The sequence below is a fragment of the Macrosteles quadrilineatus genome, unplaced genomic scaffold (genome assembly GCF_028750875.1).
Source record: "Macrosteles quadrilineatus isolate MER2022 unplaced genomic scaffold, UCM_ALF_1.0 Scaffold_6__1_contigs__length_79288215, whole genome shotgun sequence".
In the NCBI taxonomy this organism is placed as follows: Eukaryota; Metazoa; Arthropoda; class Insecta; order Hemiptera; family Cicadellidae; genus Macrosteles; species Macrosteles quadrilineatus.
The window spans coordinates 68,093,739-68,232,828 of NW_026542599.1; the positions used below are offsets into that span (position 1 = coordinate 68,093,739).

The window sequence follows — 139,090 nt, forward strand, 5'->3', positions numbered from 1 at the left end:
CCACTTGTGCTCTCATTGGGATTATAAGTAAATCTACGTTAAGTCTATTTCGGATAAGGAAAATGTACACTGTTACTACTGTTGGAATGTTCTTTGGAAAGCATAGATTTTCTGCAAGATGTGAAGTGTCAGTTTTCGTATAAATTAATTTTTCTGAAAACTATCTTATAAAAGTATGTATACACAAGCCATGGATATAATGCTTAGTGAAAATCCATTTATTTGATGTTAAAAAATACAAAAAGTTACGTCCACTCATAAATACGACTGCATCGTATGAAATGAACGTTAGGTACAATCGATAACAAATCAAAAGCTGATGCAAGATTGCACTTTGGCTGAAGTTATAAGAGTTTGAATGAAGTGCACAACTAATACATGCATGACATTGTATTCAGAAAGGTAAATAAGGTTATTAAACTAAAAACACAATTATCAATAAATATAACAAAGTTTTACTGATAACCATAACAGAAACTATCTGGAACTTACACAAATGTGCTGGCTTAGAATAATAAATATTTTATAAGTTAACGTTAAAACAGCAAAAAGCATCGTAAGAAACAAAAGATTTACATATGGATTTTTTATAAAATAAAATCGGATGTCAATAAGAATTGAAAAAAAAAACATTTGGTTAATTAGTTGTTCCTCACAGCAAATTGCTATTAAATATAAAGGTTCAGTCGTCATCATCTTCTAGTTCTTGAAATCTCTTCTGAGCTTTTTTCCACAATTCGGCCTTCTTCTTCGCCTTAGGGTCAGCTACTGGTAGATGTACCAAGTCAGATCCCAACCCAACCTTATCTGGCCTCTGTTCGACCAGAACCTGCAACATGCAATGAAACATATGTAGAGAAAACAAATTTGACTGATTCTGAATGACATTCGCACATGCAATGAAACATATGTAGAGAAAACAAATTTGACTGATTCTGGATGACATTCGCACATGCAATGAAACATATGTAGAGAAAACAAATTTGACTGATTCTGAATGACATTCGAACGTTTTTGTACGATTTCGCAGGCGTTGTTGAAGCAGGCGTTTACAAGGGTTTGTATATTGTACCGATATAATGTAAACTATTGAACTTATGGAAGGCAAGACTTAGAGGCAACTACCAGAGAAATGTGGATAGACATAGTTAGGAGTCCACGGGATAAGTCAAAGTTACCTCACTCAATTCTACACTCATCTTTCATACTCAAGTTCTGGTTAATATACACACCCTACAGTTTCCCTGTCTCAACATAATGTAATGATAATAGCAGCAAATAACATGTATAAACTCCCTTAAAATGTATTCTAAAATACACATACCATTGCACAGCCTAACGAGACAATAGAACAAATTCTGAACAATAATTGGAGGCTAGAACAACCAAAATTACTGAATACAAAAATAAAAACGCCTCCTCTTATGTCGCTCTACTAAACCTCGATGAAACGATTCCAACAAACAACCCTATCGAATCCGTGGATGTAAATATGTGCATCAACGATTGAATCCAAATTTGGATTCTATTCGGGCTAAGCTTCTAAACATAAGACACACACTTAATATAAACTTTTGTTTGATCTCAACCTTCGGCACCAAAGATATCCGCAGCCTCGGCATTTACACGACGTTCCACTCCGCATTCCGTCGCAGATTACATTTCTGTTACAAAGTTGAACCATAATGACGGGACCAAGCCCACTTATTTTCTTATCGGACTTTTTCTACACAATGTATCGAGTAAATTATACACCGTATCACACGGCCGAGTAGACACAAACAAAACGTCGGACAGGCAATTTAGTCAGGCGTTAATTTCACACAATCTTCTTTGCGAGGCGCGGCGGTGGACGATGTATTAATTTATTCGCCCACGACCATCACATGCATTTACATTGTTGCAAGACCGGTCGCCGATGTGATCACTTACTGACTTTATGACTGCAAACGGTCACACAACGCAGCCTAAATTAGTATTTGGTTGAGTAGGAGGGTGTCGTTGCGACGGCTTCTGATTGCGACTCGTAACTTTCAATGGATACAATCGTGTCAGACTGCTGAGTTTTGCTGAATCTTAACAGGTAAACCGCGAAGGCAGGTTGTCCTGTTGCCAGCAAACATATAGGAAAACTAAGTGTTGAAACTGCAAACACCTAAGTTTTGGTAGATTCACTGTTACAAATATCAAAAATTAGGACGCGCCCTTTTTCATCTCAGTTGAACCTTGAGTTTCCTTATCCAATCATTTAATTTTAAAAATTCTTAATTAATCACGCACAAATAAATGCCAAACTATGCACAACCTACATATCAACTAAAAAGGCCAATCTAGTGACCAATAAGAACATTTCAAATGTGATGGGATGTAAGGTTTTTTCCAACTTTGGGATAATTTTAATGGACGTTCACGTAGACTTAAATTCTCTTATCGGTTCTATCACATAAGAAAACAAACCTTTTTATGGTTCGACACTGGAACCAACTGTTCCTATTCTTTGGGCCTAATAAATAAGCAGTGCATCAATTCTACTAACGGATTTTTCCAAAATTTTAAAATATGCCGGATTACTTTGTGTTTAAAATGACATTATTTTGGTAAAGTTTAGCTTAACAGAATGATACAATAAGCACACCTCATAAATTAAGTTATACATTGATTGAATAAGATGCAACCAACCACTGGATATAAAAAGAATCAGATGTATAGAAAGTTTACCTTAGAAACTAACTGCTAAATCATGAATCAATCAATAGTTTTTCGCAAGGTTTCTCGCCAAGACGAAAATTTAAATATCACAAACCTATATTGTGGTTGGGGGGGGGGAGGGGGGTGACTTTAGTTTTACAAAAGTTAATGGGTACTTTTGGATTGATACAATTTATAAAGAAGACGGCTATGTTTAAATAAATAGCTTATTAGTCAGTAGGCTATCACCTAATCCAGTCCACATTCTTTCAGTAATATCTTTGTTAAAATACGCACCGTGTGTTTGCGGCGTGGAAATCCAATCTTATTCAGTATTTAAGTATCAAAGAATCCAGCTTTACATCAATTTAATCAGTAACTTACGGTGTTAAAAGTCCTTACTTTACTAAAATAAAAGGACCTTTCCCAGAAGCGTGCGCGTGCGACGGGACTTACCCTACTATCCATACTCACTCGGGACGTCGTCAATAATTATTCGAAACGCGTTAACAGCGACTACAGGAATGCAGCCGCTGGTGCAGTGCCTGTGACGTGGTGAGTGGGAGTGACGGGCAGGTGTCGGGCGCAGGCGCAGTTTCAAGGTCATTGCGCGGCCTTGACTACGCATGCGCAGACTGCAGTCTCCACCCCCTCCCCGCCCTTCCCCCGCGCACGCAATATAACTGTCATTTCCAATGCAAATTCACCGACTCGTTTGGTTTTCGGGTCACATGAGAGGTTTTTACGTCTCGTGATGGAAAGTGTCTGTGGACAAATTTTTGTTAGGTTTCCCGTTAGACATTACAGTAAAAAACCAAAAGGGTAAACTGATTTTCACGATTATGATCTGTTTAAATTAGAAAAACTAACTACAGCTGGTCGATGGAGATGCGATATTTACTCTAGTATCACAATTTAATGCTACAACTAATTACGACAAATTTTTTGGAAGATTCAAGTTTATAAATACCACAATAATGATAGATTGCTAATTTTGTAGGTGGAAAACAATCATGAAACCACCAGTACAAATCCCGCCAATCACCAATGGACTTTTATCAATGTGATAATACAGCAACCCTCTAGGACTAGCCTGATAGAATGTGTAAAACAGTTCCGGGCTAGAACTAACGTCTTAAAAAAAAAAACAAAAAAACCTACTACTTGGGCATACGACATGTCAATCATTATTGTTGCATACGTGTATAGTGTTTTAATGCAATTTTCACCGACTCATTTGAGTTTTCGGACCCAATTCTCGAGTCTTTACTAATTATAACGAAAAGTGTCAGGATGAACAGTTTTCGTTCTTTTTTCCGCCTGCTGACAAATAAAATAAAATAAACAGCTAAAAGGGGAAATCGAATTTTAAGGATGGTATCAGCGACTTTTAAATACTGAAGACAAATCATTTATTCGGATCAGGTGTAGCCATTTGTATTAAAATTATAAAATGTGCCACTCGAAGAGTGTGCTGCAGTTCAATTTGCTCTCTTGGTGCTTGTTACTAGCGGTTGATGTGACAAAAAATGAATAATTTACAGTAGGTTGAACTTAAAGTTTGGGTTGGTTAAAAAGTTTAGGTATCCGACAGAAATGAGTAATTTGCATCAGCTATTTTTTTCGGTGGCTAAATCCAATTAGGTTTAGGTTATACAACATACTTGGATTAGGGCTCATTTCATAGAGTACCATGTATTTTGTGTATGCACAGATTCTTCGATCATCACCAAGTCGTAGTCACCGTGCTAGTTTTCCAGTCAGGTATTGTAAAGTAGATTTCCTCATTGAGGCAGTGAGGCAGTCATTGTGGCAGTGGTCGAGGTCTCCGAGAAAGGGACATTTTCGTGTTGGCTCGAGTCTTGTACGCAAATGTATCCAAGTAATAAATCATACTTCTTTACGGAGCTCAAAACCTTTCCAGCTGACCTGAGTGGTAGATCAGGTGTCAAGAGAAATGTTGATTTAAGAAAGTATTATACAGGGTGTCCCGGAACTCTCTACCAATATTTTAGGGCATTGCTCCTGGGTAAGAAACATACCTAAATATCATATTTAAATTGTCCGGAAGTCCTTAGTTACTCACACAGCCGCCATTTTGTTTTTTTTTTCAGTTATTAATTTTTTCTAAAGAATGGTTAAACATACGAAATGGAAACTTTGCAGAATCCTTTATGACAACTAGACAAAGCTACCAACAAATTATGAAGATTTTTCAAACTCATAAAACAAAATGGCGGCCATTTAAAATTTTTATAAAATCAACGGTTTTTGAGTTATTTAAGAAACAAAATTTTAAATGGTCACCATTTTGTTTCATGAATTTGAAAAATCTTCATAATTTTTTTGTAGCTTTGTCTAGTAGTCATAAATGTTTGTGCAAAGTTTCCATTTCGTATGTTTAACCATTCTTTAGAAAAAAATTAATAACTAAAAAAGCAAAATGGCGGCTGTGTGAGTAACTAAGGACTTCCGGACAATTTAAATATGATATTTAGGTATGTTTCCTACCCAGGAGCAATGCCCTAAAATATTGGTAGAGAGTTCCGGGACACCCTGTATATGAATGTTTATGAATTTACGGGTACAGAAAACAATCTTGTAAAAAATGTTACGTGACCACCTATTTCTTTCATACAATTTGATTCGGTTGTCTTTTTCAACGTGGAGTCCCTGCCGTCTTGTTCGCAATAATTAATTTTATTGATATAAAACTATTAAAGAAAAATGTCTGTATTTACCTGACTCCCTTTGAAACATAACAACAATCCGTACACAAAGATTTAGTCAAAATGTGTCTTGAAATAATCAATGTGACAAAATGTTTTAAATCGTAAACTTTCAATTCTCTTAAAATGAGCTGAAGTACTACAGTTGTGGTGTTTTAATTCTGAGCAAAGCGATTAGATTGTATAACTATAAGTTTAATCTCTGATCACTCCCCCAGTGCCCATTATTAAACTGAAGAAATCCACGATGACTCTTACCTCTAATAGAGTGACATTTCCATTTTCAACGAAAAAAATAACAGTTTTATTTACGTTTTGCAAAATTTGTATTCAGATAATTTGGATCGGAAACGTTTACAATTGGAATGAATTTAAGACACTTTTGAAAATTTCGTATTTACGAACGTCATTTGATTTTTTCAATCGCATTCAACTAACCTTTGTACATACACTACTCTCCCTTGCTACCTGTGCGGTCAGTCATTTGTCAGAACAGGCCTGTTTTTTAGGTGTTTAAATGTTTTTCATCTTTGTAATTCTTTCGTATTATGTTCATCCCTTACGAGGTTAACAAATTTTAATCAAGTACCTAAAGCTGACGATGGTGTTTTACCACCGAAACATGTACTAATTTGACAAAATGTGTTGAGCTGTGACGGAATAAGCAATTCTTACATTATAAACTTAATATTTTACAATAACGTAAATATCTTTTCGAACACATATTCGATTGATTTTTATCTCTAGGACCAAGTGACACAAGTGGGAAAATCACAAATGAATATTTTACAATTACCTCAGTACAGATTGTTTTATTTTCTCCAGCATGCCTACATGCGGCCTACGACAGTATAGCACAGTCGAGAGCTGTGAGCCAATAAAACTGACTGACATAGAGTTTTGTACCGTCAATTACGTTTACGGTTGCGTCTAGACTAGTTGATCGATCCGTGCACTTTGCACTACCAGTGATGTCAGATGTACTACATTTAACTGTGGAAATCGTTTGACAATTTACCCAACCCACGTGAAATTGGGCTAAAAGAAGTAATTTTGTATGATAGATGGTGTTCGTTAATTTAAATTTCAATAATTTTTCGGTAGTGTTAATTTTTGAAGAGTAGATTGATCGCGAAAAAATCGGTGAGACCAATAACGTGAAATGAGCTTTTCAAACAGACATGGTATTTAGTACGACTTTTAATGTGGATACATTTTAACTCCTAGTTTACAAATTCTTTAATATCGTGCTTTGTGTATTTATTACTGTTATAGGTATATCTGTGGTTTTGTTACTCACGCCGACAACACTGAACACCTACGAGTTTAGCTCCCACCTGGCTCAATGAAGCACCTACATGTTACACGGGTTACATACTATCCTTGCCTCTGCTTGTTGAACATATTCTGTGTTGTGATATTGATGGTTTCTTTTGGGAATTTGTAAAAATACTAAAATCGGTACCTGCGAGACTATTTGAATACATGTAATTTTGACATCAGAAAATAATGTATTACGGAGATTGCTATTTACGTATCCATTGCGCACCAGAGAGACAGAAAACTATGAGTGTAAACCCTAAAAGGAAGGCGAGAAAAATAAATTTCGAAATGCAATTGAAAATCCCATAGAATCTGAAATTCTCACAAATTGTAGATTTTGTTCCGAGCTCTTAATGCTATCATACTATTATTAGGACTATAAGTGAGAAAGTTTGGATGTTTGTGACAAGTAAACGCGAATACTAAACCGGCAGGGTTGAAATTTGGTATGATAATAGCGCACATTCCCGATTAACACTTAGACATATTCTTATCTCAAAAATCGTTTCGGGCTCCACCCCAGTGGCTCGAGAGTTTCCCATATTAACCTTATTAGTATTCATATTTAAAAAGAATTCTGGTATCCTCACTTTAATAACTTTTATAGGTACGTAATAAGCTGGTCTACCGACTGGAGTTCTTGAGACTTGGGTTCAATTTTGTCAGGTCTTGATTTTAATCTGTTTACTAATGTTTGTAGTACCGACCCATTAATAGGAAGACATGAGAAAACCCCATATCGAATATCCCACCACACAAAAAAAAAACTATAAATAACAAAATAAACAACCCTATTACAGTACAAACTACTATTTTTAAAACGCATGAAATCCGTCGGCTTCTCGGCTGACAGTGAAAGTGCAATAAATCAGAAAGTGCGAAATGGAAAGTATATAGTGCGTGCGTGGAGGGTGCTTTTGGCGGGGGTTGGGCGGGGAGTGTAAACAGCTGGTCGGATCAATGGGGCGGTCTAGACGTTCCACAGACGTTCAAAATCAAGGTCAAGTTCAACCCAGCCTCTACTCATTTGCATTTTGATTCTCTACTCCCCGGGAGCGACGTCATATTCGCCAGACAAAGAACAGTGCCAAATCATATGTTTCTGAATGTTTGTTTTACACCTCTGTGATAAGTTGAAACAATAAATTTTATTACTGTATTAATGTTACTAAAAATTAAATGTATATTTATTAGCTAGAGGCGGAAAATAAGTTCGTGCAATACTGCCAACATAATTCCAAACCACAGGGGGTGTCTCTGTAATATCCCTTTTCCACCCTACATTGTGACAGATTTTTACGATTGAAGTGTCATTTGCTCATCTAGCGCACCTGCGAATGGTATCCTTAGTGCTTTGCGACCATAGCCTTTGACTTCTTTCTAGAGGGTGCTTTCAAAGACCAATTTCTGCTGATTTGAAAATCAAAAGGGTATTGTATTATTCGTTTGGCCCCAGAAACCAGTTTTGAGACAAATATCAAAATGCGCACGGCCCCCACGTTTATTTATAATCTATGTTATTGTTACATCATTTCATTGTACTCTTGTAGTCAACTTTGTTGTGTACGTTACATATAAACATGCTATCTACTTACTTATAGTTTATACATCTTTACATGTCATTATTGTGTTTATTTTTGTCTTTCTTGCAAAAGACAACCTTACAAATAAAAGGAATCACAGTTATTTACCATTTTTTGATTTTATCATTCAGATTGTGAATCTTCTAATAATTTCAAACCAAATCTTGCTCTTTATTTGATGTTAAATTTAAACTTTTCCGCCTCGTTGCCAACAGGAAAGAACAAATTAGGTTATATCTCAAATCTTGTTTGTAGCATTTTTCACTACATTAAAACACCCATAACGTCCAGAAGAATTTCAACACTTGGTTAAAACTTGAAACTTCGAGTAAGCGATAAGCAGATGGCTTCGTGTGCGGAGGTAAATTTTGGGGTTCACAATATTTTAGAAACTCGAAAATAGTTTTCAAATCAATACGTTATCAAAAGAGCATAGCTTGAATACGCCAGACAGAATGTATTATTGTTTAATTTTGATGTTCGAGTTTCGGGATTCGACTTTTGGGACCAACTGTTAGTTATTTTACAAACACACATCCCAATAAACTAAGTAGTAAACAAACTTAGTAACCCATTTGATTGGGTGAAAATCTTTTAAAGGATTTATTATACAACCGTGGAAAACAATTGTATCTCGAAGAAAATATTCTTACTAATATTTATATTTGACCAGGGGGTAAAATCCCGGGGGTAAAAATCCGGGCCGTACATTTTGAGCTGACCTCATGAAGGGGGTAAAAGTCCGGAGGTAAAATTCCGGCCCGTAGACTCTTTTCTAGGTTATATAATATTATGTGTTCTGATTAAATTCACAACCGTGAAAATATACGTTTTATTCCACCTTTAATTTGTTGAACTGATGTGCAGCTCAAAAGTTCGCAGCCCGGAATTTAACCCCCTGGTTAGTGACGTCAGTTTTGCTCAGGGGGTAAAATTCCGCTACCCCGGAAAAGTTGGTAAAACTATAAATTATCGAACGCTCACATTTACCATACATAAACGTCAAAACTTTAGCGAATCCATAATACAGATCGACCAATAGCGTGCATACCCACTAATAACCATCAAATAATACACACGTTTACTTATAAACTAACAACACTGAAACCATCAGAGCTTTACATTTACGCAAACCCCAACAATCCATCAGTTTAATATTCTATTACCAAGTAAATAGGGTTTCGCCCGACTGGAATAACGCTTACGATGGAGTTGTCACTTCAACACGTGCACAAGTTAAAACAGATTGGACAGTGATTAAAATTGAGTCTGTAAATGTACATTGTACAAGTCCGCAATGTACATTACCAGCCCGTGCATTCACGGGTTTTACATAATGGATTGTAAGCGACAGAATGCAACCCAACGCGACCATCAGCTTTGGAAATTAGAAAATTATTTTCGTGGGGTAATGCAAATTGTGGCGGGCTTTGACAGCATATTCGCTATCTGATAAAAATATAGACTGCACTATGTGTTTTAGAGGATTAGTTTACATATGTCCCAGAGTAAAAACTGGTTTAACATATTCTGATTTACCTGAGTGGTGAAAAAAGTTTACGGTGATCATTTGAAAAAAGTTAATAAAAAACCGTTGGCAATTTTCAAGATTTGAACCCGCGCCCTAACCTCTACAACAGCCGCGACTAGCCAGTATGCCATGCAACTTCATTTTCAATCGATCAAGTTCTACAGAATAATATTCAGCACAGAATTAGTCGTAAATACGAGAAAATCTATTGTACTAATTCGACATAATTAAATGTCAATTTATGTCATTTCAAATCTCACTGATGATACAACTTCGAAATAAACTCTCTTGCAATGGAAACTATTTTTGTGTAAGTTTGTCATCGTTAGTTCGATAATTAATATAAAAATCGAACTAACGATAACAAACTTACACAAAAATAGTTAAGGGAAAACATTTGATACCTATATCGTTTAAAGTACCTGCAAACTTCAATTTTAAAATTGCTGTAAAAAGCGATCGCAAATGAAAAACTTTTGACAAGAATTCCTCGAGATGACGATGAAAAACGAGATATTAAAGTCGGGACATTAGCAAGGTTGGGGCAGATGGTCGGGACAATTAATATCCAAGTTTGAGTCTAGAATAGTCTAGACTAGACGGGGGCAATACTCTAGCTCTAGTTGTACTCTTACAAAGTAACAGTTCCACAACTTACACTGCTGTCTGGTATAAATCTACGTCATGATTTTGTCATGAATCAAAACGATTATGATTCTGTTATTGATTTAAACACATATATTGATTGTAGGGTAAATAAACACCGATTATGATTGTAGAATAAATCAACTCAAGATTATGATTATGATTATGACAAAAACTAAACACACGATTCTAGCATAAATTAAGCACTGTCACAAATCGAACACATCATATTATGACTCTACACAGATTATGATTCTAGCCAAATCAAGATTTTTTAAATACATTACATTAATTTCTAGCCACTAGTTAATCATCATCCTGCTTTGTAAAATATTTCGTGTCCTAATTTCAAATTAAATCAATTCCATATTATATTTTTCCAGCAACTCGGCTGAAAAGCTACAAATAATACCAATTTGTTTACACGTTCCTATACAAGCAAAAGAAATTTACTTCCAAAAATATATTAATTTCATGGTTTTTATAACATGTCGATGGTAAAATCTGCAAATCAAATTCCGTAATTTATTTTACTACAATATAACTTTAAACCAACAAAACTTTACATACATAACTTTACTTTTAACCCGGGAACCGTTCATCATCCCAATACCCTCCACAATAAAATTGCTTACTTTTTAACCTTAACGAATATATCGACCAGCGTAATAGAAAAGTTGCATAGATTGCATGAATATAACCAACAAATCTAGTTCTGATATAAATTCAATTTTTATCGTGAAAGCAGAATCAGCGTCATTTTGCTGCTCATTTTGCTTTTGTCAATAAATGCATTTTATTCTTCGCTAACGAGTCTGATAACTGGATTTTTAAACTGTTTTAGCGAATTTCCCTATAGGGAAGTAGCTATTACCGTAGGTGGCACGGTAAGACCTAGACCCGGGACCGATTTACTTTTTCATTTTGATGTCCCCAGAGGCCAAAAACACTATTCGTTCAAATTTTTATATATGTATATATATATATATAGACTTATATATATATATATATATATATATATATATATACGTCCGTGAACGCGATAACTTGAGTAATTTTTGTCCGATTTTGATGAAATTTGGTTTAAAGGTGTAAAGCGGGATAAACTTGAATGAGTTCGCGAACCAGCACGATCGGACCATGGGAACGGGGCTTTATGGGGGGTTTTATGGGGTAAAAATAGGTTTTTCTCACTTTTGACCCTCAAAACACAAAATTTCCCGATTTCTCTTTAGACCTTTTTAAAGAGCTTAAAATAACAAATAATTTAGTATGTAAAAGTATTTTTGTTTGATTATTAGTAACGGAGAAAATAAAAAAAATTGTAAATTTAAAATTCCCATGTTAATCTTATGGAGAATATTGTCAACTGTTGTAGTTTGCTTGTTTATGGATATATTTTGATCAAACTTGGCAAATTTATTTATTTTGTACTAAGCTATCAATATTTTACTCAAAAACACACTTTATTAGTTTCCTTGTAGCAGCAAACCTAGGTACTCGTTAAACCTAATGTTATTAAAATATATTTAACTGAAAATCTATTCAGACAAATGGAAATTCGCTTGGTCGGCAGGTTTGCTGCGGCGGGGGTATTATTTTCTTGCATCGATTACAGTCACATTGTAATGTTAAAATATATAAATACTAGCTGACCCGGCGAACTTCGTATCGCCTAAGTTATAGGTTTCCCCTAAGACAGACCGATGGAAAGAAAGTACCGTTACGTTTAATTTTCAAGATGATCTCGTTCGCATCGCTCAATCACGTCCTTGTTGAAGTTCGTTCGCTACGCTCACTCACCTTTGGGTTGGAGCTCGTTCGCTGCGCTCACTTGCCTTTAGGTTGGAGCTCGTTCGCTGCGCTCACTTGCCTTTAGGTTGGAGCTCGTTCGTACGCTAACTCGCCTCCAGGTTAGCTCGTTCGCTACGCTCACTCGCCTCCAGGTTGAAGTTTGTTCGCTACGCTCACTCACCTTTTGGTTGCAAATTAGCTGTTGTCGTAAATGTAAAAGAAATAATAGTGCTGCACCCTGTTGGGGGTAATCCTTGTAACTTTAATGCTATTGAACATCATAGAACAGAACCAACTTGTTTAATTGAAACAGCTGTTAAGATTCATTAATTCCATTTCTCATAAGGTTAACATGGGAAACTCCAGAGCCACTGGGGCGGAGCCCTTTTAAGAATTTCGAAACGGGAAATAGTTTACGTCCGATTTGCATACCTACAGAATTTACACACCAAATTTCATTACGATCGGTGAAGTCGTTCCGGAGGAGTTTGCAGACAAACACTGTGACACGAGAATTGTATATATTAGAAGAGATATATAGTAGCCTGTTCTAGGTGTCGTTTTACAATTCAACGCATATTCTTACAGGGATAGCAATACATTAGTTGAAATTTCAAAATCACGTTTCTTCTTATCTCACATTTACGAGATTAGAAACTTTTAGAAGTAAATGTATTATCCGCGCTTCCAAACAAATTGAGGACATACAAGTTATATACCGTAAAAACATTATCTTTTGTTATAAAAAGAGAAAAAGAAACGAGTAAAAATCGTGTAAATAATATAGGTCCTACATTAAAAACTGTGAATCATTAAGTCTTACACAGTACAATGTTCTCTTTAGATTATGAAATCAACTGCGTGGAAATTATATTTTTTGGTCGTGAAATGTAATATATTTAAATGTAAATACGAATTGTAGTTTTTAGCCTAAGACCGATCCAAGTTTTTACAAAAAAAAACAGAAAAAAAAAACGCTCCACTAGACTTAAGTGTATGTATATAGAAAAACATTGAAAAGTGTGTATATCAAGATTAAGTATCACCTTATGTTACGTAAGGTCGTCCTATCACAATAAAGGAGTCTGATAGGTTCTTATATGATTATAAGCATGATCGCCACTTCCCCTCCAGTGCGACTCACCTCACGGTTCTCATAATCATGTCAATTGACGTTGATTGTTCAATCTTTGAGCAAACAAAAAATTATAAGTTGGGTTAGTGTCAACAAATAGGTAGCCTACATTCAGAACTCTCAAAGATCGTGGTGCAAAAAGAACTAGTTGGTTCGCTTCCACGTGTAACAAACGGATACTATACAGTTTGTTGCCAATTTGATAGACAAACAGTTATATCCGTCTATGTAGACGTATGTACGAGTGTATCTTATGTTGGCACGGCAAGCTCCTACCCCTCAGTGCTCTGTCGGCCGACTACGCGCCACACGCATTTCACGCACATCGGGACAGCTGTTTGGGAAGGTGCGTGCGCACGTCACATCCCTTACACTTTATCCTATCCTTCAAGTCACACTTTCACTGGAATACAAGCGCGTTGTCACGGTGGATATCACAAATGTGTTAATTATCCAGGAAAAATATACGAATTGATTTGGTGATGGCTAAAGTGCGTGTGTCTTCTTTTAACAACGATAATTCGAGAATTGGATGAAGTAGTTTTGAAATAATTTTTTTTAATGGTGTTGATAGAGACTTTTATAAAAAAACTAGCTGACCCGGCGAACTTCGTATCGCCTAAGTTATAGGTTTCCCCTAAGACTTTTCAAGATGATCTCGTTCGCATCGCTCAATCACGTCCTGGTTGAAGTTCGTTCGCTACGCTCACTCACCTTTGGGTTGGAGCTCGTTCGCTACGCTCACTCACCTTTGGGTTGGAGCTCGTTCGCTGCGCTCACTTGCCTTCAGGTTAGCTCGTTCGCTACGCTCACTCGCCTCCAGGTTGAAGTTCGTTCGCTACGCTCACTCACCTTTTGGTTGCAAATTAGCTGTTGTCATAAATGTAAAAGAAATAATAGTGCTGCACCCTGTTGGTAATCCTTGTAACTTTAATGCTATTGAACATCATAGAACAGAACCAACTTGTTTAATTGAAACAGCTGTTAAGATTCATTAATTCCATTTCTCATAAGGTTAATATGGGAAACTCCAGAGCCACTGGGGCGGAGCCCTTTTAAGAATTTCGAAACGGGAAATAGTTTACGTCCGATTCGCATACCTACAGAATTTACACACCAAATTTCATAGCGATCGGTGAAGTCGTTCCGGAGGAGTTTGCAGACAAACACTGTGACACGAGAATTTTATATATTAGAATGAAAAATATTATTCCATAAAATCAACGAAACTTTAACAAATCGACCTTTTTCGTTATAATAAACAAACGAAATTAAATTTCGAAGAAAATCATAATAGACCAAATTAAGTTCACAGCAATTGTAAACCCAACAGCTTCAGAAAAATAACCAACCATTTACAACAAATTCCACCATTTACAAAACTACTCTAAATACAGTAACGACCTACAACAATACATTTCCATGCAGACACTTGTAAATTTAACAGCGTACCTTTGGCGAACAAAGAATACCATTTGTTATTCCCTTACGTTAGTTTAAATTAATTACAAGCAATTTACGGAGTAGGGACGTTAAAGTTAACGGTTAGTTTGAATCATGAGTCGCAGTCTGGCTATGAATAACGGGGGAAATCTGAATAATAGATGTTTGCAAGTCTGTGTTTTACTAGTCTAGTATTATTTGTCTGGGAACTGCAGCTCGCTGTGAGTCGTCATTAATTCTGCACAACTGCAGACTAGACTGACACTAGTCAAACATTGCTTTTAATTCCAGGTGAGTTGCTTTGTGTAGTTTTCTTTGGTACACGGTTTTGTTTGTACAAAACGTGTATTCTAAAAGTTTGTTACCGGTCTGAAAATGGATTAGGCTACGTTGAAATATTATTGAGTAATGGTATTTGAATTGAATGATTTGGACTGAAAAATGTATAATACAATATGCTTATTACAAGACAAACTGTAAGACATATTATTTACAGTTTTAAGAAAGTTCAATTTAATTTAAGATGAACAACTGTATTAAACTTGTTTATGTAGAAACAGGCAATTTTATTGAACAGCGACATTCAGAGTGATTTTTTTGTTATTTTACCTATTGGCGTTTTATTAATTCAATTTTAAATCAAACATCAAAAATTAGTTTTTTCTAAATTATTTTACTTTTTTATTATGATTGGAAGTCATCTTCTATTGGCTGTTGCCATAATATGATCAGAATGATAATTTCAATTCTAAAAAAAAAACAAAAAAAAACAGACACCTTAAAAAGTTTTAAATAGTAAAACATGTTTTAGATGATTTAATTTTTTTTTTTAAATTATAAGTAAATGTAGTTGATTTTATCAGTTACCAGATAGTTATACAGGGTGTTTCCAAATTGCCTTGACATATTTTGGGGACTTGTTCCTTGGGCTTTTTTTTAAGGGCTGGAATTGAAATCGAAATGTTCCTTGGGCTAAGACACACATAATACATAACATTCGGTAACACAATTTAATAGGATTTAACTTAAGAGGCTGATGCACAATAAGCTTCAGTTGACGTGCTTGGACCATGAGTCCAAGTCCATCCATTGAGCCATTGAGTCCACCCTCTTACAATCAACTTAAGAGCAGTATGGAGATTGTAGAAAACATTAAAAACTTAGTCATCCAATTTTAACAAACAAGAACTCATTTCATTTGGATTTAAACTCTCTACCATTTTGATCGTGTAACAAACTTTATAAATATTTATGGTTTTCATGAAATTTGAAATTACAGATTTTAAATGGCCGCCATATTAAATTGGCTTGAGATATTGCAACAAAATGTTTTAAGCCCTTTTTACCTTCAAAACTTTTAAATTTCTACGTCGAAAAATACCCAAGGTAATTAAATAAAAGAAATCACAAACAACCGACAGACATAAATCTAGGCATTTTAGACCCATACTTATATGGCATTTTAAGTTTGTCTTAGCCCAAGTAACAAGCCCACAACACATGTCCGGACAATTTGGAAACACATTTGTATAGGGGGTTTAAAGTGTAATATATTAGGTTGAAATATTTATATGCAAATTTTACATTTAAATGATTTTTAACCCCATAATGAAACACAATAATACGATATTAATTATCTTGATGCCACAGACCATTGAATTAGAAATGATTCAGGTTGTACATTCGAGTTCTACCCTTGAACCAAGATAATATACTCACACTCACTCATGTGATAAAATGATCGATTGGTTACAATTAATAATAAAAATAAACAAAGTGTTAATATATTTCTCTTTAATATTCTAAGCTACTAAAAAACGAGAAATAAAACTAGCTCTTGAGCTAGTCGGAGATGGAAACAAATAGAACTCTGACATTGATGTTTCCAAGCGGATAGAGCCTGACAAATTACGTATCTCAGATATAAACAAGAAACTGTAGCGGAACTAGTTGAACTGCAAGAATAAAACTAAAAGACAGCGACCTCGATTCCATACTATCGACTCCGTATTGTACTGCATTTACATTGTTTACGGTACGGCTTGGGTAGCTTGCATGCTGCACGGTTGCTCCTGTAAACAATAAATCATTACCTGCTACATCGCTAACGACAGTCTTGGTTTTGTTTTTTTTTTAGCTAGAGAAAAAACTCGGATAAGGTTGTAATTTTCCAGAAGAATAAATATTCCTAGGACTTGGGAATGTAAGATTTGAATCATTAGGTCACAAATCGCTTTGCTAAAGTTATGGTCAGTAGTCTTTTCAGTATTAATTTTTTTTTACTTTTAGAGAATTTTCCTACAGGGAAGTAGCTATAGCACTATTCGTTCAAAGACTGTCCCAAAAGTCCCGGATCGGTTTAATAACTCCTAAACGAAACTAGCTACAGTAATAATATTTCAGACATGACTCCTGGCTACAAAAAACTATTTTTTGATGTGTTAGTCACTATTTCCCCTGCCCCCAAAAACCAAATTTGGGGGGTTGCCCCAAATTTTGAAATGTAAACCCCTATCGAGTGACCCATAATTTTAAAGGTATCATTAAGCACAACACAACAGCGCACAACACACAACACACACAACAATTACACAACAGCGCAAATCCGAGGTCGATATTTTGCTCCTGTCCAAAAAGGCTCACCTTTTAGTGTTTTTTATGGAAACCGTCCCAAAAGTCCCGGACCGGTTTAATAACTCCTAAACGAAACTAGCTACAGTAATAATATTTCAGACATGATTCCTGGCTACAAAAAACTATTTTTGATGTTTTAGTCACTATTTCCCCTGTCCCCAAAAACCAAATTTTTTTGGGGGGGGGGGGTTGCCCCAAATTTTTAAATGTAATAATAATGTTATAATGTAATAATAAATATATCTTGTTTATGGGAATATTTACTTATAATTGTAAAAAATAAATACAATAAATTAAAACAACTGCAGGAAAAAATATTCCATTAAATCCTACTAATATTATAAATGAGAAAGTTTGGATGTATGGATGTATGGATGTATGTTTGTGACAAGTGAACGCGAAAAATACTGGTCGGATTGGGCTGAAATTTGGCATGATGATAGCTCACATTCCCGATTAACATATAGGCATATTCTTATTTCAAAAATCCTTTCGGGCTCCGCCCCAGTGGCTCTGGAGTTTCCCATGTTAACCTTATGAGAAATGGAATTATTGAATCTTAACAGCTGTTTCAACTAAACAAGTTGGTTCTGTTCTATGATGTTCAATAGCATTAAAGTTACAAGGATTACCAACAGGGTGCAGCACTATTATTTCTTTTACATTTATGACAACAGCTAATTTGCAACCAAAAGGTGAGTGAGCGTAGCGAACGAACTTCAACCTGGAGGCGAGTTAGCGTAGCGAACGAGCTAACCTGAAGGCAAGTGAGCGCAGCGAACGAGCTCCAACCTAAAGGTGAGTGAGCGTAGCGAACGAGCTCCAACCTAAAGGTGAGTGAGCGTAGCGAACGAGCTCCAACCTAAAGGTGAGTGAGCGTAGTGAAAAGGTGAGTGAGCGTAGCGAACGAGCTCCAACCTAAAGGTGAGTGAGCGTAGTGAACAAACTTCAACCAGGACGTGATTGAGCCATGCGAACGAGATAATCTTGAAAATTAAGAAGTTAAACGGGGCAAAGCCCGCGGGTTACAGCTAGTAACACAATATTCCAGTACTTACATAATACACAATGCACATATGACTGTGACAAGCATTTAGTCTACATGATGCTATACAAGTCTGTAAACGACAAGCACTGAATAGAGCCAAAGGAGAATTGAACTAGGTTACATAACATTGAAACATTTCCTGATTTGCAGTTTAGTGATATTGTACAGGTCTCATAACCGTTCATTAATCCATTATCGGGTAAAAATATTTTTTTTGTTAAAATTTGAATAATGATAAATGTTTTTTTATTGTGGTTTAAAATTTTAGGAAAATGAACGTTGAATAGTATAATTCTCAGATATTTTTTAGATAATTTTACAGAGCTAGGCTGCAATTAATTTATGTATTTTAATCAATGGTTGGTATTTAGTTGGAGAAAAAATGTATTCATACAAACTTTTGTTTGTCCTGAGGTAATAATAATTCAAATTTATCCACCAATATTTATTGTTTTAAAATTTCATCGGCCACCAAAGTTGGGATAGGTCAAAGTAATGTTTGGTCACAAAAGTTATGTGGTGCTATATACAACGAGACACTGGCTGGATAAATGCTGTACTCACTCAGGCCCATCTGCATAATACGTTATGTCTACCATACAATGTCTGCACTTGTGGCCATCCCTGCTAACTGTAGACACTAGGTCATAATGTATACGATCTGTCATGACTCTGAAAGGGTTGAGGATGAATGAAAGAGGAATATTATAAAGTTTTGTTCTAAAGTTTAGCACCACTTTGGTAAACATAGTTGCAAAATAGCCCTATAGAGACATTTTTAGATTTTAACAACAATTTTAAATTGCTTACACTTTTTTAGCTCTCTAAATCTCAAAGCTTCATACTTAAAGTAATACTGTTAGGGGTCGATTAGCTCTATAATTTACAACTCAGTCATTGTTGTCCCCGTTATTGTAAGCTGCGAGGAACCTTTAAAAATCCAAAAGTGTCTATTGTGTACATAATTTTTTACGCTCTGAGATTTATAGACTTTAAATTGTGTAATTAATTTAAAACCAAAGTAAATATTTTAAAAATGTCTATAGAGGCAAATTTTGCCACTATGTTTACCAAAGTGGTGTCAAACAAAATTTACAATCTCCTGTTTCAACTGATTCTCACCCTGTGATGATAGGTTGTATGGTTTTTCACTTATAGAGTTTCAAAAGCGTAACAATTATTTAGAATCACCCTGTATTTTAAAGTATTTACTTTACTCACTACAAATTGATGTTAACATATCAGTTTGGTTAGTAAAAGGTCTGTCTGTCTGTATAGAAGTGTCTTCAAAAATGTTTTAGATTTTGTGTTTAACCCTGTCATTGGTAATTTCATATTTTCTAAAGGAACAGTCCAAAACCTGCTCTTGTTCCTATCTAACTTCAGACATTTTGTTAGACAACTTCATTAAATGTTGTTCAAATGTTAACAACTTCATTAAATGTTGTTCAAATGTTAAAAACTTCATTAAATGATGTTCAAATGTTAACGACATCTGGGTCCAGAATCTCTCGCTTAAATCGAACCTGCGAACTTCAGATTTGAAGGTGAGCAATAATCATTCGGCTACCGAGACAATTATAGCTCAATGCACTACTTTGGTGCATGGAATAAAAACGTAATAGTATACAATTTTTCAAAGAAATTTTGAAGAGTCGTAAGTAAATTTTAGCAAACTGATTGCAAATACTTTTGTTTGAAACTTCGAAAAGAAACAGTCAAAACCAAACATATTACATGTATTGTGTGCATCTTGATCTTTGGGTATTTTTGGTGACATTAAGCTACTTATTAATTGTATTAGTTTCTTTGGTATTTGACATCTAGCCGTTTATCTCACTCTATTAAGTTTAGAGAACAAAAATTACAAAAATTAGTTTACTCATTCCACAATTGACTGAGAGTAGGAGTATGCAGATCTGCCGCGCCGGGGGACGGTCTATGACCTGAGAAGCATCTGCAGATAGTGGAATGATCCATCGTCTGCTCTTCCGACCTAATAGTCCCTTGTAATGACTGGCTCAGTTATTGATAGTGCAACTCGCCTCAACAATTAGTTGGCAACTAACTTTATCTATTAACATCTGTTTGCGACCGTTGATAGATACTACCTCGGCTGTCTGGGCTCTGGCAGCAAAACTAATCGTTTGATGTTGGTGTCTGAGTAGTTTTTGAATGTTGTATAATTTTGAAGAAGTAGACTTAAAGTTTAGATTTGGCTTTTATTTATATGTGAAAGTTCAAATCGGATTTTTTGTTACCTGTATAGTAAAGTACTTAAAATAATTAAAGTATGATAAAAAAACCCTTTTTTAATTAATGCATTTTGTACACAGGGTTAGGCTAATGAGTGGACACCCTTTTTTAACTTGAGTTACACAAGAAAAATCTGAATACAATACTTACGTAATTAATATATTGATTAGTGATGGTCAAAACCAGAAATTTCGAATCTCAAAACCGAAACCGAAACTTTAAAAATCGAATCACAAATCTCGAATCACAAAACCTAGGCGCGAAACTTTTTACTTAGCTGGTTACAAGGGTTAAGGTTACAAAAAATTACAGGTAATAATAAAATGTTAAATATGCAATCCAATTGAAAGAGGTCGACTTCTGACACTGACATAATTAATAACATAAATATGTGACAATGAAAAACCTAAAACAACATAATTGTTTATAACATTAAAATAAGTTAAGCTCCTGACACCAACATAAACATGAATATTAGATTAATTAGAACATTTAGTGGTCAATATTTATTTGTGTTTGTTAAATATTGAGTTGTATGTTGTTCCAGTTATAGTATTTAAGATGCCTTTTGAAGTTCAGTATCAGAATACAATTTACTGTTTTCATTACTGTTAATGGTGATCCGTTTTATCTATTGCTACCAGATTGTGTGGAAAGTGGAAACAGTGTTAGACACAATAATAATGACACCAAATATGTCAGTGGTTTCAATAACAAAAGTGCCAAAATCTTAAATTTTGAAACTTTTGAATCTCGAAATCGAAACTTTTCCAAAGTTTTGATGGTTTTGAGATTTGAGATTCGGTTTTGACACATCTCTAATATTGACGTTGTCACTCATTTTACCACTTTTACAAAGTTATTGAAAACATTCTTGCCACCAAGACTGATTGTACAAAAAATATTATAGAAAATATTGCCATGAGTTTGATTATTCATATATCAACACTTTCATTTGATCTACCAGAACTCTTTCTTACACAAGTTAACTGATATCCCTTTATTCTTCAAATCATAATCCTGAGCCAAGGGTGGATTTTCCACAAAACTGATAAATCTATCAACCAGACTTTTCTTGAGTACAACGGTTCACATTGGTTGCACTACTCTTGTCTATGTCTACTGAAATGAAAATAGCATCTTCCTATCTTAACTACACTTAGTGACCAGCTATAATTTAACTTTGATCTTAAGAGAGTTGCAACCTGTTCATTCGGCTTTAAACTTAACATTGGTGAATTCACTTTGTTATACCGAGTACCAAAGGGTCTTGCCAGTGCCTGTCTTGGAAAGTAGCTTTAAAACTTCACTTGAAGACCAGATCTTTTAGACTTGCAATAAGATTACCGGTTTGCATAATCTACAACAGTGTGCTCTTTTATTCAGACCTTGTTTCTTACAATAGTGCACCATTAACTGACTGAGAAACTGTATCAATTTGGAAGTTTGTTGCTCGAGATGTGAAATTTCATCTTATGCAGTGTTTGGTCTTGTCTCGTACATTATTTACCACTAGGGAACCTGTTAAAACTTGCTTTGAGGAAATTGCGTTGTGAAGGTTTTCATAAATTTCTGCTCTCAGTTTGTTTTATCTGATTACTTCTAATGAATGCTAAACACTCCCCTTCAATTTGAGTGAACATGTCTAAAATATGTCGCAACAAAGTTTTTCCAGCATGGCGAACTGAAGAAATTGTTGCCTCACTGATAATTTGTGTGAAGTAAATTCAAGTTGGGTAATTTTATTTCTTTGATTTGAGGCATCCCTCTAAACCAAATGATTTACTCCAAAGGGGAATCCTGAAAAGTAGGGTGATATCAACCATTTAATGTGTACCATTTTTGAAGTATACAACAAACTCTGGGTTATAGTACCAACTGGTAATAGCAGCAACACCTTTGGTAGTTGGTCAAATGTAACGTCTTTTAATGTGTTGTATATCAGGCAGAGTGTCCAGCATCAGCACATTATCACATTGTTCAGTAGAGTTTCTCTTAATACCTGTCCCAAAGTTTTGAAAGCTAAAAAGTATGGATTTATTTGTTGGAATAGGTTAGATAACTCTTGTATAAGATTTGAATCACAATTTTCATTTTGTCTTATTGAACAGTGAATATACCTCTTCTGGAATCAGAAAAATAAACTTGACCGTAGCAACTGTAATTCCGTCGGTGTTATTCCAATTCTATAATGAACTTGACAGTTGAATGCATACACATAAGTTGAAACTTTTTATTTTTGACTTGAAATGTCTTAAATGTCAATAAACTTTGTATACTGTAGACTGGGACGGGTGGCGTCGTCCTGTAATCCAGCTACTAGGAGGCCACGAATTGTGGATATTTATAGGCATGCTCTGTGGATGCGATACTCTCTGGTGTGGATTAACGTCCGCACAAGTGAATACTATGACTATCCGCAGTACTATCCTGATATTTAGACCAATTTTTATATACCAAGGCAAAATAGTGGTTCGGATTCCACTATAAACTGTAGATCCCTTAGTTGCCATTAGCTGTATGGGCTATTAATTAACAGCTGTGTCTAAGGAATATGTCGGCCTTAGTCACTAACAAGACTATAAGATCGCGCCACTCATCCTACACTCATCACCATTCATACTTGGCTTAAAATACCTACTTTGTATGGTCACCATTTCAACAAAAATTATTAAAAGTATAAGTTTGCTTATAAGTGGAACTGGCAATGTAACCTTGCCGTGGTGATAGCAAGAAGTAAAACAGTAATCCATTTGTGTTCTTTCTCAATTCAAGTAGAGCTAGTAACAAAAATGTTAACAATAAAAACATAAGGTCCACCAAGGTTTGGTTTAATCTTTCTTACCACTTGAGCTTATCATAGCCAGGGCATTATTATAGTTTCTACTAAAGGTTTTGAAATGTCTTGATCTGTCAGTGTTACCTGTAAATATTTCTTGCATGTATTCATTTGATGACATTAGGCAAGTTTACTTTACCACCATGACGACTTAATGTGTATATATTCTTCATGTATTTTTTCACTTACAAAATAAGTTGCATTGCAAAACTGGCAAATATTATTTATCTCACCAAGTGAGAGTGTATCTGGGTTCTTTACTGTTGGACCAGGCCTCTCTTATTCTACCCCCTCATACGCATACAATCTCTTATTAATTCTCTCCTCCTCCTGTTTTCAATATTTCTTCTTTAAACTCGAGGCATTTTCTGTTCTTCCAAAAAACTGATTAACATTGGTCTATAACTTCCTGAATATTACAAACATCAACATTCGCTCTCAAAAAAGCTACCGAGTTTCTTTTCATTGACAGCTGTTTTTTAAATGTAAACCAAAAACACAACACTTGCACCATCCAGGTAAGAATCAAGAACAAACGCAGCTCAAAGTGAGGGAATGAGATCGGTACAGTGTTGTGGTAAGTGGGACACTGGGGGCAGAGCAGGACACTTCTAATGTTATGATAAGTAGTAGAATACAAATACAGTAAAGATGTCTTAGTTCAATGGAAAGACCAGGGAGAATAATGGGTGCGGATAGGTTGAATCTTATGAATGTTTAAGTATGAAATCCAATTCTAACAAGCCCTTCTAGAATGTTAGGGAAGCTTAACATTACTAGCAGTTTCCCGTTGGCTTAACCCGACTTGCTCTTGGGTTGTTTTACTATGAACCCGCTGATGCTGTGATTTCCCATACTATGGATCCCCCCCCCCCCCTTAGCAAACAAATCTTTAAATATCGGGTAATAACAAGTAATGATGTTGCGCGTGGCCTACTAACACTCTTACCAGATAATTTCAAACTGCCATAAATTTCCAAATTCATGGATCATCCTTCATGGCGACTTAAGGGCGGTGCCACACCACTATCCCGTTTCGCCAGTCCGGTTAAACAATACCCGTTTGGCGGGATGATTCAAACGCATGGGTTTTAATGGGAGCGGTAACATTGTTGCGGTTGCGGTGAGTCAACGGGATGAAAGGCCGAACTCATGCAGTTAAATGAGAGCAGCCACACTATCCGGTTGTGCCCGCGTTTATCCCTACTGTTGTCCCTATCAACAGTGCTCAGCATGTAATGCTCGCGCTCTTCACTCGGTAGAACAGAAAGGTGTGGCAGGATAATGTTAATGCGGTAAAAACGCATCCCGCTCAACCGCATCCTGCTAAACGGGATAGTGTGGCGCCAGCCTAACAGTGATAGTAAAAATAATGGCTAAGCACTAGCACTTACCTACTAAACAAAAGTAAAGAATCTTGGCATAATACAGGGTGGCGCATAAAGAACGCATGGATTTGAGTTGAGTGGTGAGAGCAATAGGAGCGTGGTGGAGGGACTGGGCCTGGTTGTTTTGTAGGTTAAGGTGTCCAGTTTTAGTAGCAATGGTGCAGAGGTCCGTGGTACATCGGATTTTTGCGGTAGAACATTTATTCAAAAGTAATTAAATCTGTTAAAACTGTTCAAGGCTTTTCTGCACAAAGTTCAATGTTCCGTGAGTCCTGAAAAAAGTACGGTAAGGCCCAAAAATAACGAAAGTTACACCAAACGTTAAGTTTCAAATCGTGCAGTGGTTTTTGATGCAATTCTTTTGGGTCTTCTGCTGCCAAATAGTGCCAGTTTTGCTTATTGACATAACTATCCAAATGAAACTGCGCTCCATCATTAACATCACACACAAAACGCCATCAGTGGCAAGAACATCAACCATTCTCTCAAAACAGTTTCCATTTTCGTAATCACGTTCATAAATCTTCTGTTCGATCATAATTTTGTAAGGATGAAATTTTAACTCGTCTTTCAGGTTGCCCTGCAACGAGCGTCAAGACAAGCACACAGTTGGAGCGCATCGCCTAGTGTAACAGACGCCCTTACTCTGTCGACATTTTGTGGAGTTCGCGCCGTGCAAGGACAACCAAACCACTTCTGCTTCATAACTGATTCAATTGTGCGAAAAGGAGCTATCCAACAAAGTATTGTGTTGCGATCGGGTTTTGTTTTGAACCATTGAACTATGCACGGAGAAGCCATTGAACAGTTATATCAGATTCATTATTTTTTAATAAATGTTCTACAGCAAAAACGTGATGCGTCAGGTTGATTGCACCATTGCTACTAAAACTGGACGCCCTAACCTACAAAACAACCAGGCCCAGTCCCTCCACGGACGCTTTTATTGCTCTTACCACTCAACTCAAATCCATGCGTTCTTTATGCGCCACCCTGTATATCATTCAACTCTTCACTTACTTGGGATATTTTAGTTAGGAAGACAAGAAAACAAGTGTTTGCACATACTGTACATTCACTGATTACAGAATTTTTTGCCACAACAAACTAAACTAAATTTGATCAAATCACTTGTACTATCCCACTTCAATTACTGCAACTCATTGATCAATGACATGACTGTGACTCAGGCGGGTATGCTCCAGCGGTCACAGAATTACTGATTAAGATTTGTCTATTGTCTGCAACGTGAGGAGAGGAGCATATCACGCCATACTACTTCGAGGCACACATCTTGAAATTAAATTATCAAAGATCCATACAAATTTTGTCATTCGGTTTTTGAATTTTTAAAACAGGTTTCCTAAAATATTTTACACCTGATTTTAAATTTGTAAAATTTATTTAATTTGCCAATTTTGCCTTCTTTGATCAAATTGCAATTCCCTCATCATGTGACCACAGGTCTCCTGTTGTCACCACTTTTCGTCTGTGGAACCCCTTCACATTAAAACCATTGAAAAACGTTCCCAGTTTGTGGCGGCACAGAAAAATCTCTTAACAGATTAGGTTAGCGTGTTCTACGTTTGCGGCAAAGTCTAAACATCCCCGCTATATCGAATACATCACAATAGTCTCCCACGATCCCGACAAAATCCTGTACATCTCAGCGATTGGGAAGATATCATTTCGCAAAATCTTTCACAGACATCCAGCACATGATAATTGAGCAAAAGACTTGGCTTCCCTATGTCAAAACTTCATTTTGTCCAGGTCACAGAAGTAATGAGAAAATGTACATTGAAGCATATTGAAAGCGATTGTCTAGCGAGGTTATTTAAGTATAAGATCGCTGCAGCCACAATATACCTTCCTGCGTTCTTTTTACCTCCCTCTCCGCTGTCTTTGATATCTTTTCTTTCTAGCAATCTTACAGCGGTACGGCCTTTATGATACATGCTTCGAACTTTGAACTAAAACTGAAATTTGGTTAAACCCAAAATTCAATTGTGGAACTGTTTAACCACTTAACTTGAGGCAAATTTGTTGATGAAAATGTAAAAAAACTCACCGGCTCAGTAATCCCTTTGGCAGAATCTTTACCCAGCCCCTGGCCTTTACTCCAGCCCATCTTGGACAGCATCTTGAATCCTTTGTTGTTGCTCTGGATAGACCTGGGAAAATCATCTTGTTTCAAGACCATAAAAAACAACTCTGAGACCAAGGAATGGTATAGGATTCTTAGCTAATTAATTGTCTACACATTTCACAAAAAAAAACCAACTAAATATCATATAGGTGAAATGCCCCTGATGCAGCAAACCAGCAGACTAAGGGAATTTCAATTTGTCTGATTGGACTTTAATAAAATATTTTCATAAACAAGTCATATTTATTCCCCAAATTAAATAACATTACTTTACCAAGTACTTAGGTTTTCTGGTACAGGGAAGGTAAAAATTCTTTAAAATACCCCCGCCGCAGCAAACCTGCAGACTAAGCGAATTTCCATTTGACTGATTGGAATTACACTGAAATGTCTACTTAAAAATATAACATTTATTCCCGATTTAAATAGAATTAGTTTAACAAGTACTTAGGTTTGCTGCATCAGGGAGGGTAAAACTGTTTTTTTTTGTAAAATGTTAATAGTTAGTAAGAAATAAAAACATTTTCCAAATTTGATCAAAATATGTTCATAAACAAGCAAACTACAACAGTTTACTCATTCTCCATAAGAATAACATGGGAATTTTAAATTTACAATTTTTTGGAATTTTCTCCGTAACCATTAGGTGCATAATAACGCTTCAATATACTAAATTATTTGTTTTTTGAAGCTCTACAAAATGGTTTGGAAATCAATTGCTAAATTTTATGTTTTTTGGGTCAAAATTGGGAAAAACCTATTTTTGCCCCATAAAACCCCCCGTAAACACCCGTTCCCATGGTCCGATCATGCTGGATCGCGAACTCGTTCGAATAGACTTAGGTTTACACGTTTGTACCAAATTTCATCAAAATCGGATCATTTTTGCTCGAGTTATCGTGCTGACGGACACATATATATATATATACTAGCTGACCCGGCGAACTTCGTATCGCCTAAGTTATAGGTTTCCCCTAAGACAGACCGATGGAAAGAAAGTACCGTTACGTTTAATTTTCAAGATGATCTCGTTCGCATCGCTCAATCACGTCCTGGTTGAAGTTTGTTCGCTACGCTCACTCACCTTTGGGTTGGAGCTCGTTCGCTACGCTCACTCACCTTTAGGTTGGAGCTCGTTCGCTGCGCTCACTTGCCTTCAGGTTAGCTCGTTCGCTACGCTAACTCGCCTCCAGGTTGAAGTTCGTTCGCTACGCTCACTCACCTTTTGGTTGCAAATTAGCTGTTGTCATAAATGTAAAGGAAATAATAGTGCTGCACCCTGTTGGTAATCCTTGTAACTTTAATGCTATTGAACATCATAGAACAGAACCAACTTGTTTAATTGAAACAGCTGTTAAGATTCATTAATTCCATTTCTCATAAGGTTAACATGGGAAACTCCAGAGCCACTGGGGCGGAGCCCTTTTAAGAATTTCGAAACGGGAAATAGTTTACGTCCGATTCGCATACCTACAGAATTTACACACCAAATTTCATAACGATCGGTGAAGTCGTTCCGGAGGAGTTTGCAGACAAACACTGTGACACGAGAATTTTATATATTAGATATATATAAATATATATATATATGAATTTGAACGGATGGTGTTTTTGGCCTCTAGGGACCTCAAAACGAAAAAAAAAAAAATCGGTCCCGCGTCCAGGTCTTACCATGAGTACTACGGTAATAGCTTATTCCCTATATGGGAAATTCGCTAAAAATACCCTTTATCAGCCACTCAGACGTTTAAATAAAAAAAAACTGTGAATTTCTCATAGCTGATACAAACTAGATTGTGTAAGGTCAGGCGTTATGTATAACGCCAGTTCTTGAAAACTAAGTCTACAAAAAATATAGGACAAATTAACTTTGGTAAGTTAAGTCTTTGTTATGCGAATAGGCCATGTTAATAGGTTAACAAGTTTGAATGATGTTGAGTCGACAAAGCCTGTTGGACTTGTGTATGGTTGATTAAAGTCGCAATCCATTTTACATTTGGAACCTTGTCACGACTAGTCCATTACCATGGAACAGCTCACTAGAGATTTAATCCAAAAATGGTATGAGAAAATTCTGTTTAGAAATTAGATGTAAAATTGCTAAGTAAGGAGTATCATAGTTCTTACTTTTGACCTTTTAAAAGATTGAGATAAAGTGGAACCAATAAACCTTAATTCCAGAAGCTAAATAAGATAATTTGAAAGATGCTCAATATATTATAAATAAATCAGAAGGTACACACATTTCTTTCTATTTATTTTTCTATTTACTCAATCTATATCACGTAGTGATTCAGTGCTGATTCAGCCTCCAAACTTTCCTATTTACTGTAAACAGTAAAACTCATACTCACTGGTGTACTGAAGCAGCCTCTGTCTTGACATTGTGATCCAGTGATCCGATGGTCTTCCGCCTCTCTTCTGCCCTGTAAACCAAATTAGAAATGTAAAAGATAAAATAATCCATTTGTTTTATCAACACGTTCGTAGTGGCATGGGAGCAATTGCTCCCACACAGAACCCTAATGCCATCCTGGTGGGTGCGCTCGCTCTCAAGCTGCAATGCGCCACACTATGATTTAAGCCAGGATTAGAACTAGAAATCTGAAACTTCCCACAGCACTGCTCAATAGTATACTGTATTTTGTAACAATGTGGTTTTGCACTGGACAGTGCTGCTTAGATGGTAGTCGTGGTGCTTTCAGTAACTAAATCACTAGTCAGTGTCAAGGTCGAGCACTTTCGCAACTGTTTTGGTGTTAGTTTTTCTTCCAAAATGTCGGACCCAGATGATCTGGCCTTTGTATTTAGTGACGAGGAAGGTGATTGGACAAGTGATGATGAAACTGACGATAGTAGTGAGAATCTGAGTGATGATGAAGATGTGGTGATTCAGGATGGCTGTGAGGCACACGGAAACCACTGCTGCTATGAACATATTAAACTTTTATATCTCCTCTCTGGGCTTTTAAATTCATTGAAAGGTTTCTTATTCATCTTGGTTTACACTCTTGAAATCTTATGGTTTTACACGTCTACTCAGCTGATTAAATCAGATGAAATAAAATACAAGGGTTGACTGTAAGTTAAAGTCTCCTTCGAACTCCCATTGCAGCAAAGTGTGTATTCAAATCTGAGACCAACGTTGCCTTCTTTAGGTTCTTGTTTTCTTTACCTACTTCATCCCTACTATTGTAGCAAGTGTTGAACCCTGTTTAGCAATTAGTCTTGTCTCAGTAGCCCAAAGGATAAATAAAATAGGCTAGGGGAAAATCTATGCTTCTGCCAAGTAAGAATCGCGTTTAATGATTAGGTTTCTTTGAGAAAAGAGGATCAACCCTAATTGAAATCCTTTACTTGTTATTGGATGTGTATGCAGAAAAGAGTTTAGACATAGTAAATGTGCACAAGTGACCAAGAGAGTTCGGAGAAGGCTGTACACATTTGCTTGAGGCTAGCAGTGGGTGATAATCAGTTTTCATTGAGTAAGTGAAAGTTGAGGCATCTTTGCTTCCTGCTTGTCTTGAGTACCAGGGTATACCATAGTAGATAATCCTATAGATACATTCCTTATCAGCATTTTGTCGTTCAGTCACACCACAGTCCTTAAACAACATTTCCCGCAACTTTGATCACTCATTCAAACGAGACTGATAAATGACCGCAGCCGGCTTACACCATAAAAACATTACTGATATTGTGCAGATGTTACTAACACCTTTAAACTCCCTCACTCTTTATGCATATTTTATATGTCCAAACACTGTACCAAGTCTGTCAAATTTGTTGCAAAATCTCTCTTTGACTTAGGGTTTTGAGGTTAACTTGATTCAACACTGAGTTTTACCAGTCCTCATTTACAGTTAATCTTATATGAAATTAAGATAATTTAAGCAAAATAGTGTTTTGTGAATGAAAGAAGCAATGTTTCTTTACAAAACTATCAAATAAGTATTTATTTTTATTGAATCATTTGGGTCCGCGGAATTGGCTAACTCTGGAACTCGCTAACCCCATGTTAAACGCCCTATCTTCAAATTTGGTCGATGAGAGGAACTCGCTAACTTGTTCGGTTTCGGAATTGGCTAACTCCGGAAACCGCTAACCCGCTCTAGAGCCGGGTTAGCGAATTCCGTCCTCGTACGGAAGTCGCTAACTCGGTCCCTAGGCGGAACTCGCTAACTCCCAATCAGAAGCCTCGCGGGCCGTCCAATGGGAGCCAAGCACGAATATTTTTGGCCAGTGTTGCCGAAAGTGTAGTACCTATATCGTATCGGTACTATAATGTCGTATCCTACGATTAATTAGGAGTAAGAGCAACGTACACAATAAAAGCAATATATTTATAAGTATGTTTAACATTGTTCTTATGATTATTAGGGTGGAAAATGCATTATAGTCTTACCATAGACTAACCAACACAAGTAAACTTTACATCCCATTGTAAACTTTGAAGCTCGTTTTTCGTGTCTAGTTCATGTCCGGTGACACTGATCGCTAGTGTCAACAAAATTGTGTTTCATTTATTTTATAGTTAACTTCATGATTTGTTCTTTACTGTTTGGTTATATAACTAGGGGACGTGTTATTAGTTGTGATTAGAACGTTTTATTTGGCTAAACGAGGTTTTAAATTACTGAAAACAAGAAACAATTGTAAACAAAACACGACCTCTAAAGACAGTGCACCGGACAGAACTAACAATAAAACTGTCTTCAGCTGATCCATAAGGATGAAAAATGTACTAATATAAGGGAGTATGTTTTATACGTGGGTTTCTTACTTAAATTGTAGCATAGATAAAACATGATTGTAGCTTATTGGTATGCAAAAAGATAAAAATGCACATTTAATATGGATCTATTACATGTTATGAAATGTCTATTTTCGTAGTCCGCCATTTGTTTCTTTTATTCGAATAAATACCATTTTGTGAACTTCTGCAAATAAAATTTTTGAGTTCGTATTTTATATACTGGGCTTGTAACCTTGAATCATAAATCATAATACAATTTACACGCTAAACGTCATAACAGAATTACATTGTAGTGGTAATGTATTTTTAAATAGAGCTATTGAATTTAAATAAAATGTATCGATACATTATAAAGTAGTAGGCCTAATGTATTCATGGATTGCATTAAAAATTAGTCCATGCATAAATACAACTTGTAAATTTCTTTTATCGTAGGCTATTAGTGTAGAACCCGGGTCATCCTCTTAATTGTTTTGAATTAATATTAATTTTACGTCTTTCAGTAGGCCTACTTTTTTAAAGTCTGGAGTTTTTCTCCAGGCTGGTTCTAAATGGACCCAGGCGTTCTTGTTTGTTACAATTCTTATGAATGGTGGCTATAGTTAAAATATTTGATCTTATCCAAAACAAAGCTATTGTCTATTGTGAGGCTTAGTACCGGGGAACGGTGAACCGAGCAATGGCTTGGTATACTGTAGTTTATATCGATTGTGAAAGCAATATAAAGGAAACCCAACACTCAAATCTGGAAAATCCGTCAATTCGTTTATTAAGAATCGTGAATTAAAATAACCCTGTCACGTTTTATTATATGAATATTATATCTTCTCCTATTTTTTACTAGTGGTGCTTAGGTGTACAATCTAAAAACGGGGTTGAAACATGTAACATTATTGCTAAAAAAATTCAACACATTTTAGAACTAGGCAACTATTTACTAGTAGGCAAACAATGCTTTGGTTGAAACTATTAGGCCTGGATAAAAACTTAGTCTATGTCATCATATTTGTACACGTAAGTTGGACGGTTCAACGACGAACATTTAATTTTAAATCTATGAATTAGTTATGAAAGTTACGATGGTTGATGACTGTATTAATTAATGGTTTTGGTTTATTACGCCATTACGATTAAAGCTGTTTTCCGTGTTTGAGAACTTGCGTGTATTTTAGCTTAATTTCGTAGAGGTTTAATTATTGAGTACCAATTAAACTGAATTTTCAATATTTTTCATATTCTATTATTTTCTTGATGGCATTTATATTTAAGATCGAAATCATAAACATTTAACTGGCCATTGTACAGTTAAATAAAGAAAAACACTTTTTCTTGATTTTTTATTGTATTTGAATTACTTTGGGCTAGTTATCTGTTAAAAGTGGAATTGATAACAAAAAACAATAACATTTACTGTATCTTCATTGACACTGACATTTTGAAATACGGCAGTGTACGATTATTTTGTCGTACAAGGTTGGCAACGCTCCGTGCAGTGGGCGCGGCCGGGTTAGCGACTTCCAGAGTTAGCGAATTCCGCCGCGAGACAAAATCGAGTTAGCGGGTTCTGGAGTTAGCCAATTCCTGACTGAGACGGTTAGCCAGTTCCAGAGTTAGCCAGTTCCGACACACGACCGAGTTAGCGAGTTCCTGAGTTAGCCAATTCCTACGTCTCAATCATTTTATTAAAAGATTATCAATATTTTATTCATAACCTGCAAGAAAATTTCTACAATAATATTACCTGCATTTTACACAAATGATGTTGTATATATGAAGAATGTAAATACTGCACATAATCTAAACATAACTGAATATAATATATGAAGAATATATATCTACTGGAATCAGGATCCGGCAAGGTGACTAAACTTGGCCTTGGCCAAGGACAAACTGGTACCTTACTTATCTCTTATCAGTCTGTTTGTTTACTAACTCAATTATTGCTGTTTATTTGCTTTTTATCAGAATCCTAGTTGTGTGCTAAATATTCTGTGGTTATTTTTACCACTAAATCAACTGCATACAATTTCAATTAGTCTTGGCCTATTCTGTACATGACCTTTTGTTACTTACATTGAGCCAAGAATAAATATATTATTGGCCCTCCTTTATACAAATAAAAGGGAATAAAAACAAAATATTTGTATTGGGAACAGAAGAATTTAAATCTGCTTAATGAGAAAACTAGAGGAAATTGTGTTTGAGTCTTGTGGCTCACAGGGCTTTATGCAGGAGTATATAGCCGACATCTGTCTAGAATTAAACCTGATTAAAACTAACATCCTGGAACTACACATAGATAATCTTGTCTCTAAACTTGAATTGCTTATCAAACACTTTGACAATGTCCTTTTGGACAGTGAGGAAAGTAAAAATAGACTTAATTCATCTCTACGAGAGTCTGCAATTCTGGAGTCAAAATTAATCTTGGAGAAAAAACATAGAGAACAAGACTTGGACAGATCTTTTCACCATCAAGAAATGGAAAGGGAGGAAAAGATTACTATGATGAAACAAATTAATGAGACAAAGGAGAAGCTTAGGTCTAACATAGATAGACATAACCTAATTCTGGAGGAAAACAAAACTTTGGTTCAAAGTATGTCTAAGCTTAAAGCCCTTAATGACTCATTAGAAAAACAAATTAATGAAAAAAACTCAAATCAAGCAAAGCTTGAATATAAGCTGCAGTCATTAACTAATGAGTTAGTAAGCATACAAAGCAAAAGCTGGGGTAAAGACAAATGGACCGACGATTCTGTCCTAAATGATTATTTCTCTGCTATGGAAAGTAATATGGAAAACAAAGAAATTTTATTTTTAGGCCCATCTGCTACTTCTTTAATCAAATTTGGTTCCCCAGAGACAGTATTGGAGAGTCTTCAATTAACCTCCTACCACACATGTAAATATGCATTTCTATGCGTCAGTAATAGCACTGACTGTGAAAACGATGACTCTGGCTCCCATTGGAGCTTGTTATTCTTAGACAAGACCAATAGTAAGGCTTATCATCTTGACTCTTTGAGCCCAGTAAATAATTACCCAGCTCAAAATGTGGCCGATAATTTAGGTATTGACAAAAAAAGTTTCATGGAAATGCCTAGTGTGCAACAGAAACAATCATTTGAATGCGGAATACATGTGTTGGCAAATGCTAAATATGTAGCGTATCATTACTGTGCAGGCACCGGATCAAACATTCCCTTTGAAGATTGGTACGCAAGAACACTGGCTATCAAGAAAAATAGTGAGGAAGCTTCCAGTAAACAGCTTAAGCCGACACCTTATATCAACAGTAAACAAACTATCCCATGTAATAGAAAAAATTTTGTTCATCAGAAGAAAATTAGACACAACAAAGGAAAAAATGTCCATAAACTCGCTAGTTGGACAATAACAACAAAAAATAGGTTTGAAGTCCTGGACAAAATAAATGAAGAGGAGAGCAACAAAGAAACTTTGAATATACCTAGTAACCTTTACATACCTTTAGTTACCTTTACATGTGTCCCATAACAGCTCTACTAAGCCGCTTAATAAGAATCCCAAAAAAAACAGCTCAATAAATGCTCCCAAAAAGCAGCCAGACAACCAAAAGAGAATTATGATTACAAGTGACAGTCACGGGAAAGATTTGGCTTACTTCCTGGATCAAGCAAGTGACAGCAGTTACAATATTACAAACCATTGCCAGCCTGGAGCTCCATTAGAGTTTATAACTGAGCCCATCAAACAATCAGCGATGGTAAAAAAATTAACTACTAATGACTTTGCTATCTTGATTGGAGGGACAAATAACGTTACAAAGCAATCTGCAGCAAATCCAGCACCGTTTTTGCAATTGTTGGAAGAGAGCCTAAAAGAAATGCAAACTTCACTCAAACATACCAACCTCATCCTATCTACGCTACCTTACCGATATGATCTGAGTGCATCTAGCATGGAAAATAAGCTAATCAAGGAGGCTAATTCTACCATCAGGCAAATAACGTACAACCAGCAACACATTAAGCTTCTTGACCTATGGACCCTTGAAAGACGTTACCACACAAGACACGGGTTACATTTTAATAAAAAGGGAAAAAAGACCATCTCCAATGAAGTTGTCAGAATTATCAGAAACCATCAAGGGGATCATGAAGACCTAAACTATACTCCCCAACAGTCGAATCCTACGTTGCCACCCAGTGATACTCGGATCAACATTCAACACAAAATGCCATCATCCGCATCTTCATCACTGAGTGAGAAGCAAAAAGATGCTCCAAGGACCCAGGGAACAACGGAACCTCTCCAAACAGATGCTCCAAGGACCCAAGGAACAGCTGAACCTTGTCTAGAGACGGTCACTCCTTCAACTCCATTAAACTCATCAATGCATTGTGACAGCCCATGTGATCTCAACTCTTCTTCTGTAAGTGACAATGTACCATTTTCAGGATTTAGCACCCCTAAAATAAGTGAAACAAATCCTTTGCTAGAAGTTATATCCAAACTTGAAAACAAAAATATCAAGGCATGTAGTAGTAAATCTGAGCAGTCCAATGAATCTAGATATTTTTTAAGGAAAAAAACAGTTGTTTCAATAGTAAAGTAGCTAACAAAAGTCTGAGCAAATCAACACAGAGTGACAATGAAGTTCACACCTTTAAAATATTACAGGTCAATATTCAATGTATTCGCAATAAGGTTTTAGAGCTTGAGCATTTTAGTAATAGTCATGATATTGATGTTATTTGTGTCTCTGAACATTGGCTCACTGAAAATTTAATTGATATTTTTACTCCTAAAGGTTATATTGCTGCTGATTTAATGTGTAGAAAGCAGAGAAAAAATGGAGGAGCAGGGATTTTTGTACGTAATGGTTTGAATTTCTTAAAAATTGATCTCAGTAAATTTTGTCTGGAACTACATTGTGAATTTAGCTGCATAAGATTAGATAATATTGATTTAATAGTTATTAGTTTATATAGATCTCCTAATGGTGATGTAAATGTCTTCTTTGAAAACTTTGAAGCGGTTGTGATAAGTCTGCAGAAATATAAGTCAAAACTTGCAATTTGTGGTGATTTTAATATTGATTTTAACAGCTTGAATTTGCATGAGGTTATTGTTTTTAAAAATATTCTAAGGTCACTAAATTTGGTCTGCTCTAATAAATTGCCTACACGCTTAAATGCTTGCCTTGATAATGTAATTGTTAATTTTTCAAGTGATAGTTACTCTACAGAAGTTGTACCAGGTTGTTTTGCTGATCATGATCCATTAATTTTTAAGTACTTTCATGTTCCTACAGCCACTAAGCCCAAAGATAAAGGAAATTATGTATTCATTAGACGGCATAAAGAAGAATTTGTAGAGATGTTTGTAAATAATTTGGAGCAATTAGACTTTAATTTTATTACTGATAGTTATCTCAAAGATTCTAATATTTTTGATATTTTTATGTCATTTTTTACTAAATATGTTAGTCTATGGTATGAATGTTCTCCGCTTGTAAAAAAATGTTCTAGGAATGTCAAAGGCAAAAACAAAATAAGTTGGTACACTTGTGAGTTAAATGAAATCAGAGAAAGGATGCTTACATTGAATACGGTGTACAAAAACTTGACAAGGTGTGGGTCTGAGCTTGCCAACAATGGTTACACTGCTTACCTTCAATGCAAAAAGCTGTATAGAAGGAAATTATCTATTGCAAAGAAAAGTGCTTGTGAAAAATACATTGAATTAGCCCCTAATAAATGTAAAGCAGCGTGGGATATCATATCTCTTGAAAGTGCTCCTACAAAAACACAGGACATTCCACTGAATCCCAATGACTTGAATGATTTTTTTATTGACTCAGTAAAAGATTTGGGTAGTAAAATTAAGCCTGTGGGCCGTTCAGCTGATGAATATCTGCATGCTCAAACAAAGTGTCAATCTACTTTTCAATGGAGTAAAATAACACCTGAACAAATAGTTGCCATTGTTTCCAAATTTTCAAACTCCAAAAGCATGGACTGTTATTGGTTATCCAACTACATTGTCAAGAAAACCATTCACCTTATATGTAAACCTCTTGCGCTCATATACAATAAATGCTTAGAATCGGGTTATTTTCCTGAATCACTACAAATTTCAAAAGTAATTCCAGTTTTCAAAAAGGGTGAAAAACATTTGGCACAAAATTATCGTCCAATATCAATTGTCCCAATTTTTTCCAAAATATTAGAATCCTTAATTTATGATCAACTAAATAATTATTTTGAAAGTCATAATCTTATTACAAGTAGCCAATTTGGATTCAGGAAAGGCAAAAATACAACAACTGCAGTTCTGAAAATTGTAAATGAAACCTTAGACGCCTTCGAAATGAAAAATTCTGTCATGCTCTCTCTTTGTGATCTAAGCAAAGCATTTGACTGCATTCCATTTGAAATTTTATTAATGAAACTAAAATTTTATGGAATTAGTGGTGAACCTTTGAAATTAATTGAGTCTTACTTGACCAATCGGAAGCAGTTTGTGTCAGTCAAAAACAATAATTCAGTTTTGAGAGATGTAGGGATAGGTGTTCCGCAAGGCTCAGTTCTAGGACCATTTTTCTTTATAATTGCAATTAATGACCTGCCAGCAAATGTTGTGTCAAACTCTGTTATTTGCTATGCAGATGACACAACAATTCTCTGTAGAAATAGAAAAATTGAAATTTTAAACACCCTGGCTGAGTCTTCCCTTAGTAATGCAGTTGCCTGGTTCTCAGCCAATAAACTGTTTTGTAATGAAACAAAAACTCAAACTATTACTTTAAGTTTAAACAGAGATTTAGAAAATAAAGCCGTAAAACTTTTGGGGATATATATTGATTCAAAATTAAACTGGGGATCCCATATAGAACATGTATGTAAAAAAATATCCAGGGTTAGCTATCTTATCTGGAAACTAAGTGATTTTGTTTCTGGCGAGTACCTTAGAATGGCTTATTTTGGTCTTCTGGAATCACACATAACCTACGGTCTCCTCTTATGGGGCCATTCCTCACAAACAAATGATATTTTATTGATTCAAAAGAAAGTAATTCGCAATATGTGTAGGGCGAGCCTTGTGGAACACTGTCGTCCATTATTTATTAAACTTAAAATTCTCACTGTTGTAAATTTGTATATTTTCTGCTCATTAATGCACATCAAAATGAACTTACAAGAATTTGTCACAAGAGAGAGCATACACAACCACGACACAAGAGGGAAGGTGAGACTTGATATCCCAATGCACAGATTAGCCAAAACTGGGTCATCTCACAAAATTAACTGCATTAGATTTTTCAATAAACTTCCTTCATATGCTAGAACTGCACCAGTCAATGTTTTCAAGAAGAAAATGTACGATTGGCTATTAAAAAATCCATTTTATTGTTTAACTGAGTTTTTAGACTGTCCTGTGATCCTAGATTAACACTTGTAGATAGAATTGGCCAAGAAATGTTGTTATTGTCAGTAGTATTTGGGCCTATATAGGTTTATGATTGTTATATGTGTAGATTTTATTTTCCTTAGTATTATGATAGATTTAGCCTATATTGTATGACGAAGCCTATTTCATGTAATATGATCAATGGTGAATAAAGATTTCTGATTTCTAAAGATTTCTGATTTCTGATTTCTGATTCTTTGAGCCACAAAGCTCCTTGATAGTCACAGAAAGGAATTTCAGAGTAATCGTGTCCAATACATACCTATCCTGGTAACCTGGTGCTAGTGAACCCTCTTTCTCTTTGACGGTAAGCTTGTCAAGACCAAACCTCTTCCTCAACCTTCGCAGCTCTGATCTGTGTCTCGCCTCTCTTGTTTCTACATCAGTCTCCTGCTTGCCTGGAATCAAACAAGAATATGGAGCTATTTGAAGAGTGCAAAGTTCGTCATTACCGCTCAATCAAGCAGCCCCTGAGCTAAAACGTAATTAAAAAGTAGACTTTATGAGCTGACTGACAAGGGTAAAGCCTACTTTTAGCGAATTTCCCTATAGGGAAGTAGCTATTACCGTAGGTGGCACGGTAAGACCTAGGCCTGGGACCGATTTACTTTTTAATTTTGATGTCCCCAGATGCCAAAAACACCATTCGTCCAGATTGTTATTCCCATTTACTTCAGGCTAGACCTAGGGGTTGCGGCATTATCACTTAGAAAAAATCATTTGGTGATTTGACAGGATTTGAACCCGGGACCACATGGACCGAAGTCCTACGCTCTACCACTAGACCAGCTCACTTCTCCGTAGTCAAAGGTAGTGCTTCTACGTACTATCGTAATATACTGGGATCGTACTGATCTAGTGGTAAAGCACAGGTCTCTGAAGTCCAGGGTTCAAATCCCACCAATCACCAATGTGAAAATCTGCTCGGCCTAGCTTGAAGTAACCATGAAAATGGTTCTGAGGGAGAGCCTAGCCTGTACTCACCACTATCAGTTTGGATGGCACAGCCAGGTTCACAGTCCTGGCAAGTCTCCCTGCCTGGGTGGAGATGACATTCTAATGTGGTGGATCCCACCCTCACCTGTGTAACAATACAACACAATAAACAATGGAAATAATGGGTGATTCAAATATAACTTAAGATTATGAACTAATCTTTTAAACTTTAACCAATCAGTACTATGATTTGGCAATGAAGTTTAGTGCGTAATGTTGGAGTGAGATCTAACTCTGCACACTACAAAACCCAATCCAGCTTCCCGTCTCCCCTTTACTTAATAGGCCTACTTAGTACTTTAATACTTTTCGATGAACACAGCTTCACCATTGGACCTTCCCACTGATAGGCTTTACAATACAATATTCTTTATTGTTCATTTGTTAAGAATTACAATAGTGTCAATACAATAGTGAATTGTACGTGTTAATTTCCATAATTATCATAAAATTCCTTTATTGAGTAATGATAGAAGGGTCTTGTGATTAGCCACTTCTTCAACTCCTGGTGTAGCTTGTTGCCAGTCAGGTCTCTCAGGTAGTCAGGTAGATGGTTCCTCAGTTTGCAGCCGGTGTAGGAAGGTTTTTTTTCTCCCAAAGAGTTGTTCGGTGAACTGGTAGGGCAAATTTATCTTACTACCTTCTCTCTTTTTCTCAAGCTACCAACCCTATTTTTATTTGTGTGTATCAACGCCATTTGCATTTTATACATTTTCCGTGAGGGAACGATCCAAACACTGGTCTTGTTACCATTATCTTTTTGTTAGATAGCATCATTAATTTTTAGTCCCTTGGCTAATGATCTCACTGGGAATCAAACCAGCTACCTTCAGATTTGAAGACAAGCACTATAACCACTTGACTACCAGGAGAATTTAGCACAAGAACAATCAGTTAATTGTCGTGCAGTCATCAAAGCCAAACCAAGACAAAAAATCTTTAAAGATAAAAAATACAAGTTAAATAAGTAAACTGCAAATTAACTGAAAATTTTTTCTATTACTTCACTTACCTCTTTGGAATTTTCCAATGGTTGAACATTTATTACTGGTTTTTTGTTCAAATCTTTCAAATTCCTACTAAAAACATTGAAAACATATTTTGAGCATTATGTTTTACCTGAGTTCCGTGATGGAGGGCGACTGGGTCACTCTCTCGTAGGGCGACTGAGACACGATGTCCGTCAACAAATGTTCCATTCCGACTGCCCAAGTCCACCAGTTGGTAACACTGATGCTCCTCACTGTAGCTAACCTTCGCATGGTGCTGTCACAAGGGAAACACAAGTTTGATTGATGAGAGAAGACGTGTGTTTTGGGTTTATAGTTAATAAATACAGCATACAATATAACACTAACCCTCAAATAAGAGATACTTTTAGTCTACTATTTATCTCAGTATCAGGATGAGTGGAGAACGGAGTGAGATGCCTTGTGTAGCTTTGTTACTGACTAACTTCATTTCTACGATTTCAAGACTTAAAATGTTTCTAAAAATTCTATTTCATAAGTTATGTTATGTAATTGGATTTTTTCAACGTGTCTGGGACACTGTAGTTTGAAACAAAAGACGCGTTGTAAAATTCCAATTAAATTATAAAACTTATTAAAAACCAACGTCATTAAAAATTTTTGTGATTCTATTGTAACAGGCATTTAATGAAACTGCCAAGAGTCAACTTAAAACTCTACATACCTTGCTGATACTAATGTCAGGTATGGTAATGGCGTGGTCGCCTTCCCTCCCCAGTGTTCCACCCGTGCACGTGACGATGAACAGAGAACCTATGACCAAGTTGTCCAGCGTCGTCTGCTTCACGACCACCCGCAGACAAGGCGGCCACGCACTTGCGATCTCTGGAACAAAACATACAACTCTTGATTGTACATAAGGAGGAAATAGCTCTTGTAAAAAGTGTATTAGCATACTTTCAAAATAGACTCCCTCTTATCCGGACTCCTCGGGACCGAGGCCAGTCCGGATAACAGTTTTTTCAGTTAAACGGACGTCCCCAAAATCACGTTAAAACAGCCTATTTAATGCATGCAACCCAAATATATGACTTAAATTTAGGAGAGCATTGTGTTTATATACGTGATCACTGATCTCAATTCTTTCCCATGAGAACAGTCGTTTCAGTACCGCCCACTTCCTGCTGATCAAGTCCGGTTAAACCGGTGTGCTGATAAAAATTCTCCGGTTAAAGAGATGACATTTACGCCAAGTGTAGTCCGGTTAAACTGATGTCCGGGTAAAAGGTGTTCGGATAAGAGGGAGTTTACTGTAATACTAAAAAAGTTGTTAATGAGCCTACAAAAGTTACAAATTTCAGCCACCGTGTTGGATCATAATGTGGATAGATTGAAGTTTAGGGAAGCAATGTTAAGGATATTACAGGTGCGAAGTTGACTGAGCATAAATTAACTTTGTATAGTGTTGTAGCAAAACAAAAATACTTTATTTATACTTAACCATAATTTATTTAGTGGAAGTTTGGCGACAAAAAAGATGTCAGTTATTCTTCCTAGACCTAACAGCACTAATGGAACTGTGTGAAAAAAGGGTATTTTATACGAATCTAAAATATCATCCCATTGCCTGTACTTTTCCGACTTCTAAACTCTATGTTGAGTGGCAAAATGTTCAAAGTCCTCTTAAAAAAACAAACATTTCTTCAGAAAGTTCAAAGATGTTTTACCTCAAAGGTTAGTTAAGTCATAGACAAAAAGAATGAAATATAGACTGTCAGCCGTGCTGCGGTTACCATAAGTTCCGGCACACACCGCTGTAGTTTACGTAGCGCGTACGCTGTAACTACCGTGGCGATCCCAGCGGTGTGCGCCAGAACTTATGGTAACCGCAGCACAGCTGACGGTCTATATTTAATTCTTTTTGACCATAGACAAAAGTACTTGCAAAATTGAAAATTTGTACTTGAGTTTTAAAAAAGCTCATGTTCAGATAATATTGCTCAAGCAACTCAAAAAACGCACTTGACTAGAATAATGTTCACCCTGCTATGCAGGTTAGGACCCACTTTTTTGTACACTTTTTTAATGAGGTTGGCGGCCTATTTTAACCTTGCATTTGCCCGTGCACATAGGCTATGGACCTGTCCGTGGTCGTGGAACATATCTAGCAAAGCAAGGGGTGAGCTGGTATAGTTCAAGGGTGAACTGTACTAAAAAGTAGTGGCAGTGTCCAAGATCCAAGCCCACGACATCGCTACCTTGGGCCCGAAGTCCAAGATGCTACTGACTGAGCCACCAACTCCTGGTGTGTACTATAAAATAAATCACCTTTGAGATAAACATTCAGTTTGCATTTAGCAGTTCCATTATTATATAAAAGCAGGGTAGTTGTTAATTGGATTAGATCTTCCATTTAAAAAATAACCTTCCACCACTTTGAGGACTTTTATCAAAGTAAAATCAGTCCAAATGACATCACCAAAGAATTCTCCTTTTTTACTTTCTCCCATAGTATATGGAGTATATTGTTTTTGTCAAAATGTTTGAGTTTGAGTTTTGAGTGTAACCATCCGATTTGGGCCCCCATTGATCCGAAAAAATTGTTTTCGAAGTGATGTCTGTGTGTGTCTGTCTGTATGTGTGGATGTGTACAGAGCTACAGACCACACCTGTAGTCCGATTTTGATTAAATTTGGTATGTAGGTAATCCATGGTATCTCCAGGCGTTTTTTCATGTTTTTGAAATTTTGATTATTAATGGCGATTTTTCCATAAAACCTTTAAATTAACAGAAAAATCGAATTTTCTAAAAAATGGCTTGAAAGATTTTGATAAAACTTTAGTATGTTATAGCCCTTCAAACTCTGAACAAAATGGTACTCAGGGTACTCCTATCGCTGTAAAAATTATGGTTCAAGAGCTATTGTAACTTTTATGTTTTTTCCATAAAAACCCCATAAAATAACAGAAAATCAATTTTTTCTATTTATAATAAATAAAAATAAAAATTAAATAAAAAGCCTGTTGTTATCACAATTTGTATGTTATGACTCCCAATAATTATCAACAAAATAGTGCAACCCCCCATTGCTGTAAACATTACAGTTCAAGAGTTTTTGCACCTTATTCTAAAAAAAATACCATACTTACTCCCACCGCATACCCATGATAAAGGTTGTTGACAAGCTAAAAAATGGGAGAAAGTATGTGTCAGATTGCTGATACCGGTTATTTACTATAAGAAACTTAATGTTCAGCCATGTAAACAATGTGAGTTTCTTAAAAACCTTCATTACACCATTGTAATCAGTGGTGTAGTGGTGAGGGAAAGCGAACAGCGTCCGAACTCTGCTTTTTCAAAGAACCTAAACCTAAGTATTGGTAAACATACTAAGTATTTTTCTGTGATATTGTATCGGTTGTGAAAAATGTACGACAACACCACTGATTGTACCGGGGATTTTTAACAGTTGTGTTGGCTGAAGTTACTACTATACCAACCACAAACGTCACTTTACAAAACAATAAAAACAACTAGTACCAGCATCTGATGAAACGATTTGAGGAACTTCTATCTTTGGTTTGTCAGTATTTTCTGTGTGGTTTGTACTTGGATCACTTGCATCACTTGATTGAATCACTTCAGTAATCTCTTTTTCACAGTCACTACCACTATCTGAGCATTCGCCCTCTTCTTTTATCTCTATTTTTATCTTCTTTGGTATCTAGATAATGAGAAATGGGGAAAATAACTTTTAATGTTATATCTAGCAACAAAGTTGTAAAATGTAATATTTTTTGTGATAACACCAAATGAAAGAATCTGTTTTGCTGCTTATATGGATGGAAGAAAAATATTTTAAAGGAAGCTGTATTGCAAACTGTATTTCTCCATAGCTTTGTTATTTTTTTTTTTTTTTTTTTTTTTTTTTGTATGGGCTACTTTGAACTTGAACTATGTAATAAATAGATTTACACACCCTAACGTTGTCAATCCTATTTAAATATCAGTTGACTTGTTCTAGTTTCTAGTTTCATTTTTAAACCTTTACTTCCGTATAAAATTATTTAAAAACATTGTTTTTGTTAATAGAACAAAACAATAATAGGCACATTTTGTTTGTAGCCAATAACAATATGAAAAAGTACAAGGGAAAAAGGTTTTCATCTTTGCTTCTAAATGGGTGTAGGGTACTTTGAGGTATTGACCTCCCCTTTTATAACAAATTGCCTGATATTAAACCAAATATGTATTTTAGACAAAAGATATTCCATATTGTCACTGAGCTGGCGATGCTTAATGAGTAGCTTTTAAACAATTGAAACCAATAATTAATTGTAATTTGATGGGGAGGAGGTGCTAGTGACATGATGGCTGCTGAGCTGATGGGCATAAAACGTATACCTACTGTTTTACATGGCGTTAAGGGACACTCTTGTATTGCTAAGGGGATAGTTAGCGACAAAAACAGCTGACATTAAAAACATTTTGAGTGCAAAGTATTGACTATAAATACCACTAACAGCTGTGTCATGGCTATCTTTAACTCCAGGCCGTGGCCATCGAAGTGGCAACGTCGCAAGTATTGTTGTAACAACTGTTTTGTTTGGAGGCAGCTGACGGTGTTTGTATATTTTTTTTTTGAATAAGAAAGCTTGGTTCTTGGGTTATGAAAATATTGACTCCATTTTCATTGTACCGGGTACAGAGATAGATTTTCAATTTATATTGTTTTGGTTTTCAATTCTATATGTTTCATTTTCAATCTTTTTATAAATTTATATTCATAAATTTAAATAAATAATACGCTAATCAATGAGCTGGTGTCACCACTCTGCCATGTTATCTTATGGGACGTCTGGCGCTAAACACTACTTGCGACGTTGAAAATTCTACCAGGCCGCGACCTGGAGTTAAAGGTGGACGTGGCTGTGTTCCTTGTATCAGCAAAACTAGGTTTAAGAAAAGTAGTTGGTTCAAACTACTGTGTTTTCCTTTTTATTGAACACTTGAATCAAATCAAGGATTCTAGCACAAAACTAAGGAGGGAACAGTTGATTATTACATCTACACATTTTATCAAAGTTTTGTTCCCTAACAGTGATAAATTTCATAAATCATGTTTAATTTAAAAACCATAACCATACCGATTGCAGATAAGTATTGGGTTGTGAGGGAGAGTCCGGACATTCGGCTCGCAAGCTGATCAACACCGGTCTGTAACATACAACGCAATTACGCAATTTAGACTCTTCTTGTGAATTTTTTAAAATTAATTTTTATGTAAAAACTTTGAAGGTAAAAGCTGTTTGGATGTATAATTTTTTTTTTTTTTTTTTTTAGGGAGAGGAGGGAAAATGCTTTTACGCACACAGGTAGCCAGCCTGTAGTGTGAGACTCCTGAAATTATCAGACTACTCACTAAAAAACCCCCTCTACTCTGTTGGACACAGAACTGGAATTGTTTGTCACATTACTTCAAGTCAGGCCAACATGTGACCTAAGCCCTCAGGGCTCGCACCGTTTCTGGCATTTTGATTCTTTATGACCTACACCGCATCCCGGTCAAGGTCGATCTTCTTGGCGCGGAGGATACCCTGGATATAATGTGACACACAGGTCCAATTGTCCTCACCCTCCGTCATAATCGGTATGACCGTGTCCACCAACAGCAGTCCTATTAACTGTTGAGCCTCCAGGCGGGGCCTTTCCCAGCGCTGGCAGTGGAAAAATGTATGTTCCACGTCATCGAGAATGCCTGGGCAGTATATGCAGTCAGGAGACACGGCTTTGCCCATCCTGAACAGGTACGACCGGAAAAAGCCGTGTCCCGTCAGAAATTGGGTGAGGTAAAAGTCCACCTCTCCGTACCGCCGATCAACCCAAGGTTGGACTAGCTGTATCAGTCGCCTGGTCCAGAGTCCCCATGTCTCCTGTTCCCAGCCCTCCTGCCACAGCTGGTAGGTGCGGGTGCGTTCCTCTGTTCGTGCCTCGTCCTCCCCGCGGTGCCGCTAAATTGCCTTTCTCTCCGCCGCCAAAAGTTTGACGGGGATGACTCCAGCAATCACCAGGACGGCGGGCTCGGACACTGTTCGGTAGGCAGATGCTACCCTCAGTGCTGCCTGACGCTGCACTCGGGCGAGCCGCATCCTGTATGCCTCCTTATTTAGTGCGTCTGCCCACACCTCCGCACCGTACAAGAGTACGGACTGGACCGAAGACATTAACAGCCTTCTACGACTGGACCGAGGCCCTCCGACATTGGCCATCAACCGGCTAAGAGAAGAAACCACCCTAGCGGCCTTGTCCGCTGTTCGGAAGATCTGATCCCGCCAGCTAAGCTTGCTGTCTACCATGACCCCAAGATACTTGGCAGAACGAACAGTTTGAACCTCGACGGCTCCCACCCTCAACGGCACGATGGTGTCAATCCGTTTTTTTGTCAAAATCACGATCTCGGTTTTGCTCAGAGCAAGTGAGAGACCGTGGTCTGCCATCCATGCGTTTATGGTACGCATAACTCGGTTTAGCTTTAGCTGAGCCAGCTCAACGCTACGTGCAGCTATCAAAACTGCAACGTCGTCTGCGTACCCAACCAAGACCGTTTCCTCAGGCATTTCAGACCTCAGAAGGCTGTCATAAGCGACGTTCCAGAGGTCTGGGCCGAGTATGGAACCTTGGGCAGCACCAGAAGTGACACTCATCGTCCGCGGGCCCTCCGCAGTGTCATACGTTAGGAGGCGAAACCGGAGATAATCCTCTATGATGCGCATGAGGTATGCCGGCACGTGGAAGGTGTTCTCCAGAGCGTCCAGCATATCGCACCACCTCGCCGAATTAAATGCATTTCGCACATCGAGCGTTACGAGCAGCACAACCCTGCGAGAGTAGTGGTTAAAATCCTCAGCTCTCATCACTGCTTGCTTCACCTCCTCAATCGCATCAATCGTTGATCGCCCCGTCCTGAATCCATACTGACGAGGGGAGAGGTCCCCCGCAGCGACAACGGCTGAATTCAGCCGGGAACGGATCAATTTCTCGAGGACTTTGCCAGCCGTATCCAACATACACAGAGGTCTGTAAGAGGATGGCAGATCTGGGTCTCCCTTGCCCTTCCCAACAAGCACAAGCCTAGCTGTCTTCCAGCACAAGGGGAAAACCCCTTCGACCAGGCAGGCGTTGTACATGCTCAAAAGGATCAAGGGGTTGGTAGTCAAAACCTTCTTGAGGACTTCACCCGGTACCCCATCAGGACCAGGAGCCTTGTTGTTCTTCAGGGATATGACGGCCGCCACCAGCTCTTCAGGGCTGAAAAGTGGGACGTCGTCCACCCTTCCGAAATCCCGCAGTGGTCGCAACGCGTGAGCCGGGAAAAGGGACTCGACTATCCTCTCCATAGTGACCCTGTCCATAACGGAAGGTGGAGAGCGGGTTCCAAGTTTCTTGGTTACAAGTTTGTAACCCAGGCCCCACGGGTTGGAATCAACATCGTCCCTTAATTTATCCCAGCAACTGCGTTTACTCCGATTGATGGCTCGACGAAGATACCTCCTAGCCGCCCTATAAGCATCCGACTTACGCCGTCTGTCTAGGGGTTCTCTAGCCCTGGTAGCAAGTCTTCTGGCTCTCAATGCTGCTCGTCGCAATTCCGCAATCTCGGCAGTCCACCAGTACACAGGACGCTTATTGCACCGGTATCTCCTGCGAGGCATAGATTCATCGCAGGCCGAGACAATCAGTTCCATCGTGGATGCAACTAACGCCTCTGCGTGAGGCACGCCAGTTGCGGGATGAATATCCGGCGTTCTTCGTAGGATGGCTCCATTGAATTTTGCCACGTCCAGCTTTTTAATGTTCCATCGAACGGGCACTTGACGAAACGCTGCCACTTGTCTCTGATGACCATCCAGGACGTCAAAAATTATGTACTGGTGGTCACTGCCCGTGTAATCCTCCAGGACTCTCCAGGATCTGATCCTTGGCAAAAGGGACTCAGATGCAAGGGTAATGTCTGGGATCGTCCCCCGCATCCCAGGGCGGCGGAAAGTTGGCGTGTTGCCCTCATTCAGTACAACGAGTCCGGCTCTGGCAGCAAAGTCCAGAATATACTTGCCCCGGGAGTTGGTGAGGGTCATTCCCCACTCGACAGCCCTAGCATTAAAATCCCCACCCACGACGACGTGTCCGGTGGTATCGCGCACGCTCTCTTCTAGGCGGTCTATCTTCTCACGAAAGTCACGGATGGCCTCGTTGGGAGTAAGGTAGACACTGAAGTAAGTGACATCCCTGCACCGAACCCAAACGAAACCTCGGCCATTCGCGTGACCCCGCACTTGTACTTTAGCTGCATTACGAGCCCAGAATGCAGCAGTACCAAGACTATCAGGGAACCATAAAGATGGGTCCCTATCTCGATACTGGTACTGTTCGCTGATTAAGAGAGCGTCGACATCGTGTTCGAGGGCAAACTGACAAAGAAGTGCGTCAGCCGTCCTGGATCGCTCCAGATTGCACTGAAGGATTCTTATCTTCGTGGGAGAGATTTCGCTTGCTGTAGAGCAGTTTTAAATACACTACACTGCCCAGACCCAGCTATATGCTTTACGTGTTTGTCAGCGAGCCCATTTTCTTTGCAAAGGAAACAGGACTCGACTTTGCAGTCCTTACGGATGTGACCAACCTCCCCGCACCGAAGGCAGTTCTTGCTTCGGTCGGGTCCCTTGCAGTTTCGGGAGGAATGGCCGAAACAGAGGCATTTAAAACACCTCTTCACTTCCACTCTCCGTCTGAGCCTGCAGTTGACCCAGCCGACTCTCAGATGCTGGAGTGCCAGCACCCTAGTGGCAAGCGCGTCTGCCATTTCGGCGATTGCCATCCGCTGCTGACTCCTATTGGGTTTTGTGAGCCAAACCCTTAGGATGGCCGTTTGCCCGGCAAGCTCGGGTACAGCTTTCTTCAGGGCCTCAACAACGTCACTCTCCGTCGACACACAATCAATGTCTCGAACCTCAATTGATGTCTTGGGCTCAAGAGCACGGACGGTGCCCTGGCCTTCAACAGCTGCCTTCAGTTCGGCAGTAAAAGCAGCCTTGTCTTTCGACTTACCCAGTTCAAGGAGAACGTCCCCTTCCCGGGTTTGTCTAATCGACCGTACAACCGTATCGGTCTGCTCCGGTTTAGCTTTGGCCTTTATTACGCCCAAGACCTCGGCAAAAGATCTCCCCCCTGAGGGTTTGACAAGGATTGCCTCCGTCCTGGGCTTTTTGGGCCGCGACCTTTTCGGAGCAGGGACCGAGCCGGGCCCAGTTTGGGCCACGCCGGTTGGCTGTGCCTTCACTGCCTCATTCTTCATGGAGGCGACCTCCGCCCGCCTCAATTGCCTCTTCTCCTTTTTGGAAAGGCGTTTTTCCCACACAGCCTCAGGTGTCTCCACCACTGACCCCTTTCGGGAACTTCCCTGAAGGGGGGTCGTGGGTTGCTGTGCCTGTCGGCGCCTCGCTGGAGCTGCAGCTACGTCCGAAAAGGATCTGGACACAGCAGACGAGAGGTCCGTCTGAGTCGCCTTGGCCTTAACCGTGGTCTTTTTGGTCTGGACGCCTTCTTCTCTTTTTGGAGGACTCTCCGATGTGGAAGGCCTCCGACGTTTCTTAGAGGGCAGCGCTCTTTCATCGGGCAGGGACACCACCTTTTCGGCAATCTTTTCCATGGTCGCCTTGCTTACCAGACGGCAGGCAAAGACAAAGCCAAGGTCATCCTCTAGTTTGGCCATTCCATTTTTGACCACTTGATTTACGGCTCTCTGGGTCCGGAAGGTGTCCAGCATAGCCTTAATGGTCTTTTCCGTGTCACGGAGCCGGGTTTCAATGTTACTATCTGCGTCAAGATATTCCTGACGCAGAAGCACAATCTCAGAGCTTTCCGACCGCGACGTCGCTGTGAGGGTTTCCTTCGGCATCCCTACAGCATCTACATCGCCAACATTTTCTGCACCGTTCCCAGCTCCACTTCCCGAAGGAGATCCTAACGGGGGAATCATAGAGCACTTGAAAGGTGCAGGTGGCGGAGATGTCCTCACGTTTTTCGGTGGTGGCGACCTCTTAAGTTTGGAGCTTCGGACAAAAGGGCTCTGCTCCACTTCAAACGAATTTACTTGCTCATTTGAGCTCCTCTTCAATGATGTGTTTGGGGTATTTTTATCAAAACTCATCGTGTTTTTTCCAGCGCATCGTGCGGCAAGGAGCGGCCCGGAATCAGTCAGGAACGGGTATACCCTCGGGGACAAAAACCCCTACCCCGGTTCCCCGGGGCCCAACCTCCGTTTGCCCAGCACCGGATACCTGACGTGCCGGGGGTCGCCCGTCGCAATGCAGAGCCCGACCTCTGCATCCATGCCGCACTCCCTGACCAAGGACCGAAGTGGCTGGTTTCTCACGACCCACTGAGAATACCCATCGGCAGTGCAGAGCACACATCAACCCCTGCAACACAACAGGGGCACTCCCAGGGACTCCCAGTGAGTTCGTCGGTCACCCTTTTAGTCGCCTCTTACGACAAGCCCGAGAAGGCTGCGGTACTATTCTAACCCGGTACCGCACGGGGGAGTTTGGATGTATAATAAACATACCAGTAAATTTAGCAATCAGTTAGGAGTAGTTTTCTGATTTTGATTTACAAATAGGCTAAAATACAGATTGAATAAGTCTTTTTTTAGTACAGATTAACTCAGCAGCCCTAGGGGATGTTATTTTAATTTCCTTTGATTTAAATTATCATTTTATTTGTTTTTTACAAGTCTCTGCTGTTCAACATCAAAAAGTGTTCGACGTACCGGTACTTTATCCGTGGATAAGCATTTTGCGACAACTACCTAACATTCATGTCATGGAATATATTGGAGACAACATACCATGCATCACCTTCTTTAGGTTATGTGTCTAAAAACCAACTGGGTGTATAAATAATTCAAGTGAATAATAAATTTGTTTACACATTCAAAAAGTATTTGTTACTACTAACTACAAGCTACCTACTATTAAACCACCCTTTCATAAATAAAATATGAAGCCAAACGCCACAAACAGGAATTTAGACTTTTTGAACCCTTTTAAACCAAATGTATAGAGAGAATGCAATTTTATGAAGCTGTTTTTGCATATAGGCTAGATCTTTACCAGTTTTCTTGGAATAAAACAATTACCGGTATCTATAATCTATATATTAATAGAAGCACGTTTCTTTAAAATATTTTTTCTCAGCTCCTGTGCATCGCAGGGGAAATCTACGCATATTGATAGGAATGTGTTTTCCTGTAGATATGCAGAATCCCTGTTTAAATTAAAATAGGCTCAAAAATAAGGACAAAAAATGAATTTAAAATAAAAATACCCCCGCCACAGCAAACCTGCCGTCTAAGCGAATTTCCATTTGGCTGAATTGATTTTCAATTGGTCTATTTAAATAACATTAGGTTTAACGAGTACCTAGGTTTGCTGCTACAAGGAAACTAATAAATAGTGTGTTTTAAGTAAAATAATTATTGCTTAGTATAAAATGAATATATTTGCCAAGTTCGATCAAAAGACATCCATAAACAAGCAAACTACAACATTTTACAATATTCTCCATAAGAATAACATGGGAATTTTAAATTTAATTTTTTTTTTGTTTTCTCCGTAACCAATAACCGTACAAAAACACTTTGATATACTGAATTGTTTGTTTTTTTAAGCTCTTTAAGAAGGTTTAGAGAAAAATTGGAAAATTTTGTGTTTTGAGGGTCAAAAGTGAGAAAAACCAATTTTTAACCCATAAAACCCCCCATAAAATCCTGTTCCCATGGTCCGATCATGCTGGATCGCGAACTCATTCAAGTTTATCCCGCCTTACACCTTCAAACCAAATTTCATCAAAATCGGATAAAAATTACTCAAGTTATCGTGTTCACGGACACATATATATATAAATCTATATATATATATATATATCTATATATATATATCTATATATATATATATATACATATATAAAAATTTGAACGAATGGTGTTTTTGGCCTCTGGGGACATCAAAATGAAAAAGTAAATCGGTCCCGGGCCTAAGTCTTACCATGAGACCTACGGTAATAGCTACTTCCCTATAGGGAAATTCGCTAAAAATTACATGGGCCTTGTGGGAAAGTGGGTTGCCAAGCTGGTGACAAAATAACAACAAAATATAAACAGAAAATCAAAGCAAATGGAAGAAATTAGGCACTATACAGGAAGAAACAACATGATACAAAATAAAAATAGGATACAAGGAATCGTTTACTGTTAACATTTCACCCCATACCGTACCCGTAAAAGCAGCAAAATAGTTTCTTTCAAAATAAAAACTAACAACTAAAGTAAGAATACATTATTTGGTAATACTAAGTTGCATTAAAAATAGATTATATGTCATTTAGGCTACTTAAAATGTATCTTTTAACTTATGTTACTAATTTATATATTACATTAATAACAAAAACAAAAACGCTCAATGGCCCAATTTCTTAAAACAAAGCTTTTCTTTCAGTTAATAAGACATCCATTTTTAAAGACTGGACAATTTTTTTTAAGGTGTGAAGGTGGGCCCAGTTTTTGGTTTTGTGCTCTTTGATTTTTATCAGTTGTGTTTTTGTCCTGTATTGTTATATTGTTGACCTGTATAGCCTATGTGTGGTTTTTCAAAGTTAATATTTTGGATAGTTTTAAAAATATCTTAACTTAAGTATGACCAGGCAGTTCTACTGCATCTTTAGTGATAAAAAGATGTTTGTATTCCTGTGACAAGTAAGCTTTTATTATTATAATTTTAATTTTATATTAACACACAACCAAACTTACCTTTTCACTAGGTTCACTAACATCCACATTTTGCCTCTTACTTGAGTCATTGTCATGAGATTGCACTGAAGGCGTCGATGAGTTTACTACTGGTACTTGTGAGTGAAATTGGAATGATTTTGAAGATTCGTCAAAATAATAATATGTTCCACTGTTCCCTTCATAGTACAAACCTAATTCCTGTAAACAAAATTTATTTTTAGGCTACCTAAAATCACTGGTCACATCTAGAACCTCCTTAACCCAAGAGAGGACGCATACTGAAAAATTATCAGGTTGGTATTTTTTGCATACATGTTGTAGGCCTATTTATTAGGAGTCTTTGACTATCACTAAAATAGCTTTTATGCTATGAACCCATTCCAAAAGATGGTTTTTTTTTTTTTTTTTTTTTTTTTTTTTTTTAAAGCTTGGTGGCCTCTTTTAATTGTGCATAATTTGCCTGTCCACATAGACTAAGCGCCCGTGCGTGGATTGTTTACAGCAAAGTAAGGAGTGAGCCGGTACAGTACAAAGGTGAACTGTAGGTAAATTTTAGTGGCAGTGACCAGGATCTGAACCCACGACATCACTGTCTTGGGCCCGAAGTCTGTGACGCTACCAACTGAGCCACCGACTCACATATTTGTATGCGTCTCTTCGCATACAGTATTCCAATTATTGTGACTTAAGCTGAGTTATTAAGTAAAAGAGATAAGCTAAATCAGTTTTAAATACAAACGTTATCCAAAATTTATACTTAATCCTAGCTTTTGTTACCGATAATATTGAATTGTCTTTTAATTACTTTAATATCATTACTACTAAAAATGTAGGCTACCGTAATTAATTTAACATAACAGATTTGATTTTTTGTTCCTTATTCACCATTTTCTTCTTCTTGACTTTCGTAATTTGCATGGTATAACTTAAATGAAATGGACTTTTACTTCAAATTCTTTAACTAAACTAAAATCAAACAAACAAATAGGCTACAGTGGTAAACAATCTTACAGCGTTATAGTAGTATCCAGTGTTGTAGTCGTAGTACATGCCTGAAGTGGCCTCGTAAACAAACCCTGTCTGTTGAACTGCATTCTCTGCAGCTTTTTTAATGTCTTCCACAAGGTTTCCTGTTTCAGCCGATTCCGTCCAGACTTCAAAATCTGTATCACTGGTCTGAGTGTTTACATCTTTTTTGGTGATTCGGTTAACACCACCCTTTAACAAAAATATATCCTAATATTATAACAAGTTATTCATTACAGTACACATGTTTAAAACTGCACTTAGTGTTGGGTTATTCATAGTCAAGAGCCTACTACAGTTAGTAATAAAAGTACTTTACTAGTGAATTATGTCCAGTGATAGAAGTAAATTCTATTAACTAAGTTACTATGGTCAAAAGTTATGTTAATTAGACCTGTAAGTTAACTTCATAGCTTTGATGCTGTAACATCAAATAGCCTACAGTAGGAAACATCGGAGGGATTAAAATTGACAAAAGAAAATACCTATAAGCCTAGTCTACACAAGCAATAAAAGAGTACTGTAGGTAGCCTAGATATTTAACTTTGACAAAACCAGCAAAACTTTGATATCCGTAATGTAAGTTTGGATTTTGGTTAGGCTGTTTGGTTGTTATTGGAATCAATACTTTTAATAAGTTATTCTTAGCCTATATGATGGAGTCAGAAATCATAGGCCTACGTTTTTTTAATTATTGAAAGTGCAGTCATAAGATACTTAGAAGTACAATTTAAAATATCGATAGTTTTGGTTCAATACGACGTAGTAGAATTTAAATTTTTACCTAACAAATTCTAGAATAGGTACTAAGAATGCTTAACTTTAAGGCCACTATTAGCCGTGAGCGACTAAGTTAGTTGGGCAACTCAGCGGGAAACTAGTTGCCCGGTCAGTCTACCAGTTCCATCTGGCGCCGGGACAACAAGGGTAATTTGGGCAACTGCAAAAAATTTATATAGACAGAAATCTTTGCTATGGTTACGTACACATGGGAGCGTTGCAACGGGCGTTGTAACGCGCTTCAGATAAGCCTTTGCGTACACATGACAGCGTTGCAACGCGCGTTTGAGAAATTTTGTCTCAAAGCATGTCTCGGCATAGCCATAAAAGTCGAAAAGGTAGTTTTTACTAACTTTTTGTAAGGGAGTTGTAGGCCTACTTAAGAAAGAAAAAATCAAAATACCCTCGTTGCAGCTTAATTTAATATTTCAATTATAAAATATTAAATTAATGATGTTTTTTGCCTTTTTTTGGACATCAAACTGGAAAAAGTAAAGCAGCCCCGGGTAATTGTGTCGGGGAAAATTCCCTAAGAACACTTTTTACAAGAAAGTTTAGCTCGTATGTTTTTTCTTTGTAACCTAATTGAGGATACAAACGTCAGCTTTTAAATTCTAAAACATGTTAACTTAATTGCTTTATTTAACGAAAGTTTAAGTCTGTCTAGCACCTTGTGAGATCATTGTTAGGGATTGGATTTTAAAAGAAGAGATCATCGTGATTACCATAAGGTATTTTATATAGAAGTACTCAGTAAACATACATAAAACCTACTCCCCTCTACTCCAAAACGCGCGTTACAACTCTCACATGTGTACGGTCCCATAAGAACCTTCGTAGCTCGAGGCGCGCTGCTAGCGCGCATTGCACGATGAACCTCTGAGACGCGCGTTGCAACGCGCGTTGGCCGAAGCACTGGCGCTGCATGTGTACGCACTCATTTGATTGCTGTGTTTCTAGGACGCGCGTTGCAACGCTCCCATGTGTACAGGGTCTATACGTGGACAAATTTGTGCTCTTTGAAAGTCAGTGTCAATTATAGTGTTGAGCAGTATGGAGGGAGCTCTTTTTCTTCCCCTTCTCTTGAATTGCCGGCTGAGTTGTCCAGCTAGTTGCTAACGGCTAATAGCGGCCTAAAAGGACAACATGTAAAGTGTCTTTTATTAACTTTTAAATTGCCTAAGGCCATCAACTTCCTACAAACAAAAACCAAAGATATTTTTTTACATTGACTCAAAATCTAGGCTTACTTACCTCTTTTAATTTATGATATAGTTTGTGAATGAGAGCTCGCTGGCGTAATATACATTGTTGAAGTTTCTTTACAAATCTGAGAACTTCTGGCAAGTCTCGTATCGCATCATCAACAGATTGGCTTGTAACAAAGTTGTTTCCCCATTCACCTCCATCTCCACTGTTTTGTAGGCTCAAAAGGTCAACATTTGGAGCTTCGTTTTCTTCCGGGGATGGTTGTAGGATTAGGCCTACTTTATTTCCAAGTGTTTCTGTAGTTGATTTTGCAGGTTCAATCTCTTCTGACTGTATACCTACATCTTGATCATTGTTTTCCAAGGAATCACCCATAACTTTTTTTCATCTGAAACCGAAATAACTTGTTAACAAAATAAAAATACACTATTTTATATTTAGGCTGAGAGAGTTCATTGTTATTGGGAAAGAATTGACGAGGCATATTGTGCACACAATGTTGTTTAAAATAGGCCTATCTAAACCATAAACAGTCGTAAACGCACTCACATAACTAGTACAAATAACAAATAGTTAAATTAATTTCAACCATTAACACTGTAATCCAGCATCTCTAGCAACATTCATAAAACTCTTAACCTTAACCATAAACCATAACCTCAAAGAATGAAATGAAGTTTGCAAGGAGAAGAAGAACAAGTCAGCCAAGACCATAACGTTAAGTGAAGATATGAATAAAAAGTAACAAATTATTAGATATTTTCGCAGGCTCGTTGATTATAGTATATACTATTTTTAACTAGAGTTCTATGTTTATGATAATAAGCAAATCCACGCAAATCACATGTTACGATACATAATCTTGTTGTTTTGAATTAAATCATAAATCATTTTATTTGGCCATTTAATACAAACTGTACAAGGCTAAGTCATATCAAACATCACAATTCAACATGCACAAATCAAACATCAAATAATAAAAAGCAAACATGCAAGCAAACAAAATAAAATCAAGAGTTCAAAGCAAACAGTTCTGCAAAACAGCAAACCATGCATCTTACCAAGCCATACATTACTTGTGTTATCTTTCATTAATCATGCTAGAGATCTGCTTCATAAAACCAAAATTCATCTAATTAACTATACAGCCCGATGTGTAACTCACTCACTCAATGGGGATACAAATTCTAGACCACTTCTAGAATAGCTAGAGATCTGAAATTTGGCACACTTGTAGGTCTTGGGCCCAAACCCACGGGAAAATCCTAAAAAGTTGCATTTTTTAACATTAACCCCCCCGTAATCTCGAATTTCCCCCCCTTGTTATTCTTATTGGAAATAACATTGAAAATTCCCGACTTTGGTATGGTCATATGAATCGTTTAGAAACGTGCTAGAGACTTCAAATTTGCGTAGTATTGTAGTAAGAGACCTTACATTACCGGTGGAATATGCAAAAGTCCCATTTTCAAATTTTAACCCACCCAAAAATCCAAAATGGCGGACCTCTGAAAACGAAAAACACTTTTTTTTCAACCGGATGTAGCTCGAAAACGGTAAGAGCTAGAAAAGATTTGAAAGAATCTTAGCGAAAGGAAATTAAATTTTCTACAAAACCCTCTTAGGCGTTTTCTAAAAATCGCATTCCTTCAGCTTCAAAAAACGCCCTACTTTCAAAATTTGGTAAATTTTTATTAAATTTTTACCGGTTTTCGCCATTTTTTCATACTTAAATAATTTTTTTTTCACAAATTATTATTGCTTTGTATTTTCCTTACTTTACTTTAAATTTTACTCATGACATGTTTTTTCGTAACTTTACTCCTTGACCCCCAAAACTTAATTTTAATCTCAAAATTTGAAGGTTTTTTGCCACTTTTACGAGCCCCATGTTATTCTTATGGAGAATAAGATTGAAATTTAATGACTTTGGTATGGTCATATGAATCGTTTAGAAACGTGCTAGAGACTTGTAATTTGGTAGTATTGTAGTAAGGGATTATAAGCTAATGGTGAAATTTTCAAAAGTCCCATTTTCAAATTTTAAGCCCCCCAAAAATCCAAAATGGCGTACCTCTGAAAACAAAAAAACACACTTTTTTCAACCGGATGTAGCTCGAAAACAGTTAGAGCTAGAAAAGATTTGAAAGAATCTTAGCGAAAGGAAATTAGATTTTCTACAAAACCCTCCAAGCGTTTTCCGGAAATCTCACTCCTTCAGCTTCAACAAACGCCCTACTTTCAAAATTTGGTAAATTTCTTTCAAATTTTTACCAGTTTTCGCTATTTTTTCATACTTAAATAATTCCTTTTCGCAAATATTATTATTGCTTCGTATTCTCCTTACTTTACTTTAAATTTTACACTTTACGTGTTTTTTCGTAACTTTACTCCTTGACCCCCAAAACTTAGGTTTAATGTCAAAATTTGAAAATTTTACGAGCCCCATGTTATTCTTATGGAGAATAACATTTACCCTATAAAACCACCATAAATCCCCGTTCCCATGGTTCGTTCATGCTATAGATTTACTCTGGTTTACTTAAGGTTTTATCCTCCTATCGTATTTACAACCCCCCCAAATATTAAATCCCCCCCAATGTTATTCTTACAGGTGCATAATTCTAAATCACGTTTACCCATTTCTAGAATGACTAGATCTGAAATTTGGCATGATTGTAGATCTTGCGCCCTTTCCGAAAAGTGAAATTTTACAATTATAACTCCCCCCCACGAAATATAGAATCCCCCCAATGTTATTCCTACAGGTGCATCGGTCTAAATCAATTTTACCCACTTCTAGATTAGCTAAAGATCTGAAATTTGGCTCAATTGTAGGTCTTGCACCATTACCCATTTGTATTTACCCCCAACCAAAAAAGGGGGCCTGGGGGCGTCGTATTTTCAACCTCCCCCCAAATATTAAATCCTCCCCCCCCTAATGTTATTCTTACAGGTGCATAAGTCTAAATCACGTTTACCCATTTCTAGATTTACTGGATATCTGAAATTTGGCATGATTGTTGATCTTGCGCCCTTTTCGAAAAGTGACATTTTACAAATATAACTCCCCCCCACGAAAATTAGAATCCCCCCCAATGTTATTCCTACACGTGCATCGGTCTAAATCAATTTTACCCACTTCTAGATTAGCTAAAGATCTGAAATTTGGCTCAATTGCAGGTCTTGCGCCATTACCTATTTCTTTTTACCCCCAACCAAAGAAGGGGGCCTGGGGGCGGAGCCCCCAGCGAGCCAAAGGCGAGTCCAAGCTATATAGAGGGTTTGACAAACCCATGGTTTTATAGTTTTTACAAACTTAGATGGTTTTACACAGGGTTTTTACAGCTGTTGGGAGGCGATTGAAAAATGTCATACCTGAAACAGGATAACAATTCAAGACAAAACTTAACCTAGATCTGTTCATGTGAAAGTTATTTCTATTCCTTGTATTATACATATGGATGTCGCTGTTTGTCAGTTGCAAAAGAAAAAAGAATTAAATATAGACTGTCAGCCGTGCTGCGGTTGCCATGGTTACCATAGGTTCCGGCGCACACCGCTGCAGTTTACGTAGCGCGTACGCCGTAACTACGGTGGTGCTCCAAGCCAGAACCTATGGTAACCGCAGCACAGCTGACGGTCTACATTCAATTCTTTTGTAATACACTCTCATTATCTTTGATTGCTACTAGGCACTGAAAAATGTAAATATTACCAGTCATTGCGCCACATAGTTTGAACAATGGTTTGCAATAGGCTCGGTGTTGGGCATTACATAAAATTCTTACTGCTATTTTTTGCAACAGAAGAACGCTGTGGGCCCTGCTGGAATGACCCCACAGCCTAGCACCGTACCCAATGTGAGATTGAAAAAAAAACAAAGAAATCATATTTAAGGAAAACAAAAGGCGTATCACTTTAAAGCCTACGCAACAAGAAAATGACTCTACTCAACTTTGAACTAAGTGAGTCTATGTGGTCACTCCAGCTTAGAACAGAGTTGAGAGAAAATCCAAAGGCGGTGAAAAAAACCAAACGGCCAAACGATGAAAAATCATAGATAAAGAGTGTAAAGTATGCTGTTGCACAAATACCAACCCCATGACGTCAAAAGCTTGTAAAAAGACTATGTTTCTTGCAGTGACTGTACTTTTGGAAATGATGAGATTTGGACGTCGTCGTGCAACAGTCGAGTAGTTTATATTGCACATAAGACAGCTTACAAATTATATTTTTGACGTCATGACGATGCCTTATATCATTGGACGTCGTGACACTGACTTGTAATTGGACGTCGTGCAACACTCCCAGCTTTACACTGTCAGGCCGCATAGCAAACGCCGCGTTATCGTGCCTAGATGCATATTATTCCCTCCTTGAGGAAGCTATCAAAAGGCTTATTAGTCCCGTCCAATTCAATCGTTGAATACTTCCACATTGTCTGTGATATAATACATTATAGTAAACGTCCGGTCATCATTATGTATATTATATATATTATTATACATATTATGTATAGTCTACACATAATTTTTCTGAATAGTGTTTTTGCCCTCTTGGGGACATAAAAATTAAAAAAAAAAGTAAAAAGTAAATCGTTCCTGGTTCTAGGTTTTACCATACCGCACATGGTAATATTAGATTCTAAGAGGAAATGCGCTAATAAAGAGTCTTTTACAAGACAAACTTTTTATTGATTTAAATTAGCTTTACATTTAATTTTAATTTATTTGCAAAAGTTGCCAAACAACAGGTAAAATTACAATTATAAGCCATAATCCAAATAACTTAGGATTGGCAATGATAATCAATGGTTTTAAAGCTTTGGTGATAGCAAAAGTTAGATTACCAAAACTTCATCCCGTTCCAGTGTATCATATAGCTATTGATCTGAAGCATACTGTAGTTAAGTTATGATCTCGAGTGTTTTATTGCTGGCCAAGCAGAATATCCTTACCCGTGTGCTGTACTCATGTTGTGCTACAGAAACGAATTTTTTACCCTCCAACACAAGGATTTTAAGTGCCTCCAATTAAAAAGTGACCTAATTTGATTTATTTTTCTTGTACTGTATTGGGATTATGATTATAATTTCCTGATGTATTATTAAACGATCCTTAAGAAGGTATCGCTTGGAACGCATGGTCGGAAATTTAGCGTATGAAAGGACGGTAATTAAGCATACTTTGCCATAAATGGAGTCCAGGAGCTTTAAAATGCAATGCTACAAGTAGTTTTATTCAGATACTACCTATTTTATCTAGTATTCGCCTTAAAAGTTACTTTTTATACCTATTTCACGGAGTAAGGATTATGAACTCTGGGTAGCTTTAACATCCTCATGCTTATCAAGAGTTTAAAATTCAATTTCACACATAAAAATATTTGAACAGCCTAATGCTTTTCTTGTGTGTGAATAATTAACTTAACGAGAGGTCGTCCAGTGGTCGAAACTCGACCAAAAATATGTAATGTACTCACTTATCTATTTTCACCCCACACTGTAAATAAAACATGTGATTGGAGTTTCCTCCATTTGTTTTGATTTTCTGTTTATATTTCGTTGTTATTTCGTAACCAGCATAGCAACGCATAAGATCCATGTTAATTTTTTCAAATTTTTAAACTCATTTTTTGTGCTTATCTTTGAGCCTATTTAAATTTATAAAGGGATTCTGCACACCTACAGGAAAATAGCTTTCCAACGGTATGCGTAGATTTTCCCTACGATTCACACGAGCTGAGAAAAAAGGTTTTAAAGAAACATGCTTGCCTATTAATATATAGATATCTTGACTTAGTTATAACAATTGAAATGTCTATTTCTGAACTATCCTTAAAATTTATAAAGAAACAATAAAGTAAACCTGAGATTCACTGAAGGGTATAATATCAAAGAGAAGATTTATAGCGCTTTGTTAAACTTGTTACAAAACACTTCTTGCCTCCCCTGGGAAATCAACGCAACATTCTTGCTAAAGAGTAAAATTATTTAAATATGGGATTTACTTAAAAAATCATCACACATTTACCATCAAGTCGATTTTGTTATGTAGACCTTGGCCTAGTATTTTGGTTGAATTTAGTAAAGCTATAAAGAAAAATATTCTTAAATGTACTTTATTGACAAGTGAGAGTTAACTAACGACTGCTGGTACCTATTTGTAAAAACAATATTTAATATATGCTACATTATTCTATCTTTTTCTCAAAAGGGATTAAAACACAGTGCGTATAAATCACAAATTAATTCCATTGTTCGTTATTATAGCGGTTTGTAAACGATAAAAAATTTCTTACTTTTCTTAAAGGCTTTTATATGTTTAAGAAATAAATTAACAACTTAAATATTACGCAACCAACCAGAGATGAAAGCTATAATGTTTAAATTAAACCCTTATTCTCATTAATATGTTAGTATTTTATATGAAAAACATTTAAGTTTAAAAAAAACAAGTCAGAAACTGAAGAATAATAATATTGCCAACAGTGATCATCAAACAAGGACAACGACAACATAAACAGATTTCAAAGCGATTTGATTGAATGATTAAAATATCCAACTTCAGGACCGTTTGGATCTAATTATTGATACAATTATAACTTCAACTCAGTAATTTGGACCGATGGGCATGGAGATAAAACATGCCTCCCAAACTCTACTGGCTACTGTTGTATTATATTTTGAACTAATCTTTCATGATATTAACCGAAATTTAGGATTGCCTTTACTGGGGTTTGTTATTAAATTACTTCAAATTTGTTGAGCTTGTGAACAAGAAAGGCTTGATTATGTTTGATGATCCCTAGCAGTTTTTATTTTCGAATAGACACCTGAATTTGAAGATACATAAAAAAAACTCAAATACATGTATTGTTAAGCATTAGCATAAGCTTAGTTTTGTGACATAACATGTTCTTAAACCTAACCTACTTTGAGTACCAATGTGTAAATATTTATCTTAAAACTCTCAAAAATATTTAAAGCTGATTGGTTGAACGTTTAAACATACAACTCCCTCACACCTTTGTTAGATACCTTTGTAAATGTTCAACAACTAAATTTAGGTGTGTTTGAAATTGTTATACACGCATGCTCTTACCTTCTGTCTTAATTTAATAGTTATATGGTAAAGAACCGATTCTTACCGCATAACTAACTCTACTGAACTAACTAAATATAGCTAGCTTTAACTAGATCTTGCATTGTTCTCTTCCAATAATTGTTAACAATTAAGTCATAAACAGTAATGACAAGTTATAAAAATTCGTAAAACCTATAACATTATTTTATTGGAGAAACTTCAGCTGATATTTGCTGTTGGGCTGAAGCGTGGTGGGTGTAAGGTATGCGGCACTTTGTTGGGCTGGGAGCGCTATTATATTTCCCCAGGGGCGCATCTCTCCCTCATTTCAACACACAGCCTGGTTAAAAGCACTGTATTGAATTGTTATGCTAATACAGAAAATGCAAAATTAACTTAATAATACAATATTTTAGATAATGTAAATACTATGTTAGTCAATAGTACAATATTTAATTGGCTGCTTGGTAATAGTATTAAGTTATTTTACAAATTAGTAATTTTCTGCATTTATTCAAACACTTTCATAAGTGTAGTAGAAGAAAGTTTGTATAAGTGTATGCCATTGATTAATAAAATTATTATTTATATTCACATTAGAAAAATCGAAGTAGAATGACATAGCATAGGTTATAATGGAATATACACGTTACATACCTGATTCTAACAATATTATTAATTAATCAAACAATTCTAATAACGCATCAAACAGCCTCACAAACAAGGCTCGATTGCATTGAACATTGAATTCCAACTATGATTAAATTTCATAACACAGATGGAACTGTATTGTCAGTAATGTATGCCAGTAAACAAACCCTTAATAGAGTTAATTAACTCAAATTTAATAAGTGCTTCAATCGTAGAAGCCAATTGCTTTGAAAATATTTCTAATTAAACACATTTTTTTACTTTTTGGAAAATTACTTATTTTTCTTATTAAATGTTGAATTAATTAGAATTTCGTAAAAGTTTCCTGCCGTTTTTCTTTGACCATCGAGAGAAAGAACTATCATCACGTACACCACTATGAGTTAAAACAATTAAGCGATAGTTTGTTGAAAAAACATTTCCCTAATACGAGTTAAAGTATTCATAGCATAAACATATACACACATAGATTATATTAACGACAAAACTTATTTATACGTTTGTGTTTGAGAGGTATAGATCAAAATCACACATTCCCTGATGACGCAGCTCCTTTAGGGTAGGAAATTAACTACATTTTTAGTAAACAAAGGCAAAAAAAAAAAAAATATGTCACTGACTAATTTACTGATGATCAATATTTTTTTTACACACACATGAAAACAAAAATATTTTTGTAACATAAACATTTCCGTAACAGTTTGAAAGCAGCTGTTCGTTAAATAAAATTTTTGCACTTAACAAACTCAAAATGCTTCTAGAATTTTTCAAAATTAAATTGAAATTTCTGAAACCCAACAATCTAGATATTAATAGGCAAGCATGTTTCCTTAAAACCCTTTTTTCAGTTCGTGTGCATCGCAGGAAAAATATACGCACACCGTTAGAAAGATGTTATCCTGTAGATGTGGAGAATCCCTTTATAAATTGAAAGAGGCTAAAAATTAAGCAAAAAATGAATTTAAAATAAAAAATAACATGGACCTTATTGGTTGCCATGCTGGTGACAAAATAACAACGAAATATAAACAGAAAATCAAAACAAATGGAAGAAATTCCAATCACACGTTTTATTCACAGGGTGGGGTGAAATAATAGAGAAGTCTGTACATTACATATTATTGGACCAGTTTTCAGCCACTTGACGACCTCTAGTTATATTTTAATAGGCAAGCATGTTACTTTAAATCCTCTTTTCTCAGCTGATGTGCATCGCAGGGAAAATCTGCTCATAGAAAGATATTTTCCTGTAGGTGTGCAGTCTGCCTTTATACACTAAAATACCTAAAAAAACAAAAATATATACGTCTAATAACTCTTGTAATAATATATTTACACTTATACTGTTGACTCCCAAGACGGTAAATACATATAAAAGTTTCGCCTATTGGGTCTGATGATGATTGGAGTTTCCAATCGAAATCAATCACCCTTACCAACTTTTATATGTATTTACCGTCTTGTGAGTCAACAGTATTAGTGTAAATATATTATTGCAAGTGTTATTAGACGTATATATATATTTCTTCAGGTAATTTGATAACACGTACGATGCTGATCAAGATGTTATACTAAAATAGGCAACAAATAAACACAAATATGAAATAAAAAAAATAACATGGGCCTTATGGGTTGCCATGCTGGGGACGAAATAACAACAAAATAATTTATAAATAAAAATACTTTTTAAAAATGCCACGTTTTTAAACGCACTAAAAAGTATAAAATAGCATATACAATTTTGAGAGAGTAATTACTTGTAAGATTTAAAACGAAAAACGTGGGGCGCATGCTGATTTACAATAATTAACTTCTCCTATTGAACTATTATGATCTATTGCATGCGCCCCACGTTTTTCGTTTTGAATCTTACAAGTATTTATTCTCTCAAAATTGTATAAATTATTTTATACTTTTTAGTGCGTTTAAAAACGTGGCATTTTTAAAAATTATTTTTATTTATAAATTATTATCTAGTTTTTAGTCTTTAATGTGTAAATATGTTAAATCTATTTTATATAGCCTCTTAATACATAACTAAAACCCAAAACCTTATTATCTGTAATCAGATGTTTTATCTTTACTTTGAAATGATTGTTTTATATTTTTGGAATATCTCGGAAGCAGAACCTGTACCTCTTAACCTCTGCTCTTCTAACTGTCAAATTTAAGTATTTACAGCTGACTTAAATTAATTTATATGTTTACATTCTTTTAAAATGTAAACATGGAAAATTTGGAAGCCAAAGGGGCGTAGCCCAAGGGAAATATGAAAATTAAATGATATAACATTGCATTGTCATCCATTTGTGAGCTATGTTTCAAGTTTAAAGTCTCTAGCTAATCGGGAACTTCGTTTAAAATTGATATCAAAATTGGTAGGAAAGCGAGCTAATAAAAACAAGCCCATGGGGCGTAGTCCAAGGGAAATATGAAAATTAAATGATATAATATTGCATTGTCTTCCATTTATGAGCTATGTTTCAAATTTCAAGTCTCTAGCTCATCGGGAAGTATCAAAATTTGCAAGAAAGCGATTTAATAAAAATACCCCCGCCGCAGCAAACCTGCAGACTAAGCGAATTTCCATCTACACATCTGGAATTCCACTAAATTAATTCCCTTAAAATTGTCAGATTTATTTCCTATTTAAATATCATTAATATTAATGAGTACTTAGGTTTGCTGCTACAGGGAAGAAAATAGGGGGTTTTTATTGAAATATTAATAGCTTAGTATGAAGTAAACAAAATTTCAAAATTTCATTAAAATATGTCCATAGACAAGCAAGCTACAACACTGTATTTATTCTCCATAAGAATAACATGGTAATTTTAAATTTACACTATTTTGCGATTTTTCCGTAACCGTTAGGCATGCAACAATGCTTCAATATACTAAATTATTTGTTTTTTTTGAGCTCTACAAAATGCTTTAGAAAGAAATTGTATGTTTTCAGGGTGAAAAATTAGAAAAACCCATTTTTACCCCATAAAACCCCCCATAAACCCCTGTTCCCATAGTCCGATCATGCTAGTTCGCGAACTCGTTCAAATAAATGTAGGTTTACACGTTTATACCAAATTTCATCAAAATCGGATCATTTTTGCTCGAGTTATCGCGCTAACGGACACATATATAAATATATATATATGAATTTGAACGGATGGTGTTTTTGGCCTCTGGGGACCTCAAAACGAAAAACTAAATCGGTCCCGGGTCCAGGTCTTACCATGAGATCTACGGTAATAGCTTATTCCCTATATGGGAAATTCGCTAAAAGCCCATGGGGCGTAGCCCAAAGGAAATATGAAAATTAAATGATATAATATTGCATTGTCTTCCATTTGTGAGCTATGTTTCAAGTTTCAAGTCTCTAGCTCATCGGGAAGTTAGTATAAAATTGATTTCAAAATTTGTACCGGACAAGAAAGCGAGCTAATAAAAACGTTTTAATATAAACAGAAAATCAAAACAAATGGAAGATTTTTAATCAAATGTTTTATTTAGAGCATTGGGTGAAAATATAGAAGCATGTACATTACATATATTTGGTCAAGTTTTCGACCACTGGACGACCTTAAAATAATGGCTGGTTAAAATTATCCCCTTCATCTAAAAATTATCTTTTTTAACAGAAGTATCATGGAAATCCGTCAAGTGGTGGATTCAGAATCTGTGAATAATAGACTCCTCCCACGGGTTGTATAAGTTAAATCATAATTATTAGCTAAAACGCCTCTAATGATCAATCAAAAAAGTCGTCAAATTCAAACTGAACATCACTAATATACCCGTAGAAAATTAATTATTCTCCCCAATTCAAAAATATTTAAATTTAATTATCATATATACAATTATGACTTCAAGCATTTTAAAATGTGATCACAAGTGCAATCATTAAACAAATGCAGTTATAACGGAAATTGCCAAAGATTTTGATTTAGAGGGAAGTGACAAGTAGACGTAGGATTGGGTCTAAAGCCGGGCTCCAATCTTCCAAAGCCTTCACACTCTCAAAGAAATGTGAGCCTCTTTATGTTACTGGTGAAATAACTATCCGTGGGATCTGGACTCAGAAAAGGAATAGAGAAATCCCCATTGAACATTCGTATCTAAAGTATATGCAGATATTATGTAGTAATTGAATTAAGAAAAAATAATAATTTACACTGATGTATAAGCATACAAATAATTACACTGTATATTTCTGCAGAAATAAAATAAATAATCTAACACTGATTAGTTATAATGTAATTCATGTCCAAACTCTTCAAGATATTTTGTTTTTGGTTGAGTTAATCAAAAGCATGTAAATAGGTGATTGTTTTTGTTTTCGTTCTTTAATTAAAGTGAGTAGGCCTTACTCGCAAGTACCGTAAGTAAGTACACACATTTTATGAATAGGTCAAGTGTGAAACAAATTAATCGAATATCAAGCAAAACATTTCTTTAACCCCTTTTTAGTTATAAAAAAACACCATTTTTAAATAAAGAACCTCCAGCGTACACCATATAACTACTGATGTAAGTATATCAGTAGACTCTGGAGGGTAGTTAATTGATTGGATAGCTCTTCTATCATAATGACATCATGAACGTCCAGTGTACACCATATAACTACAGATGTATGTATATCAGTAGACTCTGGAGAGTAGTTTATTGATTGGATAGCTCTTCTATCATAATGACATCATGAACGTCCAGTGTACACCATATAACTACAGATGTATGTATATCAGTAGACTCTGGAGGGTAGTTTATTGATTGGATACCTCTTCTATCATATTGACATCATGAACGTCCAGTGTACACCATATAACTACAGATGTATGTATATCAGTAGACTCTGGAGGGTAGTTTATTGATTGGATACCTCTTCTATCATATTGACATCATGAACGTCCAGTGCACACCATATATAACTACTGGTGTAAGTATATCAGTATACTCTGGAGGGTAGTTAATTGATTGGATAGCTCTTCTATCATATTGACATCATGAACGTCCAGTGCACACCATATATAACTACTGGTGTAAGTATATCAGTAGACTCTGGAGGGTAGTTAATTGATTGGATAGCTCTTCTATCATATTGACATCATGAACGTCCAGTGTTTTATTGTAATTATGTAATGATTATCGACGTAATAATATATTGTCAAAGACATTAGCCATTTAAATAAAGTTTGAAAAAAGCCTTTTTACAGGCTTTTAACTAATACCATAAATTTTTTTTAATTACACTATTTCTAGTTGTAAAGTAATTTTAGGCAGTTTGAAAAAAAAAACATATTCTGGAATAAGCTAATCTGAAATAATAAGTAATATAATGATTGGATTATATATGCAATTTAAAATTATCCAAATCTAAGTAATTCACTAGATAAATCAATTTGATAGCTTCGTAGCATAAACTTTTATTTGCTGACTTAACGTAAAGATTGTCTGCTCGTGAAGTATTACTTTGAGTTCAAACAATTTAATACAATATCTAACTTCAAACTTTTTCTCCTTTGTGAACTGATAAGTTACTGAAGTGGAATCATTTCACAAAGGGATCAAATATAATTCTCTCTGATCCAACCACCATCCGATAAATGCCTCTCCAGAGCTTAGTGGGAAACAATTATAAAACAAATGTAAACGCCTTTTAGTTCACAGCTGGAATTCTATTCAATTCTCTGTGCTTATTTGAAATGTGATGAAAGAGCACAGTTAATCAAGATCGATTAAGCTATCCGAGAATGGAAAAAGTTAGTACAGAACTATAAAGGGTGATTTTTTAAACGCAACCCAAATTGAATATTATAAAATAGACTAAAATTGGTGTCTTCCCATGCGAAAAAAAACTGATTACGTCTTATTACAATAAATTATCAATAGCACTAAACCTCATGGTATACTTCAATGATGCATATTAGCCAATCGGAAATGAAGTAAATAAAACAGGGATACCAACATACCAGCTGGTTTTGTTGTTGAAATGTGTCTCACGCTAGTTGCAAGTATTTAATCTGCTTAAAAACACCCTGTATTAGATATAAAAAAAAAATTGTTGTGACCTTTTATTAATATCCTCCCATGTAAGCTTTCTTGATTTCCATTTATTTTTAACTAACGATCATTTCAAGAAGATTGTTCAAGAAGAACGTGCAAGAATATTGTTTTAATTTGTTTATAAAAACCACCTTCCTTTTCCATTAGGCTCCAAATACGATATAGTATCGTTTAAAGAATTAAATCTTCTATAGATGTTATAGAAAATAGTGAAAGTTAGGTTATTGTTTGATTTGTGTGCGATCTAATTTGTGTAAATGTAATGTTTCTTAGATGAAGGAAACAGTGTTATTCAGTAGCAAGAGATAGTAATATTTTAAATATTTAGGGAATCGAGTAAAATACGATACGGCACGATCACACAAAACACAAGTTATCTAGAATATAAGCTTATGTGAAATATAAATTTTGGTGTTTTACACGTGCATCCACAATAACCCATGTCTAAATTGTAAACTTGCATTGTTCACATAACACGTATGTCAAAACTTAGCCGATTAGTGTTCTGTGTTCCCTACTTATAACTACGTGCTTTGGAACTATGTTGGTGCGTGATTTGGAAACAGCCAAAGGAAATAAACGCCGGGAGGAACCACCCTTATTTGTTAAAATGGGTTAAAAACCAATTAAGTAAGATTTTGTACCTCGTCCTGTGTACTTCACAGTATAACATAATTTAGTAGGTAAATGAGATGTGCTAGATTGCAAACAAGTTCTAAAGAGGTAAACTAACCTGACGTCAAATAATGAATGCAGAAAATAACGTTAGTTTTGAACACAAAATCAATGTTACCAAATATATTTTCATACATAAACCTCCTTCATAAAGTGTAGTGCTATTGTGTTGGTAAGACAACTCTTATATTGTAATTTAAGTTTCGGAAGAGAGTGTGTTCAATGTTTCAAAGACAGTTCCTTAACAGATCTTCCCTACAATATAATATTCACTAATCACAAATTTCATGCTTACTTAGTGAAACGGAAATTTTCGGGGAAACCCCCTTTTCTCGTAAAATTGCGTTAGAAACTTATATTTTATTTAATAATTTTATTCTAGCTTAAGTTATATGAGATGGCCTCGTCATATAATCAGACGAAAAAATTACCTGTTATTTTTGTGGTTTGTATCTTTTTACTAAACACTCATACTATTATTTTTACATACACTTTATTAAAGTATAATATTTGATCATGTTATTAAGAGTAAACAAAAAATATTTGATTCACGCCTACTAAGGATTCACCTTTTTTGTAGTGTTCCATTTCCAGAAGTGTCTACGAGAAAATGAACTGCTTGCGAGTTTCCAACCAAACTCTACGAAACTTGGTTCCTCTGCAGTAGCTCTCTACTACTTAATTAAACTTGGGCCAAACTGAACTCACGGAAGTTTATTGCCAACGCACTTAGTACACGTTACAGTTCCATTTTGGAGAAAAAAGTTCACTACTGTTCCACCTTATTCATTTACCATCTTTGATTCGATAGTATTGACGAAGAGCGATCATCATCTATATAAATAAAATTAGAGTTTTGTCTGTACATCGCTCAGAATCATAAACTTTTAGGTTATTTTTACGTTTTATAGATTAAAGAAACCGAAACAAGTCTCATCTAAATTTCTGTCTGTCTTCCTGTCTGTCTTCCTGTCTGTCACGGCCCAAGAGCCATTTTACGTGGCCTTCTCCTGAAAAACGAGAGTACCTATCAAGTTCCAAATCATTTTAATATATTCACTGGATTGGCGAGATTGTCTTTAGCCATTAAAATATGGCGTCACTACTTTGTAAATAAAATGACGGACGTTTAAAAACCCAATTTTGTGCGATTTTTTGTAAAGTTTTCTCCCAATGTTCATCACATATTCTTCTATGAAATAACGAACAGCTGTTCAAATCAAGATTATTTCTTCTAGCTGTCACTGATATGTTTACATTGAATATTGTTTACAAATACCGCAACCATTTCCGATCATGTTTTGAAAGCAAATCCAAACCAAGTAAGATTAAAAACGTTTTTCCTTACATAACGGATTTAATTAATCGCAAGTGCAATAATGTGTACGGTAACCGTAAATGAAAATAGAAATTCTTTAAATATAAAATTGTACTTGATTTTTAATAACCGGGAAAAAGACCTTGAATCAGTGTTGTATATGACTGGGAAACTTACATTTTTTAAATGAGCGTTTTCAGTCGAGACTCGGCACACGATCGACGGGCGTCTACATGTCCATAAAAATAAACGTAGGCCTACAGTGTATTTATGTTTTATTCGTCATGTGTATAAGTGTACAGTTCGTGTATGTGTTTCAAAAACTCCAAGATGTACCTAATGGGGAAGTTCAAGACCTTATATTAGGACTGATGAAGGCGATTTAATTTCGCCGAAATGCATCTCCTGTAATAGGATACATTAGGATCGACCGGTGGACACAGGTAAAATTTAGTTATGTATAATAGTTGGCCAGCGTATCTGAAAATATGCAAACCAACTGCTGTTCTTTATATAAGAAGGTTTCAACTGAATACTATAAGATCCCCGTGCGTAGAACGGGTACACAGCTAGTATCATACTAATATTATAAATGTGAAATAACGCATTAAATGATGATAGCTCACATTCCCGATCAACATATAGACGCATCCTTATCTCGAAAATCCTTTCCGGCTCCGCCCCAGTGGCTCTGAAGTGTCCCATGTTAACCTTTTGAGTATTCATATTTAAAAGGAATTAAAGAAATTTGTTAGTCGTTTCAACCATACAAATTGGTTTTATGACATTCAATATAAAGTTATAAAGTTTACCAACAGGGTGCATTACTATTAATTTTTGTCAAACAGTTAATTTGAACCAAGTAGCGACAAACAGCTGTGATACACAATGAGAAATGTCAAAGTAGGATTGTTTACAGTTAAGTGTATGTTTTTATTTTATAAATAATCTTTTAATATTGTGCAAATATTCGATAATTTATTGTTTAGGTGTAACGGTAGAAGATTAGGCCTATAGCTATGGTAGATGTGTTATAATATAGCATACCGTAAATTAAAGGAACAACATTTTCTCAAACCGTGTCCTCTCCCATTGCAAACGCAAATCACGAGTAACTGAAATAAGCATTTTATACTTATACGCCAACCCCGTAGGCAGGACGGGTACTCTTACTCTGCTAGTGTTACAATACAAGTAACAATATCAGTACCTATCGGACTATTATAAGGTATGATCGCTTTATTTAATGAACAAATTTATGTTCGTACTAGCAGAGCACCCGTCCTTCGTACGGGGTTGGCATGTAAGTATAAAATGCGTATTTCAGTTATACTCAGGCTTTGCATTTGCAATGGGATGAGGACACAGTTTGATAAAATTTGGTTTATAAATTTACGGTATGATATAGTATTACACATCTACCATTGCCATAATGTTCTACCACTGCACCCAAACAATAGAAAAAAATAAATTATCAAACATTCGCACAATATCACAAATTATTCATTAAATTAAAAACTCAAACCTAACTGTAAACAATCCTACTTTGACATTTCTCATTGTGTGTCAAAGCTTTTTGTTGCTGCTTGGTTCAAATTAGCTGTTGTCATATATGCAAAAAAATAATAATAGTGCTGCACCCTGTTGGGAAACCTTATAACTTTTTATTGCTATTGCATATTATAGAACCAACTTGTAAAGTTGAAACAGCTGACTAAATTCTTTAATTCCCTTTAAATATGAATAATCATAAGGTTAACATGGAGAACTACAGAGCCACTGGGGTGGAGCCCGAAATAAATTTTGAGATAAGAATATGCCTAAATGTTAATCGGGAATTCAAGCTATCTTATGTTTACTATCAAATTTCAGCCCAATCCGTCCAGTAGTTTATGCGTGATTGACAACACACAAACACACACACAAACTCACAAACTTTCAAATTTATAATATAAGATAAGATGGTGTGCACTCCAATTAAAGTGTTCACGATTTTTACAAAACCTGAAGTTAAGCACACATTTCTATAAGTTAAAATCGTGTACAGTATTGTAGTTTTTACTTTGGGTTTGCAAAAAAACAAAAAAAAACAGCCCCTTAGTGGGCGTGGGTATGACGTTTACTGATAATGATACAAGGGGGAGGGTAGGGGTAGTGGGTGACACCTGTTGTTCATGACGTCACCGTTACCATGACAACACCTGTTGATCCTACCACCACACAAGACTCTCTACCATACAACCACCACAGTAGTTTGTAGTTTATAAAGTAATACGTAATCAGAACATTCAGTATACTGTAATCATATAATCGAAAAAAGATTCAAACCACTTCTCTGGGTTGGATTGGGTTATCCCTACTACCACTACTCCAAATACTTAAACAAAGTAGTATAATGTTTTTCAGCATAACCTTCTGTAACCTTGTAAAAGAAGAACTTGACATCTGTAGAAGAGTTTTGTTCCTGAAAATAAATTGATATTGTTCAACAAATAAGACACTTATTTTATTAATAACCCAGTAAACACTTTTTGCAAATTTACCTGTAGAGAAGGAGCTATTACCGTAGGTGGCACGGAACCTGTACCCGGGACATATCTATTTTTCCATTTTTGTCCCCAGAGGCCATGTATAATTATGTGTCAGTGAACATTATTACTCGAGCAATTTTGGTCCGATTTTGATTAAATTTGGCATTAATGAGTATGGATAAATAAACTTGATAGAGTTTGCGAACCAGCAGGATTAGGTCCGGGGAAAATGATTAGAGGGTTTAAAATTATAAAAAAATAGATTTTTAAATTTTTACCCTTAAAGTATGGGAATGCCCAGCTGTTTTTAGAGCCATCGTGTAGAACATAAAAACAACGATATTGTAAGTTGAAGCATTGTTTGGACAATATGAGGCAACAGGGAAAATTCCAAATTCTGTACATTAGAAATAACCATGTTATTCTTATTGAGGAAAAACTGTTTGTAATTTAATGTTTGTAACTGTGTGTAATTTCCTTGTTGTTGTGTAATTTGATCAAATTTGGTAAATTAGTATCAACATTTGACAAAAAAAGCTTTTTCCCTACCCCCGTTGCAGTTTACCTAAGTACACGCTAATTTGAATGTGTTTTTTTAAATAGGAGTTATAATATGATTTGTATAAGAATTTGTATTTAAGTAAAAATCCAACCAGACAAATTGAAATCCACTAGTTTGTTGTGGTGGTTGTATTTTATACACAGTTTGTTTCTTCAAGTGTTAATAGCATAAAAAGTGGGTAACGTGATAGCATCTTGGAATAGGTGAGCAAAACCTTGAGAGGTTCAATTATTGCTTCAGAAAATAAATTTATTGTTTTATTGCATTTAATTATTCATTTGGGATCAACTGTTAAATATAAACCTCATCTTTTTCTGAAATTTTTATTACTGGAGTAATGTATTTGACTAAGGCAAAATCACACAAACATATCCCATGTTCAACCCAAACAACATATAAATCAATTCTGCACAAATTAACGAAGCAAAGTAGTAAAATGCAAAATAAAATGTATGAAATTTTTATCGCAAAAGAACATTTTTACGAGAGAAAAACATGAATTTAACACAACTAATGAATACGGTGAACGCTGACGCGAAAGAGAGCTGGAATTAAATTTTCCTTATTTAATTGTACTCTGTGCCAATTAGTTTCTTCGCTGTATTCATTTAATTCTCTTAAGCATTTTTGTTTACAGGTAGCAAATATTACAAACGCTTTTACTTTTTCCATTATATTGTGTCAAAACGTCGTTAACAAAATTGTTTTCTAGTAAAAATTGGCATAAATTTAATACATTCGTACATGAATACCTTGCCGAGGGAAGCAATTAATTTATTATGTACAAAATGTATTGTTGTAGTACATTCTCAAAAACTAACGATATCTTCTTTTTCCAAATGTACAAATTGTTAATTTAATTTTCTCTTTGGAGATTTAATTGTTTGGTTACTATTTAACATTTGGTATTCTATGAACATTGATAAAGCATCATTATTCAATGAAATTCAGGCAATAATGATTTAAACACATACAATATACATACATATAAATATTTCTTCAGTATTATAACTGTTTACGATAATTATAACTGTATGCCAAGTTACTTTGTAACAACACAGTGATGGATGTGTGCTAAGGTCCCTCAGTATAATACGTAAATGTAATAATCATGATTAGACAGGCTTTACATCATTATTAAATTACTTCCTTCGGGATGTACATTAAGTAATTGATACAGTCTATTCAAATTAGCTTATGGTACAAGTAATAGGTTTATTTTAGATCAAGAAGGCTTTTGTAGCTTATTCATCACTAGATGTATTAGGTTTGTAATAAATACTGCACTCGATGTAGAGTAAACTAGAAAAACATGTATTCTACATACACAATACTACGCTTTCATTAATGTAAAATAAGTGTTTAAGGTAAAGTTTTCGTTTTGAGTTAATTTCTATAATTAATTTACAATATGTTGCACCTTAACCATGTTATTTTTTATTTTTATCGTTTCCTTAGTGCCGCAGTGATATTGACTATTATAAGTTTGGAAATCCCAAAAAATAAGTGTATTAATACTGTTTAATTGGTACTTAGGTACTATACCGACCTCACTTAACGACCACAACTAATAGTTATAACTTAACCTAACAACCAGGGTGGTCATAAGGTCCAGCCAGGGTGGGTTATAAGGGTGGTCAGGATAGGAAGATTTAAACTAATTAAAATCTTATGTGGAAGTCGATTCATCGGCGTGGTCGGTATAATACCTAAGTACTAATTATATTTTGTTCATACCAAACTTAAGATACAAATATTTCATAATTAGTATTATTCCTTTACGTTCCTACACAATTTTAATTACTATGCGATTATTTATTGAGAAACATTCACCATTTTCAGCTTTCCCAGAGGAATTTGATTTCTTTGCGAACGCTAAAATGAACCTTAAATTATTCATTAATAATAATAATGTATTAATTATATATTTAGGCTAATAGTAATAATTTGTACCCTAATAAATGGGGAATTATAATATTAGACCAAACACAAAAAGTGTAACAATTAACAATTTTTAAAGAGTTAAATTAATTAAAATTAAAAACTTCTATCATTAGTTTTGGAAGATCAAAGAGCGTTTCCACGTCACATTTGATTCAAGGTGAATAAATGTCATCTAATTATTCAAACTATTGTAGCAACAAATGAAGCCTTGCCTCGTGTCAAGACTTGATCCCTTTGTTATTATTTGACATTGTTCAACACTAACGCCACTTCAGACGATTTTCCATCTGATACTTTAACCTTTGCCATGTACAGTAATTAGTTTGTAGTCGGATTGTTAAAAATTTATTCCAGTCATTACGAAGTTTTAGATTGTTTTTTTCTTCAATGACGCATTACTCTAGCCTGAATTGCTCTAGACATTAATTAAGGCCAGATCTAGAGGGTTGTGGTATAATCAAATGGCTAAAAGATGCTAAAACCCACTGTTGATAGGCAGGATTCGAACTGAGGAATTCGGTGACCAAAGTCTCGTGTTCTACCACTAGTCCAGCCCACAGAGCACTATTTAGTGCTCTGGGGTCCAGCCTGCCCCCCAGGATTTTTACCTAGCACAACTACATCGAATGAATGTAAAAAACTATTGCCAATGTCTGTAGATGTGCGGCTTTCCCAGTAATTAGTGTACGGGACCTCTTTCCCGCGTGGATTAGAATCTTGCCAATCACTAATAACTTGAGTTTAGTGATAATTCTGTGACATGATGGTTCGGAACCCATCCTAGCAACATAGAAAACAAAAACAAGGTCGTGTAAAATGTTCTCTGTATTGTAAAGCTCACCAAAGTAAAAGTCATACAAATATTATTATAAGTTATCCTGGTTGTATAAGTTATATAAGTTATCTGAGAAGAAGTGGGCTGTGTCGTTTACGAGGTTTGACGCGTTAGAAAACGAGCTTACTAATATCAAAACGGATATAAGCAATATTAAAACTCAAGTTAGTGACGTAAAAAAAGTAAACGTGGAGTTGTGCGAGGATGTGACGATGCTTAAAAACGAAAACACCAATTTTAAGATCGACATCTCAAAACTGTACGATGAGATGAACGAACTTCAACAATACTCGAGATCAAATAATCTTATAATCATGGGAGTGCCGTATAGTAATGCGGAAAATGTGTACAACATCCTAGCGAGCATCGCCGGCGCCCTCGGCTTCAGGTACCATCCTGCAGAGATTGACGTCGCGCACCGACTGGCTCCCCGCCGTGGTGACAGCCGACCTCCACCGATAGTTGTCAAGTTCGTTTCTCGTACAGTCAAGTGGGGCTGGATGGACGCCAGGAGGAAGAGGAGGACTCTGTCAGCCCGAGATCTTCATGTCGGTTTTCCCGACCAACAGATTTACCTCAATGACCACCTGACACCGATAACCAGAGACATTTTCAACAAGGCTCGTGACATGGTGACGAAGAAGAACTTGGCCGCAGCATGGGTGACGGACGGCCGTGTACTTGTCAAGGGTAAGGAGAAGGACCGACCAGTCAGGGTGAGGAGTCTCGCAGCTCTCAAGGGACAGTGGCAGCCGGCGCCTCCGCAGACCGACACCTCCGACTCCGACCAGCAGCAGCAACAACAATCACCACCACCAGAACATCAACGGGACTCAACATCACCGGTATCTGAATTAAATCATACCTAAGACTGTAGTAGTAAATCATTCCAGGTACATTACATTGTTAGGTTAGTACACATTCTGAATCAGAGCTAAAGACAATTTTATTCTTAGGAGGTTATTTTTTTATTTTTTTTATCTTTTGTTTTTATTGAGCGAATATTTAATTTTACACATAGGTTCTATAACGCAGATACGAAGATAATTACATCATATTTAATATTTTAGACTGTGTTTTTTTTTTCTAGATATAACTCTCTCTTCTTTTTTATCACTATTTTACATTGAGTCATTACATGGGATACATTTTGCTTAGCTTAAGTAGCTTATTTAGTTAGCTTAACTTAATTATTTTAGCTGTATAGATTTCGATATCCCATTCTCTTTGTCCAAGTATAATCATCACTTTGTATCAATTCGTTTTTATTCTAAGTACACACAGTTAATGCATTCATTCTTTCTACTTGATAGTTCAATACCACATAAGTATGTCGAGCTACATATATATATATTTTTTTTTTTACATTCTAATCATCCATCAATGCATCGAGTATTATACAATTAACTATTGTTAGCCCACAATAGCTTTTCTTGTCGTATATAATAACATACATTCTACATTTTCTCTTTTTCAACCACTATTGTATCATCATTCATCAAATTAAATATATTCTATAAACACATAAATATCGACTGAGCAATTGTTTATTTAACTTTGGTTTTATAATTTTTGATAATTTTACCTGTTGAAAGTATAAATTCAAGGGGTAAAGTCGTTGTAATTCATTAATGTTTAAACTTTTTCCTATTTTTTTTAACAATGGATGTTTTTAAGTTAATGTTATGTCTCCTTAATGGTTTCTACAGAATCATATGTAATAGTTGAACATAATTTTACGCTACTTTAACCTCACTCAAAGCACATTTGTCACAAACGATATGAATTGTGTGATAGCTTGTTTATGTATCCACTCATAGCCATTAAAAAGTAATAAAACTGTCATATTACATAATGAAATTTTTATCCGTGAAATAGGTAGTGTCTGTAGTACAAGTTGATTCTAGCTGAAGAAATTAAAAATCTTTGTTTTATGCCTAATGTAAAACAGTTTATTAAGATATATAAAATATTGTGTAGGGACATATTAAAAATTTGTTTTCTAGGTTGTCACTCAGAATAACATTTCAGTTTCTTATCTCTTAGTTAGGCCGAGCACCGTTTCTATGTTTGTATGGATAACGATATAGATAACGATATTGATAACGATGCTAATGAATTTACCGTTGATTGTAACTTAGTTAACGATTATGATGATATAAAGGACATTTGCAACGTATCAAATAATTATTTAAATTTCAATGTAATGCATCAAAACATCCGAAGTTATTCGAAAAATATTGACCAATTGGTAGTAGTGTTAAATAGTATTCCTGTAAAAGTCCATTGTATAGTATTGAGTGAGACATGGCTGAATGACGATTCCCAGTTGGTACACATAGATGGTTATGATGTACATAAATCAGAAAATCCCTTGAACAGAAACGATGGGTTAGTGGTATACATGGACAGTGCGTTCTCGGTGACTTGCCGTCAGCTGTGTCTGGGAGGCGTGGCCAGCTGTTTGTCGCTCTCGTTTCAGTGGGCCGGTCACCCGTGCGAGCTGCTCTGCGTATACCGCAGCCCAAGTTCAAATCTAATATCTTTTTTAAATGGCCTTAAAAACTACATTAACGGTAATCAATGCAATCGTATGACAAGAATTTTAGTAGGGGATATAAACATTAATATATTAAATGTAAATCATAATTCAGTTGAAGACCAATATTTAGATGTTCTCTATGACGCAGGATATGTATCCTGCATCGATAAGGTAACCCGGCCTGAGAGTCAATCATGTATAGACCACTTTTTTGTACGATTGTTAAAGTCATTCAATGTCCATTCAGCAGTTTTAAATTCTTCAATTACAGATCACAGACTAATTTTTTTGTTTTTAAATTCAAAATTTAGCTTAACTAGTGAACATACATCAATTGTTAAGAAAAAAACTGATTGGGGAAAAGTTCAAAATTTATTATCATGCGTTAATTGGCAATCTGTGAAAGATGATTCTATGGACCTAGACACCTGTGCTACAAAAATGGTAGATATTGTCACACGTGCTATGACTAGCTCAACGTCCCCAGCCAAATTAAATTGTAAGACTAAGAAAATTAAGCCATGGATAACAGTAGGTTTAATTAATTCAATCAGGGAACGTGACAAATTATTCAGAAAGATTAAAAAACAACCATTCAATTTACGATTACGTCATTGTTATATAACTTACAGGAATACCGTTCATTCACTTATAAAGCGCGCTAAGTATGACTATTACAGGGACCAAATTGAACAGGCTAATGGTGACGCAAAGCGTTTTTGGGGAATTGTGAATGAGGCTGCCGGCCGCCCAGTTAGAAAACAACCTTTCCCTGTGCAGGAGTTTGCAGATTCAAACGACGCTGTCACTCCCGACCATGTCAAATCTATTTCTAATTCTTTCAACAACTATTTTGCATCGGTTGGAGTAGAGCTCGCTACAGCTTTACACCCTGATGGCCCTCCTCCAGTGATGGTGGAGGCCGATCCCAGCCTGGAGTCTGCCTTCCGATTCCAGCCGGTTACCAGAGAGCAGATCACTGAGGTCGTCAGGAGTATTAGAGGAGGTTCTGCACCTGGCCTTGACAATATTTCAGCAAAATTTGTAAAGGAATCTATTACCTGTATTATTGAACCACTTTACTATATTATCAATCGTAGTTTAAAAACTGGAGAGTTTCCGAATATTTTCAAAATAGCTAAAGTCATTCCCCTATATAAATCTGGACCAAAGTCTGATAAATCTAACTATAGACCTATTTCCCTTCTAACGGTGTTTTCCAAAATACTTGAGAAATGTGTGAAAATCCAATTGTCAAATTACTTAAATCAAGAAAATTTAGTTTCCAGTTCACAGTATGGTTTTCGAAACAACAGAAATACTTCAGACGCTCTATTCGATCTTACAAAATTTATCTTTGAATCATTCAGTGAAAACAAAAAAATTCTTATAACTTTTTTGGATCTTACCAAAGCCTTTGATTCAATTGACAGAAACATGCTAATAAGTAAATTAGAATGTATAGGTATCGAAGGGCCAACTCTGAGATGGTTTGCGAACTACTTTACGTCTCGGGAACAAGTAGTTTCCATAAATGGAGTTGTGAGTGATGTAACACCGGTAGAATATGGTGTGGTTCAAGGCAGTACTCTCGGACCTCTATTATTCTCTATTTACATAAATGACATATCTAAAGTTAAATTAAATAGCAAGGTGATACTTTTCGCTGATGACACGGCGGTTGTGACCACCGGCAGTACGTGGGACGAGGTGTACGGTTCTGCATCGACAGATCTCCACAATTTAAAATCTTGGTTTGATTATAATACACTTACAGTCAATGTTGGAAAAACTAAATGTCTTCCTATTTTTCTTAGAAATAACTTTGGACTAGGTGAGAGATCTTTGAAGCTGCACTGCTGTGGCGATGCACTCGCGATTGGCTGCGCATGTGGAGTGATTGAGCGTGTGGAGCAGTATAAATATTTAGGGGTTGTGATCGATAGTAAATTGACTTGGGCTCCGCATGTTCAATACGTCAAAAACAAAGTACGTAAGCTCATTTACGCATTCACGCAGCTTCGGGAGGTGCTTTCGGGGCAGCAGTTGCGGACCGTGTACTTTGCCTACGTGCAGTCGGTGTTGCAGTATGGTATCCTGGCTTGGGGTGGTGCCCTTCCTACTGTTCTGGAACCACTTTCTGTCGTTCAACGATCTGTTATCAAAACTATTTTAAATAAAACCTCTAGATTTTCTTCCTTACAACTGTTTTGCGACTTTCCAGTTTTAAACATTCGACAATTGTTCATAAAAAATCTTCTTATTTTCATAAAACTTAATAAATGTTCGGTTTTTTCTCCTGTTCAACATCGTTATTTGACTAGAAGTAACATTAACTTCGGCTTTTCTTTTCCCAGACTCTCCCATTCAACCCTTAAAACTATACCTTATTACGTTTGTCATACATTGTATAGAAACTTGCCTTCACATATTCGAGAGGCGGAGAGTGACAGCGTCGCTGTGTTTAAGCGTAGAGTCATGAGCTGGCTTTTAAATATCGGCAGGGAGCAATCAGAAGGATTACTCAAATCATTGTACTCGTAAATTTCTGCAGTTTCATGCGTCACCAAATCACTTTTTTTCCTTCATTGCTAAATACCACTTACAATCACTAAATTTGAGTTTTGGATGTTTCGATGCAATTAGGTTTTTTTTCTCTCTCTTGATCTTGTTAATATTTTTTATTTACTATCATCATTAAGTGTCTAAGTACTCCTGAATGTTTACGGACCTGTGTATAGCTGTATTAGCAACTCATTCCCAAACACAGACGGATAGTCTACTTGGGAATTATTTTTCCTGTACACACAATTGTTAACAAACATGTAACATTAATTCAGGAATAAAGAGATTTGATTTGATTTGGTTAAAAATATACTGATGACAAATATACGAGGTGTTTATAAAAACCCTTACAACTTCAACCAACCTTAACACCGTATATTTTCCACTTAAAACTACGAAATAACAATCAAAGTCTTGGAAACAATTTCAATGAGCTTGTCATAAAAATGAGTTTACCTGACATCAATGTTTTTGTTGTTATTTGTACGAAAATATCCAAGTCTAGATTCCAGCTTGAACCTAACGCCACCTAATTAAGACAGTTTATTTAAGCAAAAGCTCTCCTGATTTTTTTCTCTGAGATATTCTTTGGTGTTAACTTTACTTGGTTGGATAGACACGTCACACAAAAAAGTCACTGGGTGTAATACCGTTTACCAAGGAGGACAATTAATATGAACTTCGACTATACACTTTAATACGATCATTGCGAGCTTGTGATTATAACGAGACTCGTCAATATTTGTTATTTTTAACCAAGCAACAACAATATAAACCAATCAGCTGATAAAACTACTAGCTCAGAGTAGTAAAACAAAAGTTTTGTTTTGTTACTCTGAGCTACTTACTAGTGATTAATTCTTTTTAGCCACTCTTTCAGGTGGTGTTTTTAGACCAGTTTTATGTTACATGGAGAGAGTATGGGAGGATGATAAAGTAGTAAGGTTTTTTATAAACACCCTGTACATTGTTTCTATGTTGTAAAATACTCGAGTTGTCGTCTAGTATCTAGTTAGATAAAATGTAACTAAAATCGTTTTAAAAAGTGTTTGTTCTTTTTATAGAAACATATGAAAATACGCAAGCAACAATAATTCAACTAATAGCACGATTGTTGTAAGAAAATTAAGTAAACAATGTTTGCCTTATAAGACCAAATGAAATTTAAATACTGGCAAAGTCAAATAAATAAACAGTTAAACCAACGGAAAAAATATCCAACACCTTTTTATGTCGATTTATGATACAATTATTACAACTCTTAAAGCAATTATAAAATTTCTAGATTATAATTTTTAAAGTACACACTACTTCATTGAAAATGAGCAATGAAAATGTAATAACAATTTATTTTAAGTTATACTTTAAAATTAGGTGAGAAAAAGCCATAAAAGTATATATCACGGAAGTTAAAGAAAGAGTAGAAGCAGTTTGAATACAGTTGTAACTTAGTTGAAAACTAGTTACAAACATAGTTCTCCTAACTCTATTTCGTAACTATATTTCCTCTTAACCTAAAGGTATATTTTATATGTATTTAAACTTAAATATTAATAGTTATTTTTGAAATTTTATGGACCTTATAGACCTTAAAATGAAATATACAGTTGTATATATTGTTAATAAACCTTTTAAATGTCTGTACCATTCCAATTCGGTTTTGAATGCAATACATATACATTAATACTGTAATAGATAAATATTATCTTGATTTGAAGATAAAGCCTCTGGATCGCTATTGAACATTGTTATAATCCACGACTATTAGACAACGCAATCTATTTGAAATCTACATGTAACCAGAGGTATTGAATTTTGTCTTTACAGGCAATGAAATAGAACGACAATTTTTATCGAACTATAGTTGATGTTTGAAACAGTAAGTGTCCAAAAATCATAATAATACAACTGTTAAACATACATCTGAACATTTAATACATAGGCCTTTGATTTGCTCGTTTTTACTTGATCTGGTTTCATGTCACTGTAGTACTAATACCTACCGTATACAGAGCTTTTAAGACAGAGAGACTAATGATGTGCAATAAGCTAACAATCTTCTTGTATGCTGCATCTTCTTACAAGCTTATCATGTATGCTTGATTGTACGACCTCTTACAATCAATATGTTACAATGTGATTATATGGAGAAACACGTATAATTTAACATTGATGATGACATAACATTGTGACATATCATTTACAAAACTAGATTTTCATGCTAATTTTAATAAGGGAATCCGTTTTTATTTTTTTTCATTTTAAAGTTATTCCAACGAAAACTCTCCCCCTTGGTGTGTATTTTAGATTACATAGGTATTAGCCTTCATATTTATGATTCGGTTTATTGTTTTCATAGTTAAACAATTGATTCTATTCTCCATGATTTTAGAACCTAAATAGATTCAGTACATTGAAATTATAAACAATGCTTGTAGATTGTGACCTTAAAGAAATTAATTTAGTTATAACATTGAATAACTTCTTGATCAGCAATGTGCGTGTTATTACATCTACGGAAAGTAAATAAAAGATACGTCTAATAAATTTTAAAACATATATTTACGCTTATACTGTTAAATCACAAGACTTTAAACATAAAAGATGGTAAGTGGTGACCGATTTTGATTGGACACTCCAATCATCATCAGACCCAATAGGCGAATGAAGCTGTTTAGTTTCTCATTCGACTATTGGGTCTGATGAGTGTCCAATCGAGTATCACCACTTATATACTTTATGCATATCCGTCTTGTGACTTACAGTATAAGCGGAAATATATTTTTTCCTACAGTTACCTAACAATGTACATGTTCTCTCACTGATTTGAGAAAGCAAAGTGGCCAATTCGCCCATCAGTGAGACAATGTTAACATTGTCTCACTCTAATTACTTTGTCTCACTCCCGATTTGCAATGTGAAGGCACGAAATAGTGAGCGCGTAACATGCAGACAAAGTTGTATGCGCGCAAAATACGTTGGCAGCACTGGATGTAAATCAGCTGGTCAGCTGTTGCACTGTTGTATTTGTCACTTCACATTAAATGTTATATTAAAAGTTCACTTCTGTGTAAAAATATGTTACATTTCTTCACCAATTTATTTGTTTTATGGTAACTGTAGGAAAAATATAATGTGCAACTCGAGTGCAAAGTACAATTGCCTCACTCGAAAAACCATTCCTCACTCGCCTACGGCTCGTGAGTAAGGATTTCCCTCGAGTGAGTCAATTGCTCACTTTTCTCACTAGTTGCACAAATAACTATTTTGTGTTTTTAGACATATCTTTTATTTACTTTCCGTTATAATATTACCAATTTTATTTTATTTACACATTTTTGTAAAGAATGTATAGCCGTTTAGTTACTAATCTACAGTAACTGTTTAGCTACATGAATCTACAGTAACTGGTTAGTCACAGTTTTCTGCAGTAACTGTTTAGTTACAGTAAAATGCAGTAATTGTTTGGTTACAATAATCTGCATTAACTGTTTATTTACAATGATCTGCAGTAACGGATTGGTTACATTAATCTACAGTAACTGTTTAATTACAGTAATCTAAAATTACGGTTTAATTTCAGTAAACTGAATATGCTATGCTAAGTCAAGCTTTAAACACAATTGTTTGTCTTAAACAGTCGATAGATTTTAATAATATGTTTTGCTGAAAATGAATTCTAAATATGATAATTTTGAGTTCTTATAAGATGAGTACTTACACAGAATACAGAAATTAATTTACATCTACGTAGCCTATATGATACACAGTATATTATTTATAAAATACCAATTTGTGACTGTAGTTTTCTTAACCTTAAACAACAAACTTGTTCAGTAAAAAAAAACTTTGAATAACTAATTTCTTGTAAATGGTCAAATTTAAGTTAAATATAGTAGTAAATATTGAACGAAACTACTAAATTAAGTTTCAAAATAGACCCTGAACAGAATTGTATCACACCATTCATCTAAAAATTGTGAACTTTTATATTGGTAAATAAGTTGAATACAAATTACAACAAATGAAACCACACATCGTAAACTTGAGACAGTAAATACTGGAAAGTAAAACTCTCAAACCCAGACTGTAGATATAACATGTGTGGAGAGTTCCAAGACGCTGTTTATTGTTGGTTTCACAGCTTTGTTTTTACGATACAGCCATTAACCCTGTTAGCCATTCCCTAGTTTTACGTGTGGAGAATAGATAAAAATACTAACCTACACTTCTGCAGACCTCTTATGCCATGTGTTTGTAAACGAGATTGCAGTTAGGAAAAGCTGAAATATATAAATGTTCTAAAACACAGCAATAGAGTTATTTACTTATGCAAAAAGTTTCTTTTAGATCTTTGTTTCATAAAAATTGTTATTTACTATTACTACTATTAATAATCTTAATCGGTAAGGGACGGAAACGTTCTTTAGAATATTTACGTATTGTGGGGCAATGTTTGGGTTTTAAACCTGAGGATTTTAATAACAAATGTAGGCTAGTAAAATATGCAGACCAGATCAAACAAATGGTACAAGTAGGAAACAAACAACCATTTTCTTAACCAAGTCAACTGGCTGGGTAGCTGTGGTTATAGTGCTCGCTTGGCAATCAAAAGGTCGCTGGTTTGATCATGAGAAAAGTCAGTTGCTTTTTGATGGGTCGAAACTAGACCCAGCTGTTCCTTGATTATTGGGGTTAAAATAAATGAGCGTGGCTACTTAAACAGCTGATTTTAGTCAGTAACAACGTTACAAAGATCATCTTACTTCATTCTACAGTCATTCTACACTGCTCCTTCACTTCTTTTGTAAAAAAAATAAATAAAATACACACTTTAGATGGCATCCCGATCTAAATTAATTGATAGTTTATAATTAGGTCTACTGAATTGAAAAAAAAAAAAAAAAAAAAAAAAAAAAAAACGCGATGGGTTGTGTCAAACGAAAAGGTAAAATCAACATTTCAAGTACCATCATATTACTACAAGTTTACCTTTTTGTCTTGTTGTAAAGTCTGAAACTTTTTGGCGAATGTTTAATGACCGGCAAAGTTTGAGTTGAAATAAAAGTAATATTCTCTTTAACGCCCTTGAATGTTCTTAAATGTAAAACCAATTAAAAACTACAAAGAATATTTCTAATTCTACAGTTACTAGATATTTAAATTGCAATCACTCTGGTGTTTGAAAAAAAAATTGAGATGGCAAATAACTCTGCAATAGCTGGCTGCCATCTTGGATTAATTTCAAACAGCTGGTGAAGAGTTATTAACCATCTCAAAATATTTTTTCAAATACCAAAGGAATTTTATTGAAATATCTAGAGCACTATGGAATAAGAAATTTTCTTTATAACTTTGTAATTGTTTTATAAATTCAAACGGATAAGCTCCAAGGACTCTCATGGTAATTTTTAGAATGTGTGCTTCACTCTTTAGTTTAAAAGTATGAAATTTTAAGATTGATTTTATATTAAATTTGTTTACTTATTAATATAAAATTTGAAGGTGTAGACTATCAACCACTTAACAAAATGGTAGTTTTAATTTTCTGAAATCTTTTAAGTAAAGAAAAATAACAAGAAGGGTATTATAGCAAACATCACAATTTATACTCTATGAACCTTGCATTCTATAGGTTAAAAAAGGCAAAGCAACCTGTCAAAAATAAATTATTTCGCTGACGAAAAGGCTGCATGATTAATCTTCCACACAAGAGATGGATCATTTGCCATCTTAGACAAACCATTACCGGTATCCGTGAAACCAGTTTACTATTATTGTGCTAAAATACCTTTTTCAAATAAGTAAATAAGCTTGAAAACTATTAATATTTTTTACACTGATGTATCAACAATAATATGATTAGAAATAGTAAATAATTATTAAATAGCTAAAGACGTAGCAAACAGATCCAGAATGTAACGTAAATACCGTGTAAATAGTGGTAGAAACCGCCACAAGCATTTAATGGGTCCGGAATTTTATGTTTTGTCAAATCACACAATTAGTTTTGAATTTTATAGAGAGAGTAGTAAATTGGCTGTAGCAATGACAGATGATATTTAAAATGTGTATCTTTCCGTACATAGCACTGGTTTCTTAATTATTATAAAATATCTAATACACAAGAAGAATTAATTCATGTTAAAAGATATTGAAAACAGTAAACTATTTCCATGGTTTTGTTATATTTAAATACAAATCAAGCGTTAATTGTTTGTTCCACTATAAATACAATTTGCACGAAAGTTAAGCGAAATGCCTTTTATATCTTCCAAAATAGCCAATTTCATAATAGTACAGTGTTTCGTTTACCAACTTGCCCTGTAAAAACTGTTAGAAAAACGGCCGTTTAGTCCAACCTTTAGCTATCTTCCCCCTGGACATTCTTTCCACAATCGCCTCATTATTATGGCGAATTATTTAACATTATTGTGTTTGAATATAGGATAATTACTTAAAAACTGGAATGGGCAATTAGTATAACCGAATGACTTTATTTGAGCCCAGCTTTCACATATCAAAGTAAAAACGGAATTCAGAGTAAATCCGAGGCTACACAAAATTTTGAGCTTTGTTAGCACTGTTAGCTTATTATCCATATTAAACAGGAAGTTCCGGGTAATTATGGGCTGAATTTTGGCAATTGATCATAAAATATACCTAAATTGTTTTCAAATAAACATTTGTGATCATTAGCGTTTCTGCGTACAGTTTAACTCGTTTCAAGAGAAAATCCACTGCGATTATATTTTTGTTAAAGATACTGTATAGGACGTTTCTAACTTATTTATTTCTAGTTAACTCCTATTAAAAGACATCCTATTTATGCATAGTGGTTGATTACATAAACGTATGTCACATTTCAATTGGTTTCGTTTCTACTACTGGTTAAGGGAGCGAGCTGGTGTAGTGGTTAGAGCACGGGACTTTGGTCCCTGGGGTCCCGGGTTCAAATCCCGGCAAATCACCAATGGATTTTATCTAAGTGATAATGCCGTAACCCCTGGGTTTTTTAGTGTGGCCTTGGTCCAGCCAGAAGTAATGTGAAAAACAATTCCGAACTCGTGCCTAGCGTCCTAGGAAAAAAAACTTCTGGTAGGCCCTACAACATTTGCAAGTAAAGTAATGTCATGTAACTTCCTCATTATTACGTCGTATGATCGGCCACTGTCCAAAATTAAACATTTAACCCAGCTGTAATGAGTTTCAGTACTTAAGACACCAGAGCACATTTCTACTTATATCGAGATCAAAATGTGTCCGTCTCAAACATGAACTGTTTTCAGAATAGATTGCTGTTAAATACAAATTTAGTATAACATATGTTCTATATACTACCAGTAAACATTGCCAGTAATATAACGGGATATGGGGAAGTCTAACGGTAATGTTAAACTGTTATAAGCTTACACATAACATAAAAGCACACATGAGGCTGCACTATAAATATATATGGTAGGGTTTACAAAGTTCCAATGCTGTAGTCGTAATCGTTATCAAGCTATTTGCCCTCCCAAAAGACTTTCTTCGATACTTTCTCCCTCAATGCTGTTACGGAATACTTGTTACGTTTATGTATTGAGAATCTTAAATGTTAAACTAAACTAATATATCTGAGTATTAATGTAATAAAACGCAAATCTCAATACTTTTTGGAAAATGTTTGCTAATGATTTAATTTCAATAACTTAACATGTTCTTCGTCATAAACCGAATTGCATTTGCGGAATAGAATACTACTTTAATTTACTACAGTATTACCTACGATACGATATAGATGTTTAGTAGTAATTCTAAATAATCATAGCATATTGTGGCAAGGAAACCATATTAATGTTAAATTAGCATAATGTTGGGTTTTTAAACATATTTACTAAACGATTTTGAGAATAAACACATTATGAGCCCAAATTTCAAATACAGAAAATGTATAGTGTGATACCATATTTTGATGATGCCATATGAGAGACAAATTCACCATTTTACCAAACTTCTCAACGCCACTCACCAAAAAATTCAAAAATGAAATTGAATTTGACAAAAAAATAAATTACTTGGATTTAACAAAACACAAACGAAAACAGGCATTAGTTCAGCATTTTTCACATGCCAACCCAGTCCAGCCATACACATCGATTTAAATATTCTAAAGCCACGTTTACACCGGATTAGGAATTAGGAACACGTGTTTCCAACTAATGGTTCTAGGACTAAGAAACAATACTTTTGGAACAGAAACATTTAATGTTGGAAACAGTTTTATAGTGTTTACAACAGAAATTTTGTTTCCCACCTGAAGATGGTAAAGATCAAAGGGTGTTCCAAACATAAGGAAACATTTGTTTTGGAACAAAATTTTCTGTATGTTTCTGAACTACTACGATGTTTACAACACTTCCCCGCTACCTCCCGCGCCTACACACCATGTGACTACCTCGAGAGGGACTGACCTTGTGTTCTCGGGAACAGTGATTAAATTTGATTCAAACAAAATCAAAGAATAGTGCACTACCTTTGGAAACGGTTGTTTTAGTAACAAGAACTGTATTATCAACAAAAAGTTCTAAGAATGTTTTTTCCAAACTTTGGTATAAACGCGGCTAGATCACGTTTGGGCTGGTAAGCGAAAACGGTCCGCCGCCACCACGCCGCTCTCCCCACCACTTGTGGTGTACCATAGTGGCTAATAGCTTTGAAATAGCATTGTGACCATCGACATATCACACTTTTTAACGTCCGCGTTGTTGCCAAAACGTTTTAAATTAATTTATCTTTTCGTTTTTGATATTGAACTTGCATTTTTCTTATCAGCATATTCTCTAAACTATAACTCAGAAACACAGAACACATCTTTAAAATTAAATTTTCTTGTAGTCGTGGATTTATTTTGTGGAAATTTTTTCATGGTAAGCATTGATACAAGTTATTTTCTTTAGTCATTTGGAATCGATAGTACATCCGTTGACGTTCAATCTATATCTATAAAAGAGGAAAAATTTAAATTGTATGTACCCTATGGACTCAACATGAAACCACTCAAACATATTGCAATTAAATTTTCAGCCATAATTAAGAATTATTCAAGGATGGTTTGTGTGAAGTTTGGTGCACATCCGTTTGAAGGGTTCCGCCCCAGTGGCTCTGGAGTTTCCCATGCTTACCTTATGAGTACTGTTTAAATAGTACTCATATTTAAATGGAATTAAATAATCTTAACAGCTGTTCCAACTAAACAATTTGATTCTGTGATGATCAATAGCATTCAGCTAAAAGATGTACCAACAGGGTGCAGCACTATTAATTGTCTAAATTTATGACAACAGTTGATAATTTGGACAAAGCAGCTGTGACACAAAATAAAAAACGTCAAAGTAGGATTGTTTACAGTTATGTTTATGTTTTTAATTTAATAAATATTTGTTGATAGTGTTTGAATAAAATTGAAAAGTCCCTTAATTGTAAGTGGGGTTTTGTATGTACTTTCAATTTCAAACCTTTTCCTGGAGTCATAATAACATTTACGTAAAAATATGAATAGTTGATATCAGACTTTCAGCACATGTGTCTTAATTTAAAACACAAAGGAAATTTTCTTGAAATGTTGACGTTGATATTTATTAATACTACTTTAACATACAATTTTATTTACAAACCATAGATTTTAGTTACATGCATTTATTTTCGTCGATTAGCATATCACCAACAACACTTTTTTGTACAGCTTGAAGATAACACATATTCGCTGCAAAAACTAATTTCTAAATGAAATTCAACGTGTAGTTTATACAGAAACACAACGTACATAGTTTGTTATTCGTCTATACCCCTGGTAGAGGCTCTTACTTATGCTTCATTGCAATAATGGTGCATAATGGTGCTATTTTCACGAGGCACATTTTAAAACAAAATCAGTAAATGCATCCAAAAATGAATCGTGATTCTAAAAAAGTCGTAGGGATATACTGTTTACGTTATGAGAGAATTTCGAGATCAACCAAGATGAGAAATAAATTTAAATCAATGGCTGTAAGGTTAAGTGCTACTAATGAAATTGCTAGCAGAAGGATTATGTTGGTACAAATCAGAGAACACGATTTAAATTGTGACTGTTTTACGAACGAATTATCAGCGCAATGTGTCTCCATTGGAGATTACTGTCGGAATAAATTGAGCGGACGAAAATGTATGCACTGTAATGAATGTTTTATTCATTACGCAATCAGGCAATTATCCCTAATTTTAAGTATTTTATATACACTTCATAATCAAATTGTATAATAGAATGATATGAAAAATACTGTATATTAAAATAAATCTTAAAACTATGGGCTTTACGTACTACTGTGGTCTAGACAAAATTCGGCGTGGTTACTAATCCATGCTACCTCCAGTTGTTTTATTTTTGATTTAGATTTATAATGATGATTTTTCCATAAAACCCCATAAAATAGCAGAAAAATAAGATTTTTCACAAGAACGGCACTAATGATTTCTTAAATTTAATTTGTTTTAGTACTTTTAAACTTGAACAAAATGAACAAAACCCAAAAGCTGTAAATATTATGGGCCAAAAGTTACTGCATTTTTTGTGGAGTTCACCATTTACACGCATAGTTACTCCCACCACATCCCCATTATAATTTATTGTTTTCAATTATAATATCAGTATAATGCTTAATTTCTAATGTTAGGGTAGTGATAGAAGGTACAAGTCAGTTCGCTGATACCATTTAGGCATATTTTCTGTTTAAATATTTACTTAAATTTCAGTTCAATTGTTGGAGTATGGTCATCTTTCCGATTGTTGCTCCTAGTTTCGAAATTCTGTGTGATATAACATTTGGAAGGGAAACAAAAACATTATTTTTTAAGTTTATAAATTTCAAATTCACGTTTTGTGCTTATTTATGAGCCTATCTTAATTTATAAAGGCATTCTGCACATCTAGAGGAAAATATCTTTCATTTTGTACCAACCGCGTGTAATTCGGTCAAGTAGTATGGGCAGGCTAGCTGTCATAAGTTTTGCAAAAGTTTTTTTAGTATATAAGATGATTTTGTCCCGTTGTTTTCAAACCTCATAATCTAAAATTCATCTCATAGCTAATTGAAATTAAAGTGACAGATAATTGACCTGCTTTGCACTATTCTGTTATCCAGACGTTTTACCTTTACGTTTTATAGTGTAAAAAGAAGATCAAACAGAATAAAAATAGGAAAAAGTCGTCTTTTATTACTGAAATAAAGAATAGTTTCATTGGCTCTGACAATTCCACCCTTTACGACTCCTTCACACCTCTTGAACACGACCCAATAAAACATCTTGCTCTATTTGATATTTTTTTCCTTTTTTCACTTAGTAAATACCGCAGTGTAGCTAAAGAGTGAAATAAATAAGAAGATAATGACAGACAAGAAAAAGGGAAATCTCTTAGTATTTTGTAATCCTATATTCCAAAACAAGTGCGTGTACGGACAAACTTTTATTTTAGTCCGAAGATTTTAAGTTATTTTGTTTACTGTGGGGGATTTGGCCACGAGAAATCGATTTACTTGGTCACAAGGCTGGACAAATCCAGTTTCTGCTCTACAGCGCTTTAAAGTGCCCATAATACTGTCAATAGGTCTATCTTTTGTAGCTGCAGTTAATAAAAACACCTGATACAGGTATTTTTATCCATGTATAAATATGTTCTTTGTATAATCTAAAATTCGTTCATATGGATTACCGTACATAATAAATATCTTTAATTTAGCTAATTAACGTATATATTTAATGATTAATTCAATCTGAGCAAAGCTCGGTCTCCTAGTACTATGACCTAAAACTGACATAGAGGTAACATATTAAACGGCCTAAATATGTTAAATACTTTAAAATTGTTTCAAAATCTTACAGTTTCAATGAACAATGAAAAAGCAAAGGAAAAAAGAGTCAAATAAGCATTTAGGTACTTAGTTTACAATGTTAAATCAAATCTAAAAGTCAAAGTCAATAATAGTATTCTGTTGATCATAATCCCTAGGGTAGGTTTCATATGAAGGGAAAGTCAAACAAAAGAACCTCATAATTGTTCTCCTTCCTATAAAATCTGCCTGTGTCCACTTAGATATTATTTTGTAAATGGCGTAGGTCTAGGACACCTGCTTTACACTTTCATCCTGACCTCTTTCGTATAACCTGTAATAAGTCCTTTTCTTAATGGCAACATCGTATTACGTCGGAGACTTTTAATTTTATCGAACAAAAAAAAATATTTATGCAGAGTTGGTAAAATCTTTCAAGTAGTCTCAATATCTGAAATGAGGATTCAAAAGTTATATGAAATTTCATCTGCATACATGTAATCAACCCTTAATTAGTAAGCTATTACTTATTATATATAGATAAAAATCTCTCCGTTTTATTGCGTTGTATGAAATATCTGTCACGTGATATTATTTCGTTAGGCACTTCCCCTTTTGATGTAATACTTCTTGCAACAATAAATGTCTGTATTAGTCTATTAAATAGTATGATAGACAAAATAAATACATATTACTATACTTGTCTGTGGCAGTATGGATATAAACTGATATATTTTTAGGTTACACGGCTGCAACATAAATTTACGTGACTTAATTGACTAATGGTTTTGCAAGATGGCGTTACTTTATTACTCAACATCAGGTTACGTGTTCTGATATACTTCGTGACGTCAGAGGAGAAAATATAGATTTTACTTCTTTACTTAAACCAAAGCGGGTGAAAAATATAAATTCTTGAAATTCATTCTGGTAGGGCCTATGGATAAATATAAATTTTGTAAGGATTTTGACAACATAATTCACATAAATGGTGCTACATTGTTTGATTAGCCAATATCATAGTTGATCAAATGTCACTTACGATGTGTATAATAAAAGTATATGATGGGATTTACCATGTTATAAACTGTAATCATGCTATGGGCAGTTTATACCTTCATATAAAGTTGTCCTCCCTTTTCGTCTTGTTGAATACAACTTTTTTACATAATAGCTTTACAGTCTCCTTGATTTTTAGCTTTGAAAAATAAAAATAAAACTTAAAGGAAACTAACTTCCGATTTATCGAAGTTTGGTCTTTTTTGCTAAAAAGACAAACTTCCGATAAATCAGAAATTTAAATAAACCATTATAAAAATATAAAAATAAAAAGTTAAGAACATCATTCAAGAAATGTGAAAGAGGGCTTCCTTACAAAAGTTATAGCATTTTTTTCTATAACATTGCAGAAACTTTTAAAAGTACTGTTAAACTGTTAAAACTGTAAAAAACGGTCCTAGACAGCGTGTCATATGCAATTGGTCTCCGATTTTGCAATAGATTGTTGGATCGGTCTTCAAAGGGTGAATATTATCAGTGACTGAATTTCTTGTCTATTAAATCGTTCAGTGAAGGAGTTTTTAATTATAACTTTTCAATGTGGAAGTGAAAATCATATTCTTTCTTGTAGCCTTTTATAGCCTGTAATCCGAATTATCAATTTTACACATGTACAGAAAGATAAAAAATATTTCTCACACAACTTACGAATACTACCAACCGCATGGACTTCTTTCGTAGGAGATCACACTGATACTTTCGTATTGGAGAAAATATTCTTTGTTAGAAGTTTTTTTCCAGAAATAGTTACACATTATATTTTTCCTATAGTCACTATTAAGTATATAAATTATCAGTCTTTAAAACACTGTAAAACAAGTTTTAGGTTAGGTTAAACCCAAACATCGAACGAAATGGGAAACGCTGCACCAGCTGATCGTAGTCTTAATATCTTTAAGTAGTGTTGCCAGCTTATTTTCAAGCGTACACGTATTACATAGCTAATAAAAGCACGCTGTTGTGTGTTGTTTGGTTGGAATACTAGTGTGCGGCAAAATTAAAAAGTGTGTGGAAAAGGTAAGTAGATTCAGCAATCAGCATCTTTTTGTGCTATAATCAGTGCAAGGAAGGCCACTTTGTCAGGTGACTGTAGGACAAGAAATTGCTCATACACCTGACGAATACTACCACCAAGATGGACTTCTTTCTTAGGAGATTACACTTATACTTTCACATTGAAGAAAATATTCTTTGTTAGACGTTTTTCCCGGAAAAAATATTTATCAGTACTGTACTTTTTTAATATTACCGTAAAGCCTTAGCTCAACACAGTCTTAAAAAGTCTGCTGATAAATTACTCACCAAGAAAACTTTAACAGTCTCCAAGGAAGCATTCCTTAGAGAGGAACACAATTAAAAGCTTCCTTTTGTTTAACTTCTCCACCACAAACCAACCTGTCTCTTGGGCGAATTATAACTATTTTATTGAGCGGAGCGAGCGAAGCGAGCGAAGCTCTTTGGGATCAACTTCAATGCAAACAATATAACACCATCACTCAATAACGGCTGAACACATTTCAGCCAAACTTAACAAGACTACTTAGACTAATAATGAGATGGTTTGTAAACAAACAAATTTCAATTAGATAATGCTAATGAAATTTAAAACGAACTTAAAATTTCAAATTTTTAACATTAGGCTTATGGGACTAAAGTAGCTATGACAGTTTTTTTGTTTACAAGAAAATTGTAAACAAGAGAATCATAAGGTATTTCTGAACTTTCTATACTTTTCTTTTAAACGTTTTTAAACCATTCCTATGATTTTAATAAACAAGAAAATGCCGTTAAAACATTTTTTTAAGGCGTGGAATTCACTGAAAATCGAGAAAATATACGGAACTACTTTCTCAACTCAATGCGCGGAGCATAAACAAGGAGCGGAGGGATACGGACCAGTGACTACTTTCTTGGGAACCTATTTGTGTTGCCAGCTGATTAGAAACAGCCAATGTAAGAAATCAGGATTTAATAAGCGATATATCGAACCGCATCGAAATCGATATTTAATCCGATAATACATCACAGATTATTTTATGTTGAATTACATCGACGGTGCAGTAAGTTATTACACTTATTAATAAAACGCAGATTGGACACTGATCTAATGTAGGCATGGGGGGAAGGTAGGTCGGGGTTTATGAGTATTCGTGACTACATTAAGTGTTTTGAAGTAAGGTTAGATTAGGGAGGTAAAGTGTAGGTTATAGGTAGGTGATCGGGTTGTTTATTTGTGTTGCACCATATAATTGTTATCTTTTGGAATAGTTGGTTAAACGGGGAAACGGTTTCAAAAATGTTTGCATATGGTCTTAACAAATTATCTACTGTATTCTAGCATTGAATTTATATAAAGTCAATGATTCTAGCAAATGACTACATAAAAACCAAAAGAAAAAAACATTTGGATTTGGAATTTTGCCCATAGCAAAACTAACATATAATTTATGAAATGTGAAAAGTTGTATTAAAGTTATTCTGTAATATTAATAATTGTTCGGCAAATCCTCATTTTAATGGCTCTGCTGAAAATGGAATCTGCATTTTGTGAAACAGTAATTTGGTAACAATTCAGTAATTTCAAATGTTGATAACAGTAGCCTATCCCATATGATATAAATACTGTTATTTGATTGCCAAGCCACGGACTATACATACGTCCAGTTACAACCGTAATAATAAGTAAATAATTAATTACCTGGGCTTATAGAAATACACTTTTAACCACGGTATGGATAATTGTCTAGGCCTGTCCAGAAGTAGGCTACTAATTTATAAATATATTATCTACATTGTATATTTAAGGCATGTCTTCCTTTCTTATTATTATTCTGTTTTCACTTAAATCAGCTGAGTGCGATGTTTACTTAAATTACTTATGTTTAGGCCTACATTTCAGCCATCTAATTTTATTTTTCAATAAATTAGTCTTTTTGCAGTTTTACACATTGAAATACATGATTGATAATTCAGTTCATTTAAGTCTTTTAAAAGTGTTTTACATTTGAGTCTTGCATTGAAATAGCCCTACATTTTTCGTAGGCCTATGTTTTATCTTGGACTATCAATACAACTAGACATTCCATCCCCATGTTAAATTTATAGCCAGCTTTTTCATCAAAATCTTCTGTATCCAATGGTCAATGGTTTTATTAAGGCCAGTATTAAAATGCCGTCTCTAAATCGTCCCAATAATGGTAGAAGACCTAAATTCCAGTTACATTGCAATCATATCAAGAATACTTGGTATTAACAATCATAAATTATTTTAAGCAAAGAAAGCTGAGTTTAACCGATTGCAAGGGTTGAAATGAAGACCAATGTTTATGTTGCACAGTTGAATTTAAATGTCAAATTTCCCCTCCTGATGTTATACTTTAATACTCGTTTTTTAAATAGTTACTGTTTTCTTATACTTAAATACTTTAACCGATTGTAAGGGTGGAAAATGAAGACCAATGTTTTTGTTGTAGGCTACAGTTGAATTTGAACGTTAAATTTTCTTTCTCTTTTTTATACTTTAATGCCGTTTTTGGATGTTAATATCAGATTCCAACTACTGTAATATTTTCCTGGTCAAAACTACCATAATGCACTTCTGGAAGAGGTGTCTGAATAACAAGATGTAGTAAAAACAAATTTGAATTATTATAATTTTAATCAATAAAACAAGCATTAATACATCTATTGACTTTTTTACATTTAGTTACTTACCTATACAAATATCAAATCACGTTTGTTCCGCTCAACTGGCTTTCACCTCTCTGAAAGCAACCCTAGTACTTTAAGTAATTGGTGTATTACCGATTATCATAGACTTAAAACTTCTTAGATCCTGAAGGGTTTCCATCAGCCAATTTTCGTATATTTGTATGGTAATGATGTTATTTGAATTACTGAAATAAAATAAATATTTCCAAATGTAAAGTGGTTGTATAAATTATGGCGTTTTCGATGGGATGTGAAAGTTTAATTAACAAAGCGATTTTGGGCCAAAACCCACACAAATAGTTTAAAATTTGTGTAAACCTATTGATTTTATGACCTGTATAAGATGGCTTATCTTCAGTTTAAATCCATATTTTTCAATATCTTAAAACAATATCACCAGCAGATTATGGTGGATTAAAAATTTTAAAACTTGTAGATATACTTTATTAAATAAAGATTTTTATTATTCTTGAATACATTCAAAAATATATTTAAAAAAATAACTTAAAGTCGTAATATTCCAATGCATGGTCCATGTTGTCTAATGAGAGGACATACAAGCAAAATAATCTTATACTCTTATATGAGCAATGTTTGTTTGTATGTAAGTATGCTTGCACAAAGATCTCGTAAACGGCTTCGACGATTTCCTTCAAATGCTGTAAACAATGTAAAAAAAAATTGGGCCCATAAACGTGTTTACTGCAGATAAAACTACCAACGAAAATCTAATTATGCAAAAATGAAATCGAAAGTTGATAATCTTTATCATTGGCCCTAAGGGTTGCCAAGTAAACATTTTGGATTGAACAAAATAACAATGAAAAAGTAAACAAAACACTTCTAAGATGTGTTTATAACAAGCCATCCACAGTCTACTAGCAAATTACAAAATACATTACAAAAGGAAAAAAAAACATAAGTTGTTTCTATTGAGCATAGATTAGAATGAAGATTACTCTATACTGTATTGGGGGAAATAGTTCCGATCAAATACTGATTATTTTACTTATATTTCTAAAACAAAAACTTAATCTCCGATGTACCGAGGAAATTTTTTAGCAAAGTTTGTTTTTAAAAGAGAAATAAATATATAATAATAATTACAGTATATTTATTTGTAAATTAGAATCCAAACATAAACTTTTATGCAAGTAGGCCTATATTCTGTAAAACTAAATTAATGCGCCAGGTCAAAAGTCCAATCATAATAAATAGAAATTCCACTGAAACTTATAAAATACACCAAGCCACGGCTCGGTCCCCAGGTACTATTGATAATGTAAAAAAAATAATACAAACTTGCAGCAAAGCATTTAGCCGATCTTTCAGAGAATCTTAAACTTCAAAGACACTTGACTTGCAGTAAGCATACTTTATACGAAAAATGAAAATGCATTGAAAAAGGAATACTATTTTAAATGTTTTACAGTGAGTTCCACTGCTATACTTGGACTGAGAATGAACAGAGGAGTAAATCTTTGGGACAAGATAAGAAAAGGAGATTCTTCGAGTAACGACCAAAGCCGTTACATCCAATTTTATGGTGGAGATCACAGATTGGCTTTTTATGTTTGTGTCGAGCTTTCCACAAATAGTCTCAAGAAAAAAATTAAGGTTCCAATTCAATAAACGTTAATACCGTACTAATTTGAGACTTAATACATACAAATTCATTAAATAGACTAACCACTTCTGAAAAGTAATTAAGGGGCAAAACAGAGATTTTATCGTGACAATTAAAATATAGATCGTAAATAATGACAGAAATATTGTTAATTGAGGTTGAATACTAACATATGCAAAATTCGTACTTGAAGTTTCATCTCAGGAATTTATTGCTTTTAAACAAATGTTCGATGGAAATCAATTATCTTCTATATATTATACTAGCAGCTATACCCGTGCCTTGCAACGGGGTCAGTATGCAAAAGAGACAATCTTGGTTTTTTGATAATGCCTTAAAAATGGTTTCACTACTACCATCTAAAAACCAAATTTAACTGTATTATTTAACTTGATAATAGTATGTTTTTGTTAACTCATATAGACTATGAACTGTGAACACTTATATAGGATACAAAATCAATAATAGATTTTAAGGTATAATCAAATAACACGTTGAATGGTTTTTATTGGAAACGAAAAGCTATCACAATAGTTCCAAAGCTGTCAATATATTTTCTAACATATTGGAGTGAAATTAAAATCATGCAAATGGAAATTCGCAAAGTGTGCAGGTTTGCTGTGGCAGGGGTTTTATATTACTGTTTACACAAATATGTATCTAACAATAATCCTCATAAAACTCAGGATAAGAGCCTAGGTTGAATAACAATGATTATAGAAACTTAATTATTTCCTATATACATGGGAATACAAAGTGCCTTTGATGCACTTGAGAAACCTTTCTCTCGTGTGCAGCAAAGTGCCACTTCGCACACTAGTGACACAAATAACTATTGATCTAACGGTAATTGCAAAAGTAAGCAACGACAACAATGACTTTTGTTATTCCAAAAAGCAAACTTTTGCTGTATGATTCTCTTTAATCACACGTTTGGCTCTAGAGGGTTGAATATATACATTTTTGTTTTTTCGGACGTTAGAATATTAGTCGTATTCGTATATAATAACATGTCAACTTCTGCTTGTACAGCAATATGAAATTGAATCCTGAAAATAAGTAAAGTTATTAGGCATGCATTTAAATTTGTAGGTTGAATTTAATTTTCTGGTAATAGGAAAAGGGAAAATACGATTAGACAAACAGGGAAAACGATTAGACGATTATTTATGAGCAATAGTACTACGATAATATTTAGATAAAACCATTTAAAATACTTCCATAAAATTCCAGGAACAGAGATAACTCACTAACATGTGTGTTTTTGAAATTTACATTAGACTATTACCGTAAATGAAGATGAAGAAAGTTCATACTAATTATGGCACAATTAATTGTATTTCCTAAGAGCTTTAAACATAATAAAAAATAATTAAGAATGCTAAGAATACATGAGAAATATTTATCTTCATTTAGAAACTAACTCTGCATTTTCTTTATGTAGATTAGGATTTATTTGTTGTTACGGATTACAAAATATATAATCGTTTAACTGGTGTTTTTGGGCCTATGATAAAAGCGGTACGGCATTTCCTTGCTATGATTAAAATCGCCAAAACATGATTGTGTTTTTGCTTGCACTTATCATCCAACTTGAAATCTTTAGTAACAAAATTTAAATATCAATCAATACTTAAAAATGTAATACCTTTGACTATAAACCTATAGTATGTTTATAGTCAATGGTAATACTAAATTGAATATTCGTCAACATAAAATGGTACTCAAAAACTTTAATACTATCCTATAGGGTAAGTTTACAAATAATTATCTTCAATAAAAAACTACAATTTATTTTATACAATACATACAATATATTTTATATATTTCATTTATACAATATATATTGTTTTAACAATCACGCAATCTACAGTTAAGAGATAAACGTTGGATTTGATTACAAGCTAAGCAAATGGAAAATTGCAACAATTACTTTTCCTAAGGATGACTTCCTAGGTTAACTTGTTTGGGACTCAAATCAAGCATGAAAATAAGATTTACAATTCTTAATACCAAACATATATCTTGGTTTAATGAAACTCTCAAGCGTTATTCATAGGTGTGTGCAAACTGTGTTGAACAATTGATGATAAAAATTAATTGACCCTGAAACTTTTATTTTATAAATATACTAGCTGTACCCGCGGACTTTGCCCCGTTTAACTTTATAAGTGAGCTCGTTCGCATGGCTCAATCACGTCCTGGTTATTTAGGTTGGAGCTAGTTCACTGAGCTCACTTGCCTTCAGGTTAGCTCGTTCGCTACGCTAGCTCGCCTCCAGGTTGAAGTTCATTCACTACGCTCACTCGCCTTTTGGTTGCAAATTAGCTGTTGTCATAAATGTAAAAGAAATAATAGTGCTGCACCCTGTTGGTAATCCTTGTAACTTTAATGCTATTGAACATCATAGAACAGAACCAACTTGTTTAATTGAAACAGCTGTTAAGATTCATTAATTCCATTTAAATATGAGTACTCATAAGGTTAACATGGGAAACTCCAGAGCCACTGGGGCGGAGCCCGAGAGTCCGTTCAGAATAAAAACAGCTTAGTTTTCTTATTTAATGCCTAAAGAATCAGTGTACCAAATTTCAGCCTCCTAGGAAATGGGAAGTAAGAGAATTAGTGATGAGTGAGTGAGTGAGTGAGTTAGTGAGGGCTTTGCCTTTTATATATATAGATAATAAAATTTTTTTTCACAATTGAAAGTAAACATTACTTAAATATGACGACTTAAAGCTAAGTTTCTACAGAGGAACGTATAGACTAAAACCAACATAGCACAAAGCACGTACAAGTTTCATTGCAAATAGTAAAAACTTTTTACATCATGAATGGGCCAATAACTCATTACAAATCCAACAATACACTCACATCCACCCATCGATGTATAATATCCACCCTCAAAATGTATTCGCTAACTAATCTCCAATAGTGACGCATTGCGCAATTGGCTCATCGGTAAACCAGTCACAATTCTAATTATTTCCCCTTTTTTAGCATCCCCATTTTCCTTTACCAATTTCATTAGGCGTTAAACCCTACAGCCGCTGAAATTTATTACCTTTTGAAGTTAGCTAAATAATTCTCTCAACTCCAGGATAACTCGTAAAGTTTGTTGTAGTTTTTTTGTTGGTTACTTTACACAACTTGTTTACACTTTAGTCAGTTTTTTAGTGTCATGGAGTACGAAAGGACGAACACTACCACATGTTAGTGTTATTTAAAGCGGATGGACTGGTAATATTGTTAACTGTTAATTTTTAATCTTTATTTTGTATGATTTATATATATACATTGTAAATAATGTAAATAAGATATAAAGTACTATTTCCATGTTTACTATATAATATACTAATTCTGTCCATCTAACGTTAGCCAGTAAAATAAATAATTTGACAGGGAAATTAATTAAAGAATTTAAAATTAAACTCAATTTATAAAAAGATATGATAAATTAAGAACAAGAGCTAACTAAGTGAACGTTTCAGGTCAGAAAACTTAATGTTTACGGAGGTAAAGTTTAAAGTTGGCAAATAAGGTCACAGCTTTACGGGCTCTTGCTTCTGTGCAAAAGTCATTAGTACACAACATTCCATGTTTTTATTATGTTTTGTTTACTTTGACAATTTATTAAATTCGTATAGAATTTCAGAGCTAGATAATAGATGGAAACAGTAGTATTTATTCTTCGTAGAGGTTTTAAGGCACTCGCCAATGCTATAAATTAAATTTTCTAGTGTCGTTAAGACTATCCTTAAGCGAACGTTGCTTTACTAGAAAGCATTAATAAAATACCGTAAGGACATTATAATACACAGTATCCTAATAGCATTTTATATTGTTTATTTATTTTTAGTCTGGCTTCGAAATGTATACTGTGGCATTTTGTAGGGAAATGTATACTATTAAGTCAAAAGTTAAAACAAAACATTTCCTCAGTGATGTCTTTTTAGTAAAAAAGCCAAACTAATGAGAGGTTTTTAATGGCTTCGTTTGAAATCGTTGTTTGTTCGACCAGAGAAGAAGGGCTCTCAAACATCAGAACCAAAATGCAATTAATTGTGTTGAAAACAAACTTACCTTTTCAATGCTCTTCTGTGGTATCCTTTGTATCATTTGAATCAGGTTTAGTATTGTTAACATTACATTGGTACGTTAAGTTTTAAAAGTTGAAGTACGTCTAATATATTATAATTAAAATATACTATACCACAAAACTTTCATCATAATTAGTTGTCTTTTTTTTAAATTTGATGTTTATAATTAGACTAGTGAACTAACGTAATTATGTTACTAAATTTATTGTTTGGCATTGTTGTGCTCTATTTTAATCCAGGCCTATTAGTTATTTTATAAATTGATGTTTTGTTTCCATGATATTTTGTGGCCATATAATTTTTGATAACTTAGTTTTCCATTTAAAAAACTATTACTAAGAGTATTTTTTATTCTGATGTGGTTAAAAAAATAAAAAAAACTTACCATTTTATTTTGACTATGAATTAAATGTTGAGTGTAAGAAATGTAAGATAAATTTACCTCAGAACAGTCATTGAGTAGATCATTTTTGCTACCGCCTTTCGTGCTCTAAAGGCGGTAAATCTTGATGCTGTACTTTAGTAACTTTAAAGCTGGCAACAGGCACTAGCTGCATTTAGTGCCTGTTACCAGCTCTAAAGATGGCTATCTGCAACAAAGCCAAAACGTTAGCAATTATTTTTTCTCTTAGTACTTCGACACTGTCGTACCCAGAAGACCTAGTACTTAGTGTCAGTGATTGTGACCGTGGATGCCTTACTTCCTAAGATTGAATATAATGTAATCTTTGTAGAACTATAAAAAACTTTATAAATTCTTACTTCATCGTTTTACTTTGAAATATAATAATTTATATATCAAACTTGAACGAATAAAACTAATATTGCCACAGAAAACCTGCATACTTAGCGAATTTCCATTTAACTAATTGGATTTAACAAATACCAATGCTATTGATAAATAGAACTATCGTTTAACAAGTACAGAAGTGAGAGAGGTTAAGTGGTAGAGAGGACTTGAAAGTCCTATCAAACATGCCACGGGCAGAACAACTAGTAAGTATAAACCCTTTAACAATAGCATCGTGGATAACTGGATTGCAATGCGGTTTAAGTGCTCTCCTTCAAACCCTGAGATCGCTAGCTACATGAAATGTTAGGAACATACTCTAACAGATGATCGAACAAAAGAAATCAGCAAAAATTGGACTGTTGTATCCGGAATGCTCTGATTAGATCGAAACAAACTTTAATCAGTCTCAGGGAAAGTGAAATGCAATTTGTTCTGCCGAAAGTTCGCTCCAGGCAGCTTCAAGTTTGGCAGACAACAGGGATTCATTTTATTGTTGTCGGTGTGATTAGTAGTAACACTGTGATGCGCCACTACCAAACCAATTTTTTATTTAAACTAATATTTTTCTTTATCCTCCAATTTTTACTTTAACAGCATTTATATAAATGGAAAATGATAAAAAATCTTTGAAATATACATGTATTTATATATTATGTATACAAATATATTTCAAAGAGGGGGGGAGGGATATTAAAATAACTTTTTTATTTATTAAGATATTTGAAAAAGTAAATATTTTCATGTACCTTATAACCTATTAAATTATAGCAATAAAGTCTAAAAAAAATTACCTAAATGTCTTACAAAAAATATTTTAAAATTAATTTTATTTTTATCTAATAAAAAAAATGATTTTTTTTTATCCTGTCGATAGTCCGTGGAAAACTGGTTTGTTGAAACCAGCTGTTTGAGAAAACAGGTTCCTCAAACAGCTGATTAAATTTTATATTCGTATAGCTTAGGTGCACTATAGCACACAAAATGTTAGTGTTTACAGTAGCTGAATGTGATAAATCCAACCTTTATATAAATACAAATTATTCTATAAATTAAAGAATGTATAGTTGTTTTATCTAAAAAATACTAAAAATCTTAAAATTTATCACTTTTGTTTATGGTCATTGTATCAATAGTAAATATGGTCAGATATGCATGAAACTTCACATGGATATTGTCAAAAGCATAAGCAATAAAAATTTCATTTTTGAAAAATTGTAAAAAATAAAAACTATTATTTTAGTGGTGCGGATCCCCTTAAGTGCTACCAGGTAATTTAAGGTAACGGTATTCTTTTCAGTGTTTTACGATTTCATACATTTTAATCAGTAGTATAAATCATAAATTTAAAATACAATCACAAAGCATATTCGATTAACTAAATTTGATAGTGTTCTACTACAAAACCTGTAGATTGATGCATACTAAATTGGTTATTGTCCTCCGTAATCTATGGAAACACAGGAAATTTGATAAATTAATATAAAACAAATCATTTCTGAAAAATCCTCAACAACACTACTTTTAACGTTAGTTTTGTTTGAGATTTATAACAATTATAATCGGAAAAAGTGTTGCACTAATAAGCTCAATTCTTCACAGTACCACTTCTTTTAACTAAACCTAAAAGTTACCTTCGTTGACGTCTGTAGGTAGCTGAGCTACCGGCACCCAATGAGTATATGAATTGACTAGATAGCTAATGAGTATAAGATCATGAAAAAGTGGTGCTATTCCAAGATGTATTGAGTAAAATTTTACTCCATACATCTTTTACTCCATGCATCTTGGTGCTATTCGCCACATTCATCCACACTTGGAATTTTTGCCTCGTTATAATCCTAAACATAGCCAGGGTTTTGGTCGAGATCCTAATTTTAGTTCTGTATTTTAGGTTGTAATTAGTTTGTTACTAGTTATTTTCTAATTATGCATTAGGTAAACTGCATTGCATTTCGTTACATCAATACACTTTCTGCTGTAATTATCTTGTCACGCCGGAAATACAACTTTTATGCCACCATAGCCAAGTTGAACGCTTCCCTTTGTTAGTCAATAGCCGTAACAAACACAGTTCGGCACCGGAAATTGTCTTACTTACTCAACGAGATGAACCGGAAACGGTTCCGCTGAACAAAATCGTTTAGCTACGAGATAAATGGTGTTTTGTGCAACTTTTAATCCCTGTGATCAAAAATTGGTCTATTAAACAGACTTATAAACAATGTTTTAAATTGTCCCAACCTTTACAACCTAGGACGGAAATGCTTTACACATTACTTCATTAGTCTAACGTACAGGTGTTTTGCCACCTGATGACAATTAGTCGGTGTCTGACACCAAAAACATGGGTAAAATAAGCACCGTCACATATACAGGGTGACAATTAATTAAATCTTAGGACGACTTAATAACTTTATAACGGAAAGAGACATCACAACCAAATTTGGCATATTATCATAACTGGTAATTTAAACCACTTTTTTTAACATGGTGATTGGATATCACCCATAGGGAATAAGTTGAAAGGGTAAGCATAGATGATATAATACATCAAATTAAAGGTCTTTTTGAGGTAAAAAATGCCGCAAACTGGACCTCAAAAAGACAACCAAGTAAAAAATGGTAGCCGTTCAAAGATTTCTTGAATTTACCATCTCGAATCTTTAAACGGCTACAATTTTTTACTCAGTTGTTCTTTTGAGGTCAAATTAGTGGTATTGTACTCTCCAAATAAAAGACCTGTAATGTTATGTGCATATTGACCTATTCTTACGTTTATGATTTTCGTTTGTCTTCTATCGGGCGCCCCATGAGGAGATAGCATAATATAATAGCATCGCATATTTAATTAAGCTTTGAACAGCTGTCATTTTTGTCTCAATTATCCATTTGAGGCATGGTTTTCAACATTGTTTTTAAATCCACGATACCTTAAAGTTGATTTACATATCACCCTATGCTTACCCTTAAGGTTTTCAACTTACTCCCTGTGGGCCGTCCCCTATAGGTGAAATCCAATCACCATTTACACAAAAAGTAGCTTATGATTACCTGTAATGATATGCCAAATTTGGTTTTGATATCCCTTTTAGTTTTAAAGTTATTAAGTTGTCCTAAAACTTAATTGTAGCCCTGTATAACATTCTTATGAATCAGTCAGTTTGTTTTCCTTAAATCAAATTTTAAAACAAATAGGACAAAATAGAACGATTATTTTCATCCAACTTCATTTTTCCAAGCCAAACTACAACAATTAAGGTGTTTTGTGTATTAATTAATTTTTTATGGTTATATTCAGTTTAAAATATTGCTGTATAAACTTACGATAATTTTAGTTTGTGTTTAAATTATCATGCTAATATCAGAAAATGTTTTTCACCCTTGTGTTATCCAATACTCTAATACGAGCTATGTGTATTTGTCTGTATGTCTGTCCGTCTGTCTGTAATGTATATCTCGAAATCCAGGCAAAAGATTTTGACAAAATTTTGGAATTAGGAACTTATAATACTAAAAAAGTAATTGGTGACATCCACTACCTCAGGAAAATTCGTATTTCGCTACTCAACTGATTCGAAAATTTAAAAATTAAACGTTGTCCTTATGTGTTACCAAGTAACTATGTTGGTTGAACAAAATAACAAGTAAAAGTAAACAAAATTTTGTAGCATGTGTTTATAACAAGCCATCCACAGTATACTAGCAAATTGAAAAATACAGTAAAAAATGAAAAACATCAGTTGTAACTGAGCAAAGATTACACTGAAGATTACTTCGATATATGAGAAAATAGAGCAAGTGTTGATGAGTGTTTCGTGTTTGTGACGTTAGAGTGCACTTGCGTCAACTCAATGTTTCACTCTTATTTTAAGGGTAGATTTTTGTTTATTTTAATTGGTATGCACTCTTTTTATAGTTACATAATTTGAACTGCTGTATTCTTTTGAATTTATATAAGTGGATTTTTTTAAAGAACTAACTTATGTAAGTTAATTCGTAGGTCCAAGGACAGATTGGGTAGAAAATAGGTTATAATGACCATCTATATATGGGATTGAGATTGAATATGACTGAATATGCTGTAACATCTGTAATATTGTATCAATAATGTATTATTAGCCCAAAAACATTAACTTTCCACTAATGTGGAATTTTACCTGCAATTGAGTGATGTTTGGCAAACTTTATACACATAATCAAACTCGCACAAACTGTGGAGGCAAATGTGAAACTAACTTGTCTGATCAAAGTGTAATGGCGGTCGGCAAGTTGTAAACCAAGTTACGAAAGTTGACAGTTGAAGTTGCGGTTGCAACGAGGAAAGCATTGCCCGGTCCTTCCTCACCGCTGGACAAGCTTATGATAACTTGGAAAAGAGAACTGTAAAACACTTTTCAGAACAAGGTACTTTGGTAATGTACCGAACACACCTAATAATAACCTAACCTAACTTAAGGGTGGTTAGGTTAGGTTAGTTTAAGAAGATTTTTGTTATTTAAATTTATTAAAATCTTTTTTGGAGGTTAAACTATTGATGTGGTTAGTATACCGAAGTACCCAGAACAATAGTGTTTTAAACTCTTAAAGACAGTGTTAAGTACAACGCAACCCTTTTCAATTTAATATAAAATAACTGACTATATAATCTGTTTTTATTATTTTCTAATCTAAACTTAACGCTAAGTACATCTTCAGAAATGAATTTTACTTGTTATCAAAATACTGTTCAACTGTCTTAATTTGTTTGGTTTGTTAGCAAAACTACGTTTATACATATCACATATTACAGATTATACAGGTCGATTAGTAATCTTATTCGGACATTTTTATATCATAATTTATTACTTTACAATATTATGTAAATACGAACTAGGATGATTTATTATGATTCATTCATTTAATTTTTTAATTTTATATAAAATAACTGACTATATAATCTGCTTTTATTATTTTCCAATCTAAACTTTACGCTAAGTACATCTTCAGAAATGAATTTTACTTGTTATCAAAATACTGTTCAACTGTCTTAATTTGTTTAGTTTGTTAGCAAAACTAAGTTCATACATATAACATATTACAGATTATACAGGTCGATTAGTAATCTTATTCGGACATTTTTATATCATAATTACTTTACAATATTATGTAAATACGAACTAGGATGATTTATTATGATTATGCATAAAGATTACTATTCTTATCATACAAATCTAAAATAATGGAGGGACTATCGTAGTTGATTTAAAGAGCCGCTGTTTGGTGAAACCCATCGTCTTTTACCTTACATTGGTTTATCTATTCAGCCAGTTTTCTGTCGATTTCAGTTGCTTGCATAGGATTGGGAATTCATGCTGTACATTTAGCAAAACTGTACATATTGAACTAGTGTTGCAAAGTTATTAAAAACATATTATTTTCCTAGTTTGGGGAGGTGAATAACCTAATTGGATGTTTAATTAACTGTTAAATGAAAAAATCAAGAAACGAATACAATTGTTAAATTTGTTCAAATGCTAACATTATTATTAAAACATCTTTACACAATCATTAAAACAATATTGGCTACACGAATGAAATATTAATTAACGTTAACGGAGGAGGACTTAGTGTTATAAATTGTGAAGAATCATAAAAGATAATACGATTAAGACAGGAGAGGTGATGTGTAAAACGACGTTTACCGTAAAGGAACAGAGACACAAGAAAGCTGTAAAAGAGGAGACAGCTTCAATAAACCTTTCCATCGTGGGTGATAAAAGAGACTAGAGATTTCACCCTTGCTTCTCATGTAGTTTTTACACAATTGAAAAAGTTTGATTGGAAAATCGTTGAGGTTTTTTAATATTTTTTTTTAGAATTCTTTGTTTCTATTTACATGTAAAGCTGACCAGCAACAGATACTTACGGTTTTCTTAAAAAAGCTTCCACAACCAATCATAGCAGAGTTTTGATTTTGTGTTTTAAAATCAAAGCAGCTTTCAAAATTGATATTTTTATCAATTCAGGTTCCTAACATTGGAATTAATGCACACCAAAACTAACACTACAAATAAGTTTTCATAAATATTAATTCAACTTAATATTTTTGTGTAAAACTGAAGCAGGGTTTTAAAGGTGAAACTTTTCCTACATTTACAGTTCAAGACTATAACCTTGATGATATATTATCAACAATAACTGTATTGTATTGTTAAGATGGGGTTAAAGCTCTGACTGCACGGCTGTTTGCGAACAGAGTTCCCCCTCATAAAACAATACAAATGAGAATTAATGGACCACTCTGCTACCGTGAAATATAACTACACGGGTTTGTGGATCTGCGTTCCCAACGAATACATTCAATAGAATCAAATTTCAAAAGTGTTTTAACGGAATACGAACCTCTTATGGTATTGTTGTTAAACAATATTTTTATTACTAGCTAGTCGTTAGTGCCATGAGGAAAACTAAATAAATATAACAAAGTAAAAAGTTATCTAATTTAATTTGTATTTACCATTTATTGTTAAGTGAACTACAAATAATGTTGTAGGGAAATGTGAATTCCTAATTATGTGATATTAAACTTCAACTTAATTCAAACAATACTGGTGGAAAGAAATATTTTCCAACATGATGAAAGTTGTATATGTTAGCATACATTCAAAATAATTATGTAAAAATGTGAGAACAATCATACCGTACTTCCCAACCGGAAATATTAATAGAAATAAGTTGATATTTTATAAATGTAGAGATTGCAAAAGTATTTGTCGTCTTTTTTATATTTGGAGTTCTTCTAAATATTTTAAGATGGGTAAAAACAAGTTTAACCTTCATTCTTTTTTTTTAATTTTTTTGATTACAAAAAGTTTTGAAATGACAGGCTAAGCTGTCAAACATTAAATAACCACAATTTTTAGATAGTGATTAAAAGGTCGCTTTTCGGAACTCAAGTACCGAATTATTAAAATGTTAAATATATATTTATATGGCATATGCAAAATATCAAATAATGTCCAATAAAATTTTACTGTTAAAAAAATTAAAACGCCAAATTAAAAGTCAACAAGCCTTGTGTGTTTATGGTTTTCAATGGTAAGAAAAAAACAACAATAATTATTATTGTGACAATAATTAAAAATAGCACAATAAAATGAAAAATATTTTAGTTGGAAAAACTAATAAAAATTATGTTGTTACAGTATTATCTTTAAAGTTTGTAAATGCTACGCAGTACTGAATTTTTATTTTAGTCTATATAGGAAATTTACCTTGAACAAAGGGGTTTTACTTATTTTACTTAACTAAAAGTGTAAAAAACCAGAGAGTAGCAAAAGGCAAGTTTGTTTTCTTCACAATAGATTGTATTGTGGTTCTGATGGGTAAAAGCTTTTCTTCTCTTGGTCTTGAACAACATTTTTTTTACTAGACGATTAAATACCTTTTATTGTTTCTTTTACGAATTTTCCTCATTTATCTGTGAAACCATATTTTAGGTAAACACTTTATTTACTATATAGGCCTAGACAGTAGGATGTATTTTGTTCAGACATTAAATCCTTCATTTTAACAATTCTTACAGTGTTCAACTCAATACCTCTTAAAACTAAAGTTTGCTGTTCCTCATAAAAAAGTAAAAAATAACATTCTAAAAAAGTATTGGAAATAACATTCATAAATCAGTTAAAAAAATTAGTTTTATATTTTGGATGTTCCTTCAACAATTTGTCGAAAGTTACAGTGAGTTATTTAACTCAGAAATATGTTAAATACACACCTTTATAACAAATTAAATTATGAAAACCATTAAATATTCTTAGGCGGACTTCAATAAGCTTACTTTCATGTAACCATTAACCTTAACGGCCTTTGTTATCACAATGACTAGGTGATGTAGATATAAAAATTGATGGTTTTTATCAATTTACTACCATTAAGAGATACATGTTATACTCAATAATACATGGACTTTGGAGCGAGCTGATGTAGTGGTTAGAGCGCGGGACTTCGGTTCCTGGGGCCCTGGTTCAAATACCACCAAATCACCAAATCAACCCCTAGGTCTAGCCTGAAAAATGTGGAAAAGAATCCCGGGCTCGTCCTTGGACAAAAAAAAAAACAAAAACAAAAACAAAACTTAAAAATGAACCTTGGACATGTTCATGTACATGAGCGGCTACGTGTGTAGTTTTACATGTCTGATTCAAGTATTTTACTTTGAAAGTGTGGAATTTGATTTTCATTCTTAAATATACTGCATTGCTTCGCTTTTTACTTTATCACGACGACAAGGGGTGTAAAGCAGATATCGTGCTTATCTTAAATTACATTTTATAAAAGTAATTAATTTTAATAACTGAAAAATTAAACTATTGAAAAGAAAACTAAAGAGAATTTAGGAAATTGCACCATTGCAGCTCCAGATATTAAAGTCTTTTGATTTTATTTCTGTGGTGCAAACATCTTATATAGATCTCATTTGTTATTTCACCCGCGAAAGCATATTTTGTCACTAGGGGCTAGAGTGACTCATGTTGGTTCGAGGCTCATAGTTAGTTAGTTCATAGTTCACTTCATCTTCTCCACGGTCATCAAGATCGGGGAATCGTCAGAATTTTCTTTCTTCATGCTGTAGGCCTGCTGTGAGCATTTTTTTTTTTAGGGCCTATTTAGGAAGTTATGGTCATTATAAAATTCATTTAGGTTGAAATATGGTTTGTTTTGAAGATATTTTTTTAGTGATTTAATAAAACTTTTAGTGTCAGTTATTGATTTTAGATTGTTTGGTAGAAGATTAAAAAGCCTAGTTCCCATGAAATGTGGGGTTGAGCTAGTTTTTTGGAGCCTATGGTGTTCTAGGTTTAGGTTTGTTTTGTTTCTCAGATTATATTTGTGGTATTCGTGTCTAAGAGTGTTTGGTTTGTTTTTTATAAACTTAATTGCTTCAAGGCTAAACCAAAGCTGGAATATGAGTAAGGATCGAAAAGTCATTTTGTCCCCTTGATAAGATTAATTTTTCGTCATACCGCATCTTACCTTAAGCTAAATATTACTAATTGTAAATTGTTACATCTTGGAATATTTGAAAGATAAAAATGTTTATATGTAAAATACAAAATGGCGGATGCCATAGCAAATATGAATTGTCAGACATACCTTCACATGCACTTTTTAATTATTCTAATATAAGAAATCATTCCCAAAGTCATGAAACGGGTTTTAAAACCCTGTATAAAATTCGTTTAGACTAGAAAGACAGTTGCCTGTGAATGTGTATATATAAATATATTTTACTATTTTTTTCAAATTACGAAAAGTATTTTGATGTAATTTAAAGCTTGTATTTGCACAGCTATGTGAAATAAAAGAACGTCAAGGATGCAATTTTAAATGAAAGCGTACCGCTGAGGTATTACCGTGTGATATGTCACTGAAGATTACTGCCCGGATAAATTGTTAGGGTTGAAATTTATTGTTGGGTCTGTAATGATTGGCTTATCGTTAATTAAAATTACACAATACATTACATGTACATTGTTATTTATTGCGATTTCATTTTGTACGCACACCTTTATTTTATCATACAATTGTTGGTTGAATCTTTAGTTGATTGTTTGTTCCTATATAATTTCATATAAAACCTTCATATAGTTCTTATAGTTCATATAGTTACTTCATTCTCAAAAAAATAATTTTGAATTTTTGGAATTCTTTTTTGGTGCTTTCCTTAAGCTTAAGAATTAAAAGTTTTCATGTTAAAGTAATGGAAATATATTTTTTGTTGAGAAATGTAGTTGTTTATAGTATATGTTTAATATTTTAGCATAGTGAAACAAATTCTATATAGTTAACAAAATAACACAAATATAGTAAAGCTAACATGAAATTTCCTTTTAATTGAGCAAAAATGCACACGTATGTATAGCCTAAGCGGAACGGTGTACAATATTTGACTCTCCAATTCGTCGATGTTTCAACAGTTACAATAGGAAGGATTCGTGAAACAATCCATAGTTAATTTTCCACTAGAATTAAATACACAACTTTCTTCATGCTTAAAATACAGTTAACCTAGAAATTCTTGCTTGGAAACAGTAATTGGGATTTTCCGTTTGCTTATCTCGTACCCAAATTCATGTTTTATTTCTTCGCGTTTTTTCTTACGCGTTTCTTGTAAAAGATAATTCTAAATGTGATTTTGTCATTGAAAATAATTCTTTTGATCGAACCAATAGGGAGGTTTTACAAAATACTTTAATTTGGTTGTTTATCATATGTTATTCGTCTTATTGACAATGTAAAATGAAATGAGAAATGCACTCTAAAGCTCAGAAAGTGGGTAATTTCCCCAATCGTAAAATAAATACTGTAACACTCTAAAGATTTCTGTAGAATCTAGGGTATTTTGATATCAGTAAAAAATACTGCGGCGTGATTAAAATCTAAAACGATTCATTCTAAATATTGTGTAATTCTCATGTATTATTTGTAGGCCTAATCAGACTACTTTGTATTTATTGTAAGCACTAGTGATATATATTTTGTGATTTATTTCTTTATTGTTTACGAAAATCTCATGGATAGTCATCATAAATATCAGTTATTTCAGCTACTTGAATGTTAAAGTTGTATTTACATAGTTATATCTATGTGGTGGTAATATTGTACACAGCGTCATTTTCAATTTGATAGTATATTCCTTACGCCCTATTACTAGAACATTTTTAAATATGTAACTTTGAGAATCCTAGAAACAATTGTTATTGCATTTATTATTTAATATTACTTACAATATGGGTATTTATCTATTGCATTATAGGCACATATTGACACTATATAATGTACTATTTATGTTGTTTTAGCGTTCTAAAGGGAGTAAATAATAATGTTGAGCCTCCTGAGACAAACATGCAATCAAAGAGAAGCCTACAGCAAAGTTTGCTTTTGGAACAACAAATTGCATTGTTGACGTTACCTGCTTTTGCGTTTGCAAAAAAGATTTTCCAGCACTACCAGATTTTGAGCATTGAAATCAGTCCTTAAATTTTTATTAAAGCGTATTAAGGCTTATCTAAATTAAAGTTTTTAAATAAAGTAGTTCCATTATTTTTGGTTCATAGTAAAAAATTATGGTTTATTTTAAATTTTAAACCTTAGTATTTTTATGTTGTTAATAAATATGTTTTACCTGCGTCAGCATATTTTTGGCCTCAGTAAGCTTATACAACATTTCCCACAAAGCAATTTATTCGTAAATAAAGAATGGGAAAAAGTCCCCGGACGGTCAAATATTTCAAAAAGTAAAAAAATAGAGCTTTAAAACTTGGTACACAGTTACTGGGCGTTAACCTAATTTTAACACATGATTCATTGATACACTACTTCTTCAGGGGGATGGCCGACTAGGATTCAGAGGAAAAATTTAAATGTAAGCATAGTTCGATATGCACATCAAATTAAATTTCTTTACCAGTAGAATAAAATGTTGCAAACTTGAACTCAAACGGGCAGCGGATGTCATTGAAACATAAACATTCAGTAAGTTTTAACTGAAATAGAGCAGTTTAGACGGAATAATTGCGTAAGTACTATAGCATAGTCTTGCAAAAAATCCTCCTTTTCTTACTTAAAGTCATTATAAAGATCAATGTTATAACTTAACATAATGGTTACCTATTTTACAGGAGCTTGGTATGTAAAGTAGTTAAAATTTCATAACATGCCGAAGATTTAATAAATATTTTTTTTATTAATTTACCAAAGATCAACTGAATTTATAAAAATATATTTAACTACAGTGATAGAATAGTCATAAAACATCAAGCGTACGATTTTACAAAATCTATTTAGTAAAAGCTTCCAGTATTATTTAATGATATTTTCGTTTATGATTGTTGGTAAAACACTAAAAAAAAGTATTTAATTGTTATCATTTGCCCAAGAGACGAGTTGGTTTGCGGCGGAGAAGTTAAACAAAAGGAAGCTTTTAATTGTTTGCCTCCCCTCAGAAATGCTTCCTTGGGGACACTTGAAGTCAACTTCAAAAATAAATAACTGTATGGGGTTTAAGTGATCTATACTAGTGTTGAGGGTAATATTTGAAAAGTATTGATGAAGGTGTTTTCCTAAAAATACATTTCAACATCTCGAATAACTTTATTTACTTTACTTTCACATATTTTTCAACATGAAAGACGACTACTTAACTAGAACATGAGGTGAGCCGAACTAAAGTATAAACATAAGGGAAAATTATTAATTTGGAATTCATTGCCCTACTTCTGGATATTTATTTATATTAATAGAATAACAGATTTATACTCTTCTACGATTCTTCATTCATATAAAATTGAAAACACACATTGCCATGACACATTTAACAAAAAAAAATATTAATTAACTTTGTTCTAATTTAATGTAAAGTTTTTTTGTTAAATGTGACGTGTCAACGTGTGTTTTATAGAAATATACTGAACGTAATAAAAATACAGACGTGATTAGGATTAATTTTTATTTTAAGAGCTAAAGACATTATTTCACTAACTTATTAAATTTATTTGATATTGATCTAGCGTAGTGAAATACAAGGACAAATATTTAAACGACCATGTTACTGCAAACATGTTGTGCAAACTCATTTGTATTAAAAAATGTATGTATTTAAATTTTACTATAATATTATTTGTAATAAGTGTACCTCGTATAAATACAAAATCAATAGCTTTTTGATCAATAACACATTCATTACAATCGCAGTAAATTCATTCCCGTTCTTCCAATTTATTCAGACAGTAATCACCAATGAAGACACATTGCGCTGAAAATTCGTTCGTAAAACAGTCACAATTTCAATTATTTCCCCTGATTTGTTCCAAGAGCATTCTTCTCGTAGTAATTTCATTAGTCTGCTTAACCCTAAAGCCATATTCCTCATTGGCCTCATTGTAGTTAGTCTTATTGTAGGGTTGCATTCATTGACGTAAGTTAGGTTGTACTGTACTCTTCAGAATCCTATACTATTTATTATCTGAGCAATGTTTGCTTGTATATATGTATGCTTGCACAATGATCTCGTAAACTGCTTCGACGATTTCCTTCAAATGTAAATAATTTATTTTTAGCATTACAACGTGTTTACTGCAGTTAAAAACTTCCAACAAAAATCTAGTAACGTAAAAAATCAAATTGAAAGTAAAACATTTCTAATATTGGCCTTATGGGTAGCCAAGTAACCATGTTGGTTGAAAAAAAATAACAAGGAAACCCTAAACAAAAGACATGTAGCATGCGTTTATAACAAGCCATCCACTCCACAGTCCACTAGTAAATTATAAAATACAGTTCAAAGGATAAACATTAGTTACTAATGAACAAGGATTACACTGAAGATTACTCATTATAGGTGAAAATAGTTCCGATCAAATACTGCAACGAAACATTGGACCAAACACTTATTGCACCACTCAGCAATTGAATTTTCCTGAACAGCTGATTAGTTGAAGTTAGAATGATTACACTTTTACTTTTTCTCTCTCAATCCTTGAACTTCATTGGTTCGTTACCCGTGTTGTTATGAGTAAAAGACTATGCCGTTATGAAAGTAAACAATGCTGTTATAGGAAACTTTTCAATTCAACAACTGAACTGAAGCTACTTAAAAAAACGGTCGTACGCAAAATTAATGTGTTGTAAATTGCCAGGTTACAATTCCATCATATATATATATTTTCAACCATGAGCGATAGAAAATAGATGAATCTTTGCTTTAAATTATTAACAAATTCATCGCTTAGACTTAAGTGGAAGACATTTTACATTATTGAGCATCTCTTTCACCACCAAAGTAAAGCATATGTTTACTTAAATAAGTTGATCTTCAGATTATTTTGGATCCTCGCTGGATCAAAACGTATCAGTCACCTGAATCCATTCATGGATAAAAGGATTTGATCACAGATGCTAATTAAAAAAATATCTACTCCAAGCTCATCATATAAATTACAGTTCAAAGACATCGTAGTAGACAAAATATAGACATTTATCTACAGTATCGATATTGTTAACTATCACTAGTAAAATATGCCTTAACTAGAAAAAATACACAATTTTAAAGCAATCTATCTAAAACAGTTTATGAAAACATAATATAGCGAACTTATTTTGCTATTGAGAAAATTACAAGTTAGTGGAACTTAATTGAAAACCGAGTCACAAAAGTTAGCGGAAATAACACCTGCAGTAGGTGAAGCTTTGTCACAGAGTTCATTCATTCACTGCGTTATTTTCCTGCTTTCATCTGCGTTTTAATTATGTTCCTGCATCAAATATCCTCCAAATGATATTTCAATATTTTTTCCGCATTCAATGATTACTGTTTTATCTGGGTACTGGGTATTACTAGATCATAATTTTTAGCTCGAATAAACTAAATTCCAGTGAAAATATATATATATTACAATAAATTTATTAAGAACGTTTTAGGAACCAACTTATTAACATTGATTGTATGAGTAAGCGTTCAATAATTTTGCTGGTAAAAGACTTTTACGGTTTAACTTAGAAAGTAACCCATGAAAATGCAACTGAAATGGTTAAGTTGGTTAAATTTGACCGAAATTTGACTCCAAAATGTTCTTACGAACTAGCATTTGATTGATGTAGTTTTTAAATAAAAGGGAAACGCTCTGTATGCTCGTATATTTATTAATGTATTATAATAATTTCAAAGAGACAAAATATTTGAGATATTAAGAATAAATAGATAATAGATATGTAACTATTTTACTAAATTGTGTGGTGTTCATATTTCTCACAACCACGGGCTTTTAGTTGTATTTTTGATTATATTAAACATTTTATTACAGAGAGACCAATAAACGAGAATATTTCCAAAATGAACAAAAAATATTAATTTTAAGTCTCCAGAGTCAAAGAGAACAATCAAAGAGAGCCTGGAGCAAAGTTTTTCTCTCGTACAATAAATTGCATTGTCGCTTCGATACTTTCTCCTTTCTTAACGTCAAAACCACTTTTAACTTTGTGTATTCAAGAACCTAATACAATTGCAGAATATCAAATATATATATACTTTTAATAATCTCAGTTGTTTGCCTAGTGGAAGTAAATTTGTAAGCTGTTATTAAGAGTTGTTTTTAAAAGAGTAAAATTAAAAATGTCTCAAATACCAGCGTGCCATCATAACTAGTTATAAAAATAAAAATCCGAACTTTAATAAAATATAAAGGTTACTTCTAACATTCCCTAGGTTGTATATAAATCCTTTAGGTCATCAATGTGGATCATAACGTTCCATAGTTTAGTTGATAAACTACTATTTTTTAACTGTAGTTAAACAACTAAGCAGGTAATTTAATTGATTTAAATGCAGTTATTTAATTATATTATGTTTTAATTGTTTGGTAATTTAAAATTCTGTAACAATATCTAATAAAATGTTGCAAAATAAATATTTTAGAAACGGTTGCAGAATTAAACACTTATTGCCGAACTATTAAAACATACATTAGGTAATAATGAAATAACTCCATTGAAATAAATTAAATAACCTTCTTATGACAAAAATATAAATTGACGAGAGCTCGCCCCGTGGTCGAAAGCTTGACCAGATATCTGTAAGTACAGACGTCTCTATTTTTCACCCCACGCTGTAAATGAAACATGTGATTGGAATTTTTTTGTATTTTCTGTTAATATTTTGTTGTTATCTTGTCACCATCACAGCAAACCCCAGGATATTTTCTTTTAAATGCATTTTTCGTGCTTATTTTTGAACCTATTTTAATTTATAAAGGGACTAGCTGTACCCGCGGGCTTTGCCCCGTTTAACTTCTTAATTTTCAAGATGAGCTCGTTCGCATGGCTCAATCACGTCCTGGTTGAAGTTAGTTCGCCACGCTCACTCACCTTTAGGTTGGAGCTCGTTCGCTGCGCTCACTTGCATTCAGGTTAGCTCGTTCGCTACGCTAACTCGCCTCCAGGTTGAAGTTAGTTCGCTACGCTCACTCACCTTTTGGTTGGAAATTAGCTGTTGTCATAAATTTAAAAAAATAATAGGCTAGTGCTGTACCCTGTTGGTAATCCTTGTAACCTTAATGCTATTGAACATCATAGAACAGAACCAACTTGTTTAATTGAAACAGCTGATAAGATTAATTAATTCCTTTTAAATATGAAAAACCATCAGGTTAACATGGGAAACTCTAGAGCCACTGGGGCGGAGCCCGAGGGTCCGATCAGAATAAAAACAACTTAGTTATCCTATTTAATACCTAAAGAATCGGTGTACCAAATTTCAGCCTCCTAGGTAAGTGGGAAGTGGGAGGATTAGTGATGAGTGAGTGAGTGAGTGAGTGAGTGTGTCAGTGAGGGCTTTGCCTTTTATAAGTATAGATTCTGCACATCTACAGGAAAATATCTTTCATTTGGTACCACCCGCGTGTAATTCGGTCCAGTTATTTAGTATATAAGATTATCTCCTATGACAATGTTTTAGATAAATTTTAGCCATCGTTATTTTTTCACACGATTGAGGAATCAAAATAGCTTTACGTCAATGATTCAGTACTAAGATTGAGGACGAACCAGTTACGTATACTGCATGGTAATAAGTACATTTCGTAATATATCAAATGAATTCTTGTGAAAAACTTGAGTACTGTAGTACAATGTTTCTATTGCTTATTGCATTAGTCAATTTTATAACAGCAAATGTCTTTAAAATTTACCGACCCGTACGTTGTAACTAAATACTCAGGCCATTAAAGGATTAAGAGTTTGTGTACATAAAAGATCTAATAATCTAATTTCGGATAAAAGGGAGAAAAGAGAGGAAAGAAAGTTGTTTTTGGAGGTAAAACTACCTGATAACGATTACGGCTACTGCATTGCAACTTGGTAAACCCTGCCATAGCTATTTACTATACAGCCTCGTGTGCTCGTATGCTTTTATGTTATGTGTATAAGGTAAGCAGTAAACATTCTTTAAGCCTACAGAAAATGTCTGTAATTTAATTTTTATTCCAAATTAAAAGTTCATTTAGTGACCATTTAATAATAATAATAATTCGGTGTTATTATTTTTGGTTTAAGTATAATATACATTTAACATTAACATCCAAGTATTATAACATTGACTTCGATCCTGATTACAAAAGGTTGAATGCTTGTTTGAATTTAGATAAACCTGTTGATATCATAGATTTTTTGGTAGTCAAAGATAATATGTTATAACAAAATACGACAATATATTATAAAAATCAAATATATGTATAAGAATGTCTTAAACTTTATTTAGAAAGTTTTAAACCCTAATAAATGCTTACACACTCAACAGACATTTATTTTTATGCTGTATTATCAATAAATGAGCAATTATACTTAAGTTAAAGCCGACGCACAAGTATTATTCTATACGACATTTATGCAATTTCAGCTATTAATGTCTGAAATAACATTAATTTTGAGAATAACTATTCGAACCAAACAAGAAAGAGAAATTAAATTAAATAAAATGAAATGAAATGAAATGAAATGTCTTTATTGCTTTTAACATCATATAACATGCATTGCAATCGTCAAAATACTTAGATTATAAAATAAGTAGCATATCATAAAGTGCAAACCATGCAAAAACACTCAAACTTCACAAAAAACTTCAAAAAGAGGTGGCTTCAAAAGTGAGGTAAGTAGGAAAAAAAATTAACATTATGATCCATGCAGAAGTCATTAAACCTAATACATTCTTGGGAATAATGATCCGTTACAAATTTATCACTAAAGACTGTAAAAGTATGTGTTTAATTATACTAGAAATGTATTTATTATATTTATGTTTTTAATTATAGCAGATAAGAATAGTAAAATCTGTCTACAAAAGCTTTTCTATTTCTTTTTGTGATAATTCCATTAACAAAGGGTTTACAACCTGTATTATATGTATAGATTAACACATACAAATTAAAAAAAATATTTATCCCATGGAGAGCTATTAGAAAATTATATTTGATAACGAAATGAACGTGTTAATATTAAGACTTTTAAGAGGAAAGCCTTCGTTCCAACATGAAAAGGGAGAACTCATAATTCAGCTCTCTTGCAATGTCATGATGGTAAACTATTCCAGGAACATTACATCATACCACATACATTCATCTTACAGTTATATGACGTCACACAAAGGTGGCAAAGGTCACGTAATAGATGTCGCTGCTGCTGTCATGATAGCGCTGAACAAATGTAGATTATCATATTAAAACATGTTTTTGCATTACGCGTTATGTTACAAAAAGTACTAAATGTCTGCTAGTTGTAAACTACATTCAGTTTTCATGAATATGACATGTTAAAGGATTTTCAGATGAAAAGAAAGTTTTGGAAAGAACAACCTTAGATGAAAGCTAAAGGTTGGACTGAGCGGTATTTTTACAGTTACAGTTATTGCATTGCAAGTTGGTAAACGAAACACTGTTCTTTTATGGAATTGGCTATTTTGTAAGATGTAAAAGTAGAAGTGTTAAGCATCACGATCGTTCGAAATATTTTTTGTCACATGGGCCAGTTTCATAATAAACTACAAACTAATATTATTAGTAAATCGCCCAATGCAAAACTAATGAAAATTTGTAGTTTATTATGAAAGAGGCCCCTGATTAAAATCACCTGAAAAAATATAAATATTTCAATCACCTGATATTATGTTAAATAAAAAATAGAATTTTTATATTTTACATTTACTCGTTAACTCAACTATTGTTATGAAACATTTCAATTAAATTGACTATACAACTATTATCAATTATTCACTGTTCATTCCTGTTCTGATGTCTATTAGGTAGCATTTGAGCGGATTTGCCATTGCCAAGCAAGATGTCCATGATCTGGTGGTAGTCTGTTTTAGATATGCTTTTACCCAAAATATCAGCAAAGTGTTTTATTATTGTTTTTTTTTTCAAATATTCAAATAACTGTCATGTAGCTTGCCACTGATATATTTATGGAAAAAATTGGTTTAACGTGTTAATAAATAAATGAATGAATTTGTTATAACCAAGAATCAAATACTGTCCACGAAACAAATATTCGTACGATGATTGTGCCACGGCCATTTGACTATTGTCCCTCCGTGCTTTATGACAAATGGTTTGTTTTGACATAAATCGTAACACTGGACCCAACAATGCCTGAGGCAGTTCCCTAACTTTGATATATTTATGATTTGTATGTATGATGGAACAGATAAAGTCCATGTAAGTTAAATAACAAGCTATGACTAAACAGGAAAAATGTTTTATTTTTACTATTGCTTTTTGTTCAATGAATGCAAGCTTGAAAAATAAACAGAGCCTCTAACATATTTTGAAAAGTATCTTTCGCAAAGGATATGTATTGATAGCCAAATTCGTAGATTTTGGAGGACCAACTGAACCGTTAATTTCATCCCCTGCAGTTTTGTTGGGAACAAATAATCAAAAAAGATACTTGATTCAACAACAATGCACAACACAGATTTGCAGAGACGGTGAATTCCATTTTGTTGATACAGTCAACATGTGAGGCAGGTCATTCTATGTTTGTGTGTAAATAAACGGTATCAGCAATCTGACACATACTTTCTCCCATAAACTTATTAACTACGTCATAAGTAAGTGGTGGGAGTAACTATGATATAATGGGAAAACTAGTAAATACTGTATGCAATGATATCTTTTAGAAATCTTCAGTCACTGAGAAATTCGTCTAGACTCCGTTAAGGCCTATCTGAATTTGGATTGTCTGTTGGTCTTAAGGAATTCTTTTTAATTGAAAAAAGACATGTTTTACTTACATTTAAGATTACAAATAGTTGAGTGGTAAAACACATTACAAAAATATACTAGTATAATAAATGTGTAACGCGAGTGCAAACTCGCTTTGCTGCACTCAAGAAACTTTCCACACTCGCCTACGGATCGTGCGTAAACATTTCTCTCATGTGCAGAAAAGTGCCACTTCGCCCACTAGTTACACTAATAGCTATTAGAACTAGCTATTAGAACTAACAACATTGAACTATGAAAAAGATAACTCTATTTATACGTATGATACGTCATATAGGCTGCAATCATAGATCTCAATATGTAATAAGAGATTTATAGATGCTAATTCAACAATATGTATTATATAGAGATCTATGGCTACAATAGGCACAGAGCGTAATACAGTACGTCTGTTGACTATGTGTAAGAAATAAATTCCCTTTTTCGCTTACTTTTTTCACCCAACTTATACAAGATTTATCACAAAGTTTCTACCCAGCCCAAACTAATCCATCGCTTTTTGGGACAGTGATAAAAAATTCATTTACAATAAGCCAATTGATTGATGTTTAGAGTTTTAACCTCCTTTAAAGTTTTCCCCAACTTTTAGCCAGGAAAATAATAAACTATGATATTTTAAAATGTTGAGAGAGTTAACTTTTTACTATAATTTTAGGTACTTCCATTTATTTTCTTTTTAAATTTTCATTGTGTCATAAGCAATATGTTGATCTATCTTGACTGTAAGAGGTCGTATAATTAAGCATACAATATGGAGGCTTTTAAGGAGATACACAGCATACAAGGAGATTGTGAGCGTAGTGCACATCATTAGTCTTTCTGTAAGAGCATATGCAAAGCTTGTATTAGTAGGCCTAGTACAGTTGCATATAAAGCTTATCATGTCAAAAGTATGGCAAAAACCTACCGACTAAATACTAAATGTGTGATATCAAATTGTATTTTAATTTTTTTGAATGCTTATATCAAACATCACCCAAAGTTTGGCATTTAGAAAAAAACGTTAAAAAAACATATTTTTACATCTTAAAGTCTGTAAAAAATGTTATTCCATTGCTAAAGGTTAAATAGAAAGGACCGAACTGTCTATTCGTTAGAACAAGAAGATTTCAAGAAGAGGTACAAGTTCAATTTCGCCTTTTTACTTTCTCCCCCTATACAATAGTATATGGAGAAAGTATTGTTTTCGTCAAAATTTTCGAGTTTGAGTTTTGAGTGGATATATTCGTTTTGGGTCCCCCTGGACCCAAAAAAGTGGTTTTCGAAGTGATGTCTGTGTGTGTGTGTGTGTGTGTGTGTGTGTGTGTGTGTGTGTGTGTGTGTGTGTGTGTGTGTGTGTGTGTGTGTGTGTGTGTGTGTGTGTGCGTACGTTTGCATATCATTGTCGGGACACACGCCTGCATACGGCCAGACAGTCGGGCTAACACACGGTTGTCGGGACTCACACACGTCCCGACAAGCAAATAATGCCTGAAACGTTGTAATCGGGTCCCAGAAACACTTATAAAATTTTGTTTTAAATGTCCCGACAGTCAATGTACGCCCCCGGAGTCAGTGATGTCTATCTTAGTCGGGCCCTATATCTCACACGTACGGTGGCGCGGCAGTGGTGATTTGCGGAACTAATGAAGTGTGTGGTTGTCCCGACATTCACTTCAAATGCAGGTTTCATGTTGAAAAGATGCAATGTTGCCAGTTCGAAGTTCCAACCGTTTTTTGCATCATCTAGTGCTGACTGCTGGTGGTCGTGTCGTGGAGTGGAGCGGACTTGACCTTGCATGTTGCGGTTGCTCCTCTGACTTAGACAGCGTTGTAGTTGGAGCTGTTGTCTGCCTAATGGCGATATATTTTCTTCTACTGTAGTAACTCTCAACTCACTGAAGTTAGTTGAGGTTATGTTATTGTTATTGTTTATGTCGGTGAGGAATTTAATAACTTTCAGTCAGTTATTCCGATTATTCCCGTACAAAAAGATCACCAAATACTGAAAAACTAACTATCAGTGGAATAAAATAATCAAATCAATTCAGTTATTTACGTTTATGGCAAATCATACAATTGATAGGCTAAGTAATTTATAGAACCAATTTAGTTAAACTTAGGCCTTGCTAACTTGCAATTAATTTAATTAATTTGTAATTAATTCCAATTAGTTTTGTAATTAATTTTCTATAGTTAAAATATTTATTATATCTTACCATATATTTCTTATATAAAATACTAGCAGAGTACCCGTCCTTCGTACGGGGCTGGAATATAAGTATAAAATGCTTATTGCAGTTATACTCAAGCTTTGCGTTTGCAATAAGGGAGGACACAGTTTGATAAAATTTGCTTTTTTAAATTTAGGCTACAGTATTTTATGGTATTACACATCTACCATAGCCATAATGTTCTACCACTTCACCTAAACAGTAGAGAAAATAAATTATCAACAATTCGCAAAATATCACAAATTATTCATGAAATGAAAAACATAAAAATAACTGTAAACAATCCTACTTTGACAGTTCCCTTTGCGAATCAGTTTTTTTTTGCTGCTTAGTTCAAATTAGCTGTTTTCATAAATGCAAAAAAATATATAGTGCTGCACCCTGTTGGTAAATCTTATAACTTTTTAATGCTTTTCCATATCATAGAACCAACTTTTTATTTGAAACAGCTGACTTAATTCTTTAATTCACTTTAAATATGAATACTCATAAGGTTAACATGGGGAATTACAGAGCCACTCGGGCGGAGCCCGAAAGGATTTTTGAGATAAGAATATGTCTATATGTTAATCGGGAATGTAAGCTATCATCATGCCAAATTTCAGCCCAATCCGTCCAGTGGTTTATGCGTGATTGAACTTCAAACAAACAAACAAACACACACACTTTCACATTTATATTATTAGTAAGATAAGATTGGGTACAGTTTCTTAACTTAACTGGGCTACGCTAATATATATTGAAACTATCAATTCGATTAGTAAACCTTAAATCGATTTGTTCACTGTCGGTAAGTTTGGTTGGGTAGATTATTATAGTTTCATTTTAAAACTTATACAAGTAGGTTAAATTTATTCATTACTAAGAGATATTCTCAATTGATAGTTTTAATCGATATTACCGTAGCCCAGTTAAGAAACTGTACCCAAAATAGTAAATAGCCTATATTTATATTTAGGAGGGTTCTATTTAACTTACATGTTGTTTTCTTATTTATTTTAATAGGTACAGGGATGTATTTAAATGAAATATGTTAAGTTAAAAAAATCATGAAAAATAATTAATCTTATGCCAAGCTATTTACCTGTAATAAAATCTATACCTCATTGAAAGACTGATCACCCGCGACCGGGTGTCTCAGCGCAATACCCGACAAGACAAAAAGCTTCATTTCCCGAAGGTGAGGTTGGAAGTAGGAAAGAGAGGTTTTTCGTACTTGGGGCCTAAAATGTACAATGACCTCCCCTGTGACCTAAAGATGCTGGGTGTGCCAGCTTTTAGATCTAGACTAAAGAAAATGTATTTTTGCAAATAGCTAAAATCTTGTAAATAGGGGAATCAGTATTTTGTTTTGTCTTTAGTTCTAAGATAGGATTAGTTTATTGACAAGAGTCATCCTGTAAAACAGTTTGAACTGAGGAGCGCTTGCTAATAAAAGGCATTTTTATTTATTTATTTAATTAGGTAGCCCAAGTGAAACTATTGAAGTGTTTTACTTATCTATATATAAAGCCAAAAGTACCCATGGACTTTTGAGAAAACTACAAGTCACACCCCCATAAACCATATACTTAAAATGTTCGTCATGACGAGAAACCTTGCGCAAAATTATCCATTGCCCTCTAAGGTCGTAATTGCTTTCCAAAGGGAACTTTCCATTTACCTAATGTTAAAAATACCTCAGCTGTTATTATTTGTTTGTATTAACATTACTGTATTCTGTTATGTTTATTTCAGCTTAAAACTTAACCAATCAATAGTTTTATTAATACTTCTATAGTAAAACCGGGTGGAGCCCGTGGGTAACAGCTAGTTTATTTATTTTACATTCCAACGGACGGCTCCATTTTGATATTTGGTACAATTCAGTGTATTAACAAACAAGACTTACTTAAAGCTAAATATACAATAAAGTTGAGTGAAAAAAAACAATCAAAATATACTAATAACAAACAAAAAAGAATAACGACAACAAGATGGGAAAAAGACAGTGGTTGCAACAAAAAAACCTATAAAAGCGTTACAAAGAATAACAATTATAAATTTTATTTGAGTAGATAACAATAATAGGTAACAAAAATAAAGTTTAAATTAGTTAACAATACATTAACAAAGAAAAACGGTGTAGAGTTAACAAAAAAATTAAGGTTTTCAAAAAGATAACAGTAGAAAGATAACAATGATAACTGAATTATTGAAACAATGTTAAATGTTACTAACTAAGTTAAATTACTTCTTGATCAGCATTGTACGTGTTATTAAATTTACAATAAGTAAATAAAAGAAACATCTTTTAACACTTAAAACGTACAGGGTGAGTTTTAAATAAGTTTCCCCCTACATTTTTCTACATTTCTCAAGATATCAACTCCGGACCACGTCATATCATTGTGGAGTAGTAAGTACTTCATTTTGACTGGGTATAAATGTTTGGCCGCCATCTTGGATCCGTCATATTGGATACAAAGTTTTCTTTTCATATGTAAAGGTAGGGTTGTGATCCATCATTTCAAATTAAATTTTACGCTGATTTCAATGCCATAATTTGTTTGAAAAAATCTTGATCCATTATAAAGTTATGAGGACTTTTTATAACTTTATTTTTAGCCCATTTTTACATTGGTTTACAAACCAAGACAATTTAATCAAAAAATAGTGCTGGATAAAGATAAGTAACACCACCAGTCATTGTTGACCTATTTTCACTTGGCTATGACGGTTGTATATTTTTCGGCCGCCATCTTGGATCCACCATTTTGAAATGTGATGAATTAATATTTAATTTACTTTAAATATGAAGGTGGTGTTATGACCCATTATTTTGAATTAATTTTTTATGTTGAACTCAATGCCGCAATCCGTTTATCATTTTTATATTTAGTTTTTGAAATATTGACATTGTAAATAAAATAATTATAATTTTTCATCAAGAAAGCTTGATAACAAAAAATGGATTGCGGCATTGAGTTCAGCATAAAAAAGTAATCCAAAATGATGGGTCACAACACCACCTTCGTATTTGAAATAATTTATCACATTTCAAAATGGCGGATCCAAGATGGAGGCCGAAAAAATACATCCATCATAGCCAAGTGAAAATAGGTTGACAATGACTGGTGGTGTTACTTATCTTTATCTAGCACTATGGATCAAGGTTTTTTAAAACGAACTGTGGTCACAACCCTACCTTTAGGTTTGAAAAAAACTTTGTATCTAATATGGTGGATCCAAGATGGTGGCCAAAAATTTATACCTAGCCAAAATGAAGTACTTACTACTCCACAATGATCTGACGTGTTCCGGAGTTGATGTCTTACGAAATGTAGAAAAAGTAGGGGTGGAACTCATTTTAAACTCACCCTATTTACTAATTATTCTGCCTATTTTCTTGGCTTTTCTATATACTGGTGCTGACGTGTAGTTACAAGGGTTTTGATGGGTATGTTTGGCTTGTGAACCTTTGGCAAGCCTTTGAATTTTGGTGCGTAGGGGGCTGTTACTTTGAGTTGTCTTTTTATTTTTTCACAAAGTAGGTGTTTCGATCTGTTAATGTTAGAATTTATTTCTTGAGAAATTTGGGGGTAGGGGCATTTTTTACAATTTCAATATTGTTTTTGGCTATGAACTGGTTTATTTTCATATCATAATCACTTTCGTACATTATGACAGTTGTATTTCCCTTGTTAGCTTGGTTACTATTGCGTGGTTCTCAGTTAGTTTTTTTTTTACATTCTTAGCTATTAGATGGTCTTGGTTTTCATGATTTTTTACATTTTGTCTAATTTTGGGGACTATGTATCTGGTTAATTTGTCATTTACTAAAACTCTATGTATTTATGACTTCGTTAACTAGGTTCTTCACGTTTGGGGGAGCTTAGCTTAGATGGTCTTGGGTTTTCTGACGTTTTGCATTTTGTCTAATTTTTTGGGACTATGTACAGTGTCTGGTTAATTTGTCATTTACTAAAACTATACATAATTGTATTTATGACTTCATTAACTAGGTACTTCACGTTTGGGGGAGGTGGCAGACAATGTTTAAGTCCTTTATTCAGAAGATTAATCTCTTTGTCTTCAAATAATATGTCAGTTTTGTTTAAAAGTTTTGGGAAAAACTCATGTTTGCATTCAAAATTGTTGTTAGTGTTAAATTTGTTGTATTTGTCGATAAGCTTTGTTAATTTTTTCTTCTGACTTAGTTTTTTCTTGCTGATTATATTATTCAGTTTGTCATTAATATTTTCTATTAGACCTATTGTGTTCTCAGGACCTAACATGTTGGCTAGATAAGTAGGTGTTCTATATAGTTCCTGATTAATATTTTTTTGCCATAAAGTGATTATATATTTCTACTGTAATCCATAATGTCTCTGCTTTTAATTTTGCGATTTGTGCTGATTTTGAGTTATTGTTAATGGCCATTTGTGCTGATTTTGAGTTATTGTTAATGGCCACTTTAACGCAGTTAGGCACAACTTTGTTCTTCAGGCATAGTTTGTTAAATTTGATGTTCTCGATAGTGTTCAGTAACTTTAACTTTAAGTTTTTGTAATCATAGGAATATTTTATTTGCTCGCAAATTGACCAGAGTTCATTTCCCTACTACCGGATATTGAAGCTTTAAATAATAATAAATAATAATAAAGAATATGTTTGTTACCTTGTTACCTAGTTGTGTGTTACCTGTGTAAACAAGGCAACAAGTTTATCTTATTTTATTATATAAATCTTCAATATCCAGTAGTAGGAAAATGAACTCTAAATGGTTTTATGACTGTTTTGGTCATATAATGAAAAGGTCATTTATTTAAAAAATTTTGCTAGTTTCATACATTTGAATGGCTGGATTTTTATGATGAGTTTTTAAATTCTTCCCACACATTTTTTACAACTCACATTACGAAACTCATGTTACGAGTAGTAGGCAACAGTTATAGGCCTATATATTCTATTATAAATTTTTTATTACTTATTTATTTTGTTAATAATTAAATGAGGCATGTCTATTCACTAATAGATTCAACCCCTCTTAACCAACATCGCATTAACCGATAATCGGATTATCCACCCTTGATTGTAAAATATTACAGTTTTTTTTAACCAACCTTGCTTCGTGAGCAGTTTGGTATAACCACCACTTTCTAGGAATCTCGGGGATTTCCGCTCCCACGCTTATCTCCACAGGATGTGCCTAAGAATAGTTCTTTTGGTATTCATCCCAAAAATATTGCATGTTGCCAGTTTGTCATCAAGCACAAACACATCTGATTTGTTATCTGTGTGGCAAAATCATAGAGTGTGTTACAATTTGTATAGCTAATTAACTGATCGCTAGAGTAAACGAAAAATGCAACGTGTATGGAGGGCAGGGGATGAAGGCTAACAACTTCAAGGTCAAGATAGTTTCTGTGACTGGAGCCTCCAGTTAGAGGCCATAAATCATCCTGTGTGTCGTAACAAAATGGTGTGTCTTGTATCTTCAATTTCGACAATAAGTTCTGTACTATATTACGATAGATTTCTAAATCATAAATTAATATTAGCCTGGAGTACCAAAGTTATTAAAATAAGCTTTTTCTATTGACTCTTGCCTACAAGTATAATTTATACCTCTTAAAGTATTTGACTTAACTTTGTTTTGTGTTTATTTGTGATTTTTCTATCAATTCAAACAAAGGAGGTAAGTGTAGTTTACTTTATAAATAATAATTAATGCAATTACAACTTCGAAATAATGGGATTGCCTTTTTTAACCAACTTTTTGCGTTATCCGACTTAGTCCGGTCCCATTAGGGTCGAGTAAGACGGGTCTACTGTATACTGCAATTTGGTAATTTATATAAGCTAAAGGACTGTTGTGTCTTTCTCAAATACAGGACTTTTTTATCTTTCCCCGACTGTCATTTTTTACCAAGCTATTATTTTGAGCCCAAAATAATTGCGGAACTGTATTCTACTAATAAAGAACTTCAAGCTTATGTGCATTGACCTATGCTTTCATAATGACTTTCTTCCGGCTTCTAGCGGGCACACAAATCACAGGAATCTTTGAACAGCTGTAATTTTTTACTCCATTGTCCGCTTGGATTGGGTTTGTGGCATTGTGAATTTTGTCTGACTCCTGATGGGCCCCCATCAAAGTAGCAGTAAAAAGTGAACATAGCATAAAAAAATATTTTAAAAAATGCATTACACAGTTCCGGGACTTTTCAAACACACAGTATATATAACTAGAGGTCGTCCGAAAACTAGACTAAAATTAAATAATCTACAGACTTCTCTATTTTCACCCAATAAACATGCGATTGTAATTTCTACCATTAGTTTTGATTTTCTGTTTATGGATTTTGTGGTTATTTCATCATCAGCATGGCAACCCATAAGGACAACGTTTTTTAATTTTTTTTTTCGATTGATACCAATTTAGCAGTGTTGGCGTTTTCCGCAATTATTCCCAGCTCAAGCAATCGTTAGGAACGTTCGCGATAGTCAACACAAAACCCAGTATCAACAACAGTCAACAGCGACGTCAAAGCGACATTTTCTTCACGATTCCAATGACAAATGCCGATACCATAACAGCTGTGGCGTTTACAGCAGTTACGTACGAACGACATCAATATACACAAAGACCAATACCAAAATAACAGCAACGACGTTTTCATTAAACACCGATATAGATTACAATAGAAAACACAAAAGCTGATGCCAATTACAACGTCGGTGTTTCTTTTCCGCGGTTACGTAGGATACGTAAAAGTTGTAAATGATTGCGATAGGCATAAAAGAAGATAAAAGATAAAAGAAGATAAGAACATAAAATATGTAACAATAGCGGCGACAGCTACGAGTTTGCTCAAGAACGGAATTTATGTGGCAAATCACGAATTTGAAAATTCCCTGTTGAAACACAGCCTGAAGGCAAGTGAGCGCAGCGAACGAGCTCCAACCTAAAGGTGAGTGAGCGTAGCGAACGAACTTCAACCAGGACGTGATTGAGCCATTCGAACGAGCTCACATATGAAGTTAAACGGGGCAAAGCCCGCGGGTACAGCTATTGCTAAATATAAGTATTCGTGACATCTTTACATACAATTTGCCGTGTTTGAGTAATTCAAGTTTTAAAAATTAAAATGACCGCCATTTTATAATTTTCTTCGAATCAAGATGATTGTTTTTATCTCAAACTGGTCTTACCTTAACGAACATACCAAGTTTCATAGACATCGGTTAAAAACGCCAAAGCTACAAATGTTTAAAAACAAGTACAAAATAGTAGATATCTGGCCAACAAAGCGATTTTGAAAAAAAAATGTATTCTTGATATTCACCTTGTTTTGACACATAAAACAATTTCCAGGAGTTTTGCTGTTTAATTATGGGACACCCTGTACATGTATAAAATTACACACATACAGAACGATTTTAAACATAAATTTTTCCCTAACATAATATAGACAGCAATCAAAGATGCTGCATGTCGATAAGCGTTAAGCAAAAACACGTCTATGACGTAAGGACGTTGGGGGAGGGGGTTGATCGTAAACGTTGCGAAATAGAATGCAACGTGAGGCCGGCAGTCCACTCATGAAAGCGCGCGGGGGGTGCGTGGCCTTGGCGCTGAGAAACCAAGCGATGTGGCAACGTTGGAATGACTCATCTGCAGTTGGTTCACACAGGAAGTGTCAAGTTCTTGATTCATATGTTTGTCGGGCAGACAAACACACTTTTACTATTGTCGGGGCTATTAACACACTTGTATGTTTGTCGGGACATCCCGACAGTAAGTTTTAAGGTTTTTTGACATTTAAATGGAGTGTAAAGAAAATCTACCTTTACGTAGTTAATGAACGAACAACAGTGGGTACATAATGCTGTTTGGTTCAAAAGTCCCGACAACTGTGTTTTATACAGGTGTCCCGACAAAGATTTGTAACCGGGGATGTGTGTGTGTGTCTGTGTGTGTCTGTGTGTCTGGATGTGTACAGAGCTAGGGACTACACCTGTGGTCCGATTTCGATGAAATTTGGTATGTAGGTTCTAATCCATGGTATCTCCAGGCATTTTTTTCATTTTTTTGAAATTTTGATTTTTAATGGGGATTTTCCCATAAAAACCCATAAAAAACATGAAAAATCAGATTTTCTCGAAAATGGCCCGAACGATTTTGATAAAAATTTAGTATGTTGTAGCCCTTTAAATTCTAAACAAAATGGTACAAATCCCATTTCTGTAAAAATTACGGTTCAAAAGTTATGGTAAATTATGTGATTTTCCCATAAAAACCCCATAAAATAACGAAAAATAGGATTTTAGAAAAAAATCCGGTTTTATTTTAACATAGTATGTTATGGTCCTTAAAGTTTTGATAGTTTTTCGTTTTTAAAAAAATTTAATTTTTAATGGGAATTTTCCCATAAAACCCCATAAAATAACAGAAAAATAGGATTTTCCCAAAAACGGCCCGAACGATTTTGATAAAAAATTTGTATGTTATAGTCCTTTATATTCTGAACAAAATGGTACAAATCCCATTTCTGTAAAAATTATGGTTCAAAAGTTATTGTAAATTATGTTATTTCCCCATAAAAACCCCATAAAAAACGGAAAAATCAGATTTTCACAAAAATGGCCCGAACGATTTTGAAAAAATTAGTATGTAGTCCTTTAAATTCTGAACAAAATCGTACAAATTATATTTCCGTATATTTACTTTCACCGCTTACACATGATAAAGGTTGTTGACAAACTAACTAATGGGAGAAAGTATGTGTCAGAATGCTGATACCGTTTATTTTAGCTGAGCATCAACGCTACGCCTGGCGGATCGGAGCTTGAAGCCTACTTTTAACCTTGGTTTACATGAAACGGAGAAGTGCCTTAGATAAAGATCATATTTCCTAGTTTATTGAATTACCTGTAGTTAAAATCAATTAATTATTATAGTAGTTTACGCAAAGATTGATAGTGTTAACGACACGAGTAGAAAAATTTTGGTATGTGCCTTGACGAGTGCCTTAAAAACTTCAACGAGTGTCGATAGCACTATTTAAGCGAGCTGCGTAATGCGTACACTACTTCTTTTACGACAGTGTTTTAATCACTAAAATTCACTACTCATAACTTTTAAGAGAGGTTATGTTTTCGTGTATAACCTCTCATTGCTTCTTACAGTGATTCAACTAAGCATTGTACCAAACACTAATTGCACCACTCAACAATTAAATTGGCCTGAACAGCTGATTAGTAGAAGTTCGAACCATTACAATTTTACTGCTTCTCTCTCAATCCTTGAACTTCATTGGTCCAATACCCGTGTTGTTATGAATAAAACTATGCTTTTATGAAAGTAAACAATTCTGTTATTATGTGAAACTTTTCAATTCTAAGAACTGAAATGAAACGGCTACAAAAAAAACGGTCGTAGGTAAAACAAGTAACAACGTAACACAAAATAATACCTAAACCTAAACAAAGGGTTTCAAAGCTTACAAGATTATTCACTACTTGAACACTGTGATGAAACTATTTCTATTTGCAACAGAGTTACCTGGATATTAGCTTTGACTTTGTTCTAGCCAGAAGTTTCGATTAGTCTGAAAGTAATTCCAAGCGTGACTTTTATAAGAGGAATCAAGCTGGCCTTTGAATTATCCATACTTCTTTTATATTCTCAATGGCTCTTTGAGTAACGATTCGAAAGGTTTTTAAGAATAATTTTTTGAATGATAAAACTTCATTATTCTGCCAATTTTATACACAGAATGCTTCAGTTTCTTCATAATGCAAATGGCGACTTGACTAGTTAGACCTTTTAAATTTACAAGATTTATAGCAATTCCAATTTGTAATTCCAAATGCACCATTTTGAGCTCAGCACTATGGAAATATATAATCACTCGAAAAAACTATGTGAAACCT

The 139,090-nt window shown here is 34.3% G+C and overlaps 1 protein-coding gene across 3 annotated transcripts; it reads right to left on the minus strand.

Moving 5' to 3' along the window:
- Window positions 1-432: 432 nt before the first annotated feature.
- LOC128996538 (angiogenic factor with G patch and FHA domains 1) lies at window positions 433-57,859 on the minus strand. Of its 3 annotated transcripts, none has more exons than XM_054421925.1 (12): window positions 57,779-57,859; window positions 57,275-57,617; window positions 55,226-55,432; window positions 54,233-54,412; window positions 44,908-45,091; window positions 42,091-42,251; window positions 41,515-41,661; window positions 40,384-40,480; window positions 39,662-39,797; window positions 29,540-29,611; window positions 27,108-27,210; window positions 433-829 (listed from the first exon to the last, which is right to left on the minus strand). In XM_054421925.1, the coding sequence occupies exons 2-12, from the start codon at window positions 57,602-57,604 to the stop codon at window positions 683-685; spliced, it is 1,764 nt and encodes a 587-aa protein (XP_054277900.1). In that variant the 5' UTR covers window positions 57,605-57,617; window positions 57,779-57,859; the 3' UTR covers window positions 433-682. The 3 variants fall into 3 exon arrangements, with proteins under 3 accessions (XP_054277900.1, XP_054277903.1, XP_054277902.1); XM_054421928.1 differs by lacking the exon at window positions 44,908-45,091 and adding an exon at window positions 46,515-46,584; XM_054421927.1 differs by having other exon boundaries at window positions 57,275-57,841.
- Window positions 57,860-139,090: the final 81,231 nt, after the last annotated feature.

Bases quoted from the DNA above. Each gene is read 5' to 3' on its own strand.
- LOC128996538 (XM_054421925.1), bottom strand. From the start codon at position 57,604: ATGGGTGATTCCTTGGAAAACAATGATCAAGATGTAGGTATACAGTCA. The intron at 42,252-44,907 runs GTACTAGTTGTT...GTTTTGTTCCAG, and splicing joins AATCGTTTCATCAGATGCTG to AGATCGCAAGTGCGTGGCCG. The intron at 41,662-42,090 runs GTATGTAGAGTT...CCCTTGTGACAG, and splicing joins CTGACATTAGTATCAGCAAG to CACCATGCGAAGGTTAGCTA.